Raw genomic sequence first — 144,179 nt, 5'->3', positions numbered from 1 at the left:
TATGTGCAGCGAAACCTTGAAGGCTGTGTTCAGAGACCTGTAAGAAATCCCCTGAGGGATTTCAGCGTCCTCAAACAGCAAGTTCGCAGATGGGCAAAGCACCGAGAACTATCGGGTTTGTGGGAACAAATCAGTTTGAGTCAGACCCAGTGGGAGCCATGCCGTGTGGGCAACCTCGTAATGAATATAGACTTGCACCATCCTGTGTGTTATTATCCCAGCTGTGCCTATTACTGTTTCAATAATTGAAGGCAATTTGTTGCAGGGGTACCTTGACTGATGGCAATCAATAAGCCAGAAGTCTAGAATCCAATCCAAACTGGATGAGGGCCCCGGCGGGTCTTCGAGGAACACGATGCCTCTCTCTTAACCCGTCCTGCTCCTGGAACATCTCGAGAGTGGTCTTACCGAATGCCTGTCTCTTCATTCAGCGCTGGGATGCCTTGGGCAGATTCCCTTCATTGGGCTGCTTGGTGTGGTCCACGGATTGGCTGACTCCATTTTGGCATCAGTATCACCTGGCCCTCGTTAGGCCAGATGTCAATCCTCCGCCCGGCCTCAGACCTACTAAAGCAGAGACTTCCCGGGTGGGGCCCCAGAAGCTGGGTTGTCCCAAACCCTCCAGACAATTCTGATGCCCGCTCACGTTTGAGAACCACTGGATGAGGGGAAAACCAAGTGTTAAGATAACAACAGAAAGCGTGAGTAGAATTCAGTCTTTAACTGCACGTCTGCTTTCTCGGTGCAAGGCGCGCGTCTCCTCCTCCCACCGCCAGCAGGTCCCCACGCCCCGCTCCCCGCGTGGCCTTCCAGCACCGTCTGCACTGGGGCAGCCTGCCTCCCTCTGGCCTTGCCCCACAGCCCCGCCAAGCATGGCCGTCCCTTTCACACCCCACGGCGAGAGTGCTGGCTTTGCACATATTGCAACTGACAGAAGTGACACTTATTACAAAACATGGATTTCATTTTATCCCATCTCCCAACCAACCAACCATGACATTCCTTCCGGCCCCCAGATGGGTCTAGGAACCGCATGAGTTCGGAAAGTAGGTTTTGAGAGCAACGTTTCTTGATTGGCTTCCGCTCTCCCGTGACAGAGGAGTGGCTCTTACCTCAGTAATTGAGTGAATTGTCGGCGTTTCATCTATCATCACTTAGAATTAATCACGATCTGTACTCCCCCCCCACCCCCCAACAAGAACAAGGGCATCAACGTACTTAAAAAATACAGGACTGCTTTAATGAGATGTAATTCACATACCATACTGTTTCCCCCTTGAATATTCAATTTAATGAATTCAACAAATTTTTTAAATGTTTATTTTTGAGGGACAGTGCGAGTTGGGGAGGAGCAGAGAGAGAGAGAGAGAGAGAGAGAATCAGAAGCAGGCTCCAGGCTCTGAGCCATCAGCACAGAGCCCGACGCGGTGCTCAAATCCCCAAGCCATGAGATCATGACCTGAGCCGAAGTTGGACGCTCAACCGACTGAGCTACCCAGGCACCCCTCAGTGAGTTTCAGTATATTCCCAAAGTTGTGCAACCGTCAGCACCATTAATTCTCCAATTAATCATCTAGAATTTTTTCATCCCCTTCAGAACACACCCTGGACCCTTTCATCATGCCCCCCCTCTCTACCCCTGCACTCCCGCTCCCCCATGTCTTCGAATCCGCCTTCTGTCTCCATGGATTTATCCATCGGAGGCATTTTGTTTATGTCATGTAAATGGGCTTATGTGATGTCTGGTTTTCCAGAGCTGGCTTGTTCTGTTCACTCAGGAGGTAGCGGGCATCAGCACTATTCCTTCTCATGGCTGAATCTCAGCCAGTTTTACCCTGCGGCTCCTTCGTCATCGTCGCCTTGTCACTTGCTAAGTTGGATTTTAGCCCCAGACCGTGTGTGTGCATATATTTAGTTTATTTTTCAAATAATCAATGGTTATTTATCATCAGTTTCAACAGCCACATCATCTCCTCTTCTTCTGCCCCCGTCCCCCACGGTGGGGACCAGACTCTTACACTGAGTGATCACCCAGCGGTTTGGATGTTATGCCAGGCTCTGAGCTTAAGGAATCAGGACTTACTACATAATTTTCTTACACCCTTCCCCCTTGTAGACTTCCTGGTGGCCTTGCCTGCACCACAGCTCGAAGCGCACGAACTGCAGACGTGTGCGTCCCACCCGCTTCCTTGACCTCGCTACGCTGGTGTCTCAAACATGAAACGTCCAACAGAAGATGCCGATTGTCCCCTCCCCCAAAATGACTCCTCCCTGCACTCATCCTGTCCATCTTATAAATGGCACCACGTCCCCCTGCTGCTCAAGTGAGGAGGCATCCTTGACGCTGTTTAAAAAAATTATTATTGAAGTATAGTGGCCATACAACATTACGTTCGTTTCAGGTGCACAACCGAGCGATTGGACGATTCTTCACATGGCTCCCGACGCTCTGTCTTCTCTCCCCTCCCACACCGCCTTCACTGGTGTTCCCCAAAGGTACATCTGAAATCCGTTCCTGAGCTGCCCATCTCCAGAGCCACCCCCAGACTAACTTCCTTAGTTGCTGGATCTACAATAACTTTAACTGATCTCCTTGCTTCTATTGTTGTCCTCCAAGAATCCATTCTTTCCCTAACTGCCCGATGGCCCATTCAAAGCATGTACCAGAGTGTCACTTTCTACCTTAAGAGCCCTTGATGACCGCTGCTGTTCCTAGAATGAAATCCAGACTCCTTTCCCCCACCTCCCCATTTTTTTTCAAACATATTCTTAAAAGTTTATTTATTTATTTTGAGAGAGAGTGAGAGATGGGGAGAGGCAGAGAGAGAGAGGGAGAGAGAGTCCCTGACATTGCAGAGCCTGATGCGGGGCTTGAACTCGTAAAGTGTGAGATCATGACCTGAGCCAGCAAGCAAGAGTCGGGGTGCTTCACCAACTGAGCCACCCTGGCGCCTTGACTCCTCGCCCCTTGAAGACACTTGCCAGTCTTGTCTACGCCCGCCATCTCTCAGTAGAGTAAGTCGTCTTTGAGCAGGGACTCTTCTGTCCCGTGCACACTCAGCCTGCAGGGCCTGGCATGCAATGGAGCTTTAGTAGCTGTTGATCGACTGATTCACTGTTTCTGCTCCTGTCTCAGCCTCCCTGCTACTCAGTCTGACCACCTGACTCCAAATTTGCTGTGGGCCTGGGGGTTCCAGCTTTGAGCAAAGGCTGATGGTGGGGTGGGGTGGTGACTCTTGTGAGAATATCACTCATTTGAGAATATCACTTCCAAGTGTTGCATGATGCCTCTGGTAAGATATCACTTGGTGTTTTGGAATTCGTTGAGTAGAGTGGATTCTTTCCCCTCATCTCTTACTTCTTTTTCATCTGGAAGCTAAGTTGTCTTCTGAGCTGGAGTCTCTGGGATTTGGGGGCCACATCCTGGTGATTTTTCCAGAGGTCAGGCTGGGGATCTTGAACAGTCCATCCTGTAGATTACGCTCATGGGAGGTGACCCTCTGGGAATGAAGACAGGTCTTCAGGGTAAGGACTCACTCACATTTCTGCATTTGAGGAGAACAGCAAGCAGAAACCATGAAATGTTTCTGGCTAATGGAATAGAAAGAAAAAGACCCGTGAAAGCAACATTCCCTATGCTCATAAATACCAAGCAGTGCTCCTAGGTAACCAGAGAGAATGCATGGGGACAAGAGGAGTTTTCTGGGAGCATACTGGGCTTGGTAGGGCCAGGGAAGGGGCTTGCACATATCCTTTTCCCCTAAAGGGCAGGCTCCCCTACTGCAAGCTTTTTGGAACACCTTCCTTTAGTCCAGCAATCTGAGCTGCCCCACAGATTCTTGTCCACAGGGCTCCGTGCACCAAGACTGGCTGCATTCTGAGGTCAGTTGGGGGGCCATCTTAAGGCCAAGGGCCACATTATTGATAAGGCAGAAACTCTCCTTGTGATCCTTAGTTGGATGGGATTTCTTGAATGTTGCTTAGATGCTGGGGATCCGGCCAGGGGTAAAACCTGGAGCTCGTGTTCCTAATGAGCAAGAAATGAAGGACCACAGGGCACCCGGCAAATGTAATGCTAGAGGAAGGTTTGAGTTATGGGGGACACAGAAGACGGAGTGATCAACACTGAGGGTGGGGAAAGGTGCCAAGGAAGGTGGCCCAGAGGAGGGCTTTCTGGAGGAGCGTACAGCCTGAACGAGGGTCTGCAGGCTTGAAACACCTTGGGGGAACTGTAGGTGGATCTATCTGGCCGGAGCCCTGGGTTTGGAAGCAGAGTTCATATAGAAGGTCAGCACTGGACAGGTCAGGGTTGGGTTTACATTTTCTTTTCTTTTCTTTTTATTTTTTGTTGAGGTTTCTTTTTATTTTAATTTTTTTAGCTTTTTAATTTTAACTTTTAATTTTTAAAATATAATTCATTGTCAAGCTAGCTAACATACAGTGTGTACTGTGTGCTCTTGACTTTGGGAGTAGATTCCCCCGATTCATCGCTTCCATACAACAGCCAGCGCTCATCCCAACAAGTGCCCTCCTTGCTGCCCATCACCCATTTTCCCCTCTCCCTCATGCCCTCATCAACACTCAGTTTGTTCTCTGTATTTAAGAGACTCTTATGGTTTGCCTCCCTCTGTTTGTAACTGTTTTTTCCCCTTCCCTTCCCCCATAGTCTTCTGTTAAGTTTCTCGAGATCCACATATGAGTGAAAACGTAAGGTATCTGTCTTTCTCTGACTTACTTCACTTGGCATAATACCCTCCAGCTCCATCCACGTTGCTGCAAATGGCGGGATTTCATTCTTCCTCATTGCCAAGTAGTATTCCATTGTATATATAAACCACATCTTCTTTATCCATTCGTCAGTTGATGGACACTTAGGCTCTTTCTGTAATTTGGCTATTGTTGAAAGTGCTGCTATCAACATTGGGGTGCAAGTGCCCCTATGCATCAGCACTCCCTTATCCTTTGGATAAATTCCTAGTAGTGCTGTTGCTGGGTTGTAGGGTAGTTCTATTTTTAATTTTTTGAGGAACCTCTACACCATGGGTTTGCATTTTGGAGATCATGCTGGCTGTAGGGTGAAAAGTGGATGGGAGGGGAAGCGGGGAATCAGTTGGAAGGCTGTGCTCTAGCTGCGGGGAGGAGAAAAGTGAGCGGCAAAGAGATAACGAGCATTTAGCACTAACAGGCTCGGCGTTGACAGTTGGTCGTGAAAGAGTTGACAATGATTTTCATGAATCTGCCTTGAGCTCATGCATGGTTCAGTATGACTGAAACAGGAGACGTGCATTAGGTTCTGGGGGAAGATACTGAGTTCTGTTTTGGACGTACTGAGTTTGAGGCATCTGAAGGTTATCTGAAAATGTCCTGAAGGTAGACAGCTGCAGTTTGGGGCTCAAAGACATTGTCACCTCAGACCTGGGCACAGAGCTTCAGAGCAGGAATGGATTCCATGGTGGATGGGATTGCGCAGGGAGGTGACAGATAAATGGACACCGAGCCTCACTGGTCAACAGTATTCGCATTTAAAATTTCTCACACCCTCTGCCCTGATCACATGGAGAGAGGCATCCCTTGTCCCCGGGAGAGAAACTGTCTCACGATAAGGGCCAGCCCCTCGAACTGCATGGAAATCTTGCCGGTGCGGTAGGACGCCTGTGTAAGCAGGGCCACGGTTTCTGGGTAGAGGGAAGCGGCTCTGAATTCAGTGTATTCAGTATCAGAGTGGCTGTTTGTGGGGTGAATGAATACCTAAGCTGGGAGATGGGCGGTGGCCAAATCTTGGGCCCTTGGGATGCAGATCGTTTGAAACAAAGAAAATCTGTCTCAAGTACTTAGTCAGTTCTGGTTTCTTTCCCAGGGTGGGGGCTGCCCTCCTTCTGTCCCAACACGGCAGGGGGCAAAATGCTCAGCACTCAGGAGGAGGCCCTGATGAGCTATTGGTTTCGTGAACCTAGCAGCATGACAACAACCAATAGTTTTCCTCACCAGTTAAATGTCCCCCATCAGCTCTGCCTCATGTGTTTCTACCCGGGAATGACAGGTGCACCCACCGGACAGAGCTGTGCCGCAGGCACTGAAAAGAAACATGTTGAAAGAATGTTGCTATTTGCTTTTGAGTGATTGTTTCTTTTTCCTTTCAGCCCTCAAAATCAAAAAAGACTGAGTTAACCGCTTGGAGAGGTGGCATTGTTGATTGTAAGAGGAACGGGACTGGAAGGCCTCAGCTACCTTGTAGGCAACGGCCCCTGGAGGATGAAAAGGCAGAGGATGTCCCCGATCGGCAGTGGCCCGGTAGGCAAGGTGCTGGGGACACAGAACTCCATCTGCCTGGGCGAGGATGGGCCCTCGTCCCCCTTGTGCTCTAAGGGGCATATGACCTCTAAGCGAGGTCAGGGAGAGTTCAACTGCTTGAAGGATTGTATTCAATTCCAGCTCAAATTGGTTTCAGGAAAGGCAAGTAATATGATTGGCTTCTCTTCCTGAGAAGCCCAGGGGTAGGCCAGCATCAGGCATGACGGGATACAGATGCTCAGATGTACCAAGATACCTCTCTCTACATCTCTTTCCTCTTTCTTTTGTGTGACTTCACTGCTCGACATGCTCTTCTCACGCAGAGGCCACCAGCAGCTGTGGTTTCTTTCGTGCGGCCTTAGCAGTATCTGTTGGAAGAAAGTTCTGGTTGAAGTCCCAGAACGGAGTCTCATTTGTGCTGGTGGTTACAGGGGCGGATGCTCTGATTGATCCAGCTTGGGTCGGAGGTCTCCATGTTGAGATGGGGTGAGATGGAATCAGCCCCACCCAAATCATAGGGAATGGGGGGGGGTTCCCCCAAGGAACAAGTCGCATCAGGAAAACAAAACGAGGAGTCTTGCGGTGAGATGGGAAGGGCTTGGCAGCAGAAGTTTCGAGTTCCATTGTAATTCCGGGCCACCTCTCCATCACCGTAGGGCCCTGGTGTAATGAGGACGGGAGCCTGCTGAGGGCAGGTGGGGCCCAGCTAAGTTTTCCCGGGGTTCAGTCAGGACACTGGGTTTAGAGGGGCCTGGGGTAGGTTAGCTGGAAGGATGCCTGAATATCCAGTGGGTGGAAGGAGGTCAAGGCCCAAGTCCAGACCCAGGACGACGGCAGTAGATTTTAGACTTGATGGCACAGCGTGGCCTGGTGATGTCTCAGGGTTCGGGTGGCTGCTGAATATGGGAGGGGGGGTGCGGAAATCTGGCAACTCAATCGAGCTTCGACCAAAGTCACACCTTGTGTGACTTTGCATAATAGGCTCCCATTGAAAGAAAGGATTTCATTGTGCAGAAAGTCTCAAAAAGTCCACCGGACGAGGGTGGTGGGAAATCTGCATCTCAGATGCCTGCTACCGCACGGAGGGGGTGTCGTATTGCTGTCACCATGACAGGCTCAGGCCCTGGGGTAGCTCCCGAAGGAGTGCCCGGCTGAGAAGGAGGGCACGTTGTTAGTAAAGTCACCCAAGCGTCCTGGATGGCGTGTGATCAACAGGGTGTTACAATTGTGGATTCTACAGAGACTTCAGCTACGGTGGAGGCTCTGTAGGCAAAGGGAGGTGCTCGGTTGTATCACTGACTTTCCAAGTAGGCATTCGGGAATGGTTTCAGACTCCTGACCCCCTCCGTGACTGCCCTGAGGAGCTAGAAAGGTGCAGAGTCCTTAAGGGGAGGGTTTGTGAGGGGGGTCTCCTTGGAGAAGGCTGTGGCGGGGGCAGGTCAAGAAGGGGTGTGGGTGGATGGAGGTCTCCCGGTCTCAAGCCTTGCTGGAAAGGGCAGGCCTTACAGGGACCTTTGGAGGGTCCATCACCACCTGGATTTGGGGACACCGAGGACTGAAGTCTGAGTCCTGTCCCGGGAGTCGTGAGGTGCAGGAGTGATGTCAGCTGGACAACAACACCCAGAAAACAGGTCTAGACCCTTCTCCCTTACGAGGCTTTGCCCAGCAGGGTCAGTAACCAGATACGACTTGGAGAAGGAGAGAAACTGTGGACGAGGAGGAGAGAAGGGAAGAGTCATGCTTCCCTTTTTCCCTCCACAAGCAGGCAGTCCAGCACAGACAGGGGAGAAGGGTTGGTATTGAAGCAAATTTGGAGCCACTGTCATTAACTTGCCCTCCTACTAGCTCTAGTGTGTGTGTGTTACATATACATTAATAGTTGTTTACCTACAAGATACAACATCAAGCTCTTACAATTTGGTTTTTAAATTTTTAATAGTAAAAGAGTAAATTGTAATTAATTTTTTACAGACTTTGAGATGTTTAAAAGTATATTTTCTTAATATTTATTTATTTTTGAGAGAGAGAGAGAGAGAGAGAGAGCAGGGGAGGGGCAGAGAGAGGGAGACACGGAATCTGAAGCAGGCTCCAGGCTCTGAGCTGTCAGCACAGAGCCTGATGCGGTGCTCGAACCCACGAACCATGAGATCAGGACCTGAGCCGGAGTCGGATGCTTCACTGACTGAGCCACCTCGGCGCCCCCATGGTGTAATTTGTGAACACATCCCTCGTGAGTGTGCTCCTAGTTTCCCAGTTTCCTCTGTCCTAGCGCCACTGCTCTGGCCAGTCCCACATTAACTCACTGCAATCAGCCTACTGGGGCCCACAGTCTCCTGGGAGCTGTGTGGACTGTCCATTCTGTTCCGGTCCTCATGCCTCTTGTCCTTTTGGGAGCATGTGACGCGGGTACCTCCCTCCTTTGGATTTCTGTGCTCCTCTCTCCATCTGTTCTGCTCAATACCTTACGGCAGCTGATTTCCTTCCTGCTTATACTTTCCCTGGATGGTCCCCTCCGTTTCCTAGTCACCTGCCCTCTTGCCCTGATGCCTTCTGGATCGGCACCCAGCCCAGACCTCTGCCCAGCCTCTGCCTCCAGACGTGGAGTCACCGCGGGCCCTCATCGGCACTCACCCCAGAGCTGACCGCCCCCTCCATGCTCCCTAGCTCAGGAATCAACGCTGCCATCCGCCAGGCCCCTGCAGTTGGCCCCTCGCATCTCTCTGCTCCTCCAGTATCCACAGCACCTTGCGTTGCCCACCCCACACCTACAGTGCGGCAAAGACATCACGTGGTGTCTGGGGCCGTGCATGCACTCGCGAGGCCAGGCAGGTCAGGCCTTGCTCTTGCCCTTCGATGCCTCTTCCCGACCTGTATTTGAAAGGGAATATAGTCAGAGGGACTGCCTCACCCCAGGCTCTTCCTTAAAATGCCCATTATGACTACACACCCACTGAGTTAGAATTACTCCGCTGCGGTGGCCGGGGTGGGGGCACCTGGGTGGCTCAGTCGGTTAAGCGTCTGACTCTTGATTTTAGCTCAGGTCATGATTTCACAGTTGGTGGGATCGAGCCCCTTGTCGGGCTCTGTGCTGACAGCAGGGAGCCTGCTTGAGATTCTCTCTCTCTCTCTCTCTCTCTCTCTCTCTCTGCCCATCCCCCCTTCCTGTCTCAAAATAAATAGATAAACTTAAAAAAAAAAAGGAATTCCTCTGCAGGGGCCCGGGAATCTGCATTTTGAATGCATTCCCAAGGTGATTCACGGGTCTGCTAATTTTGGATCGATCCAGTGCTAAGAACAAAGTCAAGGCTCTCTCTGGAGCTGCATTCAGTATCTCTACCTCCAAATTAGAACTCAATTCTTGCTTGGAAATCTTGGGATTATGGAATGAGCCCATGAAACGCAGGGCACAGTGTGACACGTGGAAGGCGCCACAGGATGTGAGCACCTCCATCCTGGTTAAGGCACGTGCGTTTTTGCTGGCTTCTGGAAACAGCAGCTCACCGGGTCGTGGAGGAGACCCGCAGGCAGGTGCCGTGTGCGCCCTGGGCTCGCGGGGTCAACCGCGTCTGCGTGTGGCTTCTCGGTGCTTGTGATCCACGGTAGCCTTTCGTTCTGTCACAGCCCCTCGTGGACTCTCCCAGGGTACTACTCCCTGGCTCGCGTGGCCGAAGCGTTTCACTGCGACACGGCTCCAACCGCCAAAACCATGCGGAGTTCTGAGGGCAGAACGGAGTCCTCTGAGCTCCGCACTCAGTATCCAGGATGAACCGATGATTTGCCGTGTATTAGTTATTCTTCCTTTGCCCCCCGCCCGAGCCCCCGTTTGTGCTCTGCCCTCCTCTGCTCTGGGGTCCAGGAGGCTGACCCCTAAGTACCGTGTGGCCTTGTTTTGCCTGCTGGATTCCAGCTGGGGAGTCGTGTGCGCTCGCGTGGGCTGCTGTGAACAGATAACCCAGACTGGGAGGCCGAGGCCGGAGTTGTTTTCTCTCGCGGTCCCGGAGGCTGGGGATCCGAGACCCAGGTGTCGGCAGGTCGGCGTCTGTCTGCTCAGGTCTCTCTCCTTGGCCTGCAGATGCTGCTGCCTCCTTCTCTTTGTGCCTTCCCATGGCCCCGTTCGCCCCTGCCCTGGGGATCTGTGTCCAACTGAGGGTTGATGGGGGGTGGGAGGGAGGGGAGGGTGGGTGACGGGTATTGAGGAGGGCACCTTTTGGGATGGGCACTGGGTGTTGTATGGAAACCAATTTGACAATAAATTTCATATATTAAGAAAAAACAAAACAAAACAAAACATCTCCTCTTCATAGAAGGACTCCAGTCCTGTTGTACTAGGTCGGCCCTAATGACCACATTTACCGTAATTCCCTCTTTTGGCCCCCATCTCCAGATACAGTCACATTCTGAGATTGGGGGGAGGTGTTAAGACTCAACTTATGGGTTTGGGTCGGGGAGCACGGCTCAGCCTGGCAGGGGCTGGAGATCAGAGGGAGGAGGAGGGGCTGGCACACCCACGACCCCTCCTGCTCCTGCACCTCCAGTGGGCGATGGCAGCGTCTCTTCCTGCCCCCTGTGCCCTTCCTGTACATCCCTCCCCTCCCCTCCCCTCCCCTGGGAGTGGTCACCGCTCCCCACAACCCCGCATTCGGTATTCGCCTCTGGGCACCTCAGCACGTCTGTTCTCTCGACCCTGCCCGCACCTCTGAAACTCGCCCTCAGTAGAGTCTCTGTATCTGATCTACCGAGCCGGATTCTGTTTTCTGCTGGAGCACTGATGGGTACAGTTCGTTCGCTCACGATTTTCTTCAGGAACGCTTGTCCGCGTGTCCTCGGCACCCAGGCACGTCGCTCCCAGTGAGCACAGCGGGATGGGAGCCACTGGTCACGGAACACCTCCCTTAGGAGGGACAGATTGCTTCCTTCTCTAATGTGAAGGAAGGCTTCCTGGAGGAGGAAGCACTGAGGCTCTACGGGTTGGGGGCCGAGTTTGGCGATTAAAGAAGGCAGGTTACATGGCACAGAAGTTACAGCAAAAGCCAGAGCCGAGAGCTGTCAAAGCAAGGGTGGCTTTGTCCTGGCTGGGTCCACGGTGTCACCATCCATGCGGTCACAGGGCTAGAAACATTGGCATGGCCGTCAACCCTTCCCCTTCCCTCCCCTTCCCTGCCTGGTCTGTCTCCTTCTGACATGCTGCTCCCCTGGCCATTCGCCTTTTCCCTATCTCTTCTGCCAGTCCTGCACTGTAGCTGGGGGGGGTGTGGGGGGTGTGGGGGGTGGTCGGGGGAGGGGGGGGGTGGGTGGTCGGGGAGGGGGGATGTAGTCCAGCTATTGAATGGCCCAAACCAGTGCAAAGAGATGAACCTTTTTGGGGGGGTACCTGCTTGATGCCTCGCATATGCTAGCTGGGTTAAGTGTATGATCTTCAACTTTTCATAACCTTCCTGAGAGGTAAGGCTGGGGATTAAGGGTTAACTAACCACATGGCTCCCTCTGCTTTGAAGGTGCCTTTGAACATTGGCAAGAGGGGGAGAAGACGATTGGCCAGTGTCTGTGCTCCCCCCTCGCCTGAGTCTCTGGGACCAGACTAGCAAGTTCCTGGGGCTGAGGCATTGATCAGCTGCTTAGAGACAGAGTTGTGGGAGGAATGTCCAGAGCCAGCTGGAGACAAAACCTTGCGGAAGGTCCACGAAGGGAGGTTTTATTTCCCGGGGCAACTCTAGGTGCATTTTCACCCAGTGGGCCCCAGAGGGGAGACTAGAGCAGATTTTTTTTTTTTTTTTGGTCCCGATTGCTTGTGAAATTGAGAATATTTTTAGCGGATTTGAAAGCTTTGGAGACAGATCCCATTCCTCAGGGCCCTGCTCATAGCAGGCACTCAATGGACCTTTGTTGAACGTTGCTGAATGTTACTCATTGGCACAAATGATCCTTTGGTGAAATGTACACATTAGGGCATTTGATGAAGGTGTCAGCCAGCCTGACCGTAAAAAGTAATCTTTACGATGCCATAAAAAGGAACATGGACAATAGCTCGAATGTCATTCGTGAACACAATTAAGTATTTCCCTGAAGTTCCTCTGCCCATCAGGAAACCACATCACATGCACTTTCAAAACCAGTGGCCCCTTTCAGCTCTATGTAAAATGCCAGCTTTTTTATGGGAGCTGATTGGGTTTGCAATTAACCGAAGTGCACAATAATCGTGTCCCCCTAGATTGATTTATGGGACATAGAGTGTGCTTTAGAGAGTTACGAAAGGGATGGTGGGCGATCAGGATTTTAAGCACTGCCAAACGCAGTCACTTCGGCTCCAGAATACTGCTCGCTGAATGGATTGCAGAAAAGGGCACATCTACGGTGGGTGGTGTGGAAGCTTTACTCACCGGTCAGCCGGGCTTGCTGATTGCCCGCCTGTCTCTGGCCTGGTGCTAGGGACGCAGACTTGAGAAGACAGAGGTCCTACCCTCAGGGACCCACAGCCCAGCGGCAGGCCGGGGGTGACAGCAAAGCATCATCAAGGCTGGGAGAGGGGCATGCCCAAGTCACTAGGAGAAGACAGGGAACAACAAAATGTGTCTTGAACGGGCAAGGAGCCGTTCAGGAAAATTGGAGGGACGACTGGGGGTTGCTGCAGAGAGCAGGTGGGGGTGTGTCTGGCCAGGCACAGACATGCTGGAAGCCTGGCACCATGGGGCTGGACGAAGGGAGGCTGGGGTTGTTGAGACTGGACAGGTAGCCAGGCGCTAGGGCAGGGTGTCCGTGACTGTCAAAGAGCCTGCATGTCACCCTCACCGTTGTCATGGAGACTCTGGTGGCCTGATCCCTCCTAACCCTGGCCATGACCCTTCCGTTGCTTTAGGGAAGTCTGTATTGCTGACAGCGCATAGCCTCAGTGACAGCCGGTGCGCTCAAGTGTCCCGGCAGAGTCAGGCTCTGTGGCTGCTATCCAAAGCCACCCCTTTACAGCACACGTGAAGTCCAACTTCCTCCCAGCTCCTTCGGCTTCCTGAATGATGTCACTGTTTTATTGTCAAGAACAGAGGGAAAGTTGTGTTACTCTCCCTCTCGTCCTTTGCATCAAGCATCCTCTGGGCAAACGTGACCTCGGCTGAAGGACCTGCCTGGGGAAGCCTGGTGTGCTTGGGATGAGGAGGCGTTCAGTGCCGCCCTGTCCTTCCCTTTGTGCTGGAAGGTGGCCAGGGTGTGGCTGAGAGCTTTGAGGCAGGGCCTAGGGCTCTTGTTTTCTCAGTGCCGATAAAGGAAGGGTCCCTGGGCCTCTGCAGGCCAAGCTTCCCATCTGGCCAAGGGGCTACTCAGCAGGGCGTGATGACCTTAGTTTCACTTCAGAGAGGAGTGTTCCCGGCAGCACTGGGCTTGGGCTCATCTCCAGGCATGGATGCCCTGGCTGGCCACGCTGCCCATCTCTGGGGACAGGGGCAAGTTTGCTTTCCAGACTTTTCTAAAGCCTAGGTTCTTCCGCCTTCCTCCCTCCCCGACCATGCTCCCTCTACTCCCACCACCCCAAGTGAGCTGTTTAGGACAGCATATCCTAGAAGCATATCACAGTGGCTGTTGTAAATACACGACCTCAGGTAGGGCGCCTGGGTGGCTCAGTCGGTTGAGCGTCCGACTTCAGCTCAGGTCATGATCTCGTGGTTTGTGAGTTTGAGCCCTGCGTCGGGCTCTGTGCTGACAGCTCGGAGCTGGAACCTGCTTTGGATTCTGTGTCTCCTACTCTCTCTGCCCCTCCCCCTGCTTGTGCTCTGTCTCTCTCTGTCTCTCGAAAATAAATAAATAAATAAATGTAAAAAACAAAAATTTAAATACACGGCCTCAGGTATGTGAGTTCGAGCCGATCTCTGGCCCACACTGTTTACGGATGGTACCAGTTAGCCCTTCTCGGCTGGATCTAGCATTAAACAGCCAGTTCTGGGCAGGCCCCGGGAGGCAGGGACCCTGGAGTGCTGGCGTTGGACGGGCCACCAAGGCCACTCTTTAGAAGATGGTAATACGGCTTCGGGCAGAACATGGACCGACAGCTGGTCCATGCGGTTAGAAAGCGTCCTCAGGTGGAACTGAACTCCACCTCCCTGAGGCTGGAGATCAGCGACCCTCGTTCTGGCATCTTCAAGATCCCAGAAGAAGCCCCTCCTTTCTTCAAGTACTACTACTATTATTTATAGCTTACCTTTGTATGGAGTTGATGGTTGCAAAAGATACCTCTTTTTTTCTTATGTGTTCGTGTAGTTATTTAATTAATTAATTAATTAATTAATTAAAATGTACATCCGAGTTATTTAACATATAGTCCAATGATGATCTCAGGAGTAGAATTTAGTGATTCACCACTTACATATGACACCCAGTGCTCATCCCAACAAGTGTCCTCCTCAATGCCCATCACCCATGTAGCCCATCCCCCCACCCAACACCCCCTCCAGTAACCCTCTGTTTGTTCTCCATTTTTAAGAGTCTCTTATGTTTTGTCCCCCTCCCCATTTTTATATTCTTTTTGCTTCCCTTCCCTTATGTTCATCTGTTTTGTATCTTAAATTCCTCGTATGAGTGAAATCATATGATATTTGTCTTTCTCTGACCGCCTTATTTTGCTTAGCATAATACACTCTAGTTCCATCCACGCTGTTGCAGATGGCAGCAACAAGTAGTATTCCGTGTATATACATATATATATATGTATATGTGTGTATATATATACATATATACATATACATATATATACATATATATACACACATACATATATATATACACATATATACATATATATGTATACACACACATATATATACATATATATATATATACATATATATATATGTATATATACCACATCTGCTTTATCCATTCATCCACTGATGGACATTTGGGCTCTTTAAATATGTGATAAGTGCCTCCTAAGTCTTCCCTTGGGTCTAGTATCACAGCCTCCTCCTCACATTCCTTCAATGGCAAATTTTCCTTTCCGTACAAAACCACAGTATCCATTTTAATGTTAAAATTTATTTTCTAGGGGCACCTGGGTGGCTCAGTTGGTTAAGCGTCCGACTTTTGCTCAGGTGATGATCTCGCGGTTCATGAGTTCAAGCCCTGTGTCGGGCTCTGTGCGGACAGCTTAGAGCCCGAAGCCTGCTTTGCATTCTGTGTCTCCCTCTCTCTCTGTTCCTCCCCCACTCGCTCTCTGTCTCCGTCTCTCTTTCTCTCTCTCAAAAATAAACATTAAAAAAACCATTAAGATTTATTTTCTGTTTATAAAAGTAATATATGCTGCTTGTAGAAAATTAGGAAAATAGAGACAATTAAAAAAAAGAAAGAAAAAAATATGCCCAGTTTGTTGGGCACCTCTTTCCGCCAAGCTCTGGGATGGTCTGGCCCTGTAGTGGCCTCTGTTGCCGTGAGTTTCCAATATTTGGGCCGGTTTAATAGTTCCACTCCATTTTGAGGCAGCTCCTTCAATGCTTTGGGACAGGGACATCTTCCTTCTGTCACTCAGTGCCTGGTGTCTCCTTTTCTACCTATCGGTACTCCCTCTCTGGCAGGCATGAGAATCCTGGTGACCTTGTGGGCAAACAGAGGAGTTATCTGGGGGAAACCGGGGAGCCCCTGCCTTCCAGGTGGGGCACCAGCCCTCCAGGTGGCCCAGAGCACATGCAGGCATCCTTGCTGTGGCAAATGGCAGGACCGTGTACTCCCTCCTGACTCCCCAGAAGCTGTCATGGTCTTTTGTGGTGCTGTTGAATTCATTGTGCTAATATTGAATTAGGATTTAATTACAGTCTTTGTATCTTTATTTCTTTTTATTTTAAGGTTTATTTATTTATTTTGAGAGAGAGAGAGAGAGAGAGAGAGAGAATCCCAAGCAGGCTCCACTCTGTGGCACAGAGCCCTATTCAGGGATTGAACTCCAGAACTGTGAGATCATGACCTGAGTGGAAACCAAGAGTCAAACGCTCAACTGAGCCACCTAGGCGCCAGGTGCCCCTTTATCTTTGTTTCTTATTGGAATTAATTGATTCACTTTTCTGCTATATCCTTTTTTTTTTTTTAAGGTTTTGTTCTTAATGCTGTGCTAGGTTTATAAAATACATCAGATCATTTTCTATCTTTTTCTGTACTTTGCAACAATTTACATAATGCAATAATTATCTGTTCCATGAACATTTGAAAGAACACGCTGTGACAATAGTCTGACCCCAAAGCCTTTCTGGGGGAGGCAGTTCTTTGAAATTAGTTTGCTTTCCTCTGTGCTTGTTGGTCAGGGCAGATTTTTTAAACCTCTTTTTGGGACAAATTTAGTAATTTGCGTTTTCTCAGAAAATGATTCATTTCATTGAGAGTTTCAAGTATATTAGTATGAAGTCGTACCATTGTATTTTCTTATAGCAAAAAAAAAATCTCTTCATATCTGTTCTTACATCTCATTTTCCATTCCTTTTTTTGTGTGATCTCTTTCACTCTTTTCTTTCTTTTTTAATCTTAGGTTTTTCAGATGTTTCTCTGTTGAAATGCATGTTTGTAGAAGCTGGTCTTGGAATTTTTTTTTTTTTTTTAAGTTTTTATTTATTTTTGGGACAGAGAGAGACAGAGCATGAACGGGGGAGGGGCAGAGAGAGAGGGAGACACAGAACCGGAAACAGGCTCCAGGCTCCGAGCCATCAGCCCAGAGCCTGACGCGGGGCTCGAACTCACGGACCGCAAGATCGTGACCTGGCTGAAGTCGGACGCTTAACCGACTGCGCCACCCAGGCGCCCCTGGTCTTGGAATTTTTGATCATTTTTACTAGCTGTTAATTTCCTTCCTTCCCTCCTTCCTTCCTTCCTTCCTTCCTTCCTTCCTTCCTCCCTCCCTCCCTCCCTCCCTCCTCCCCCATCTTTCTTTCTTTCTTTCTTTCTTTCTTTCTTTCTTTCTCCTTGATTCCTGCTTTATCTTTATCATACCCTCTCATCTATTCTCTTTGGGCTTAAAAATTCTCAATTTGGATAGTTTCTGTATTATTTTTAATTAATGGGAACATTGAAATATATGGCTTTATTCCCAGACTACAACCTTGTCCCTTTCTGTTGGCCCCCAGCTCTCACAGTCTTGCAGACCTTCAGCAGACTCGGCAAAGCTCATCCCCCTCTTCCCAGACTACCAGCAGCCCCGCCCTCACGAATCCCCCTTACTTTAATGCCGCGTGCTTTGGGGTGGCTACTGTTGCACTTGGTAGGTGGCCTTGGGCGCACTTGAGCTGCATCTGCTGCCTTTACTTCTCCAGCTGGCCCCTCCTGCAAGGAGCACGCGCACGCTTTCGCTGTCCTCGCCTCTGCAGTCATGCTCGGTGGAACTAGATTCTCAGAAGGTAGCACGCATTCTAGAACATTTCACCGTGAGATGGAAATGGCACCTCCAATTAATGGCCAAATCTGGCTTGCGTGGAACTTGGTTAATGACCTAACTGTACGGCCGGCCCCTCAGACATCCAGAATTGGACCAGTAAGATCATGCCCGCCCAGGTGGCTGTCTATGGAAATAAATGCAAGGGCCTGATCACCAGTTCGATCCTTATCTTGCTCATGTACATGTCATACGTGTTACACATGTCACAACATACCCAGAACAAAGCAAGCAGTCAGCACGGGAGACTGTCACCTCTACTCCAGCCCTCTGGATCCGTGCTGGAATCCGCTGCCGGACCCTCAGAGCCCTCATGCCGGACAGGGATGCTGAAGGAGAAAGCCTGTGGCTATACGGCAACTGTGACAGCATCTCCGGTGACAACTTCCACGGAGCCCGCTGTCCTGACTGGCTCTGGCAACTGTATACTTTTCCTTTCTTCCACACAGGACACGTTTAAAGAGGAACCTCATACTTCTTTTTTTTTTTTTGGTATCTGCTTTGACCTCAGCGGATCGATGGTAATTTATGAGTTATGTCATCTGAGGGTTCACATTGCTCAGGTTGAGGCCATCTGAATAGACATGCACTTGGAATGACTTTGCCTTGGGTGGTTCTGCAGGCCCCTCCCCTGTGTCCAAGATCCCTGATGATGACAAATGGTAGCACCTGGGTCCTTACAGACTTTCTCACTGGGGAGAAAGGAGAGACTGTCTGGCTCATCCCCCAAGCTCGGGGAGAGAGACCTCGATTAGAAAGATGAGCATATCTGTCCTGGGGGAGTGTGTGAAGGGCCAGTGCTGGGGGGGGTGGTATATGAATAATCGTTCTTCCAGGCCTGGGTATGCCCTGCCCGAAATGGCTTTCCATGCGTGCCCTAGGCAGGGCCTCGATGCCATCTGCTCCTGAGGGGGGATGTGTCCGCCATCGATCTGACATAACGAAGAGGAAACTTCTTGAAGCCTTGCTCCCAGACAAAGCTAAGGAAACCACTAATCCCGGTGTCAGCCAGAGCCTGTGGAAGAACACGGAGTGAATAAATCTCCGGGAGCCCCAGGAGCGGACTGAGGAGGCTCATTTCCTCCTCTCTTTCGGCGGCATCTCGGCGAGCCGCTTAGCAGCAGGCCTGAGCTAGGTCAATGGCAGAATCGTTGGAGCGAGCCTCGGAATTTCGGGCGCTGCCTGCTTTCTCTGAGCAGGAACTTCCTCTTGCCACACGGTTACCAAAGTACAGTAAAAACCTTGGATTGCGAGGAACTTCTGCATGTGTTCCACAAGACGAGCAAACACTTCTCATCAATGTTAACTTGATAAACGAGTGATCGCTTGCAATACGAGTATTACAGGATGCCGAATGTCACGTGATCGCAACTGAGCCAATGGTTCTCTCTCTCTCTCACTCTCTGTGGGATGGTGGGTGATCGTCTCCCATGCTCAGTCTCAGAATGAGGTGTTTGGCAGAAATCAGTGATTTTTCAGAACATTAAGGTGGCAGGAGTGTATTTTTTGTCACTTCAAAACACCTACGGACACTCCTTTGCATTTCCATACAAGAGTAAGCTTAGGAACGGTTTGCTACATTCTAGGTCATTGGGTAGGTGCCTTGTTTAAGTTACAAGAAAAGAAAAAGATTCCATAGATAGATACAGTTGAGCCAATGGATAGTGATTCCATTAGTGATAGTGAAACGACCCTCCTCTCTCTTGTGTCCCTCACACCAGCCACAAAGGTTTTCAAAGGTAAGTGCAGGGCAATTTCTTTATTTTTCTTTATATTTTGTATTTTCTTTATTATTTTGTATTACATTACAGTATTGTAACCATTTTTATATGAATATTTTTGGGTTTTGGAGCCAATCATCTGAGTTTCCATTATTCTTTTTTTTTAATGTCTATTTTTGAGAGAGACAGAGACAGAATGCGAGTGGGTTAGGGGCAGAGAGAGAGGGAGACACAGAAGCCGAAGCAGGCTCCAGGCTCTGAGCTGTCAGCACAGAGCCTGACGCGGGGCTCAAACTCATGAACTGTGAGATCATGACCTGGGTTGAAACTGGATGCTTAACCCCCCTGAGCCACCCAGGCGCTCCAGTTTCCAGTATTTCTTATGGGGAAATTCGCATTGATGTACAAGTGCTTTGGATTACAAGTCTGCTTCCAGAACTAATTACGCTCGCAAACCAAGGTTTTACTGTACCTATCTCTAGCTGCCCATGGCCCTATAAATATATGGACCATAACGGGGAGGGGTTTCTCTCTTCCTGGAGCTTTGGTCTTGGGGCATGCAGTCTGCCCTTGCCTGACCTAGGCTGGGGAGACAGTTTGTGGGATCCCTTGTGCTGCTTCCCCACGTCCCCTGCTCCCAAATATCCCCCAAAGAACCCTATTTGATATCTGTACCACGTGGTGCTAGTGCGTGTTGTGTGATAATGCTGACGTTGCGGCTGCCACCCTCCCATACCCATACTGCCGTGGTCTCTGTCCTGTGGCTGCAGGGGTTTGTCTCGAATCGGTGTATGATCTCTCACAGTAATAGCTAAGACTTTTCTCTGCTTCTTAGAGCTTTATATGTATTAACTCACTTAAGCAGATGGGTACAATGGTCTTTTCTACGCATTTTCTTTCTTTCTTTCTTTCTTTCTTTCTTTCTTTCTTTCTTCCTCTTTCTTTCTTTCTTTCTTTCTTCCTCTTTCTTTCTTTCTTTCTTTCTTTCTTTCTTTTTTCTTTCTTTCTCTCTCCCCCTCCTTCCCTCCTTTCCTCCCCCTCTCTCGTTCTCTCTCTTTCTTGCTTTCTTAAGGAAACAAGCACAGAAAGGTTAATAATTTGTCCAAGGTCACACAGCTGTAAGGGGTAAGGTCAGAATTTAAACTCAGGCAGTCTCCCTCTGGAGCCCGTGCTATCAAACTTTGTGCTGCTGATTTGCAGGTGGGCTGGAGGGAGGCTTTGGGGGTAAAAAGATAGTCTTTTGGTTATCTTTAAAAACGGTACCCCAGAGTCCAAGATTGTTAGGCTATTTTCTGATCCCCCAAGAAAGATCTCCTTACTTTCTCTTAACTCACAGACTTGCTTCTTGTGCACGACAAAGCCCTCTGCCTGCCACCAATTATGCCCCCAGCACACCCCCGATACGCCCTGATTTCACTTCTTCCAAGATTTTGGTAGGCAGGTCTGCTAGGAGTCTCAGACTCTCAGTGGCACTATAGTTTCTGGGGTTTTTGTTTGTTTGTTTTATTTTGTTGTTGTTGCTTTGTGTTTTGTTTTTGTGTGTGGTTTTTTTTTTGTTTTATTGCTTTTTTGTTTTTTTGCTTTGTTTTTGGTTTTTGGTTTTGATTTGTTTTTGCTTGCTTGCTTTTCTGTGTATTCCCAGAGACCTAAGTGGGGAGTGGGGGCGGGGGGGGTCCGCCCTGCGGACAGAACTGCTACACCCCGCCTGGGAGGCTGCTGAGCTACAGGCTTCCCATCCATGTGGACTCCTTGCAGCTCGGGCTTCCCCTACACGGATGCACCCCCGAGACATGGAAGGAGAGGGTGACAGCATGTTGCGGGGGGCTATGCTTGCACTGCTTCTTCCTGATTCTGGAGGCGCTAGATTTCCCTGTGGGTCCGGCAAGGGTGGAGGGCCCGGGCAGGGTACGAGGTGGCCCCAGTGCCAGCAGCCGAGACGGTGGCCCTCCTCACGACCTGGCTTCTCAGTCATGACTGAGGCAGAGGCTGCTTGTCTGGAGTGGTTTCTGGAAGCTCAGCTCTGGGCCTGCTCCTCCAGCCCCGCCACCGGTTTTCTCAGGACCTGACTCCCTTTCCGTGTTGACGAGGTAGAATGCTTCATGTTTTCTGCAACTTGATGCGGACATATCATGATGGATTAAGCACAGTTGGTTCAAATTGGGCCCATGAGGAGCTAAAGACTTCGGGTTTCTTTTCCCATGACTACTCTGAGGATAGGCATCTTCTGTTCAGGGAGTGTTGAGACCCGTTGAACTCCCCTCCACTGGGCCCGCCAACCAGCAGGTGAGGTCCTTTCGAGTCCCTGTCTTCACGGGAAGCCTGCCACCAAGAACCACACTGTTCCCCCCGCCCAAACCTTGTCCCATGCCTCCATGATGCTGTCTCCAACTGGGTTTCTGTCAGGGATTTTCTTGGCTTGCTCTCTGCTCCTGGGAAGGAACAGCCTGGTCCCTCTAATGCTGTGCTCACCAGGGGAGCCCATCAGTGCGTGTACCTTTGTCTCTCAGGTGACCGCAGGGTTACTGACTTTGGTAGCTCTCTTCCCTTCCCCTGGGGGTTCACGTGCATCCACATTGCTCCAGAGGCTATCCTGCAGAGACTTGCCTATGCTACATGAGCAGGACTATTAAGTATACTCTAGTTGCAGGGTACCTGAGTGGCTCAGTCCGTTAACCGCCTGACCCTTGATTTTGGGTCAGGTCATGATCTCATGGTTCTTCAGTTCAAGCCCCACATCAGGCTCCATACTGATGGCACAGGACCTGCTTGGGATTCTCTGTCCCTCTCTCTGCCTCTCCCCACCCCTCTCACAAATAAATAAATGCACTTTAAGAAAAAGTAGAGTCTGGTTGCCTTTTCCCTCAAAATTCCTTTTGGAAAGGTGTCTTTTCTAACACGGAGACCTCTCAGGGCGGTCTCAGTGTTTCCACATTGCATTTTATGACACTTCAAGAGGATATAAAGTAGATTTAGAGAATTGAACCAACACTGAATATAGAGTTCATTATAAATAGGAAGAGTATTGTCTTGAGTATCTTTTGTTTTAGTTGTAGGTATGTGCATATGTATAGCTTTCAGTGTTCCACCGGCGAAACAGAACAGGGAGGAAATATATATATATGGATATATGTAAAATATACATATGAAATATATATATATACATCGATCTGTATATATCTATATATACATACATTAATACAGATCTGTATATGTGAGAGGGAGAGAGAGAGAGAGAGAAAGATTGATTTATTGTGAGGAATTCACTTCTGTGATTGTGGGGGCTGCCTGGGCAAAACCATAGCACAGGCCTGGAGCGAAAGCTGGCCAGACCTCTCAGGCACAGGCTGAAGCTTCTGTCCATAGGCAGGATTTCTTCTACTTCAGGAAAGCTTCAACTCTGCTTGTGGGGCCTTTCACCTGATCAAACCAGGCCCATGCAGATCATCGAGGATAATCGTTTTTATTTAAATATTATAGTCTTCGGTCGCATCTCCAGAATACCTTCACGGCGACCCTTAGCTTCGTGTTTCGATCACTGGGGGCTGTCACCTGGACAAATTGTCCCATAAAACTGACCATCAGAATAAGTGTGAGTGTATGCTGGGTGGTGATTAAACATGAATTCCTTCCTGTAAAATATAATTTGAAAGTGCAGGGGGACAATCATGACCTCCTCCTGCCCTCTGTTTTGGGGTGGGCACATTGAGATCTGTCCCCTTTCCTCTGACACACACACCGGGACTTTCAGGCCTTGGGCGAGAAGCAAGGGTGCTGTTGTTTATTTCAGTGACGCCGAACCTTTCAACTTCCTCCAAGGACAGGAGGTCAGCCACACAGAGCAACACCCGACACACAGGAGCAGACTCACCGGACTGTGGGCAAACTGGAACTCGGTGAACACTCACATCCAAGCTCTAGGAGGGAGCCGAAGTGTGGTCGGGGCACAAAAGGAAGAAGCTGCTTCCTGTGCGTTCAGGGTGGATCCTAAAATCCCAAGACCCACAAGAGGAAATTGGTGAGCAGCCCCTGAGTGGAGAAGCTTGCAATCACACAAAACTTGCAGAGCCTGATATGTCAGAAAAGGAAGCATCACGAAGGAAGCAATTTGGGGACGATAGGAAAAGGATTGCTTCCCTTCTGTGGTTTCTCATCTCCTCGGAGTTACTTCATAAAGGAACAGCTTACTCACAATTCCCAAGCTGAAGATACTTCCAAGGAAGGGATATGTGACATCACGGATAAGCCAAGAAGTCCCAAATTGTTAATGTATATAATAGGAAAGGATCACGAGCAGGGGCTCTTTAAATGGTATGTCTTCCTTAGGGAGCAATTCATCATCCCAGAGTGCTGGTGGGCCAGGCAGCATGTGAGGCGCTGGGGCCGTGAGGCTGCCCAGGACCGGCCTACCAACTGCCCGCGAGGAGGCAGACGGAGGCAGAACGGAAGCTCAGTACAGCCATGGCAAGCACATGCTTAGGACAGTGGTGGGCCAGGCCAGGCGGTGAACGTGTGACCTCGTGAGCCCCTGCTCTGCTCCAGGCACCGTACTAGGTGCCGGGAATTGAGTGGCATGTAGGAAAGAGATGGAGCTCAGGACCCAGGGAGGGAGACATTGTTGGTCACCCAGCAGATGGAAAATACCCCTGGCACAGGCACGCCGGGCCACGAGGCCGTGCTTCGTGTCCGGCGTGTGCCATCGTGCCAAGGTTCAGGTGTCTCATGGGACTCCCATTCTGGAGGGGCCCTACCAGCGCCCTCCAGACACCAGCCTGTGTAGGGTTTTATCCAAGGAAGTAACATCCCCCGAGTGACGTCACTGGGTTAGAGAAATTCCGCAGGTTCTCCTTGACAGTTGGGTCCCTGTGACCAACGGGTTTAATCATGAGTTTTGTGCGAACGAACCATTCCATTTGGTTTTAGAAACACACCCCTGATCCCTCTCTTCTCTGTGTCTCCAAAGAGCTTTCTTGGCTTATTGCATCTGAATACTTATTAGATTTAGCTTCTCCACCCCCCCCCCTTTCTATTTATAACTTTAAGCTGTTGGCAGGTCTGGAGCGCTGGGCCTCTGGGGAGACATACGTAGACCCAGATGCCTGTGAGTTGTCTGGGAACACGGGCTGGGGTGATGTAGACACCCAGGCCAGGCTTCTCTCTCAGAATTTACAGCGAAAAGTTGGATTTGAGAGCCAGGGGTCTGTGATGGACAACGGTCCCGTGTCTATAATGCAGGGAGGTGGGGAAGGCACATTCCGCGTCAGCTGGAACGGGCTGAAACCAGCTTTTCTGACTCCCAAATTAGTCAATAACTTTCTAGCAAAAGTTAGAAATAGTGGTTTCAGTTACAAGTTGCCTTGGCGAAAGCGACTTTGGTCTTTAAAACACAAAGTGGGCTATTTGAGATGACATGTAAACAAGGGTTTTGGGCAGAGAGGGTTTTCTGGACAGACGATGGAACCGAAATTGGCTCCTTTTGTGGTGTAAATGGGTTGGTGAGAAGTGTGCTGGAGGGGAGGCGGGCTTTAGTGGAGGTGGAGACTGATGGATGCTTCGGGCTGGATTCAGGTTGAAATCATCCGCATTTGGCCCGCCTCGATTAGCGCAAATACGGTAGTCTCCCCTGACCCGCGATCGCTTTCCACATTCAGTCACTGGAGGCGTGGTCTGGAGGCAGATGACCCTCCTTCTGATGTCAGAAGGTCAGTTACACTACATCACAGTGCCTACGTCATCCACCATCCTTCATCTTGCCCCCGGGGGCATTTTATCGTCTCCCATCAGCCCAAGAAGAAGGAGGGGGATTACAGGGCAATAAGAGATTTTAAAAGAGAGGGAAAGACCACAGTCACATAACTTTAAAAAACATTTTTTTAATGTTTATTTATTTTTGAGAGAGAGACAGAGAGAGAGCAAGCAAGAGAGGGGGAGGAAAGGAGGGAGGAAGGGGGAGAAAGAAAGAAAGAAAGAAAGAGAGGGAGGGAGGGGCAGAGAGAGAGGGAGACACAGAATCTGAAGCAGGCTCCGGGCTCTGAGCTGTCAGCACAGAGCCTGATGTGGGGCTCGAACTCACGAACCGTGAGATCATGACCTTAGCCGAAGTCGGATGCTTAACCAACTGAACCACCCAGGTGCCCCTTGCGTAACTGTTATCACAGTATATTGTTATATGTTCTATTTTATTATGTTATTGTTGTTCCATCTCTTACCATGCCTAATTTATAAATCAAACTTTATCAGAGGTGTGTATGTGGAGGACAGACAGTGCATACAGGGTTCGTACGACCCAGGGTTTCAGGCATGCTCTGGGGGCCTCAGAATGTGGTCCTTGCAGAGAAGGGCTCCTATCATTCCAACTCGACTACTTGACTGCCGATTCATTCCCAGGTGTTGGGAAAGCTACCCGCTCGTTGTCAAGGCCCAAGACAAACACCATTTGGGAACTTGTCCCCAAAAGTCTGACTTTCTTCATCTGGAAAGTTGCTGGTGAAGTTCTTCCTTTCAACTATGTGATTCACAGTTTTAGCTGACAGTTCCGTTTGGATGCTGACTCTTGTTTGGACAATGAATGAAGAGATCCTATTGTAGCATTGTTATCCTGACTTCTGGGATTTTTTTTTTTTTTTTTTTAATATCTGTTCTTGGGATTTATACTGATGTATTTTTTTTTTCCATTCCATAGAGTCTCAGATTGAAAAATGTGTTTCTGATGTTCAGTATCTTGGCCTGTGAGGAGCCTACAGGGAGGCCTTCCTCCCCCAGATTTGTCTCAGGCTTTAGCATGTTGAAGCTCGTTACAGTCAAAGTGAGCAGAGCCCCAGACCTGAAAGCCCTGTCAAAGTGGATCTGTGTTTACTGGAAGGAGAGAAGTGGTAAATTTTTGTCTCCAATTGTGCAGAGTCCCTGATGTGAACAAGGCAAACATTTATTACTCCTGCTTCAGTGCTCTTTGTTCATACAGCTGGGTGAGTTTTCAACGCAGAGAGTCACAACTATTTGTGCACATACTTTTCCCTCTTCTGGCTGATACCGGCCCCGAGAGGGCAGGGGGTATCTTTTAGGCCAATCCTCTGTCTCCGGGCTGGCGCGTAAGGAATAGTTGGCATCGATAGATGGTTGTTGAATGACGAAGTGAGTGTATGATGGTTAATTTTATGTGCCAACCTGACTGGGCTGAGAGTTGCCCGGATACCTGGTAAAACATTTCTGGGTATGTGTGTGAGGGCGTTTCCAGAAATGATTAGTAGTGTTAACAGACTGAGTGAAGAAGATCACAGTCACCAACGTAGGTGGATGCCAATCCACTGAGGACCTGAACTGAATAAAAAGGTGCTCTCTCTACTTGGGCTGGGTCATCCAGGTTCTCCGGCCCTTGGGTTCCCCAAACTTCAGACTTGGGCTGGGACTTAGACTATCGTGCCCCTCCGCCTCTGAGTCTTGGGCCTTTGAACTTGAACTTAACACCAATGGCTCTTCTCATTCTCAGGCCTTTGGACTCCCACTGAATTATACCACTGGCTTTCCTGGTTCTCCAGTCTGCAGATGGTAGGTCGTGGAACTTCTCAGCCCCCATAATGGTGTGAGCCAATTCTTATAATAAATATCCATTTATCTATCCTCTTCGTTGTGCTGAGAACTGTAATGGAGAGTGGATGATCCATCCCTGCCCTGGAGGCCAAGGTCATTGTTATGCTCTTTACTTCATTTCGTACTTATCCCAAACCAGGGAGGTTCTGAGTAGGCCATCAGGGACAGGGGCAGGGCCAGGCTGCAGGGGGCAAAGGGCACAGAGATGGGTGTTTCCAGGTATGCATTGGGTGACACCTGCCCCTTCATCTTGACCTTTCAGAGCCTCTGTTCCCTCATTCGTAAAAGGAGCTAATATAAGGTGGTTTCACCAAATCCTGGTACAGTGAGTCCCCTAAGGAACTCATTGGGTATCTAATTACTTTTTATAATATTTCTGTAAAGCAGAGGGAGAGAGGGAAACTGGCCATTTGTGCCCTGCAGTGGTGGATATGAGATAGTGGTGGTCGGTAAACCAGGCAGGTGACAGGTGACCCTGTCAGGCCTGCCTCCCATTTCCATGGCAATTGTGTTGCCATGCCTTGTCTACTCTCCTGAAATGAAATTCAGAGTGTGTAGGGCCTATTTACGCAGATAATTTTAATTTTTTAAAAATGTTTATTTATTTTAGAGAGAGAGAGAGACACACACAGCACGAGGGGGGGGAGGGGCAGAGAGAGAGGGAGACACAGAATCTGAAGCAGCTCCAGGCTCCGAGCTGTCAGCACAGAGCCCGATGTGGGGCTCGAACCCCTGAACCTCGAGATCATGACCTGAGCCCAAGTCGGACGCTTAACCGACTGAGCCACCCAGGCGCCCCAATGCATGTGTCTGTTAAGCGGTTAAATTTGTGGAATTTGTTCCACAGCAGTAGGAAGTGAACACAGCCGTTTTCATGCTGAGGCTGACCCTCAGGTGTTTGAAAGAGAGCTGCCAGGAGTAACAGGTACCAAATGCACATCCAGAAGGAGAAAGAGGGACCACTTCACCCCAAAGTCCCCAGAACACATCCTCTCACGTCTTGGTGACTGACAGAGTTGGGTCAACGTGCTGGCTCTTGAGTCAGTTGCCGATGACGGGACTGGTATTTACCATGGTTTCTTATACAGGGTCCAGTTTCAAAAGGAGATGATGAAAAATATACTTGCAATTAAAAAAAAAATTCTGGCAGTCAGGTGATAAGATGCAAATCTGTCAGATATTTAAGCCTCCTTGTGCATTCCATATTCCCATTGGTGGCCCGCTTTCCAGGCATATACAATGTTCCCAAATCCCATGAAATAGGGATCTTTGCATTTCATGGATTTTTAAGATGTGTAGGAGGATCTGATAAAAGTGTCTTCTTTTGGGGAGAGTCCAGGTTCTGGGCCAGTTTTGTGTATGTGGAGTTCTGGAGGCATTTATGAGACACTGAGGCAAAAGTGTTCAGTGTGCAGTTGGAAATTATGAGTCGTGAACTCAGCAGTGAACGGCAGCGATAGACTTGGGGGTCCCTGGGGGGCTCCCTTTTAAGAGATACTCTTTTTTCCTGTTCAGATCCCCCGGCAGCATTTCTGGATTGGAGTATTGACGGCTCTTGGGTAAAAGTACGTTCTTTGTTTGTAAGGTCACTTGATGGCAGACTTAAAACATCTTTTAGAAGTTACGTATTTATTTACCCAGGGTAAAGCTATCCAGTAATTCTACAACAGCGAACATTTTCATCTATCTCATACCTGCCCTTAGGTCTATGAACTAGTATTTTGTCTCTCACCGAGAGTAAGGGTTTGTTTGTTTCTTTCTTTCTTTGTTTTTAATTTTTTCATGTTTATTTATTTTTGAGAGAGAGAGAGAGAGAGAGAGAGAGAGCAAGCGGGAGAGGGGCAGAGAGAGAAGGAGACACAGAAACTGAAGCAGGCTCTGGGCTCCGAGCTGTCAGCACAGAGCCTGACGTGGGGCTTGAACTCACAAACTGTGAGATCATGACCTGAGCCAAAGTCAGGTGCTTAACCAACTGAGCCACCCAGGTGCCCCTGTTTCTTTCTTTAAGTTTACTTATTTTGAGAGAGATGGCATGTGAGTAGGAGAGAGTCAGAGAGAGAGAGAGGCAGAGAGAGAGAGAGAGAGAGAGAGAGAGAGAGAATCCCAAGCAGGCTCCATGTGGTCAGTGTGTAGAGCCCGACGTGGGGCTCAAACTCACGAAACCATGAGATCATGACCTGAGCTAAAATGAAGAGTCAGATGTTTAACTGGTGAGCCACTCAGGTGCATCTGAGGTTTTGTTTCCAATAGAACAGGACAAAGTACGTGTGGCTTGCAGAAGATTCATGAGATCCGTGTGAATCGTGTCTCAGAGCCCTGGCAGGGTACAGGTGACACATACAAAACGTGTGGCTGGCAAGCTTTAGGGGAAGGACAATTTAAACGCGAGCAGTGCTAAAGGGAGCTGACTGGGAGCAGTGAAGCACTCTGGGGCCAGCAGCAGCAGGGAGCTGTTAGCACCCGGCCGACGCGGGTCCTGGGACTGCAGTTCTAGCTTCAGGAAATACACGGCCACTGCCCAGCCTCAGCCTGGACTGCGGGGCGCTGGACAGCAAATGCCCTGACTTCTCCGTTCTTTGACCTCCAGTCTTCAGAGGATGTGAAGCAGTCTGTAGAGACCAGTCCCCTGGGTACAGCACGGCAGGTGGACAGTGGATTTGGAAAGGGCGGTGAAGACTGACCAGCATAGGTTATGCAAAACACATCTGTACATACTCTTCTTTGTGATTTTGGTTGGACATAGAAAGACATTATTGGTCTATTATCTATCTGTCTACCGTCATCTATATCCATCCATCCATCCGTATATCCATTATTTATATATCATCTATATACAGCCATCATCTATGTATGTATGTGTGTAGGTATTGATATCTATATCCATCCATCCATCCATCATCTATATCCATGTATCCTCTCTCTCTTTTTAAAAATAGTAGCTTTGGGGCGCCTAGGTGGCTCAGTCGGTTAAGCGGCTGACTTCGGCTCAGGTCATGATCTCTCGGTCCGTGAGTTCGAGCCCTGCATCGGGCTCTGTGCTGACAGCTCAGAGCCTGGAGCCTGTTTCGGATTCTGTGTCTCCCTCTCTCTGACCCTCTCCCATTCATGCTCTGTCTCTCTCTGTCTCAAAAATAAAAATAAATGTTAAAAAAAAATAGTAGCTTTATTGAGATACAAGTCACACGAAATTACCATAAAACTTTCCGTTTTAAAAAGTGTATACTTAGGTGACTGGTTAGTATATACATAGTGTTCTTGACTTTTTAAAAGAGGAACAGATGGGTTCCGTTGGATTCTGGAAACAGAACTGTTCAGGTTAAGAAAGATTTTTTTTTTATTGTGGAAAAAATATATACGATATGCCATTTTAACTGTTTTTCAAGGTACATAGGGAAGATTGTAAGAGCCCTGTGGTGTGCCCCAAAGTGTGCAGGCAGGGTAGGGAAACTAATGAAGCAGTGGTTCTTAAACCGAGCCCAGAGGCCAGTGTTCACATTTCCAAATGTTGGGAGACTGATATGTGGTCCTAGCACACGTGACTGGTCGCAGCCGGGGCCACGTGCACATCCTCTGCACTTGAGTTCAATGATGCCCAAATGGATTTGCACCCTGTTCGACCGGCCGGGGCCATTGATCTCATGCTGGCCGCCGTGGCAATTTCACGTGGCTACCCACGTCCCTAAATGCTCACTCTCAGTTTATGGACCAGTGAGAACAGGTCTCCCGCCAGCACTGATCCATGAATCACACTTCCAGTAACACTGCACTGGAGACTCCTAGAGAATTCGTATCCTTACGGTTTTCATCCTGGTTCTTTTACTTACATACAGATTCTCTTCTCCTAGAGGATTCCCAAGTGCCTTAGTCAGTCGCTTCCTGGGCTCAGCTGTGGCCTCCCGACTGCCCAGCAAAGCCACAGAAAGTCCCCTTCCAGAGGTGAGTCCTGACCCCCAATGACAAGCAGGGCGGACACTGAGCTGACATGCCTCCGGGAGCCAGTTCCTTGTCTGCAGGGTCCGGTCCTCCTGTGCAAACACGCATGGTCTCTGCATTTTTCTGATCTCTGGGTTCGCTCATTCATTCTCAGATGCTCAGCAGTTTGGGGACCAGGGGAAGAAGCAGAGCAGGGAGCTTCTAGGCCCTCAGGCAACGGTTAAAGAGAGGGCAGTGGCTAGGTGAGGACAGTTGCCCAGGCACAAAATTGTACTAACAACAGAGGACTGGGAAACCTTTATTGAGATGTAGCAGTCAAACCACAGTTGTTAAACCACCATAACGAGGTCTTAAATAATCAGTTCAGCTGGTCTCTATTTAATATAATAGCTGCCTATTAAACCTAAATTAAGTACAGAGTGAAATGTCTCTCGGATGCAGAAACCCCAAAGTGCCTGCCAAACCCAGAATGAAATTTCTGGCTGGAGTAGCCACGAACACGTCTGCCTGGTCTGGGCATGCTCTGGTTTAGATACAGCAGAAGCCCCATCCCAGTGCCCAGCTGTCTGTGCTTGAAGAATAATCCTTCCCCGGGTCGGGGTAGGGTGGAGCACAGGCTGGGCAATGCGCTTCAGTCCTGATTATGTCCTATAAAGTTGTGAGTTTCATAGATGTTCCCGACGATGCCAGAAATATAGAAATGCCTCCAAAGAGCACTGCAAGGCCTCTAGGGCCTCGAGTATGCCAGAATGATGGCAAGTTCTGTGCCTCCTCTCCACTCCATTCCCCTGCCACGGACGGGTCCCTATCCTCTGCTCACACCGCAGCAAGGGACTTCCAGCCCCCTAACCTCCTTCCCAACCACTCTGTTCCCTTCCACTACTGCTTCCTCCCTTCTGGAAACACTTTGCACCCCCTATGCACGAACACTTGGGAAGCAATACAGTAGCAGCGAAAACAGACCCGGGAGCTTCCATTTTAGTAGGAGAGGTAGCCGTTGATCAAAATGCTCCAAGAGGCCATCTGACCACTGACCCTTTGGATTTTTCTCCCCAATCTCTTAGCCTCCAGGAATACAGGGCCCTGTTCCCTTCTCTACTCTCATTTCCTGCATCTTCTTCCTCACATCCCGGAGGACAGCCATGCACACCCAGCTAAGCGGTGTTTCTCAGGGCTCCTTCCGGGACCACCTGCCTAGAAATTATCTGGGATGATGGCTAAAAATGCATATTCCCAGGTTCCTCCCCAGGTCAACAGAGCTAGCTTCTGTCATTGTTGTCAGGCTCGGGAATCAGGCTTTAATTTGTATTCAGGCTCCCAGGCGACTTTGCTGTGTGCTAAGACCAGAGATCCGCCATGTTTACTGTATTCTTCAGGCCTTTGCTGCAAGCCTCCCTCTGCCTGGAAGTGCCCTCCGTCCTCTCGGTCTGCTTGGGGACTTGCGTCTGTCAAGGCTCACCTCAGCGCCACACACCTCTGTCTCTTTTCTTGACCCTCCCCTCCAGGGTCCTGCCCTCCTCCCACCGATGCACATACCTGTAGAGATGGCTGGTAAAGCGCCGTCGGGCCTCGAATCAGTGCAGAGCTCTGTTGATGCGGCTGTGTTCACTAGAGCGGGAGCCCCGCGGACCGGCTCCTCCCCACAGAGCCCAGCCCTCAGGTGGGAACGGGCATACCGCCAGCTCCCTTGGTTCACAGCTGAGTGAGGCAAGTACGGCAGGGATTAAGAGAAGTGGTTCAAATCCTGGCTCCTCTGCTCTGTGGCACTGGGCACGTAGGCTCTCTGAACCTGCTTCCCCAAGTGTAAATGGGGATAATCCACCTGACTTATAGGATGTCCTGAAGAATCAGGAATAAATGCATATGATGCCTTCTCCAAATGAATGCCTTCAGACTTGAAAGTGCCCGTGAACCACCTACGTGTCTTGTTAAAATGTAGGCTCTGATTCAGCAAATCCGAGGTTCTGCATCTGTGGCTAGTTCCCAGGTGACACCCGAGGTTCTGCATCTCTGGCTTGTTCCCAGGTGACACCAATGCTGTTGCTGCCGGGATCCCACTTTGAGTAGCCGTGGCTCCGAAGGTTGGTTACCAGTAGTGTTCTTGATAAGAAAGGCAGTGGGCATATGAGAGAAGACAGTGAGATTTTCATTAAAGTACAAACGGAAAGGGAAACCCCCACAGGTCTGCTACCAGTCAGCTGGGCTCAGCACAGGGGCCAGAAAGTGGCCCCCATTTCCTGCCAGTAAGACACCGCCTGACACGCTGCTGTTGTGTCCTCCCTGCTCCCCTGGGGGAGGTGGGCTGAGAGAGTGGGATAGGGACCGCTCTCTGCCGGGGACAGACCATGAGATCATGACCTGAGTCAAAGGCAAGAGTCTGACGCTTAACTGACTGAGCCCCCCAGGCACCCCTGTTATTTTGGTTTTGAGTATCCCCTGATTTCTCCTCTACTGAAGGAGACTGGTAAAGTCAAATGTCCTCAAAGTTGAGGACAAGCTATGGATTTCACCTTCTTGCTGTAAGGATAATTTGTTTCATTCAATATGGTAGGACGCCATTCTTGTGGGATGGCTTAAACCAATTAGTCCATACTTGGTTGTCTTTTATGGAATGTGACTGGGGTTCTTTTCTTACGACCAGTCCTGAGTGTAGGCATTGCTGTTTCATGTGGGTAACCAGACTGCTAAGGAGAGGAACAAGAAATCATCAGTGTCAGTGACGCAATCAATTTTGCTTTTCACATTTTAGTAGCAAATTCATTAGCTCTCTGTATTGGATTGGACTCATGTTTTCTTTGTTCATCCATTTCCTCATTTGGGAAGATCTATTTGGGGGAGTAATTCTTGGTTCGTTGAGGAGACAGTATAATCCACAGCGACAAACTTTCCATCTTCATGCTTGTGCTGAGGGCTGCACGAGGGTAAGAATTCTGAACGGAGAATGGAGAACGACACAGTGTGCTCTCATCCTTGGCTCTGAAGGGCTTGCCTGGAACAGGCGTCACAGCCCTCAACTCACCTGTGTGGGCTGAAACCCTGGGTTTGACTTAGCCTTTTGTGTTAAATGCTGGGTCCAAGGCACAATTCTTAGCCTGTAGTTTAATTGAGCTGGTGGGCAATTTTGGTTTCAAATTCTAGTTATGCCTCTTACTAGCTGTGCATTCTTTGGTAAGTTACTTGCCTTTTCTTTGCTGTGGTTTCCTCAAGTATAAATTGGGCCCCTGATATTACTTCCTGTTAATGTTGTGAGGATTAGACAAGCTGGTGTACATCGTAAAACTTCACGAGACCTTGAAGACTTTGAAAACTTCATGAGACCTTGGTGGCCATTCTTCTTTTTGACAACATCCTCCTCCATTTTTTTCTCCTGCTTCTTCCTTCTCATTGTTCTTTTTTGGGCATTCTGCCTCTTTCTGCACCCCCTTCCCACCATGGACTTTTCTGAAGGTTCTTTTATCCTTCATCTATATCCCCCCTTCCATTCCCCATTTATAAGTTTGGTGGTGATTTAATTTAATCTTGTATCAAATCTCTTATCCTTCATTATGACCCCCCAGTCTGGGCCTCCGGGCCACCCCCTTCATCACAAAGCTCAGACCACTTTGCCAAAGGTCTGCTGGGCATTTCCACGTGGACGTCCACGGGCACCTCCAAGTCTGAACTCCTCTTTCCAGCCCACCCCCTGTCTTCAACACCACCAACTCTGTTTTCTCTCCTCCCTTGGTGTCTTGTTTCTACTTCCTCAATACCTGGTCATTGCCTTGGAAAATCCATCAGTCCCTTAATGTTTCCCTTAATAATAATCATAATAATACCTGACATCTAATATTTTTTAAAAAGTAAATCGGATGATAAAACTCTTTTTTCTTAAAACATAGCAATACCTTCTGAAGGAAAAACGATTTCCTTCTGTTCACTGAATACTTCCGACACCAAATGGGTGGGTTTTCCACACCGACCAACTCTCAATTCTGTTCTGACACTATCTACCTGGGGTTAGTGCAGACCCTGCAGGTTAAGGGCTCAGTCCCACAAGACACACTCCCCCCCCATCCCCCGCTGCTGCCCAATTCAGATGCCAATCCGAAGCAGTGGGTCTCCGGGTTACTTACGACTTCTGTCCAACTTGGCTACCAGTTGGAGGTCCCTATAACCTCCTCCATGGGTTTGGTATTTGTTAGAATGGCTCACGGAACTCAGGAAAACAGTTGACTTGCTAGACTATTAGTTTATTATAAAAGTATACCATTCAGGAAGAGCTAGATGGGAGAGATGCATAGGGCAAGGTATGGGGGATGGGGTGTAGAGCTTCCATGCCCTCTCTGGGGTGGGGGGGGGACCACCCTCCCAGTAGCCCTAAGCATTTGGCAACTGGGAAGCTCTTTAAACCTTTCAGTTAGGATTTTTCTTAATGGAAGCTTCATCACATAGCATGATTGATTAAGTCATTGCTCATTAGTGATTAACTCAACCTCTAGTCCCTCCTCTAGGAGGCCAGGGCGTGAGGCTGGAAGTTCTAACTCTCTAATCACGTTGTTGGTTTCCCTGGCAGCCAGCCCCCTTCCTTTAAGAGTCACTCATTAGCACAATCCCTATCAAAATAACACCAGCATTCTTCACAGAGCTAGAACAATCCTAAAATTTGTATGGAACCATAAAAGACCCCAAATAGCCAAAGCAATCTTGAAAAAGAAAACCAAAGCGGGAGGCATCACAGTCCCTGACTTCAAGATATATTACAAAGCTGTAATCATCAAGACAGTATGGTACTGGCACAAGAACAGACACTCAGATCAATGGAACAGAATAGAAAACCCAGAAATGGACCCACAAACATATGGCCAACTAATCTTTGACAAAGCAGGAAGGAATATCCAATCGAATAAAGACAGTCTCTTCAGCAAGTGGTGCTGGGAAAACTGGACAGCGACATGCAGAAGAATGAACCTAGACCACTTTCTTACACCATACACAAAAATAAACTCAAAATGGATGAAAGACCTCAATGTAAGACAGGAAGCCATCAAAATCCTCGAGAAGAAAGCAGGCAAAAACCTCTTTGATCTCGACCGCAGCAACTTCTTACTCAACATGTCTCTGGAGGCAAGGGAAACAAAAGCAAAAATGAACTATTGGGACCTCATCAAAATAAAAAGCTTCTGCACAGTGAAGGAAACAATTAGTGAAACTAAGAGGCAAGCAATGGGAGAAGATATTTGCAAAAGACATATCAGATAAAGGGTTAGTACCCAAAATCTATAAAGAACTTATCAAACTCAACACCCAAGAAACAAATAATCCAGTGAAGAAATGGGCAAAAGACATGAATAGACACTTCTCCAAAGAAGACATCCAGATGGCCAATCCACACGTGAAAAAATGCTCAACATCACTCATCATCAGGGAAATACAAATTAAAACCACAATGAGATACCATCTCACACCTGTCAGAATGGCTAACATTAACAACTCAGGCAACAACAGATGTTGGTGAGGATATAGGGAAAGAGGATCTCTTTTGCACTCTTGGTGGGAATGCAAAATGGAAAACAGTATGGAGGTTCCTCAAAAAATTAAAAATAGAACTACCCTATGACCCAGCAATTGCACTACTAGGTATCTATCCATGGGATACAGGTGTGCTGTTTTGAAGAGACACATGCACCCCAATGTTTATAGCAGCACTATCAATAATAACCAACGTATGGAAAGAGCCCAAATGTCATCGACAGATGAATGGATAAAGAAGATGTGGTATACCTATACAATGGAGTATTACTCAGCAACAAAAAGAACGAAATCTTGCCATTTGCAGCTATGTGGATGGAACTGGATGGTATTATGCTAAGCATAATTAAGTATTAAGTCAGTCAGAGAAAGACAAATATCATATGACTTCACTCATATGAGGACTTTAAGAGACAAAACAGATGAACATAAGGGAAGGGAAGAAAAAATAATATAAAGATAGGAAGGGGGACAAAACATAAGAGACTCTTAAATGTGGAGAACAAACAGAGGGTTGCTAGAGGGGTTGTGGGAGGGGGGATGGGCTAAGTGGGTGAGGGACATTAAGGAATCTACTCCTGAAATCATTGTTGCACTATACGCTAACTTGGATGTAAATTAAAAAAGAAAAAAAAAAGTCACTCATTAGCATAAATTCAGGTATGGTTGAAAGGGGCTTATGAATAACAAAAGACATTCTCCTTAACCCTATCATTCAGAAATTCCAAGGGTTTTAGGAGCTCTGTCCAGGAACTGGGGATGAAAGGAAAATATATATCTCTTAATATACCAGAATATCACACTTTTTTTTTTTTGCATGTCAATGATGTAAAAACTCTTCACTGTGACCTCCTAGAGGGTTTTATTCTATTGTCCTCCACTGGTTGAGCATTGATAGAGTCTACTGTTGAGCCGTCCCACGTGAAACAAGCAAGTGGAGAAATGATTCTTTTCTTTAAAGACCAATGCTTTTCTGCCAAAAAGCAGAGCTTCCGAAGGATTCACAACTTAGGACACAGACAAGAAATCTCAGGCAATCAGAAATCAAAGTTACTTTTGAAAATAGACAAAGGGGTGATAAATAGAAGCATGGATAGTGTCAACTCATCTCCTAGCTTGCTGTTTAAACATCCAGAGAGCCAAGGGGATTCACAAAATTTCAGCTAATGCTCTAAGCCCTAACATGAGAATTAGAAGAGTGTGAATTTCATCTTGGCTTTTCCTCGAACAAGCCACTTTTTAATCTCTGAACCTCTGTTTATACCTTTATAATTAAGGGGGTTGGGCTACACACTGGTGCTCCTAGGGAACCTTTTGGAAATTGTGGGGACATTTCTGATTGTCACAGCGATGGGAATGGTTCTACTGTAGGCATTTAGTGGGTAGAGGCCAGGGAGTCCTGTAGTGCACAAGGCATCCTGAGCCACATCCCAGCACCTTTTCTCAAGGAGGTAAAAAACTTGTATGGAATCACCTGGGTCTCGAAGGCAACTCTGTTTTGCATATAAACTCACACCATTGTTTCATGGTTTTAATATACACTGAATGTTCTGGAAAGGCAAGTAACATGTAAATGGAGAAGGCATGTACTTTGTCTTGTTTGTTGCTTTGCCAAGACTTGTTCACCATGTTGAAAAACTCAAGTCACCGATGGCCATGCCATTCTCAGTGTTTAAGGGGCCAATATAGTACTTTAACTCTGCACCTGTAGGCACCGAATTGTTGGTGATTCTATACCTCTTGTTAATGCCCGTGTTTACTTCTTAGTTCAAAATGTCAACTAGAAAGAATAAATGTGGATAATACATCAAAACTAGATAAAAGCATCTGATTTATTCATTGTGTCTTACATTTTTTCACAAGCATTGGCATAGTGAAATTCATCTTATTTCATCAGAAATTACTTTATTTCCCACTTATATTATTTATATTATGGGCCATTATATTGATGTTTAAAATTATGTGCGTAGGGAGGTTGTACATCTACAATTCCACTTAAGAATAACAAGGGCGGGGCCCCTGGGTGGCTCAGTCGGTTGAGCGTCTGACTCTTGATTTCGGCTCAGGTCATAATGTCAGGGTCGTGAGATCAAGCCCTGTGCATGGGACTCTGCTGAGTATGGAGCCTGCTTGATTCTCTCTCTCTCTCTTTCTTTCTCCTTTTGCCCCTTCCCTGCTCACACACACTCTCTCTCTCAAAAAATAAAATTAAAAAAAAAAAATAGCAAGGGGGATATTGCAAAATATTGGCTATACAAATAGGATGCTGGGTCTAATAGAATTAGAAACTTTCCTAATATTTTAGGAAAATGAGTTACCATCAAATAAAACAAAAAGGTCAGCCAGAACTCGTAACAAAAGGGATGAACAGCACACTAACCAGAGGTTGTATCTGCCCTTCATGGGGGTAAGCCCGCCTGCCCCCCTGCTCCCCTGCCCTCCTGCCCCCCTGCCCGATTCAAACAAATACCAATTATACAGCCCTCTGTATCTTCATCCCCACTGGGACTTGAGCCCTCATAATCTTGCCTGACAACGGTTGCTAGGAAGATGCAGCCTCTCCAGCTGACCTTCCAAAGACTTGAGATCATAGCCGGTTGTTTCCCAGCTGCCGATGAGATCAAATCTGCTCAGAGAGAGCCATGGAGAAATACACAAACAGCACAAATAGCAACAACATGCAGCGCGTGCCAGGGACGATATATAAGACGTGGCGATCGGGAGATGCTTGGCTATTGCCTTCCATCTCTGGACGCTCAGGAGGAAAAACAGCTAGATTAAAAATCTGTCCATTTCAGGGGCGCCTGGGTGGCTCAGTCGGTTGAGCGTCCGACTTCAGCTCAGGTCACGATCTCACAGCTCGTGAGATCGAGCCCCGTGTGGGGATCTGTGCTGACACCTCGGAGCCTGGAGTCTGCTTCCGATTCTGTGTCTCCCTCTCTGTGCCCCTCCCCTGCTCACGTTCTGTCTCTCCTGTCTGTCAAAAAATTTAAAAATATCTATCCATTGTACTCTCCTGTTAATACAGTGAGAGACATTACCAGGCAATCTGCTAATTCAGCCCCTTACGTTAAGGCTGTCGGGAGTCCGTGCCTGCAGGCAAAGTCCACGTTCCACTGCTTCGACTTTGGCTACTCCCTTCTTCTGATAGAGCTGACTAGCGATAATGATTATGTGATGGTGTAATGACAGCTACCATTCATTGATACTTGTTTGTTCCTAGCGTGGTCCTAAGTGATTTTCACGAATTCCCTCCTTTAATCCTCATGGCAGCCCCTGGAGGGACACGTCACCAACTTACCTACTTTGTGCTCTGTGCTTTATGTACTGATTTTGATCATTTGGTCTGCCACGTACAAATAACTGTGCATGCAGAAAGATTCATTCATTCATTCATTCATTCATCTACCATCATATGTGACCCAAGCCTTTGATTGCTGCCGAGCCAACTGGGAACTTGGTGAATGAGACCCACACCCTTCCCCAGGGAGCTGAGGGTCCAGCTCTGTGCAGAATTGAGCTTTGACTGCATGCTTGCTCGTGGAAGCACATGGCCTCTTTGAGGTGTGTGAGGGGCGGGGCAGGGCGGAGTACTGGATGCACTCTGCAGACTGGTTGGATGTTTGGCTGTACAAGTGGTCATGTAATGTGGATTTATTGTTTATCTTCCACCTTCAACCCGCCCCAGGATGCAGACCTTAGGATCAAGGGGTTCTGAACCAAAGTCACACTGACAAAAAGTCAGAAGCCAACATTTGCCTGGTGCTGCTTGGGTCTATGCCTGATGTGAGGCTTGAACCCACGAACCGTGAGATCGTGACCTGAGATGAAATCAAGAGTCGGACACTTAGCCGACTGAGCCACCCAGACGCCCCGACATACATTTTTAATACATAAATATCTATGAGCAGGACTGTTGGGTTATATGGAAACTGCCAAACCTTTCCGAAGTGGCTGTACCATTGCACACTCCCACCAACAACGTATGAGAATGCTGGTTACCCCTTTTCCTCCCCAGCGCTTGGTATTGTCAGTTAAGGCAATTATTCAAGGGGCACCTGGCTGGCTCAGTCGGTAGAGCATGCGACTCTTGATCTCAGGGTTGTAAGTTCAAGCCCCACGTTGGGTGTAGAGATTCCTTAAAGATAAAATCTTGAAAAAAAATATTTAAGCCATTCTGACAGGTATGGAATGGTATCTTATTGTGTTTTTTTCTAAGTTTTTAAATGTTTGTTTATTTTTGAGAGAGAGAGAGAGACAGAGTACAAGCGGGGGAGGGTCAGAGAGAGGGAGACACAGAATCAGAAGCAGGCTCCAGGCTCTGAGCTGTCAGCACAGAGCCCGACATGGGGCTCAAATTCACGAACTGTGAGATCATGACCTGAACCGAAGTCGGATGCTTAACCGACCGAGACACCCAGGCGCCCCTGTGTGGTTTTTATTTTTTTTTTAAGGTTTATTTATTTATTTTATGAGACAGAGAGAGAGAGAGCAAGAGGGGGAGGGGCAGAGAGAGGGAGAGAGAGAGTCCCATTTGGGGCTCGAACTCATGAATTGTGAGATCATGACCTGCGCCAAAATCAAGAGTCAGAAACCTAACTGACTGAGCCACCCAGGCACTCCAACTGTGGTTTCAATTTCCATTTCTGTAATGACTAATGACGTTGAGTATCTCTTCATGTAATTATTTGCAATTCACATGTCTTCTTTGGTGAAGGCTCTTTAACACTTTTACTTATTAAAAACATAGGGTAGTTTGTTTCTTATTATTGAATATTGAGAGTGTTAAAAAATATATTCTGGATTGGAGTCAGATATGGGATTTGCAAATATTCACCACCATCCTCCCCTACTGTGACCCCCAGTTTGGCCTTGAAGTGACATATGTTGTTTCCCCTTGAGATCTGTTGGCCAGGAGTGGTCATGTGGTCAGATGCGATCACAAGGAAGCGATTCTAGCTGGTGCCTGGAAAGGCAGAGGCCTGGAGATGTTTGGTGAACAGCATGTGACCACCCCACATATTCCTCATGCTACCTTAGAGTCTGCTTGACAGTAGTTCAGGAAGGTTCTTCCACGTTCACCAGACACAGGCCAAAAATGGCCTGCTATCTTTTTTCCCTTAGCCAGTGAGCTAAGAATGCTTTTTACACAGGAACGTTTGAAATCGATTTGGCAATAAGAAAACCTGACTTCGAATCCCAATTAAGCAACATGTTATTAGTGCAAAAAGAATTAGATTCTTCTCACTAGTAGGCCAATATCAGAAAATAATCATACTCAGTCATTCTTGCATGTTGAATTTGTCAATGAATGTTTGTGGGAGTTTGTTTTCTTTCGTTTTCAGAAGTACCGCATGATTTTGCCTCTTGACCCACGAAGCCTAAAATATTTACTCTGACACTTGATAGGAAGTGTTTGCTGAAGGCTGTTGTATAGAATGGCTTCTCAGAGCAGCGTAATATTCTAGATTTGTACATATTGTAACATTCTTGTGCTCATAATTTTCAACTGCGTTGTTTCTAGATTTTTCCTATTTCGACAACACAGGCAGACAGATGCTTGTACATATGTCACAAAGATAAGCACTGATTATTTCCTTAGAATATTTTCCTAGAAGCAGAGCCACTGAGTCACAGGACGGTACATTTTACGGGGTTTGATTCAGCACTTCTAAGAAATCTGCCAGAAAGGTGCCATTTCACCTCCCTGCCTCCAGGGGATAAAGGTATTTGTTTACATGTCTCTTTTCCACAACTGTTGGTATAATTCTAGAATATCAGTCGAGATTTGATTGGTGAGAAAATGGTTACGTATCGTCATGTTGATTTGCCTTTTTAGAAATTATTGCTGAAGTAACGCATCATTTTATATGTTTTAAAGCCCTTTCGCCTCTTCCTTTGTTTTGTTCTTCTTTGTTTTTAAGTTTATTTATTTATTTATTTTTGAGAGAGACAGAGAGGGTGAGGTGGGGGGGAGGGTGGCGGGCGGAGAGAGAGGGAGAATTCCCAGCAGGCTCCATGTGGTCAGTGCAGAGCCGGACGAGGGGCTCAAACCCAGGAACCAAACTGCGAGATCAGGACCTGAGCCGAAATAAATCAAGAGCTGAATGCTTAGCCAACCAACTGAACCACCCGGGTGCCCTCACCTCTTCTTTCGTAATTGGCTTCCTTAGGTGCTTTGTTTATTTTTCTCCGGGATACTTCTAAATTCTTTATTCATCATGCCCTGGACAAGTGGCTGAAAAGTTACTTGCAAAACTGAATTAAATCTAGCCCCGATATTTTTCGGGGGAGCCACCCAGCTACATTCTCTGATTAAAGGCAAACTGAGTTGCTTTCCTCTGTTAGGCTCACCTGCGCTGTGCGTTTAAAAGAGGCTGTCCCCTTCAGGCAGCGGATGGACGTCAGCTACTTAGCAAGAAGGCTCCATTTGCCTCATCGGGCAAGCTCCGAGCAGTAAGAACATTGCAAATACGGTGCAAAAAAGTCTTCTGGTTTGGGATTCATGAGAACTTCTTGGCTCCCAGGGACAGCGGTGGGCAGTGGTGGCCGGTGGCCGGTGGCCGGGAAGATGTGGGGAACACCGCCTGGCCGTGAGAAGCTTAGGATCGTTCCCTCTGATTAGAAACACAGTCGAATCCGTGTGTTTCAAAAGTGGCGAGATGTACATGGGGAATAGAAGTGAACGTCCCCATTTTATAGTTGAGGATCCTGCGGCTCGTTCCGGGGTCAGCGGTCGTTTGGGAGTTGAAGGAGGAAGCCAAGTGTCTCTGAGCCAGCCTGGCTTGGTACTAACCAGACCACCCTGAACTGGGGAGGCCAGAGTCACTGCAGAGAAGAATCTCTCGTGTATGTTCCGATCCTTAGGTGACCCAATTCATTTCCTTTTATGCTCGGTGTGTTTAAGGCTGTGCGTGGGAAGAAGACCTTTTCCGACGCTTATCCTGGTCACCACTGATGTCTGGAACTGAATTAAAAAAATTTCCAGACAAAACGTCCACCTTCGTTTTGGGTTAGCTCTCCATCAATTCGGTTGTTCCCTGCAGCGTTAGGATTCTGAGTTCCAACTGAGTCCTCGACACCGGTTAGCAGGTTCATTCCAATTTCTTTGGGTTTGGAGGTGTGGAGGGACACGGAAGGGAAGCCCAGTCTTTGCTTTCAAGGTGCTCGTAGTCGGAGGCAGGGAACACAGTGAAGCCATGATTCCAGTACTGGGTGAACGGAGTCTAGAGATTTATGTCCAAGTTGTTCCGGCATCCCTTAGAGGAAGTGGGAGAGGGGGCAGGTGCTAGGAGAAGGGCTTTCCAGAAAAGGGAAATGTGCATTGAGTTAAAAAAACAAAGCAGACCCCCCCCCCGCCCAAAACCCAGGTAAGGCAGGGGACAGGTGGAAAGATGGGCAGAGAGGAGAGTGGGTCCAGGCTTTCACTGACTCAGCTATCAGCTAACCGAAATATTTCTAAAATTTTTATGACACCAGGCACTGCCCTCTGTGCTGTGTTATAACAATGTTCTCTAAATGAGCCTCGGTTGAAATTTTTGGTGTCACTCAGCTTCCTTGTTGCGTCCTACCCCGTACAAATTTCCTGGCTGGTGGGAATGGAATTTGTCAGAAAAGAGCATAGTAGACTTAAAAAAAAAAACAAAAAAACAAAAAAACTCTGCATTCCCTATTTTCCTGGAACGTTCCCCAGGAATAGATTGCCAGGCCCAGGACAATATATGTTAAAACCTTGATTTGTGAGCGCAATTCGTTCCGGAAACATGCCTGTAATCCAAAGCACTTGTATATCAAAGTGAATTTCCCCATAAGAAAAAATAGAAACTCAGCTGATATGTTCCATGACCCAAAAATATTCATATAAAAATGATAATAACACTGTATAATACAAAATAATAAAGAAAGTACAAAATATAAAGAAAAAGAAACAAATGAACCTGCACTTGCCTTTGAAAACCTTCACGGCTGGTGCGAGGGCAACAAGAGAGAGGAGGGTTGTTTTGTAGGACGACTTTCATTGTCACTAATGGATGTTGACTACAGGACAGTATTAATAAAGTCTTACCATGTACTGTATTTAATGTAACTGGCAATAAGGCACCAGAGGAAAGGATCTATGTTTGGAGGCAGCCTGACTTAGAATGAATCATTCTTATGCTCACTCTTGGATGGAAAAGCAAAGGACTGCCCACAGGTGCTTTGAAGTGACAAAAAATACACTAGAGCCAGTTGTGGGCACCTTCCAACGTTCTGACAAAGCACTGATTTCTGCCAAACACCATGGCCTGGGACCGAGCATCCAAACATGGGAAATGATCACCAATACTCCCGCAGAGAGAGAGAGAGAGAGAGAGAGAGAGAGAGAACCATTGGCTCAGTCGTGATCATGTGACATTTGGTGTCACTGACTACTCGCATTGCAAGACATCGCTCATTTATCAAGTTAAAATTGATTAGAAATGTTTGCTCGTCTTGCGGGACGCTCGCAGAACAAGTTACTCGCGATCCAAGGTTTTGCTGTATATGTGAGCCCCCCCTCCAAAATGTTTGCCGGCCCACTAATCTCAATGTACCAGAGCCTTTTGTTAATAACACTCTGTCACAGACCAGAATCTATGGCAGCGTGCGGGCCTGCCCCGACCCTCTTTCAAGGGAGTTTGTCACTGACTTACTACAAATTCAATTTTCAGGAAGGGGCTTGAAAACAGAATGAGATAGGTTCACAGACATTGCACCAGGGCAGCTGGGAGCCACGGCTCTGCCCTGAAGGATGAAAGTTCGGCTGTTCTAGAAAGATGCTCAAATGCTTCAGAAGAATAAAAAAAAAAAAAAGTCTCATCTGTGCAGAGCCCTTTAGTGTTTACAAACTGAGCCCTTCACTCACTTGGAGGCCAGGCTCACATTTGTCTCGAATATGCAGGTGTAGAAATTGGGGCTTGGGGGGGGGACGTCATGATCTGCTATTAAGGAGCCAGGACCCGAACCTTGGCCACTGGTTCTGGACCTGCTGTATCCTCTCCTTGCATACATACTCACTGAAATCTCCAGAGACACCTTGTTTTCTGTAAAACTTGATGGGACAGCGTCTCTCTGTCTTGAAAGAACCTTCAGCTACTTAAGGGTGAAATGAACTCTGGGTCAATATTGTCTTTCGAAGTCTGGCACTCAATTCTCGATGCTTCTGTTCTAAACGCGACGTGGCTTTGCAGTTAGGAGGCTCGCCTTGGTGTTTAGAGTTTGTTCTCTGAATGTTGAGGGATCGCCTCAGGGTAACTTTGGGGCCAGGCAGGAGGAAGTTCTTGGTGTGCATTGAGAAGATTGGTAATTTTGCTGCTCATCTTGGTTTCCCTGGAGCCAGGTCTCCAGTCCAGCAGGAGCCAAGAAATCAGGTCTTCTGAGCAGAAAGGGGGATGGGAGAACCGCAAGGGCAGCTGGGAAGGAAGGCACGCGGAGCTTGCAGGCAGGACACGGACAGGCCAGGGACAGAGCCAGGCCGGAGAAGGAGAGAACGCAAGTGTCTTTATTCGGCTGGTCCTCCCTGGGCCTAGGGAGCCTGGCTCAGTGTTTCCAGGGTGAGGTGCCTCATCCGTAGTTACTCAGGGACTGAGGCTGGGGAGACAGGAATCCTGAATGGCGATTCTGGAATTCTCTTAGGGAGAAGGGCAAGCGAAAGGCAGAAGCACTGGCTCACACGTCTGGACTTTCTAATGTTCAAGCGCGGGTGTAGAGAGCAGAGGAGCCAACAGGCCGCTCCCAGGATCCTTCCGCCAGCATCCTCTTACTTCCTCTCCCTCCACCCGCAGCAGCCGCGTCCCCACCACATCCAACTCTGCTGTCCTTACCGCTACGACCACCACCAGCACCTGTCACTATTGTCACCACCGCCACCAGCTCGTCAAACACAGGTGCCACCCTTTAGGGCCCTTGTGACATGCCCAACACCATGCTGCTGGCTTCCCGTGGATTTGAGCCTCATGACATCCACCGTGAGAATTCGTAGTCCCGTTTTACAGTGGAGGGGACTGAGGCTCAGAGAAGTTAGGTAATTAGTTTAAGGTCACACAGCAGAGAGCTGTAGAGCCAGGATTTCGGCCCAGGCCTGCATGTCCTTCTGATGGGCAAGGCACAGGGCCTCAGAAGGACGCACTGTTGGGCATGAGGCACCTTCCGGGGGCTTCTCTTATGTACTACCGAGCCGCAATATTTGGGTCCGAGAGGCTCCTGGTGGGCTGTGACCAGGCCTGACAATCTGTTTCTCCTTCCTTTTTCTGACTCTCTCGCACACGTTCTGGATCGTATGGCTTTTTTCGGGTCAGAACAAATAAAAATGTTTTATGTCCCCTCTTTTTCCGAGCTTTGGATGTTACTGTTTGCACACAGTTCTGGAAGCAGATGGAGTCTGATGGAGATCCCAGATGATAACTCCATCGTGCATGCTCTGTGGAAACACCCACATAGCATAAATACCTCTGAGAATATGAGAGAGAGAGAGAGAGAGAGACCAACTGAGAGGGACAGAGACAAAGGCAGAGTGAGAGAAAGAGAGAAAGACACACACAGGGAGAGAGACAGAGACGCACATCCAGAGACACAGAGATAGAGACATGGAGAAAGAGATAAAGAGACAGAGAGACAGTGAGAGTGAGCACATCCGCTGTTAATGCTCTTGGGTCTAGTTCTGTGAGTTCCACCGCTGAGCACCTGAGCCAATCGATCCCCAGTAGTTTCTGTCCGTTGCTGCTGAAAGAACACGACATAAAGCCCTTAGCTGAGTGTCTGGCACCCAGGAGGGGTCAAAGGGTAACTACTGATGGCAGAACAAAGCCATTGCTCCCCCCGTTGGTGCCGACACCTGCTGACCCCCCTCTGAGTGCCTGGCCTTCTCTCAGGGTGAACGGGACACATGTCCTTGGCAGAGTCCCTGGCGATGTCAGAGTCAGGAGCGTCCACACGGGGACGAAGTGCGTTGCCTGGTGCACAACATGAACTTGGGGGACACCTGGGAGTGGGGTGGGGGAGGCACGCCCTGAAACTGTTATTTCAAGTTACTACCTGCAGCGTGTCAAAGGCGGCTGGGAGCGCTGTGCTGAAATCACCCACAGTTCTGTTGAAACTGGAGCTTGGTTAGGGTTCTGACCCATAATAAATCACCTGGGGGAGGGCTGTGCGGCTGCCTATTTGATCCTGTGGGGAGGGGCCCGGCTGCCTTATTTTTCTGGAAGCCTGTGGCTCAGAACCTGGCGTGATTGTTGGCGTGGAGCCCTCGCTGTGGATAACCTCGCCGGAGAAGGAATTGTGGGCAGAGATGCGTTTTTCTGCTGTCCTCACCCTGGATTTTCCCTCAGGGCTTCTCTGTCACCTGTTCCATCCGTTTCACTTTCTTTATTTCTCCTCCGGCCTGAGCTCTTCGGGGTGGCCCAGGGCCGTCAGAGAAGGTGGTAGGTGGAGTCTAGAGTGGAAAGCCTGAGTCGACCTTCACCCCGCCTCCCTTTACGAGACTCTATTGGAGCCTCATTTGTAAAAATGGGCACAGTGGGAGCCTTTCTGCTTATCTCACAGGACAGTTTGAAGGACAGGAAGAAATAAGTCTTGAGGTGCTTCACAAAGCACCTGAAAGCCCTGTTCAAAAGTCCAGGGGTAATACCTGTGTTGTTTTTATTTGTGGCTGTTTGGGAGCGGGAGGAACCATCAGCAGTTGGTAGAAATAATGCAAGTGACTCTTCTGTATGACCTTGACCTCTATGACTTTGGCCAAGGTATCTAGAGCCTAGATACCTTCATCAATAAAACTGAGAAATAGTACTATCATTTTCTGTGCTGATGACCCTCTGATGTCAGGCTCCAAAGCCGGGATGCAAAGCAGGGGTGTGACAGGCTGTCATCAACTAGTGAATGAAAGTCACATTTGGAAGAGGGAAGAAAGAATTCACCCCGAGGGGCTGCTCTCAGGGTGGGGACGATCATGAGGTTTAAAAAATTTGTTTTACTTGGTCCTTTCTAGATTTTCCTTAATGGCCACCTAAAATTCCCGTAAGGCATTAATTACCTTTAAAGTTCGGAGGTTTAATGGAACATCAAATTTATGTCTGTAGCTAATTTCCCAGTCTCCTGCTGCCCACCTGCCTCCTTTCCAGGCACCCTTCCCCAGCCAGGCTCCCTGCTGAGCTCCTGCCCTGCACCGGCATCCCCGGAGCAGCATCTCGTTTAATCTTGTCATCGGCCCAGAGAGGAGCCGATTGATTGCCACCAGCCCCATTGATTTGCCACTTCGGCCCAGGTCATGATCACGGTCCATGAGCCTGAGCCCCGCGTCGGGCTCTGTGCTGACAGTCAAATCCTGTTTGAGATTCTCCTTCTCTCTCTCCCTCTGCCCTACTTGGGCTCTCTCTCTCTCTCTCTCTCTCTCAAAATAATTAAATAACCAAACTTTAAAAAGTTAAAAAAAAAAAAAAAGAAAAGAAAAGAAAAGAGAGAATGTGTAGGATTTGAAGCCATGGCTCTCTGGGTTCAAAATCGCTCGGTGGTTCCGTACTACCTTGTTTCCCTAGGCCCAGACAGGAGAAGTAGTCCTTCTAAAGTAAAAATAGTCCAAGGCGAGGAGAAAGCCACCAGCCGTAGCTCGCAGCCATGAAGGAGCACAGTTTTCCTTTGACCTCACTCCTGGGATGCGTTCCTCCCTTCCCGCGGGGACAGGGCACCCCAGGCATCTGCCTTTGATCGGGACGGGGCCGCGGCCCTGCAGAGACAGGACACATACCTGTGGTCTGGGGCCTCTCTCACACCCCGAGAAATGCCATTTGCAGATGGGGAAGACGGAGAAAATGTGAGAAGACAGGAAGGAGAAAAATCAACAGACACATGGCAGGCGTCCTGGGAGGTAGGGTCACGGCCCGGGGAGAGAAAATGGGCCTCAACCACGGGTCAGGGCGTAAACACAGAGGCACCAAGTCCTGATTTGTTGGAAGAAACCGCGCCGGGCTGGGTTGGGGAGAAGAGGTTTGCCACGTGTGCCGAAAGAAGCTTCAGAGGGATCCCAGCTGCTGAGAAGCAGGGCTCCTGAGCCAAAAGCAAAGAGGAGCAAACCTTTCGGAGGGGCTGGGCCCCCCGCGTCTCCCCGTCACTGTGCTCCTGGCTCCGGCCTCCCGCAGGGCCAAACACAGGCCTCAGTGTGTTTGGGGAGCAGAGGCCTGCCTGTAACACTGTCAGGGAAGAACATTCTGGCCAGGAGGGACCCAAGGAAGAGATCCATGGGGTCGTGGCAACTGCGGGGCAGTGAGTGCCTCAGACCGTCTCTTTCTTCTCTGCCTTTTCTAGTCAAAAACAACGCTGTTGACCTGCTGATACTCTGAGCTGTCTGGGTGTGGAGATAGACGGCTTCCAATCGCTTCTTCCTTCGTCCTGGGACTGGCTGACTGCTCAGTTCAAGGGCAGTGTTGGGTGCCGTGGGGGGAAGACAAGAGTACCTCCTGGGAGCACTTTGTGGGGTCGGCTCACTCGGCCCCCGGTAACCCTCTCCTCAGGTACGAAGACACTGTGGAGAGATGTTTCCTGATGTGGCTGGGAATGGCCGCACGGCCTGTATCGGGTCCCAGAACAACACTGGGACTGTGGAAAATGCCAGGAGAGAGCCTCCCCAGAGAGAACACTCAGGGGGCCTGCTGTTACCCACTTGTAGATTAAACGGAGGCAGCCACAGCATGTTCTCTCGCCTTTCCGTGCCAAGAGCAGAGGACGTGGAGTTGGGAGGCCTGGGCCGTAGCCCTCACACTCCTGATTGCTCTCAGGGTAAAGCTGCAGCCTTCACATCAGGAAGTGGGGGTTGAGGTGGGGAAGGTGATAGTAATAGTAATTGCCATCGTCATAATCATGGTACCTGCTCTCCTCACGGCCCTGGCTGACTCTACAGCCCGATGAGGTAACAAACGTGATTCTTCCCTGTGGGCCGTCAACCATGATTCACTTGTGTCACGGGCTGAATCATGCCCCCTCAAATTCACGTGTTGAACTCCTAATCCGCACCGCCTCAGAATGTGACTGTATTTGGAGGTGAGGTCTTTAAAATTTTCCTTGAGGGGGGCGCCTGGGTGGCACAGTCGGTTGAGCGTCCGACTTCAGCCAGGTCACGATCTCATGGTCCATGAGTTCGAGCCCCGCATCGGGCTCTGGGCTGATGGCTCGGAGCCTGGAGCCTGCTTCCGATTCTGTGTCTCCCTCTCTCTCTGACCCTTCCCCGTTCATGCTCTGTCTCTCTGTCTCAAAAATAAACTTAAAAAAAAAAAATTAAAAAAAAAATAAAATTTTCCTTGAGGAAATTCAAGTAAAATGAGGTTCGAATCCAATGTGACTGGAGTCCTGGTAAAAAGGGGAGATTAGGACAGACACACACAGAGGGAAGACCATGTGAAGACACAGGGAGGAGACGGCCATCTGCAAACAGAGGAGAGAGACCTCAGGGGACACCACTCATGCCGACCCCTTGACCTCAGACTTCCAGTCCCCAGAACTGTGAGGAAGTACCTTCCTGTTGTTTAACCCCCCCCCCCCCCCCAACCAGGCTGTGGTAATTTTGTGACAGCCCGGGGTTGCTGAGACAACACATCAGGACTCCAGACATACCCAGACACAGGTGAAGGGGGACAGCCAGCGCTTGGGTGGCTATGACAGGCTCCAGAGAAGGGTGGGAAGTGACAGGAAGGCACAAAACCGTCATCCAAGGGCAGTCAGGGAAGGCTTCCCGGAGGAGGCCAACTTAACTGTGGTTTTCTAGAGTATAAAATGGGCATGATGACAGTTCCCCTCTCAGAGCAGTTGGGAAGACACAATGAGGGAATCCATGGAAAATGGGCCTAGAGGGTACATGTGGCGAATTTCACTATAATGTTGGCTCTTACTGTTATTGAAGCGTGCCACGAGCTGGGGGTAGAGAATGGAGAAGTATGGGGAAAGACGGAACATCGAAGAGGGGACAGAGAGAAACCCTGCTGGCCTAGGAAGGGCAGACTCATATGGTGAGTGGAGGAACTGGAAGGGATTGTTACAGACATCAGGAGGGTGGTGATTATGAACATAATCATGTGAACGGAACTTCTCCCGAGACCGTTTTTTTTTTTTAATGTTTTTATTTATTTTTGAGAGAGAGGGACAGAGTGCAAGCAGGGGAGGGGCAGAGAGAGAGGGAGACACAGAATCTGAAACAGGCTCCAAGCTGTCACCACAGAGCCCGATGTGGGGCTCGAACCCACGAACCACGAGATCGTGACCTGAGCCGAAGTCAGACACTTAACCGACCTAGCCGCCCAGATGCCCCACAAGACCAGTTTTGAATGTTCCTGTCTGGTCCAATTCCCCAGTGCCATAGTCACCCGTAAAAACGGTAAGATCTCAAAAAGCAGTGAAAGAGGAAACCACGGTTGTATATGGGCAGACCCTCAACATCTCCGTGGATCCTGTGTTACGGGTGAAAATCCTCATTTGGGATTCATCAGCCATTTTATGTGAGGATCTGGGGGCCAGGCTTTTCGCAACCCTCTCATCACCAGATTGGCCCAATATCAATTCATTCATTCATGTCAGACATTTGTTAGTCCTTGTATGCGCTGGGCCCTTCAGCTGTATGCTGGACATCGGGCAGACAGGTGCATGGACCATACACAGCTCCTTGTTTCATGTGGTGTTTATCTTACTTCAGTCTGTGGAGGACTGTCTGCCTCCTGTCTAGGTCCCCTGGCTGGAGGGGTTCCTGTAGAGGGGCAAGGGGAACAGGAAATCTCTTCCACTGCCCGTGCGACCCAGGCCCCGGTGCTGAGTTTCTGAACGTGCGCTCAGTAAGAGAGTGAGGTCCTCTGTGGGCACTCGGGGAGGAACTGTAAGAGGAAGGCATGAAGAATGTAAAGGCAGGTCTGGGATGGTTGCCATCAATAACACTCTGGCTTTTAATCCTGCTTTAATCTTTTTTTTTTTTTTTTTAATTTTTTTTTTCAACGTTTTTTATTTATTTTTGGGACAGAGAGAGACAGAGCATGAACGGGGGAGGGGCAGAGAGAGAGGGAGACACAGAATCAGAAACAGGCTCCAGGCTCCGAGCCATCAGCCCAGAGCCTGACGCGGGGCTCGAACTCACGGACCGCGAGATCGTGACCTGGCTGAAGTCGGACGCTTAACCGACTGCGCCACCCAGGCGCCCCAATCCTGCTTTAATCTTAATGACTGCTGTGACAACAGTTGTATGATGGAGGCTAATAATAGTCAGTGTCTAATGGAAGGAAAGAGTATAGTTTATTATGGTAAGACCTCTTACCAGAAGCTGCAGACCAATATCCTGTAGTCTGGAACGGCTATGAAGCTCACCTTGGCCCTTGGTCAGGGTCAGCAAATACATGTTAAACGTACCATTATTACTCCCATTCCTGCACCCGTGGCAGGCAGCACTAATCAACCTGCTGATCTCATGATCTCTCTCAGAAAAGCCACCACCTGCTGAAACTAGCACAGGGATCAAGCTGATGGATTGTCTCCCCTGGGTGCTAGGGGCTTGTCTTAGTTTATACCACAGACTGGATAGCTTACAAACAGCGGAAATTTATTTCCCACAGTTATGGAAGCTGGGAAGTCCAAGATCAAAGTGCTGGCATGGTTGTATTCCGGTGAGAGCGCTCTTCCTGGTTCATAGCTGGTGTCTTCTCACCGAGTCCTCACATGGCGGTAGGAGCTGGGTGGGGGGGCTCTGTGGGGTCTCTTTTATAACAACACTAATCCCTTTCGTGGGGTCTCCACCTTCATGACCTAAGCACCTCCCAAAGGCCTCATCTCCTAACACAACTGCATTGGGGGTTGGGATTTCAAAGTAGGAATTTTGGGGCACACAAACATTCAGGTCATAGCAGGGATTTTATGCTGACCTAACCCCAAGATCCCAGGACCTCATTTCTCAACAAGTCCATCAGAACCATTAGGGTCCTGGGAACTTGTTAAAATGCAGATTCCTGGGATGGACCCCAGAGCTATGGAATCAGAATCTTTGGAGTGGGGACCTCAGAATTTTTATTTCACAGAAGCTGCTCAGGTAGGGGACTCTTCTACAGATATCGCTAACCACCACCCTAGGGACCAGGAGTCATACTAACTAGGTGCTTTCTTTGTGGCTGCGCGCTGGAGGGGGTGTGTACTGGGAGCTGTGCGGAAGTCTTGAGGCTCGCTGTGCAGGGTTAGTTCTGGGGACGATTGTTTTCAGGTACAAGGTCTCATTCATGCTGCTCTTATAAATCGTTGGCTCTTTATGGGTGGAAGGGGCAAGACCAGGTAAGAGTTAAGAGCACAGTTTCTGGCTGCCTTCTGTCCAGGTTCAAATTTCAACCATGCCACTCACTAGTGGTGAGACCCTGGGCAGTGTCCTTAGTCTTTTCGCCTCAGTGTCCCCATCTGTAAAATGAGAATGCTCGCAGTACTCACCACAGGTGGTGCGGGGGATTAGACGGGTCCAAACATGTGAAGCACTTGGAATAATAGTAGGGAGCCTCCCCCGGTAAGTGTTCGCTCTTTTTAAAGTATCTTTGAGGGGCGCCTGGGTGGCTCAGTAGGTTGAGCGTCCGACCTTAGCTCAGATCGTGATCTCACAGTTGTAAGTTGGAGGCCCATGTTGGGCTCACTGCTGTCAGCGCCCAGCCCGCTTTGGATCCTCTGTCCCCCTGTCTCTCTGCCTCTCCCCCGCTCACACACTCTTTCTCTCTCTAAAATAAATAAAACACTAAAAAAGTTTTTCTTAAACTATCTTTGAGAAGGAAGGAACTTCCCAGTTGTCTTGTCCCTTCTGTAGCTTCCAGGAAACCCACCACGTAAAGTGAGACGTACCAAAGTTAATAGCCTACATGGTCAGTACGTTCTTACCTATTTCTGGCCAAAATACTGCTTAAAAAACACAGCCTGGGGCGCCTGGGTGGCTCAGTCGGTTGAGCATCCGACTTTGGCTCAGGTCATGATCTCACAGTCCGTGAGTTCGAGCCCCGCATCGGGCTCTGTGCTGATGGCTCAGAGCCTGGAGCCTGCTTCCGATTCTGTGTCCCCCTCTCTCTCTGCCCCTTCCCTGCTCATGCTCTGTCTCTCTCTGTCTCAAAAATAAATAAAAACATTAAGAAAAAAATTAAAAAAAAAAAACCACATCCTTAGGGGAAATGGAGAACAGGTATGAGCTCCCTGTGCCTCAGTGGTTCTTAACCATAGTTGATTTTGTCCCCTGCAGACATTTGGCTGGGTCTAGAGACAGTTTTGGTTGTCACAGCTTGCAGGGTTGGAGATACTACTGGCTTCTAGTGGGTTGAGGCCAGGGATGCTGCTAAACATCTTACAGTGCACAGGACAGCCCTCCCAATAGAGAATTATCTGGTCCCAAATAACAATAGTGCTGTTGAGAAATCATGCCGCCTCAACAGGAGGCAGTCTTTAAAGTGGAAAAGGTATGGGCCTTAGAGCCCGCGAGGCTGGGGTTTGCCTTCTGACCCTTCATGTGTCCACTGTGCTCCTGGAACAAGTTCCCAAACCCCCACAGATATCTGCTGTGTTACCCATAGGAAAGTATGGAGATGGCTACAGCCTGCTTTGAAGGGTTACTGTAAGTTATGTGAGGCAATGTATAGAAAACGCTAAACATGGTGCCCAGCACATGAAATTCACTCAAGAAATTCCTCACTCCTTTCTTCAGTGGAAAATGATTTCTTGTTCTCCCTTCAGCCTCCTACATCAGGAGGAAGATTCCTGGTGTGCGTTAACCTGCCATCGTTGATCTCATTTTGTAATTCTTTAGTCATCTTTGTGGTGTTCTGCTGAATTCTGTCCAATTTTCTCCAGTCCTTCTGTTATGGAACTCGATTCAGATCCTCAGGGCTAAGGAATGGGTGAATCATTGCAAAATTCCCATCTATACACTTGTGAACACCGTCCGAATGGCACCCTTGCCCTGCTGACACATCATAATCTGGGCCCTCTGGGCTTTCCACCTGCCTCTCTCTCTATGCATTCCTTTTAGTTATACAGCTTCTTGGTCTCCCAAATTTTGTAAAGAAGAATGATGAATGATCATTGATAAGGAGATAGAAATAAAAACAGGTCAAGAGACAAATGAAAACAGATAGGCACAAGAAAGCTATAGTTAAACGAAAGAAGGCTCAGGGAGGCTTCTGGTAGGAAAGAGAAGAGAACTGAATGAAGAGAGAGTTATATAGCAAGTTGAAGGGCAACTTTGGGGGTCACTAACCAGCCTTCGCTGGGCATTGGAGAAGAGATGTGATGGTGACACAAGGGAGTCGTGTGGCCGGGGAGGAATGCCAGTCCATCCCTGTGGACTCATGGCCAGTCTGCCCTTTGGGATTCCCTTGGGAGCCCTGAGGCCTCAGTCCCTGGCATGACGCCGTAGGACAGGGCAGTCATCAGAGCTTGGGCTCTGTAATCAGATAGACCTTAACTGGATCTAGCCTTCACCACTAACCACCCTGAATGACCAAGGGCAAAGTAGCTCCCTTATCAAGACTCCAAGTTTGCAATGGTGAAATTGCAAAATTGGCAGTAGTAATGAGATCTTTTCCTAGGAGTGAGTTGTAAAGTAACACATATAAAACATTGACCACAGGGCTGGACACATTGTAAATGCGCCATAAATATTATTGATGATGAAGAAGATGATGGCGACATGATTGCCTACTCATGAGTATCTGCCCTGGCTGTCCTGTCTGGTTATTTATACACACGTACAGGACTACATGTGCTTGAAAAGCTGAAATATGAACATATATGTGTGTGTATATGCATACATGTATATACACACACACGTGTCCATATGTACACGTAGGTACGTACATGAGCCTTTCAAGCACGTGCAGTTTTGTTCTAGATCTGGCTTATAGGCATCCCTTCTCAGCTCTGGGGTCAGTGACATCAGGTTGGTAGCTTGGCCACGGCGGGACTATTTTATAGTGTGGAAACTGTCAAACCCATACATCAAGGGTTCCCCCCCACCTCCCCCCACCCCCCTCCACCTCCAGAGAGCCGGCATACCACTGTGCGCGCGTCCCTTGCATCTCCAATTAGATTCTGAATTCCTTTAGGGCTCTGAATGTGGTGCATTCGCCCTCTGATCCCCACAGGGCTTTGCGTGCGTCCTTTGTACAGTAGGCTTCAAAGGATGGAATGAGTCAATAGGACGAAGGGTGAGTGGATGAAAGCAAAGGAGAGGATGTAGCAGAAGGGGGCTTAATAAAAGGAAGAGAAAGTTCAGAAAAAGTGGTAGATGAGCCCCCAAGAAGGGGGTGAAGATCCAGAAGGGGAGCGTTTGGATGCGGAAAATGGTTTCGTGACCGAAACGAAGGGATCTGGAAATTTTAGAAAGTCCGGAGAGAAGAATGAAATTTAGGTCAAGAGTGGATTCCACCTGGCCTCAGATCACTGTTGGCCATGTGATTTTTTGAGTTCTATTCTTTTAGATGAGTGGCACTGTTTCAAAATATTGAGACAATTAAGGAATTATTTATGGGTGAAAACTTGGAGTCACTCTAATGCCCAAGAGTAGGAGACTGGTCAACTAAATGCAGTACATTCATTTTATAAAATACTTTGAGGTCATAAAAAAAATGACAAACTCCAGTGAAGCCAGAGCAATGATAAAAAGCGTGGAAAACTAGAACGATGTTATTCCTCATGGTAAAGCAGGTTAAAAACAGTGTGTACAACCACGCTTTTGTGTAAATATGTGTGGATGGAGAAATGTCTGGAGGAGAACATTAGGACATTCAAGGTAGTTATTTCTGGCAGGGTGATTTTTTTCTTCCTTTTTTTGTTTATTGGAATTTTCTATTTTTTCCCTTATTTACAATATGTCTTTAATTAAAAAATAAAAACATTTCAAATGTGTTTTTCAGTTCCCCCCCACATTTATATATATTTGTGTGTGTAAATGCACACACACATATGCACACTTGTCTTCCTTGACTTTCCTTTTTTTAAAATATATTCCTTTAATTAAAAAAAAATTTTTTTTTTCAACGTTTATTTATTTTTGGGACAGAGAGAGACAGAGCATGAACGGGGGAGGGGCAGAGAGAGAGGGAGACACAGAATCGGAAACAGGCTCCAGGCTCTGAGCCATCAGCCCAGAGCCCGACGCGGGGCTCGAACTCACGGACCGCGAGATCGTGACCTGGCTGAAGTCGGACGCTTAACCGACTGCGCCACCCAGGCGCCCCTCCTTTAATTTTTATTAAGAGAAGTTTCCAACATGCATCCAAGGAGAGCCATTAGCATAATAAACCAACGTGTATCCATCATCCATCTTCAAAAATTAAAAACTGGGCCAATCATTAAAAAATGTTTTTAATGTTTATTTATTTTCGAGAGAGAGCACGAGTGGGTGGGGGAGGGGTAGAAAGAGAGAGAGAGAGAGAGAGAGGCTCGGAAGCAGGGTCTTTGCTGACAGCAGAGAGCCCCACGGGGGGGCTCAAGCTCATGAACTGTGAGATCATGACCCGAGCTGAAGTCTGACGCTCAACCGGCTGAGCCACCCAGGTGCCCCCTGGCCAATTATTTTTAAACTCTAGGTATCCCTTATAGCCTTTCCATTTCTTCTTTTTCCTTATTGACTTTCGAGGTCATGGTTTCCTTAAGATTATTAGCAGGGTGACTAAGGATTTTCTCTGACTTGAGAATTGATCTGTATAAAATGATTCTATTGATCCCACAAAGCACCGTGGTAACTCTGGAACCCTTAGCAAATTGCTTTGATTGGGAAAAAGTCATCTTCACGAAACTGGGACCGTCCCAAAGAATTACCGAGTCTGCATCAGACTACTGAGGGAGGAGGCACTGTCGGACAAGGACTCCCCAGAGCAGCCGGAAAAGCTGGAAGCTTCCAGCAGAATGACAAGATAATTCCAAACACACCAGCCTCCCAGAAATGAAGCGCTGGTGGGCTGAAGACCTCCAGGTCCCGGGACAGCACCCCTGGGTTCAGTGTGGAGTGGATGGCAGGTGTGAGAATGCAGGCAGAGGTCTCCGGGGCCGATCCTGGGTCATAGACGGAAAATGTAGTTCTGCCCTCCAGGAACAAGTTGAGTGGGAGGCAGACCAGCAAGCTGTGATTTCCAGTAATGTGTGGTTAGAGCCGTGAACGAGCAGGCACAGGGGAGAGCGCCTAGCGGGTTTCTCAGTCTATCTTCTGGTCGAACAATGGAAGAATTGGGAATTGTCTTCATGTTCCATTTTTCTGAGAGGCAGAATGGCGTGGTGGCGAGGAGACTGGTGTCTGGAACGGGAGCGAAGGGGTTTAAGTTCTGGCTCTGTGTGCATCTTGGGTGGATGATGTAAATACTCTATACCTCAATTTAACGATCTGTGACACGGATATAGTAAGAGTCTCGGCCTCATAGGGCTTTGTGAGGGTCAAGGGAGGCAACGTTCATGAGGAACTTAGAGCAGTGCCTGGTGCCCTGGAAATGTTTGCTGTATTATTATTACTCCTTGGTTTCTTCTTTCTTTTTCCCTCCCTCCATCATTCTTTTCTCCTTTTCCTTCCCCTCTTTCTACGCCTCTCTGCGTCTCTTATCCTTCCCACCGCGTCAGTTCCATCATCAATGGATTAACCCTTGCCTTCCAAAAGAAAATGCAATCTTTCTCTGAGGTTCTTTTCTTCTAGGGTAAGACCTCACCTTTTGATATTGGTGCTGACAGGGCCAGGGTGCCTCTTCACACGATTTAACCAAGTGATTTTACTAGCAAATACTTATTTGCTAAGTGAATGCTTCCTTACGTTCCCCAGCACCTTGCATATGCTGGGCATGAGACTGTTTGCCCAACATTATTTCTACATTATCATCCTAGCCTCAGGAAGGTTAGGTGACACATTCAAGGTCTAACAGGTGTTAGTTCCTGCCATTGCGCCAATGCCAGACAAGAGCTGGCGACACCCAGCTCTCTATGGGGCAGATGACCTCCGTGCCTGGCCACGTGGATCAAGCCCAAGGTCTTTCTCCCAGACTCTCTCAGTGATGGCACAGTGGTGAGCATCCTATCCTCCAGGGCTAGCCAGTGTTGGTTTGCTACAGCTCTTATGAATTCACCAGCACATGAACTAAGGAAAGAATGTTCTGCATCAGAAGAGGGATCTTTGCATTTTTTTTTAACCAATCTATATATCATAGGAATAATCTAGCTAATGGAAACTCCATGCGGTCTAGAACACTATCAACTAAGTGAGGGAGAATATTGTGCATGCTGGGTAGGTGGTGGGTGGTGGGCACGTCATGGGGGCAGTGAACGTGTGTGGAGGGGGTGGGCGCACACCCTGGGAATACGTGAGGCTGGCATTGGACACAGGACTGAAACGTGATGGCTCCTCAGTTTCAGATACATTTAGTAATGTTGCTGCTGATTTTTGGGGGGGGCGTGGTGAGGCAGTGAAGAATCCTGGGGAGGATATACCATAATGTATACAGCCTTGTTTCCCCCTTCCTTCCTCCCCTTCTTCCCTGTTACATTTCCTCCCGTAAGCGGAAGAGGCCTGTCCACATTCAGGCTCTAGAGACTCAGATCCTACCCTGCAAAAGGTTTTAGCGAAGTCTTTTCACTTTTTCTCAAAGTAGCTGCGTCTCTCTGCAAGGAGAGATTCTTCTCCTGCTGCCTTGACAGGGAGACGATCACGGCAACAGCAAAAGGCACGTTTCGCTCTATTTTTATGAAGCTTAGGAATTTTTAATTTTTTTTTTTAACGTTTATTTATTTTTGAGACAGAGAGAGACAGAGCATGAACGGGGGAGGGTCAGAGAGGGAGAGACACAGAATCTGAAACAGGCTCCAGGCTCTGAGCCGTCAGCACAGAGCCCGACGCGGGGCTCGAACTCACGAACTGTGAGATCATGACCTGAGCCGAAGTCGGACGCTTAACCGACTGAGCCACCCAGGCGCCCCGAAGCTTAGGAATTTTTAAAGCATTTTTATGTTTATCATTTCAGTCAACTATCAGCGTTTTTTTTTTTTTTTTTAAGGTGTTCAGAGACGTGTCTTGTTCAAGGTCATGTTGTCATTGGGTAAAAGGGCACATGCGATTTAAATGTTGATGCGCTCAATCAAAACGCCTTCCGCAAAGGCTGCACCAATTTTCACTCCCGTATCCAGCGTGCAAGTGTCCTCGTGTTCTCACATGCTGGCAACAAAGTCTTTACGTGCTGCTAATCTGATGGGTTAAAACTGCCTCACTACGTCAAATAACACTGCTGCAGGTACTGCTGAGGCTGATTATCTTTTCATCCATTTATCACCTGTTTGTATTTCGTTTTGGAAGATTATTTGTTCCTACTCTTCAGTCGTTTTCCCACTGATGTGCCAAACTGACATCCTTTCATGAGCCATTGTAATTCCCTTGTTGCTTCTTTCACCGTATATCTTGGGACTGTTTTCTTAGTGGTTGCCCTGGGCTCACCATTAACATCTTAATTTATGACGATGTGGTTAATATCAATATAAATTAATGTCAATTTAATTACAACAGGATACGAAAACTGTACTCTGTGATAGCTTTGTTTCGTCTCCCTCTTTATGCTGTTAATACCACAAATTACATACATTATGTGACCATCAACGTAGCACATTTACAGTCACTATTTATTTATTTATGTACTTATCTGTTTACTTATTTAATTTTATTTCTGGGGGAGGCTTCATGCCCAGAGCAGAGCCCAACACAGGGCTTGAATTCACCACCCTGAGAGCCAGATCTGAGCTGAGATCAAGAGTCAGATGCTTAACCAACTGAGCCACACAGGTGCACCTATAATCACTTAAAAAAATTTTTTTTTTTCCAACGTTTATTTATTTTTGGGACAGAGAGAGACAGAGCATGAACGGGGGAGGGGCAGAGAGAGAGGGAGACACAGAATCGGAAACGGGCTCCAGGCTCCGAGCCATCAGCCCAGAGCCCGACGCGGGGCCCGAACTCCCGGACCGCGAGATCGGGACCCGGCTGAAGTCGGACGCTTAACCGACTGCGCCACCCAGGCGCCCCTATAATCACTTTTAAATAAACTTTTTTATACTATGTTAATTTTCTATACGCTTTTATAAACTTTTAATGTACCTTTACAACTTCTAGAACCACGTATACTTTATTTTACTCAGTTGTCTCTTAAATCAGGTAAGGGGAGAAAAAGGGCTTACTGACAAAAAATCAGTTTATACTGTCATTTGTATTTGCCTATACAGTTGCCTGTATCAGTACTCTGTATTTCTTCATGTGGATTTGAATTGCTGTTTAGTGTTCTTTCATTTGTGCCTAAAGGAGGACTCTATTATTTCTTTTAGGGCAAGTCTGCTCGTGAAGAATTCTCTCAGTTTTTGTTTATCTGGGAATGTCTTAGTTTCCCTTTCATTTGTTTTTCCGGATAATCCTCTGTGGCTTCATATAATGAAGTCCCTATGGCTTAATACAACAAAAGTTTACTAATGTTAGCATAAGAAAAGTTAAAATTCCAATATGAACGTATCAAGGAGGCCGCTGTCCTGCTCCCTAGCTCTCCTTGCGGTTCAGAGCCCAACATTCTTCTGATCGTGGGGTTCTGCGTCTTCCTAGGCTGTTTTGCCTTTTTGCTTCAGGCCATGATATTGGAAAGAACACAAGATTCCCACATGGGTTGGATCTGTGTTACTTCTGTTCATCTTCAGTGAGCCCGTGTTCAGGCACATGGTCCCAGCTAACTGCACAGAAGACTGGGCACTGTTGTCTAATTGTGTGCCCAGAAGCAAGGGGAGAGGGTCTGGTGACCAGCTGGCCATCCCCTGCCTCTTCTAGCAGTAAATGGAGGCATTGTCTTTTATTCTCTTGTGTTGATAATGACAGATTTACAGGGAAGGGACCTCTGATGGTATCTTTGTCTCTTTTATTTTTGAAGGATAATCTTGCCAGGTAAAGAATTCTTGGTTGACAGCTTTCTTTCTCCTTGCAGCTCTTTGAATATCATTCCATTGTATTCTGGCCTCTCTGGTTTCTGATAAGAAATCACAGTTAATCTTATTGAGGGTCCCTTATTGACGAGTCACTTTGGTCTTGTGGGTTCAAGACTCTCTTCTGTCTTTTGACTACTTTATGATGATGTCTGGGTGTGGATCTCTTTGGATTTATCCCATGTGGAGTTCACTGTGTTTCTTCGATACATGTGTTTCATCAAATTTGGGAAGCTTCCGGTAATTATTTCTTCAAACAGTCTTTCTACTCCTTTCTCATCTTTTGGGACTCTCATTATTTCCATGTTGGTACACTTGATGGTGTCCCATACCTCTCCGAGGCTCTGTTCATTTTCCTTCAATTTTTTTTCTGTTCCTTAGGTGGGATGAGTGGAACTGACCTATCTTCATGTTTGTTAATTCTTTCTTCTATCTGCTCAAATCTGTTACCGAGCCCTTCGAGTGGATTTCCATTTTAGATATTGTACTTTCAAATCCAGAATTCCTATTTGGCTCCTTTTTATGCTTTCTGTGTCTTCACTGATGTTCTCTACTTGAGTAGACAGTATCCTCATACTTTCCTTTAGGTTTTTAAAGTTTATTTATTTAAAGTTTCTCTCTTTGAGGGGCGCCTGGGTGGCTCAGTCGGTTAAGCGGCCGACTTCGGCTCAGGTCATGATCTCGCGGTCCGTGAGTTCGAGCGCCGCGTCGGGCTCTGTGCTGACCGCTCAGAGCCTGGAGCCTGTTTCGGATTCTGTGTCTCCCTCTCTCTGACCCTCCCCCGTTCATGCTCTGTCTCTCTCTGTCTCAAAAATAAATAAACGTTAAAAAAATTTTTAAAAATAAAGTTTCTCTCTTTGAGAGAGAGAGAGAGAGAATATGAATCCCAAGTTGGCTCTGAGCTGTCAGTGGAGAGTGTAATGTGGGGCTCGAACTCATGACCTGTGAGATCATGACCTGAGTCAAAACCAAGAGGCAGGTGTTTAACTGACTGAACCACCCAGGAGCCCCTCCTTTAGTTTTTTTGGACATGCTTTCCTTCAGCTCTTTGCACATGTTTATTTATTTATTAAAAAATTTATTTATTTATTTATTTTTGAGATTGAGAGAGAGAGGGAGAGAGAGAAAGAGAGAGAGAGAGACAGGGTGTGATTGGGGGAGGGGCAGAGAGAGGGGGAGACACAGAATCTCAAGCAGGCTCCAGGCTCTGAGCTGGCAGCACAGAGCCCGACGCGGGGCTCGAACTCACACACCGCGAGATCATGACCTGAGCTGAAGCCGGACGCTCAACCGACTGAGCCACCCAGGTGCCTCACTTTGAACATATTTAAAATAGCATATTTAAAATGTTTGTCTAATTAGTCCAACGTGTGGACTTCCTCAGGACCTGTTTCTGTTTATTTCTTTTTTTCCTCTTGTGAATGGGCCATAGTTCTTTTTTTTCATTTGTTTACATGTTTTATAATTTTTTTTTTATTAAAAACTGGACGTTTAAAATCATATGGTGTGGCAATTTTGGAAGTCAGATTCTCTCCTCTCCCCATGGTTTGTTATCTTTTTGCTATTTATTGTACTAGTGGTTGTCTGTTTATAAACTCTTTTGATAGAATTCTGTAAGGTCTGTTCTCTTTGTTACGTGTGGCCACTGAGTCTTGTACTCAGCTTAGTGGGCAGCTAATGGTTTGAAGAGAGATTCTCTTAAATGCTTGGAACTAATAAACCTTCCAGTATTTGCCAAAGCTCTCTCTGTACGCATTGAGAGCATGCTTTAGTACTCAGGCAGGAGGTGCCCAACCCTGCCTTCACCTTCTCTCTGTGCACAGTGTCAGGGCCAGCCAGAGGTGAGCGCTTACAGCATTCTCTTTACCAGACTCATACGTGACCATAGGTATGTGCACAGCCCTACGTGTGCATGTGGCCTTTCAGATGCCCAGGAATATATTGGACTGTTTCAAAGGCCCTATGGACATCTTACTCCTCAGCTTTTCCTTTTAATTGTTTAGAAAAGGTTTTGGCCAAGTGGTTGTTTGCCCCAACTGTTATTACTGCCTCGGGCAACTATAATGTTAAAAAATTGCTGCTGACGTTTTTGATAAAGGCTTAGGGAAATCCTATTTGTTACGGGGCAAGCTCCGAGTCAGGTCAAGTAAAGACAGACTCTATGAGTGGGATTTCCCAGGGAGGTATCAGATAGGATAAATTATGACAGATCTCTGGGAATGAGGCTTTGTAGGAGCTCCAACCTCATTCTGTCTCCTCTAGTGGCTGCTGGGCTGCTAGCTTTTACTGTGATTGCAAGGCTGTTGGTTTTCCAGGCTACAGCAGGGCTGGGGAGGGAAGCCTGGGTAGAGGGCAAGGGGAAATGCTATAAGGATCACCATTCAGACTGAGATTTAGTCATTTCTTCTTCTGTTTTTCTTTTTAGAGAGAGAGTGAGTGAGAGAGGGGCAGAGAGAGAGAGAGAGCGAGAGAGAGAGAGAGCAAGAGAGAGAATCTTAAGCAGGCTCCACGCTCAGTGCAGAGCCTGACACGGGCTTGACCCTGTGACCCTGGGATCTTGACCTGAGCTGAAATCAAGAGTCAGATGTTCAACTGACTGAGCCACCCAGGTCACCTGCCATCTCTTCTTGAATAAAATCTCCACGGACTGCTGCAAGCCTTTGGTAAAACGTCAAAGTTCTGAAAAAGTGGACTTTGACATTTTTTGCTAGGTTTTCATTTCTTTAATAGAGGAGAGGAACCACAGAGGTCCTTATTCCACGATTTCTTCTGATGTTACTTCTTATTAATGAAAAACATTTGTTATATTTATTTATTTTTGAGAGAGAGTTGGGGGGGGGGAGGGGCAGAGAGAGGGAGACACAGAATCCGAAGCAGGCTCCAGGCTCTGAGCTGTCAGCACAGAGCCCAACGAAGGGCTTGAACCCATGAACTGCAAGATCATGACCTGAGCTGAAGTTGACACTTAACTGACGGAGCCACCCAGGTGCCCCTTACTAATTTTTAATTGCATGTGTAGATATAAATAAGTGTGATGCAAATAAACACATGCACACACATACACAGAGTTATACATTTTCTCCTAAGAACTGCCTTGGGTATGCCTCATGAGTTTTGATATTCTGTGCCTTCATTGTCATTTATTAATAAACATTTTCTCATTTTCTTAGTTGTTTTAAATTTATCATTCTCCTCATCTGCTTTTATCTTCTCACATATAATAATGATCAAGGGGACTTATCATTTCTTCTTCTTGTGTATTTATTTAGACTAAGTAAATTATTTAGTTTGATTTAGACTCAGTATTTATTGAGACTAAGTTCTAAGGTCTATCCACTTATTTGTTAACCATCCATCATTTGTTAACCCCACATCTTTCTGTTTCTTAATTACTTTTCCACTGTTTTCAGTATTCTTGAATAACTCTTCAGTCAGAGCCTGGATGTAAACATTCTGAGTTAATGACTAAAAAAGGTCTTCATTTTATGGTATAAGCAGGTTTTTGCTAGATGTAGAATTGTAGGTTCAGAATAATTTTCTCTGACTTAGGTGCTCTTCTCTTTCAGAATCCAGTGTTGTGGAAGAAGTCTCATGGTCTGTTTCTTGTTTCTTTAAAGGTGAGTTGCTTTTCTTTCTAGACACTTTTTAGAAATGTCTTCATATCTTAGGTGTACTAACATTTCATCAAGCATAATACCCCATTTATTACTCATCATAAGGACTTGGGCTGGTGTTTTTAGTATCTCTGTAACAATCGCCTCAATGGTAGCATGGGGGAAATGATGATTCCAAACTCAGGTTTGCTGTGAGAATTAAAATACATACTGCCTGTAAACCAGTTAGCCCAGTGCCTCGCTCTGAAAGAGATCAGTATTTTTCTTTTTGTTATAATTTATGCTGTTGTTCTCATCGCGCTATTTTAAGCCAAAGACTCAGGCTTTTTTTCCACTGAGCATTTTTTTCCCTGTTCCTGATTTCTCTCTTTGCCCATCTCTCTTTTCTCCTCCCTGTGAACAGAAGTTGGACTTCTCAGATAAATTCTTTTTTTTTTTTAAGTTTATTTAATTTGAGAGAGACAGGGAGAGGGCACAAGCAGGGGAGGGGCAGAGAGAGAAGGGGACAGAGGATCAAAGCAGGCTCTGTGCTGATAGCAGAGAGCCTGATGTGGGGCTCAAACTCATGAACCATGGGATCATGACCTGAGCCAAAGTCAGGTGCTTAACCAGCTGAGCCACCCAGGTGCCCCTCAGCTTACCGTATTTCTCACTGTGTTTAGTCTATGGATGGTACCTTTCTATTTGTCAGAGCTTTTACGAATTTATTCCCAAACCAATAACCACAGCAAAAACATCAAAGCCGTTCTTTATCATTTAAAGAGATGAGGGAGGGGAGCACCTGGGTGGCGCGACTTCAGCTCTGGTCATGATCTCCCAGTTCGTGAGTTCGAGCCCTGCATGGGGCTCTGTGCTAGCAGCTCAGAGTCTGGAGTCTGCTTTGGATTCTGTGTCTCCCTCTCTCTCTGCCTCTCCCCCGCTCATGCTCTGTCTTTCTCTCTCTCTCTCAAAAATTTAAAAAAAAAAAATTAAAGAGATCAGGGTGAGAGCATAAGTAGTTAATATCTTAAGTCGCCATTTTGATTTCCTCTCTTGCTTCTCCCTCCCTCCCAAAGACAGTTTTGAGATGACTTTGGCTTTTCTCAGTAGATTCCAGAGGTCCTGTTCTCTGTAGAAATTTTGTAAGATTAAAAGAAACACAAGTGAGAAATAAACATTGTTATTAATCCCACCACCTTTCTAAAGATAATATTAACATTTTCTTGTTTATCCTTCCAGTATTGTTACGCATCTGAGAAATAGAATTCTACTGTGCTTTTGTTCTTATAACATGTTGTGTTTATGTTACATATATTGTGGGCTCACTTACATATGAAACTTCTAAACATTATTTCTTAGTAAATGTATAATACGTGCGTATATCAACATTTATTGACTCAATCCCCTCATTGTTGAACATTTCTGTTTCATTAGTGCGACAATGTGCATCCTCACAGATAAATATTTGCACAAGCCTATGGCCATTTTCTTAAAATACGTGAGTGAAACCTCTTGCTCAGACTTTACCCTTATTATTCCAAAAGCATGTCGGGAGAAAGTCCTGTGAAATTATGATCCCATCGGCAATGAGAGCTGTGATTTAACGTAAGAATTCCTTAACTTTGGTGGGAGATATGAAGAAGGAACACAACTTCATCCGACACCGGGCTTTCCAAAGCTGGTCAGTCATCCAGTCATCTGGGGTGCTTATTTAAACCGCAGATTCTTGGACCCACCTTTGGAAATTCTGATTCACGAGGTCTAGTGCTGGCCCCAGGAATCTATAGTTTTAACAAGCTCCCAGGTGATTCTAATAATTAAATGAGTTTAGGAAACAGGATTTAGCAACTGGAGCAGGGGAAGGGCACAGGTGGGGCGGACGTTAAGGGGGTGTCCCGGCTGTTTCTCAGTGGGGGAGAGAGTGATGGTAAGAACAAGAAAAGGGCATTTGGAAGGTTGGATTGACCCCTTTGGAGACTGTTCGGATGTGAAGAGTAAAGGGGCAAGCTCTCAATGAAGTCTTGAAGTTTGGAGCACGTGAGATTCTGGTGACCATGGTGTTGCCAGGTGTTTGGGGGAATGAGGAGAGCCCCGGAAGTGAGACCTGGATTCCCCATCAGCTCTGCTAATGTGTGCCACGTGAGGCTGGGAAGTCCGTTTCCATCTCTGGTCTGTAAGTGCAAGGGGTTGGATCACATCAGGGGCTTTTCAAAGCATGGGAGCCCAACGTCACAGTGGTGGAGGGGGTAGCCAAGCAGGGGACCGTCCAGGCTTTGCCCCACCTCACCCTCCCCTAGAGTCAGCAGCTCTATCTGCCTTCCATTGGGGTCATATTTAAGATTTTGTTTCAGACAGTGAAAAAAAGTCTGCCCAAAAGTCTGAAAATCTCCAGGCTCGATGACCTTTGAGTTCTAGAAAGCCATATAGTGTTGTGAACGAAGGTCAGAGGGAGGAGGAACAGTCCAGGACATGGGATTTATTGAATCAGAAGGGCAAGCAAGAATGAACACTTGAGACCTCATTTTCCTTCGAGGGCCGACCCTTTGGGTTGTGGCAGTAGCTCCCCCTTTCCATCTCAGAATCATTATATTGCCTGAGTCAACACAGATGACCTCCAAGGGGGAACGGTGGCTGCCTTCCCATCAGATTCTTACGTTAAACTTGCTGGGGGAAGTCCCTTACTTCATAGGACCCCGAAGCCCAGACAATCATGGAGGCTCCTCTGCTAATACTTTGGTCACGTCTTGCCGTCTTCACATTTTTCACCAGCACAGTCTGTCTGACCTTCTTTCAGCCTCCTTTCAAGCTGGGAATTCAAGGTGTTCCGCTGAATTCTGAGCAAACAAAGCTTCGGCTAGCTTTGCGGCTTTGATCTCTGAGTATTCATAGGAGCAAGAAGGGAAGAGAAGAGCCAGGGGCCCTGGAGGAATTAACTGTAAAAACCTGGCCAGGCTTTGTTGGACGGGGAAGCTGGGGTGGGGTGTTGGGTGTCTGGGGAACAGATGTGAGTCGGACTTGATCTCCTGCAGCTGCAGGCAGAGGTTTGCCAGAGGTGAACGCGAGTTCCCGCAGCGGCCAAACTTCCTCTCAGCGTCGCCCACCAGTGGTCTGTCCTCCCACCGGGCCTAGAGTTAGTGCAGGATTTTTGCAATTTGATTCCAGCGGCTAACAGGTTGGATGGAGAAAGGGTTTCTTTTGAGAAGCCAGGGATTTGATGGGTTTTATCTCTGTGTTATTGCATTCATTTCTAAACATTCCAGAGAGGTGATGGAGGGACGAAACCAGCCTTCCTCAGTAACCTTTTATTGCTTTCTGATCTCTGTTAAAATGATGGGCCGGGCAAGGTGGGACTGGGTTAGAAAATGAGCTCTTTCCTCCAGAGCAGTGTGTCCCTGAGTTTGTTCCTCTGGACACTAGTCCCGAAAGGTGCTCCAAAAGGTTCACCGTCAAATAGGTTCAGGAAATTTTGCACGTTGCGTTTTTCTCCTCTGGAGATTCACAAAAATTGTGAGTACCTAAGGCTCTGAAATGTGCCATCCTCCAAAGTAGTCTTTGACTTTAGTGAACCAAAAATGACTTGAACTTAATTGACCAGGGAATCACAATCTCTTCTTGGCGGGGAAGGGGCCCCGACTGATAGAAAGTGGATCACACTTTCAGGAAGCCTGGTCTACAGACAGATCAGGGGAAGAGGCAGAGGGTTCTACCCGGTATCCCCAGGGTGGGAGGTCCTGAAGCTTCTCCCTTTTTCCATAGTGCATCAATAATTTGGGAGTTCTTTCTTAGGAACCCGCCCCTCTGCATTATTCTAGATAGAGTAGGTCTGCTTTCAATTTCATTTGAAGAAAAAAAATCTATAAGTTGAAACGAGATAGAGTCAAATTCTCACATAGAGGAAAAAAAAATCAGGACTTAGACTGAGGCAGGTCCTTTTTTATTAAAAGATTTTTTTTTTAAGCTTATTTGTTTATTTTGAGAGACAGAGAGTGTGAGTCAGGGAAGAGAGAGGAGAAAGAACACCAAGCGGGCTCTGTGCTGTCAGCGCAGGGCCCCGCGTGGGGCTCGATCTCACGGACCGTCAGATCATGGCCTGTGCAGGGATCCTGAGTCAGACGCTTAACCAACTGAGCCACCCAGGTGCCCCCAGAACGAGGCAGCTTCTAATCCCCAGCTCCATATATTCTTCTTCCCGAAGGAGCCAGAAGTGGCCAGAATGTGGCAACCTCTTGGTCACAAGAAATGTTTCCGGAATGGGCAGTTGACCCGTAAACCAATCAGACCCAAATAGAACTTATCTTAGGACTTTTGGTTGAACAACCTATAAATGAGTACTGTCTTTTCCACTGCACTTTGAGCTGTGACGATGTGAACCGAGTGACGCCCATCTCGCCACAAGGGAGAGCCTAATAAAGGAACCAGCCAAGGGATGGAGAGTGGTTGCTTTCTCGTGTGCCTAGATCCAGCCGCACCTGAAGTCTATGCTATTTGGCTGTGCCGGTTTGAGTTGAGTTTTCTATCCTTTGAAACTCGAAGAGTATTTATGATACACTCTTCATGACAGACCTTCTCTTGGAATCAAAAATCTGAGAGGACAAGAATTCACTTCCACACATCTCTCTGTTTTCCTCCACCCCTAAAACCAGAGCAAGCGATATTAAAGCATTTTAAGTTATGATAGTAATCATGGATTGATAAGAATTAACTCCCTTTTTTTTCCCCCTTGAAGGTACTTGAACGTTTATCTTGTCCAAAGCCTCATTTGATCCTTCAGTTACTTCAATAGAATATCTGCCAAGAAGTTTTCTGGCTTCTACTTAAATACTCTTAGGGTCAGACAGCTCAGTAAGTCTGAAATTTGTTTTTTATGTTCACGTATTTCTTTTGAGAGAGAGAGAGTGCAAACAGGGGAGGGGCAGAGAGAGAGGGAGAGAAAGAATTCCAAGCAGGCTCCGTGCTCAGCGTGGAGCCTGACACGGGGCTTGATCTCATGAACCATGAGATCATGACCTGAGCCAAAATCAGGAGTCAGATGCTCAACCTGACTGAGCCGCCCAGGGGTCCGGCTGGGTACTTCTTGAGGAAACATGTACCATTCTCGGGCAGCTCTACTCAGGCTAATTTGAATTTGCCTGTCTATCATTTCACATTTTGGTCCTGGGCTGGATGCAGACCGACTCAAATCCCTCCTCTGCAGGAGAGGCTTCCAAATGTCTGCAACTATTTAAGCCGTCTCTCTTCCACCCCAAACACATCCCCGGCCTTACCTTGGAGAGCCAACTTCAGTCTTCCTCACTGCCCCTCTGTGAGCACACTCTACATGGCTTGTGACTTTGTTGGTTACAATCTGGATCGCTTTCAGGGGCGCCTGGGTGGCTCTTTCGGTTGAGCGTCCATTTGGAACTGCCTTCCAAAAAATGTTTTTTTTTAATGTTTATTTATTTTTGAGAGAGAGACAGAGTGTGAGTGGAGGAGAGGCAGAGAGAGAGGGAGATACAGAATCCAAAGGCGGCTCCAGGTTCTGAGCTGTCAGCACAGAGCCCGACGTGGGGCTCGAACTCATGAGCCGTGAGATCACGACGTGAGCCCAAGTCAGATGCTTAACCAACTAAGCCACCCAGGCGCCCCTGCCCTCCAAAATGTTTTATAACCATTTATGCCATTTCCAATGATGTGTAGAAAGATTTGTGTCCCACTGTCTCCACCATCTAATATTATAGTAAAATAATACTGTGTGTGTAGTGTGGTAGGATGTCTGAGTTCCTTTTTAAATGTGCTGCCTAGTAGTGAATATGTACTCCAGAACAGAGAGGAGCAGGATCATCACTTTCCTGGGCTTCATACCTTTATTGATATAGCCCAAGACGACAGTCACTGTGGTGGGCTGAATAATGGTCCCCGGAGCGGTCCTGATACCTGAAATCCGTCAATACGTTACCTTGCATGGTGAAAGGGACTTTGCAGATGTGGTTACGTTACAGATCTTGAAATGGAAGCAATTATACTGCATTCTCCACGAGGGTTCAGTGTAATCGCAAGGGTCCTTATGAGAGAGAAAAAGATGGTGTGACAGTGGAAACAGAGAGCGGTTGGAAGATGCTATGCCACTGGCTCTGAAGCTGGAGGGGGCGGGGTCACAGCCAAAGAAGGCAGGTGGCCTCTACATGCTGGAAAGTGCAAGGGCACAAACTCTTCCCATAAGCCTCTGAAGGATACACAACCTGGCTGACACCTTGATTTTCAGCTTGGGCTTCCAGAACAGTAAAAGAATAAATTTGTGTTGGTTCCATCCACTGAATTTGTGGTAATTTGTTGCAGCAGCAAGAGCACACGAATACAGGGGCACCTCGGTGGCTCAGTCGGTTGGGCGGCCGACTTCGGCTCAGGTCACGATCTCACGGTCCATGGCTTCAAGCCCCGCGTCGGGCTCTGTGCTGATGGCTCAGAGCCTGGAGCCTGTTTCCGATTCTGTGTCTCTCTCTCTCTCTGCCCCTCCCCCGTTCATGCTCTGTCTCTCCCTGTCTCAAAAATAAATAAAAACTTAAAAAAAAAAAAAGAGCACACGAATACAGTCACTTTCTTGTTTCTTGTTGGACTCACGTTAAGAAGAACGTTTGTTTTTGTTTTTGGACACGTTCTATTGCAAAGCCGTATCAACCCTCTCTTCTATTGCGCCCTTGGTTCTAGGACCTTGGTGTGGAAGTACCTTCGTTTCTGTGTTTGGAGTCAGGGGCCTCAGAGCCATCCCATATGCGTGATGTTGATGCAGATGGCCGCAGGGAGCCAGGTACGATGTGTTTAGGAAAATGGCTTCCAGCTCTCTCTGCTGCCGGCAGGGGCCCCGTTTTGTAAGCCCTCTCAATTTTATTCCCAAACCATCTTTTCAAATCTATAATCCGAGTTTCTTTCCCACACTTTCATTCCTCTTTTCCATAATTTATTACTCTTTCTATTTGATCATCAGAATGTAACAAAATAATATAAGCCCTAAGATTTATAGAGGGGTTTTCTATTACCGAGTGCTTTCCCATAAATGATCTCATTGAATGTTCCCAGCACAGTGCTTGGCAAGTAGTAGGTGTTCAATTAATGACAATGTCCCTTTCCCACCGGGAGACATTTTTTTCACGCTCAGGATATTCCTGTATGTGACCCTAAGGCCCTGGGGATCAGTAGCCCAGGAATAGAGGCACACACCTGTGAGCCTTCTCCCTTGGACCTACACACTGCGTGTTACTTCTCTGGGTTCAGCTAATATTTTAGAAGAGATACCTTGTACAAAGAGAACTATCACTGTTTTGTAAGTCCTAGTAGTGAAAGAGACCCAGAAGTCCCTGATCTGTTGGTGACCTGAAGAGGTAAATCACAAACTCTGTCACCAGGACATGCACAGATCATACATTCCCAGTGAGGGCTCAGGCTTAGCTTGGGTGAGTCCGGCCTATGACTGGAGGGGGCAGGAGCAGTCCAGAACCTACTCCCTCTGCCGGCTGACCCCCCAGCCTGATACTGAGCATTTCCGAGCCTCCTCCCTGCTCTTGGGGCTTCTGGCTTGAGCTCATGACAACCTAAAGCATAAGAGGACCCTCTGGGACCTGAATTCCCATTGTTTGTACCTAACGCAGTGCCTAAAAGCTGCATCTTACTTAGCTTGTCTTGAGAATCTCTTGAGATTTCCATACCTTTGAAGTTGGAAAACCGGACATCCAATAATGATGGTTCCAGAGGGCTTAATCCAGACCTAGGCTCCCCAGGGGCGCCGAGGAAGGACCTGCTGATTGATGTCTTATGACACCTCGTCACATCCAATTTTCTGTTTTGAAACAGCTTTGCTAAGGATGTCCAGAACCCTGCTCTCCAGCTTTATTTTTATTGGAGTCCAGAAATCAGATAATGGTGCTGTTTGGGCCCCAGCAGCCTAGAAAGGCAGCAGCCTAAGCATTTCTCATGGGCTACACTTTGTGTGAGCCCTAGGCAGACAGTGGGGAGGCCCACCCGCCACGTTCTACACGTTTCCCCAGGGCCCGGTCACCACGCGCACTCTTGGCCAAGTTGTGAGCCTTCAGAGGTTAAGAGGAGAGCTGTTTGCCGAGTTTTCTGATATTTGTAACTGCTAAACTGGCCAGACGTGTGGTCTGTTCAGAGAAGAGGCTTATAGTTAAGTAAGAGCCAAGTACAACGAATTTCTAACTAATAGGACTTATTTCGGAGAGGCTGTATGGTGAAGCGGAAAGAACTCAAAAATTGGGTTTGGGAGACCCTGGGTCCGAGCACTGTGGTCTCACCTTGCTAGCCGTGTGATCCTGGACGGGTTACTTTGTGCCTCAGTGTCCTCACTTGTGTCACAGGTGTCCTCACCTGTGAAATGGGTATAATAATAATCATAACTCATAGGGTGGTTTGGAGCCTCAAAGAAGAAATCTGAAAGCACGTGGTGTCTGACTTTCGGGTTCTACTAAGGTTTGATTTTTGCTAGTGGACATATCCTACTTTGACCAATTCCTGTATAGAGCATCTACTCGGTGAGATTCTACTGACTCAAGAAAGTTCGCGATTAATGCACAACTGAAGTTAGGAGCTGATTCTTTGGGCATGAGTATTTTCCTTAAAGCTTCCCAGATGATTCTAAGTACAACCCCAGCTGGGTGCTCTGGACGATGACTGGGGATAACTCATTGCAATACGATGTTCTTTATTGGCTGAGCAATCCATGGAAACATGGGCAGGAATAAATGGGACTAGAAGACTCCTGGTACTTTTTTTTTTTTTTTTTCTTTAACTCCTCTCTCAGAACTACGAACTTTTGAAATTTAGATTTTTATTAGTATTCTTACCAGGTGTGAGAACCATATCAGTAAGTGTTCCCTTGCTTTATTGCTTTAGAAATAAAAAAAAATATGTAATGTTTTGGCCAGGATTAAGTTGTTATGTTCTTGTGGCTCTCCCAAGAACATGCTGTTGTCATTTCATCTTAAAACATTGAGAGAAGCTTCCAGCGCTGTGTTAATGTTTTTATGTATACTTATTTGTCAACTGGGGGAGCCGAGTGGGATCTTACATATGCCAAAATTATAGCCCAGCTGTTTCTTACCAACCCTATTGACATAACGGCGATCACTCTATCATGATTCACCACAGCTGATCGGCCTAATTGGTTTTAGCAACACATCTGACATAACTCCAGTTACATCATTGAGGCTGGGCTTGCTTGGGTGAGTTTCCCGAAGATCTTTTCGGTTTCACGTCTGAATTTGCCAACTGGTTGTTTGTGTAAATCTGTCCTAGTTTTCATAGTGGGGCATTTGTCCTACTTTATCAGTTTACTCTTCTTATTTCCAGAAACCTAATGATAGTTGCTCATTTCGCTTATTCAATCAACAAAACTTTGTGGTGCATCTGCCCAGCCCCAGGCACCACGCTAAGTCTGATTGGGAATTAGACTTCATGGTGCACGCCGACCCCAACTGTTGATTGCATTGTGTTGAAAAGCATTCCGAATATCTGCCCAGGCTCAGTGGGGAAGAACATTGCCATCACGTAGTCACGTCTGCCGTCACGTAGTCACGTCTGCCATAGACACGGGAGGAGAGGATGGGGTCCCCGGTGCCAGAAACTGGGAATATAAAGATAACTAACATTTATTCCAGCAGAGAAGACAGCCCCCAAAACTTAGGAAATCATGTGATAAAGTTGTATGAAACTGGTTTTAGAGAAAGCTCTATAGAAACGCAGTGGAGGAAGCATTTGATAGAGCCTGACACGATGGTGGTAGAGGGTCAGGGGAATATGAAGATGTTGTCACAAAAGTTATATTTCAAGGGGATCAGGAAGGAGTTGTAGGAATTCAGAAAATGAAGAAGAACATCCTTTGTGTGTGTGCTTTTTCATCCTTTGACATACTGGTATCAGAGTAAATGGAGTTGATTAATGCTATCCGTAAAGTTAGATACCTTGAAAAGACTTGCACCTGATACACACAGTCGAATCTGGTATCTGTTTATGAGAAATTCAAAGCACTTTGCAAATTCTGGCTCAGTTTCATTTTCCTTTTTGTTTCATTTTATTAGATTGTTCGTCTTTTGCTCAAGCACTGAGGTTTATGTATATGAACTGAGAACACTGCGTGGTACATAGTAGGCAACACATACGTGCTGAATCAATGAATGAACACATTCATATTCATTCATATTCACATGTTTAGGGTGAGTAACTGAGTTTCTCCTTCACACATGCTTTTACATGTAAATTCATATCGTACGTATTTTCTACATCATAAATATTCTCGAACATAGTTTTTACCTACCGTAACGCTGTAACTTGTTTGCTCCATGACGCCCTGTTCCTACGTGTGTTCAATCCTTTGCCGTTTGAGTCTGTCATGAGCCTTCTGTTCCTAAGTTCTTCCCCTTCTCCCCTTCTCCCTGCCCCCCCGCCCCTGCCCACCGTCTTTCCGGAAGTGGTCTTGCTGTACCAAAAGGCATGACCAGTTGAGTTCTGGATCCACACAGCAAACCGTGGAGCCTCATTTTGAGGTGGGATTGCTTTCTTCTTGTCATCTTGCCTGGTGAGGGGCATGTTCTTACTTTTGGGGAGGCACAGACCACATGGGGTCGGGTCAGCTAAAGGATGGATGGCCAGCCGCTGGGTGTACTTTGGGGGCCTGTGGTTAGGATGTGGGCCGTGGTGCCGTGACATGATTTACAGGCAAGTAGAGGGGTGGGATAGAATGTGGTGATGGGCTGGGATGACCTAATGGTGACCCACTGTGACCAATGGGAAGCAGCTTTGAGATTGGGATGGGTCCCAGGGCATCTTAGAGTACTGCAAACAGCATGCACGGGGATCGGGTCACAATGCCGGGGTTCCCATCCTGCCCTTTCATCGAGCAACTCTGTGACCCTGAGCAGGGGACAATCTGTGAGCCCCAGTGGCCTGTCCATAAGGTGGGGGTGATAATGTCCCTGAGACCAGGTGTGGAAGATGATTCCTTCATGAAATCATCAGGCTCTGCCTGTCTGAATAAAAGCCCTAGTTATGCTTCCTGTCTTAGTACATTCTGGCTGCTCTAACAAAATGCCATTGACTGGATGGTTTATGAACACAGTTCTACGGTCCGGAAGTCCAAGATCATGGTCCCAGCATGGTCGGGTTCTGGTGAAGGCCTTCTTCCTGGTTGCAGACTGCTGACTTTTTGCTGTGTCTTCATGGGGTGGAAAGGGCTAGGGAGCTCTCTGGGGTCTATTTATAAGGGCACTAATCCCATTCATGGGGTCTCCACCCTCATGACATAATCACTTCCCAAAGGCCCCACCTCCTAATACCATCACATTGATCACATTGGGCATTAGGATTTTATCATACCCTAATTTTGGGGGCACACAAACATTCAGACCACAGTGCTCCCTAAGGAAGAGCCGCTTCCCAATTCTGTAGTTTAAAATATATATATATATATATATTTAATGTTTTATTTATTTTTGAGAGTGAGAGTGAGAGAGAGAGAGAGAGCAGGGGAGTGGCAGAGAGAGAAGGAGACACAGAATCCAAAGCAGGCTCCAGGCTCTGAGCTGTCAGCACAGAGCCCGATGTGGGGCTCGAACCCACAGACCACGAGATCATGATCCTGAGTGGAGGTCGGATGATTAACCGACTGAGCCACCCAGGCGCCCCCAATTCTGAAGTTTTAAAGATGAGTTTTAAGCTTGAATTCTGTATGTACTACAATGTCTATGTGTTAGTTGCAAATTCAAGCATCTCAGAAGAAATGCTGATGATTCTGGGTCAAGACCGCCTCCCTCTCTCCCTCTCTGTCTCCTGAGAGAGGACACGTTTCTATACCTCCCTTTAGTGTCCTGACAGGCCCGTGAGGAGTGGGGTGTGTGGGGAGAGCTGTAGGCCTGGCCAGTGTTTGTGTGGGCAGCTCAGGGTCTGCAGGTGAACGTGGCCGGTTCATTTCCCATGAGTACCCGCATGTTAGGAGGCCTTAGAGACTTGTTGATGACACTGGAAAACTGCTATTCTTAGTGGCAAACTGTCATCCAGCCCTTTTGAAAAAGGAGAGAAACCACTCAGCCAGGATCTAAAAATACTTAGGGATGGACAACCAGCTCCAGCCAGAGTTGGGCCTGGAGCCTGGTTTGGGGAGAACTGAGTAGGCAAAGGTACCTACTTTGCCTGTTAAAGCATATCAGTGGGACTCTGCAAGACCACAGAAGCCACAGCTTAAACAAACAAACAAAAACCCAAACGCTTTTCTGTCTCTATTGCCTTTTAGTTATTATTTATTATAATTAACAATAAAGTTTGTCAATACCTCACGGTGAGAATAGTAATGAGAAAAACTGCTTACGGGGTATTTCCAATATGGTGGACGTTGTCCTAAGCCGTTACGGACATTATTTGACTGAGCCCCCCGGTACCTCTGTGGGGGTGGACAGTATTATTATTGCCATTTACCAATGAGGAAACTGGGTCTCTCTGATTAGCCTGGAGACAGAATCTAATATATGGAATGGCCTGGAATTGGCCTTTAATTTCCACCTCTCCTTTTTGGCAGTTGTGAGGTGTTTGCTATTGTTTTCCTAGTTGTTGCATAAGCTGCTCCCTTTCGACATCCCCGGGGAAAACCTTGGTTGCTGGACCTCTTGGGAAGAATGCTTGGCAGTGACTTGACTTTGGGTGTCTTTGCGGAATTATGCCTCATAGTCAGTTGAGCACAATGGTCTGGCTTAACGAAGCCTGTTCCAATTTGCATATAGTGACGATGCTCCCCTTCCGCCGGCCAGAAAGAAAGAGGCAACCGTCAGCCCTGTTGCCTGTGGGTTGGCTTAGTGTCGGAAGTCACCATTTCCTGCGGGTATGTTTATAGGCTTTATCTTTACTTGAGCCAATTAGTTTTCCCCTCCTGCATGCTGTAGCATGGTGGAAGCCTCCAAGGCTTTAGGGCGAAGTTGACATGGGTTCAATTCTAGCTCATCAGAGTCCCCATGTGACAGCCGTTGTGTAGGCATGCTCATTTCTTTCCTTCTGCATTTCTATTTCAGAGGGTGTCTGGGAGGGACAGAGATGAGGACGGGGTGGGTCTCAGGCTGCCATCTTTGACTGGGAGCCTGTGCCTTCCCAATCTGTTTACGTCTGCTTGGTTCTGGTATTTTTTATTCATAATTTCTGCTTTATGGTTTCCTCGCAGCCACATGAAATTCTCCGTGGAAGGGGTTGGGCACCGATTAAGAAATACATTCCCCAAACACACACAAAAATGGCAACCATGGTTCCTGAGTTTGAAAAAGCTGCCTGCCACATCAGTGCTTCTTTTCTAGCAGGCAAGGGGAGGTGGGGGGGCGGGGAACAAGGGAGAAATCCTTTGCAGATGCTGATGATATTACTAAGTCAAAGTCTCCAAGGAAGATCCCTTCTCAGTGCCTCAGTGTGAAAAGGAGCCAAGGAGAGAAGACATCAAAAAACAAGATGAAGGCACTGGCGTGGCAGATGGCATCCTGTTTGGACCACTTCTCCCTGCTGCCTTTCTGCCTTGTTCTGGGGTGTGGTCTGTTGACAGTGACTTCAGTTGATGCACCCTGTGTTCTTTTGGATTACATTTCGTCTAGAGGAAACTGACTTAAAGTAATCAATGGCCATTCTCTGCAAATCAGCACAGATGAATTCTTCATTAGCCCCTTCCCTCACTGGGGACCCATCAGCAGACCCTAACAACTGGGATCAGCCCATCAGGGAGGGGTTGGAGCTGCGAGGAGAGGGCATATTTTCCTAGGGTGCAATTACGATGCACACTTCAGGGCTGCCCTCTGTGGAATGCACACTTCTCCCTGAATTTCACCATCCATAAATGCCTCTTTGGACAGGATCTCACCTGCTTTGACTTCTCGCTTCTCAGAACTGTTAATAAACTAACTGCTTCAAAGGTGGGTCCTAGGTGATGGCTGGGCAGAAGAGGGCGGAGGCTAGGCAAGCCTGTTCTTCTGGAAGAAAGGGGCACAGGGCAGACAAAGCAAGCTTTCTGAAGTGTTGGCTAAAAGGGAAAGAAAGAACACAGACATCTTTCATAACCCCCAGATGTGTCGGCCACCATAGAAAATGATCGTTTCTGGGTGGCTTTCAGAGTTTCTTTCCCAAGAAGTAGGAGAGAGAAAGTCTCCAAAATAAAAAAGAAGCTAATCTTAAATGGTTTATGTATCTACGGACCTCTTTCTTACAGCAACCCATAGGGCCACAACATAGAAAGCGCTGATTAATTCAGGACGTTTAGGCAACTTCCGGATGTTAGAATAGTTGGAAATATGCACACGGTGATCATTCAACATATCTATTCTCTTAGCATCTTCAGGTGTCTTCCGTGGAAGGACATAAGACAAGGCCAATGGGGAAGAAATGTGAGAGCCAGTGATGACTCTGGGACTTTTTCTTGCATCCTGCGTCACTGTATTCCTCCTCCCCCTGTCCCCCCTCCCCCTTCCCTTCTCCCCCTTCCCTGCCCCCTCCTCCCCTCTCCCTTCCCCCTCACCCCTTCCTCTCCTCCCTTCCCCCTTCTTTTTGTCTTTTTATTTTATTCGAATGCTCAAACCATGTTCCTTCTTTCATTACACTTTCTGCCCCCTCTCCATCTCTTGTTTTCTTTGCTCTTACTTCCATCTGAGAAGACATTTAAAATCAGATTCAAACATCTTGGAGGAAGTTTGTTTACACTTGGCACGTTGTTGCTTCCTATGTCTTAGACAAAAGAAAAGAAGGCTTTAAAATGTCATAAAATGTCTGGGAAGGTTTTCTGGATGTCAAGTAGCTGTTTCCTCACACCATGTGAATGAGTTCAGTGTAGAAGAATCAGAAATAGATTAAATTTCACTGAAAATCCACATGTGTCGGTAAAATATGCCCGGAGCCAAACCTGATCTGGGATCAAAAGAGAATTCTTACATGTTGGGGGAAGGTGGAAAAGTCCAGAGGCAACTGGGTGTATCTGCTCAGTCTTGACCAGGACTCTTGGGGTCACATGTCCCTCCTGGGATGACCCAGGCCAGCCCCTGTTCAAAAAGGGATAAACCAGAAGCATAGGCCAGGAGGACTTAGGGACACCAGTGCCGGCCCTCTTCTCCTACACAGTGTGCAAAGGAGAAGGAGCCTGTTTCTGGGAACATTCTGGTCCCATTGGCAGGAGCAGCCCTAGGGGAGGTGCATTCTTCCAAGTGTCCAGCCTAGTGCCATTAAATGGTTGAGGAATAGAGCCAGTCCTCGTTGTTGTTATTCTAGGATCTCAGAGAATTCTCCTGGTGGTCCCACCATCTGTGCGGAGCCCAAGCCAGGAAGAGCCTGGCAGTTGACTTCCATGCCTTTCTCTCTGCCTTCTTTCCCATTTCTTTGGTCGACTGTACTTACCAGAGGTCCCGGGGATCATCCTAGCTCCCATCCTCTCCACCGCCGCTCCTCTAGCCCAGGCCACCATCATCTCTCCCCAGATTTCAGGTCCCCCCCTCCCCCCATCAGCCTCACTGGCCTCTAGTACATTTGCCGCAAGGCTCGTGAGACGAGGTTTTTAGAGCTCACACCAGCTCCTACCACCTCCAGCTCGAACCCCTTCAGGGGCTGCTTTGCTGCCTGCAGATTCTTTATATGATGTGCGTGGACCTTCATGATTTGGGCCCCTGCCTGCTTTTCGATCTCTGGACAACCTGTGCCTACCTCCTTGTTCCCACCGCCTCCCTGGGTGGAGAACATTGTGCTGTAATCATTTTGAACCGCGTTCGGCCGCTCGCTAGCTGTGGGACCTTGGGAAAGTCAGTTGACCTCCCCGTGCCTCAGTTTCTTTCTTTGTAAAGTGGGGATAATAGGAGCACCCGCCCCAAGTTGTTGAGGATAAGCTAATTAACACAGGCGCCGTGCTTTGATCAGGGCCAGGCATGGACCATGCCGCCTTCTCTTGTGTCTTTGTACGTACAGGCTGCGTGTCTTGAACTTCCTCTTACGTTCTCTCGCTCGCTTCTGTTCGCTCCTGTGGTCTCAGCGGATCGTCACCCAGAAACCCACGTCCTCAGCTGGGCCAGGATATCACCACTTCGGTAAAAAGGGTCGCAGTCCGTGTTACGTCTCGACCATCTGCGTCCTAGCTGTCCCCAGACCAGACCGAAAGCTCTTTGAGGGCAGGGACCATTTCTCAGGCACCTGGTGGCCCCTCGATAAATATTTGCTGACATAGAGAGCAGAAGTGGCTTAGAGGGAGAGACTGAGACAGCCTCCAGGTGGATGCCCGTCGGCTCTGGGAGGGTCATATTGCTTTTCACAAATGCATAAACGATTACCCTCTCTTCACGAGCCAAAGGAAAGACAAATTTGCCAAAGAGGCATTTAGCAAAAGCCATTTTGATATCTAAAGATGTTCCCGGTTCTGGAACTCAGAATGACCTCACACTTGAAAATGTCATCGTAAGGTTGCCGGACTGATTATGTTTGCTTTTTGGCTCTTGCCTCTTACCACCAGCCCCCCCCACCCCGCCCCCAGCCCATTTCCTGCCTCAGCTGGTGTTCCCCCAGCGCACTTGAACTTCAGCTAGAATGCCATGCTCGCTGTACTCCAACGTAGCCCGAGTTTCTCCCAGAAGCAGCTGGGAAAAGGCACTTGACATTTGGGTCTCATGCAGATGTGACTGAACACAGGGTGGTGTCCCTGGGAGGAGGCTGCTTCTGTCACCCGGGGCCAGCCCAGCCGTGGCAGCATTCGACATGGCTGAAGGATTCCGTCACTCCAGCTGGCGCGGCTCATTAAAATGCGTGGGCTTGCTGGGGACTGATATTTCCATATCGCTTCTGCTCCCAGGGCCGTGGAAAGATTCCGGTGGGTCTTTTCCAATGTGTCTGATTTGTTCGTGGTCACAGGAGTTGGAGAGCAGAGGAGAGCGTGTCACACACAGGGGTGCTGTTCAAAAATTTGCCTCTGGAACCTCCTTCTGGGGACGTGTAATCTCTTACCTGTCCTCAACCTGCAGGATTTAAAAGAAAAACCTGTTTGGTCATTTGCGCACGTTACGCGTCACAGACATTGAATTTAAGAATGTTTAGACTTTGTTTTCACGTCTGATCAGTGACACGGGCTTTTTCATTTACTTTAAATTAATTATGCAAAAAAAAAAAAAAAACAACCCACCATGATTTGTCAACAAATACACTCACAGATTACATAGTTTATCATACCTGGTTGGGAAACACAGGGTTCAAATGCACATGGAAACTTAATTATGTTTTAGCACTAGCACTAAAGATAGGCAGGACCTGTGTTTGTGACCTCTGTTTGGACTTCCTGCATCTTGACTTAAGAAAAAGTCAACTGGATAATTAGTGGGAGTTTGAGTCTTATATCTAAGGGTTGATAGAAAAGAGGAGACGAGGGCAAATGAGATTAGGCTCAGAGAGATGTAGGAGGGAATTGGCAGAATTATCATTTTTAGGCTCCCTGTGTGGAAGGCAGAGCTTCTGAGAAGGTTCATTCCCTTGGAGTGTGGGCTGGACCTTGTGACTTACTTCTAATGCAGAGATGGGATCTCACTTCCAAGGTTAGGTTGTAAAGGACTGTCACTTCTCTTTGCCCCCCCTCTTTTTCTTCTCACCCTTGCTCATGCCAATGAAACTACCCACCATACTGTAAGGAAGCCTTCACCCCCCCCTCCCCCCGCCAACCTCCAAGGTGGCCCACAGCCCATGGCTGGTGGAGAACTGAGGCCTTCAGTCCAATGTCCTGTGAGGAGCCGGATCCTACCCACAGTCACAGAGTGAACTGGGACATGGATTGCTTCCCCGTTGAGACTTTCAATGACCAGTGAGCACCTTAACTGCAGCTGAATTGGCCAGATACTCGAGTCTCGCAAATAATGTGAGATAATCAGGGTTTTGTTTTAATCCATTTGGGTTTGGGGCTACTTGTTATGCTGCAGTAGACAATTCATACACCATGCCGCTTCCTTGGTGAATTTCAACATCACTCTTCCTTAGGCTTCCTTCTCTTTAACCAGTGGGTAAACGTTGAGGGGGTACCTGGCAGCTAGCCCGGGCAGCTGAGCAGCAAATCACATAAGGGTCTGAACCAAGAGTATGCTCGTGTGCTTTCTCAAACAATCACACTAAAAATGCACAAAGAGGCGCTCACATAGCTTCGCTTGGTTTAAAGAGAAAACATGTTGGGGTGCCTGGGTGGCTCAGTCGGTTGAGCGTCCGACTTCGGCTCAGGTCATGATCTCACGGTCCGTGAGTTCGAGCCCCGCATCGGGCTCTGTGCTGACAGCTCAGAGCCTGGAGCCTGCTTCCGATTCTGTGTCTCCCTCTCTCTGCCCCTCCCCTGCTCATGCTCTGTCTCTCTCTGTCTCAAAAATAAATAAACATTAAAAAAATAAAATAAAATAAAATAAAGAGAAAACATGTTTATCTCCTTGCTTAATTTGTTAAAAAGTTTTTGCTGTTTGTTTATTATTTTGAAAGAGAGAGAGACAGAGTGTGAGCAGGGGGAGGGGCAGAGAGAGAGAGGAAGACACAGAATCGGAAGCAGGCTCCAGGCTCCGAGCTGTCAGCACAGAGCCCGGGGTGGGGCTTGAATGCACGGGCTGTGAGATCATGACCTGAGCTGAAGTTGGTCGCTTAACCGACTGAGCCACCCAGGCATCCCTTTCCTTGCTTAATTGCAAAAAGGATGCCTTTGTCACCTTTCATGATGCGAACCTGGATGATGGCCGAGGGGGAAAGAAAAGAAGCATCCAGCCGGCAGCCAGGAAAAGAGATCGCGCGTGATCCCGTGGATCCCATGGGAGGTTTTGATAGGCCAGGACTGGCATGGCAAAAATCCCCTCTGGTCGCCTTTGGTGAGCAGAATTCAGTCACGTGGCTACAGAACACTGCGAAGGAGGCTGGAAAATACTGGCCAGGGCTGTGCCCAGCCAGGAGGAGACAGGTGTTTGGTAACACATCGCATTGTCTGCCAAAGCGATTAACTCTGGGCTCTACTGGGTGAAGTTTAATTGAGCACCTAGGATGTGCAGACGCCAGACTCAGCATTACAGATACAAACAAGGGAGAAGAGTGTAGATCTCATTCTCAAAGACGGCACAGTCTCGCTGGAGGAGTCTGCTGAGGAGACGTGGTCTGGAAACAAAGTCTTACGCCAGCTTCCACCATCCCCACGTGAAACACAGTGACAGCTACGGGGTGTTCTGTTCATGGGCTGAACCATCCAAGTTCATCCTGGGGAAGTGTTTTCCCCAAAGCGGGGCGGGGGCGGGGGGCGGCACAAAACCACTCATCTCAAGACACTCTCTGTTGGGAATTGTGTACGCGACAAAACCCTTGCTTGCCCTGGTGGAATGTTTGCGACCATGACCTTCCAGGTGGCATATGTGGGAGGCGATTTGGCCAGTGTTCCAAAACTCCAGCAACCTCTACTTGCCGGAATAACATTCTCGAAGATGGGATTCAGTGTTTCTGCCAAGAAGTGGGAAGTCAGAGTGTAAACGAACAAGCTGTTTGAGCAGAATTTGGGACTGTAGACTAAAGCCAAAAATATGCACAACGTGTGGCAAAGCAGTGTGCTCCTGGCTCATGCCCTGGGGGGTCTTTGATCCTGTACGTCGTTTGCAGGGCCATCGCGAATAGTGCAAAAATGGCAACAGGACCGATGTCCCTCAATGGCGGAGCAAATTATGGTACAGCCACGCAGGGGAATATTATATGGTGGTGAATGTGGTAAATTATAGCCTCGTGCATCAACATGAGTAAATCTCAAAGACATAATGCTGGGTGTAGGGGCGCCTGGGTGGCTCAGTCAGTTAAGCATTCGACTTCGGCTCGGGTCATGGTCTCAGGGTTCATGGGTTCAAGCCCCACATCGGGCTCCGTGCTGACAGCTCAGAGCCTGGAGCTGCTTCAGATTCTGCGTCTCCCTCTCTCTCTGCCCCTCCCCCACTTGTGCTCTGTCTCTCTGTCTCTCTCTCAAAAATAAACAAACATTAAAAAATTATAATGCTGGGTGTAAAACGCGAGTCATAGAGGAATATATTAGGATGATTTCATTTACGTGAAGTTCAAAAACAAACCAAAGGAAACAATTTATTGGTATTTATTGGTATAGGTATGTGTAGGTAGTGATTCGTGCTAGCACTCTCCTATGTTCTGGGGGGCACGGGAGAGGCGTGGAGAGATCAGTCTGTTTGCCTGTTTCTGAACTTTTACCTTCAGAAAAATAAACTTCCGTGGCCCTCCTGCCCCTCCTGTCAAGCCCTGCATTATAGTATGGTCCCAGTCAAAGAAAGTCCCAGAGGGACAGTGGAAGGGAGACAGATTAAAGAGACAGAGACAGATAGGAAGAGATGTGTGTGTGTGTGTGTGTGTGTGTGTGTGTGTGTGTGCATGTGCATGTGTGTGTGTAGGATAGTATGGTTTGAGAATGGAAGAGAGATCCAGGTTTTCTGGCCCTACCTACATGTTAAAAAAATGCATATGTGGGGGCGCCTGGGTGGCTCAGTCAGTTGAGCATCCGATTCTTGGTTTCAGCTCAGGTCAGGTTCCCATTTTGCAAACTAGGAATGTAAAGCTCAGGAAGCTTCAGGAACTTACCGCAGGTCATTGTTGTGGGGATGGGAATTGGGTGTTCAGCCTCAAAATGTATGGGTGCGGAAGTCCAGAGAACGTGCTTGCAAAAATCTAGCCAAGAATACCTTCATCTCAACCGTTGCCCCTTTGAGTACCGTCATCTTGCCCTGCAAACCCCCTTCCCCACTTTAAGTATTTTTGGGGGCGCCTGGGTGGCTCAGTCATTAAGCTTCTGACTTCGGGTCAGGTCATGGTCTCATTGTTCGTGACTTTGAGTCCCACATCAGGTGAGCTCGAGCCCCACTTCAGGCAAAAACACGAGCCCTGCTTCGGGCGAGCCCCACTTCTCTTTCTCTCTCTCTGCCCCTCGCTCACTTGTGCCCTCTCTCTCTCTCTCAAAAAAACAAAAGAGAAAAGAAAAGAAAAATATTTTTTGCTACAGGGTGCAGCGGTTAGAGTGCAAATAAAGCATTAGCAGCGTTCTCCTTGCATTGGTTCTGGAGGCCCGTGCGTGCCTCTGAGCAGGTGGCTTGGTGCTCACAGATGTGGCTGAACTTGCACATCTGGCAAGCATTAGTTGGTGGGCAGAACATGTTATTACACAGCCCTAATGAAATTTGGGTCCTGCTGCATTTTAATAAACCATCCAAAGAAGCAAGACTCCTGGCATTTTGTTGGCAGCAAGGGTCTGGAAGAAATAGAAAAATTTCTACCATCGTGATGGATTAGGTTGTTTTCATCTTGTACAAAGTTGCGCACAGTTGAAAGGTTGGACAAGATAGCTCTTGATTTAATGAAACTCGTGTCTGACTGGTACGTAAATTATGCAGGAGAGCAGCAGAAAAATCTGAGTGTGCTTTTATTAGCTCGGTCCCTATCGTGGTTTAACTTGGATTGAGAAACTTTTTTTTTTTTTTTTTAATCTGCATATGTCAATGGCTGCACAGTTGAAACATTTCCTTGAAGGGATATTCTAGTAGGAGACTGAGTTTTGGTAATGGGCATTTCTGCTTTAGCTCTTGCCACGTTCGTCCTGGCAATTGTACTGCTTTGTTTTGTGCTTCGTAATCCATGAGTCCTGTCCCTTTTGTGCTCACACCCAAGGGTCCTATTCCTTTCTTTTTTTTTTTTTTAACTTTATTTATTTATTTAATTTTTTTTTAATGTTTATTTTTGAGAGAGACAGAGACAGAATGCGAGTGGGTTAGGGGCAGAGAGAGAGAGAGAGAGAGGGAGACACGGGATCGGAAGCAGGCTCCAGGCTCCGACCTGTCAGCACAGAGCCCGAGGCGGGGCTCGAACTCACGGGCCGCGAAATCATGACCTGAGCCGAAGTCGGACGCTCAACCGACTGAGCCACCCAGGCGCCCCTTATTTATTTATTTTGAGGGAGAACATGCACATGTGCAGGAGAGGGGCAGAGAGAGAAAGAGAGGGAGAGAGAGAATCCCACACAGGCTCCACACTGTCAGCACAGAGCCTGATGTGGCGCTTGATCCCATGAACTGTGAGATCATGACTTGAGCCAAAATCAGGAGTCAGATGCTTAACTGACTGAGCCACCCAGGTGCCCCGCAAGGCTCCTATTTCTATATCATGCGGGGCTTTTTGTTTGACTTGTGAGCCTGTGGGATGCCTTCCTCATCCTTATCCATCCATCCCATATAGGAAGTAGAATTTCCTCTTTCCCCACCAACCAATAAGCTAGCTAATTCAAATGGGGGAGGACAACTCAGTCAGGTGAAGCCAGCTGCATTCTATCTCCTGGGAATATGAATTTCGAAGATAATAGTAGTAAATAATGTAGTTCAACAAACATTCCTGGTTCTCCTTCTGAACATGTGGTAGGGCTGCGTTTCTTAGCTTCGTTGTGCTTGGATAGAGCCTTTGAAGAGTTATAACCAAAGAGCTGTGAGCAGAAGCAACGCAGGTTACTTCAAGGACATAAAAGACCCTCAGAAACCTTTTTCCCTTTGGCGTGGCGATCCTCTGGGGCTCCACAGGAGCTGTGATGAGTAGAGCCCATGCCAATACACCACAGACTATAAAATAAGTGAGAAATGAAACTTTGTTTTCCTACAGCTACTCAATGGGCTTGTTTGTTACTGCAGCATCATCTAGCTTTTACTGACGGATACACAGAGAAGGGAGAATGAAATATGGGTGACCAAGAAAAAGAAGAGTAATCAAAGAGAGCTCCTTTTATGTCTCTCTGTGGGAATGCACTTGGGAGTTGTGCACTTGGGAGTTGTATAGGCACTTGGGAGTTGTGGTTGTCTATTCACACACTATATAGCCTTATGAGTCTGGTTTCTTTCACTGAGCATAAAGCATTTGTGATTGTATATATAATTTGAGAGAGAGAGAGAGAGACAGAGACAGAGACAGAGAGTGTGTGAGCAAAGGAGAGGGGCAGAGGGAGAGAGAGTGAATCCCAAGCAGACTCCGTGCTCAGCACAGAGCCCAACGCGGGGCTTGATCCCACGACCCCTGGGATCGTGACCTGAGCCGAAATCAAGAGTTGGATGCTCATCCTGACTGAGCCATCCAGGCACCCCTTTGTGTGATTTATATATATGTTGTTGCATATAAAAGTAGTTTGTTTCTTTTTATTGCTAATTTGGAATAAGTAGCAGAGGAAGCTACCCCACAGGAGCCTCACAGTCTTTGCCCTGTCACATTTTCTACCCTAACCGTTTGCAACCCCAAGATAGCACTGATGCTTTATCTTGCCATTGGTAAAATTTATATATATATATATATATATATATATATATATATATATATATATTTAACTAGGAATCCAGAGGCTTCCGGATCATCCATGGAGCACTGGACAGGATCCATCATTTCCAGGATGATCATGAGGTTTAGTTAACATTATGAGTGTATGTCTCAGACTGCAGTACATGTACTCAGGTCAAGGGTTATTTGAAGCTCCCAGTGTATGTTCCTGGAGCACTTGACTTAAATATTTAGAATAAACGCTTAATATCTTTTTTATTAAAAATTTTTAATTTGAAAGTATAACATAGGGGTGCCTGGGTGGCTCTGGTTAAGTGTCCAACTTCGGTTCAGGTCACGGTCTCATGGATCCCAAATTAGAACCCCTCATTGGGCTCTATGCTTCAGTGTGGAACCTGTTTGGGATTCTCTCTCTCTTCCTCGCTCTCTGCCCCTCCCCCACTTGCACCTTCTCTCTTAAAATAAATACACTTAAAACAAAAGAAGTACACATGCAGAAAAGTACACAAATCAGAAGGGTTTTCACCGAGTTTTCAAAAACTGAACACACCCTTATAGCATAAAACTCAAATCAAGAAACAGTTACTACTCCCTCAAGAGTCACCACTCTTGAGAGTCCTTCTGACATTGAGGATTTTTTAAAAAAATTTTTTTAACGTTTATTTATTATTGAGAGAAAGAGAGAGATACACACAGAGCATGAGCAGGGGAGGGGCAGACACAGAATCTGAAGAAGACTCCAGGCTCCGAGCTGTCAGCACAGAGCCTGATGCGGGGCTCGAGCTCACAAACTGTGAGATCATGACATGAACCGAAGTTGGTCGCTCAACCGACTGAGCCACCCAGGCGCCCCGAGGATTTGTTTTGACTGTGCGTGTACTTTATATGAATGAAATCGGGCAGTAAGTATCCTTTAGTGTCCACTTACGCTCAGCATTGATGGTGCGATCTGTCCATGTTTCGAGTGTAGCTCAGTTTGTCCTCATTGTCTTATAGTATCGCACTCTGTGACTTGTCCCACATTTTACTGGGCCACTCTACACTTGGTGCACCTGTGGGTAGCTTTCTGGGTTTTGGCCACAACACAGTGCTGCTCTGAGCATTACAAAGCCTACATTTTGGTGAATGTATGTAAGCATTTCTCTGGGCATCTAGATCTAGGAGTGAAAATGCTGACTTGTAAGGTAACTATGACCAAACAGGTTTCCCAAGGGGCGTTTTTTTATTCTTAAAACAATTTACATACAGTACATTTATATGGATGTACAACAGTTGACTTATTCATTTATATCACAAAGGACACTGTGGATAACTTTTGGTGATTATGAGTAATGCTGTCACAAACATTTGTGTTTTTTTAATGTTTATTTATTTTGAGGGGGGTTGAGGAGCAGAGAGAGAGGGAGAGAGAGAATCTGCTCTGTCAGTATAGAACTGTCAGTTCAGAGCGGGGCTCGAACTCACGAACCAGGAGATCATAACCTGAGTTGAAATCAAGAGTCAGACACTTAACTGACTGAGCCACCCAGGTGCCCCAGTTGTCGTTTCTTTAGGATAAACGCCTAGGGTGTAGGATCGCGGAGTAATACAGGAAGCATGTATTTCACTTTGTAAGATAGTGTTTTCCAGAGTGGCCATACACACTGCCTTTCCACCAGCAATCTATGATTTCAGCTACACCAAATCCTCATGAGCAATTGGTAGTGTTAATTTTCAACTTAAAAAAAAAATTCAGCCATTATTTTAATGTGATAGTGGTATCTCTTGTAATAATTTGCATTTCCTTAATGACTAATGATCTTGAGCATCTTTTTTAAAAACTTTTTAAATTCTTATTTATTTTTTGAGAGAGAGAGAGAGAGAGAGAGAGAGCATGAGCGAGGGAGGGGCAGAGAGAGAGAGAGGGAGACACAGAATCTGAAGCAGGCTCCAGGCTCCGAGCTGTCAGCACAGAGCCCAACGTGGGGCTTGAACTCAGAAACCGCAAGATCATGACCTGAGCTGAAGTCAGACGCTCAACCGACTGAGCCACTCAGGTGTCCCTTGAGCATCTTTTCATGTGCTTATTTTTTATTTGTATATCTCCTTTGGTGGAGAATATTCAAGTCTTTTGCCCATTTTTATATTTGACTGTTTCCTTCTTGCATTTTCAGAGGTTGTAAATACAGTCCGGACACGAGTCCTTTTTCAGGTATATGTAACATGTTTTCTTCCCATATATAACTTGTATTTTCATTCTCTTAAGACTGTCTTGGATGAAGTCCAATTTGTTGATTTCTTTCTTTTATTCATCATGATCTTGGTGTCAAACCTAAAAAGTCTTGTTTTATGCAAGGTCACAAAAATGTTCTCCCAAGTTTTCCTCCAAAGTTTTGTAATTTTATGTCTCACGTGAACTCTATTATCCATTTTGAGTGAATTTTTATATATAGAAGTCATAGGTCAAAGTTCTCATTCTTTCTTTCTTGGCATATAGATGTCTATTTCTTTCAGGACCATTGGTTGAAAAGAATGTCCTTTCTCCATTTTTAACCTTTGTAAAACAATCCACTGACTATATTTGTGTAGTCTTATATCTGTACTTTTCAGTCTGTTCCATTCTTTAATATTTTATTAATTTTGCTAATACACATCCTGATTATTATAGATACACAGTAACTTTGCATTTTTTTCTCACAGTGAATTTTTAAGTTGACTAGTGTGAATCCTCTAGGCTTTTTGTTTTTCAAAATTGTTTTCGCTATTCTAGCTCATTTTTCCTTTCCATATAAATTTTATTTTATTTTATGTATTTTTAAAAGTTTATGTTGAGAGAGAGAGAGAGAGAGAGAGAGGGAGAGAGTGGGCGTGCACATGCATAAGCTGGGAGAGGCAGAAAGAGGGAGAGAGAGAATCCCAAGCAGGCTCTGTGCTGTTAACAAGGAGCCTGATGCGGGGCTTGAACTCACAAACTATGAGATCATGACCCGAGCCGAAATCAGGAGTTGGACGGTTAGCCAACTGAGCCACTCAGGGAACCCCATATAAATTTTAGGATCAGCTTGTCTAAATACATAAGAAAATCCATCTGGGATTTTTATCGTGGTTATATTTAAATCTATAAGGTCAATTTCGGGAATATTGATAATTTCACTGCTGAGTCTTCTAAGACTTTGTATCATGCAACCTTGATAAACTCAGTAGTTATGGCAACTCTTCTGTATTCCCTGACATTTTCTTAAAAATTTTTTTTTTCAACGTTTATTTATTTTTGGGACAGAGAGAGACAGAGCATGAACGGGGGAGGGGCAGAGAGAGAGGGAGACACAGAATCGGAAACAGGCTCCAGGCTCTGAGCCATCAGCCCAGAGCCCGACGCGGGGCTCGAACTCACGGACCGCGAGATCGTGACCTGGCTGAAGTCGGTCGCTTAACCGACTGCGCCACCCAGGCGCCCCTCCCTGACATTTTCTTTATCAGTCTGGCTGGAAGTATCAGTTTTACTGAGCTTGTCAAAGAAACACTAGTTTCATTGGTTTTCTGTATTGATTTTCTGTTTTCAATATTATTGATTTTGTTCTTCTCTTTGTTATTTCCTTCATTTGCTTATTTTGGGTTTATCTTGCTCTTCTTTGTCTAAGTTTATGAGATGGAAACTTAATAAGGTACGACCTTTCTTCCATATATATATATATATATGTGTGTGTGTGTGTGTGTGTATATAATCAATGCTATAATTTTTCCTGTATACACTGCTTTAACTGCATCCCAGAATTTTTTTTAATGTTTACCTATTCTTGAGAGGGAGAGGGAGAGAGAGAGCCAGAGTGTGAGCAGGGGAGGGGTTAGAGAGACGGGGGGACACAGGATCTGAAGCAGGCTCCAGGCTTGGAGCTGTCAGCACAGAGCCTGATGCTGGGCTCGAACTCACGGACTGCGAGATCAGGACCTGAGCTGAAGTCACACGCTTAATCGACTTAGCAACCCAGGCAACCCTGCATCCCTGAATTTTGATCTGTTGTAATTTCATTAAAAAATGTCTTTTAATGTTTATTCATTTTGGGGGGGGGGAGGAGCAGAGGGGGGTGGGTGGGGAGAGAGAGGGAGCCACAGAATCTGAAGCAGGCTCCAGGCTCTGAGCTGTGAGCACAGAGCTCAATGCGGCCTCGAACTCACAAGCTGTGAGTTCATGACCTGAGCTGAAGTTGGACACTTAACTGACTGAGACATCCAGGTGCGCCCCAATTGTTATAATTTCATTTTTAATTCAGTTCAAACTATTTTCTAAGTCTCCTTGAGATTTCCTCCTTTGTCTCAAGGATAACTCTGAAGTGTGCTGTTGAATTTCCAAGTATTTGGGGGACTTTCCACGTACCTTTATGATATCGTTTCTACTTTATTTCCTTTATGGTCAGTAGAACGTATTTTGTATGATGTGAATTAGCGAAAATTACAGAGAGTTCCTAAATACACCTTGCCCTCACGTACAGCCTTCCCCACCACCAACATCGAGCACCAGAGTGGTACATTTGTTACGGCCAACAAACCTATGTCGACACGTCATTATCACTAAAAGTCCATGGTTTACATTAGGGCTCCCTCTTGGTGTACGTATGGGTTTTGACAAATAGATGAAATGTACCCACCATGCTAGTGCCGGAATAGATCCTGTGTGTATTAGTTCGTTTGCCAAATGTGAGTCGCACTATTTTGACCTTCTGCGTTTACATTCTTTCCAGGGGCAAGTTGGGGACCTGAGTGACCGTCTGGACCTTCGTTCATTTCTCAGAGCCTTTGGTACGTTGCTTGAGGTCCGTCCCACGCGTACACGGTTAGAGACGGCATAGAGGTGCGTCCACCCCTTTCTGTGATCTATTTCTGAAAGCTCCATCCACTCCATGACTCCCCCGAGACCCCCAGGTCTCTGGATTCCCTTTCTTGCTCCTGGAGCTAGGAAGGTGAGGTTTTAGCTTCTCAGCATGGTTGTGCATTTCCTGTGACCGGGTCTGGCTCTGAAGTGTAGCATCAAGAGGGAAGGGAGAAAACGACACCATCAGGATTCCCTCTTGCCTTTTCATCCTCCTGGTCACAAAGCAGGATGTTCTGTCAGAGTCATAGGCACATTTACGGCTGCTGCCAATGCCATCACAAGCATACAGCTTTGGGACATTTGCCCGGGCAGGACACACAGAGAAAGAAAAGAAAAACAACAACAACCAGGGGGGGCTCCTCACTCTGTTCTCTGGCCATAAAGAGGAGGCTTCTCTTGGGCCTTTTCCCCTTGGCGACCGCTGAGCGATTCTGGGACTTGACCTTTCTCCCAAGTGTAAGCCGGGGCATACGGGAGCGAAGAAACAACTGGGGGAACTCATGGCCCCGTCCATGACTCTGAGGGTCGACCCTCCCTCCATCCGCCTGCTATGGTTTCCTTTTTAGACTGCTGACTGTGTTATGCATCCCATCCGGGGTTCTTAGTTGTAATCACTGGGAGAGAGAGAGTGGTGTGCGTGTTCCCTCTTAACCAGGGCCACAAGTCTGCTTGATGTCCAACTGGAAGGGGCCTTTTAGACTTATTTCCATGTGAAAACATGCCGAGTAAGACTGCAAGATTGGCGCGAACATTCCGGATACGGCTCACGTCTTTGAGAGCGTTTAGGCTTGTAGGGGGCTGCGTCCCCTCTGCTCCGAGAGAAGACAAGACGAAAAGAGGATGCTCTCGCCAGTACAGACCCCACGGCTCCCTGTGGGATCCACCAGCCTTTCAGAAGGCTGCGGGCCCCCTTTGCTCATAAAGACTTTTCTTCAGAGATTCTCTGCCTCTCTCCTTTTCCCTGATGCCTGGTCCCGTCGGAAGTTCCACCCAGACTTAACCAGTCCTGGAAAACAGCAGAAAGTACCCCTGCCCGCACGGAACATGGCATCTGGTGGGACCTTTCCTCTCTCCCGGCATAACCGTCTGAGAGACAGATGTCAGCGGGAACTTCATCTCCCTGACATCTTTGCCCCGGGCTTGAAGAGCATCTCTTGCCGTAACAATGTATTCAAGTTATGTTTTCAGATGCGATTTCTTGGGGGGAAATGTCGTTTTGTTGTACAGATGCTTCTTGTTGGAGAACAGGGACGAGGTAGGGGCTGCTAAGGGCTGACAGGAGCACCCTCGGGGCGGAGGCGGGAGTGATGGCCCCCTGATGACTTGGTGCTGAGACCCAGTAAGGGCAGAGGGAAAGGAAGGGAGAGAGCAAAGGAGACAGGGAAGATAAGGCGGCAGAGGACTCCCGGAGGCTGACTCTGTAGGGACCGAATGAAACCCAAAATAGAGAACACTTTGCCTTGTATTGGTTGACCAGCCGCCAGGGAGCACGTAGTACCCGATGACCTTCACGAGCAGCCCATGTACCTGGAAGCGGAGTAGGTTTTTCAGGAGTGAAGAATTTCCTCGTTTTCGTTCTCATCTTGTTGAATGTTGTTGATGGGCGAGGTAGAGAGACACCCGTACCTCTTCTCCAGCTACTCTCGGCTTCTGAATATTACAGGCAAGTCTTTGCCTGTTGTTTTCTTTTTTATGCCCGGTGGTCTAGGGCTCGGAAAGACCCTGCCAACTCCACGGCCTGCTGCTGCTCCTGGAACCTTGCCCTGGAAGGTGACCACGGCAACAGGCACCTCGATTAGTGCGGTCATTTCCGTGAGACGGCTACTTCTGAGCACTGGGGCTGTCATTTGAAATCGGATAATCTTAGGTGTTGGACCTTTGGTTGCCTTTAATATCTGGTGCCATTTTGTGGACTCTCCTAATGATAGAATGCAAGGTTTGTCTCAAGTTTCTATCTGTTGCTTGCCCCACATCGGCTCATTGTGACTGTTTAAAAGCTGCCATTTCTGTTCTTATCTTTAGATGTCAAAGGATGCCTTGCCCTCAGCTCTCCATTTGCTGTGTCCTCTCTTTCTCTGCCTTCAGACCGTTAGCATCACTTGCACTTGGGTCATGTAGAAAGCCACATGCGTGGGAGGAGCTGGTGTTGTGAAGACAAGAGAAAGAAAAGCCCACCCTTCTTTTGTTCAGTGGTTCTTGTTGTGGAAACACTTGTCCTGAAAGCTGCCAAGAAACAAAAATGGCGGGGGGAGAAGACAGGAGACGGAGAGGAGGCTGATCCCCTGAACAATACAGGAAAATGGTCAGCCACAGGAGAAGGAAAGGAATAAAAAAATTCCTGGGGTGTGGAATTTGTGGGGGGAGGGGACCGACCCAGATGTGGTTGGCTGGGGTAAGCCTCAGGGAAGCAGGAAGGGATGGAGGGAATTTTCCACAGTCAACAACGGCCCTTCTTGTGAGGGGTGAAGTAGGGATTACCTGGTTTATTGCCCAGGTCTCTGGGCTTAGTGGTGGTCGGCAAGAAGGAAAGATCAGTGATAGACCTTAAATGGGGGTTTCTTAGTCTTGGCTGAACACTTGACTAACTTGGAGAACTGAAAACAATTCCTGGGCTCTACTCCCAGACCAGTGCTTCTTGAACTCTATTGTGCATTAGAATGATCTGAAACTCTTGTTGAAATACAGATTCTGGTGAGTTAGGTCACAGGTAGGGCTGAAATCCTGTACGTCGAACAAGCTCCCGGTGATGCTGTTGCTGCTGGCTCAAGCATCGTACTTTGAGCAGCAAGGATCCAGAACAATTAAATCATAATCTCTTGGGGGTGGGTCCCAGCCATGGATGTTTTTAAAATTCCCCAGATTTTCAGGGTTGAGACCCATTGCTCTGGAGCCTAATAAAAGAAAAGAATGCAAGGACTTGGAGGGGCGGCCATGATGAAAGTTGGCCTTTCTGTGAGGTTGTGGCAGATAAAGAGTGAGTTAGAAGGATCTGGCAGCTGGCTTGGAGGAGTCACAGATAATTCATCACAGCAGGTGGCAGTGGCTTCAGGGTACTTGTGCGTTCAGGGTACTCTCAGCTAAGTCCGCGTCAAGGACTTCTGACACGAGTGTGTCTCTTGGTGGTGGGAGAGTGAGTCACGAAGCTTCCTGAGTTCTGGTCCTATTACTCTGGTTCTTTTTTAGAGACAACCCCAAGGGCTTTTTTTTTTTTTTTTTTAAACTTCAAAGACTTCACCTCAATCCTCAAAATGGCCCTGTCAGGTCTCAGTCGTATGTTTGGAGTGGTTTTTACCTGATGGAAGAAGAAACCATATCCAGAGCTGTCAACTTAGAACTTAGACTCGAAGCAGAATTGAAATGAAAACACTTTGGAGGGAGAAGGAAGTAAAGACAAAACTGAAAACTGAACAGATATGGCTATTTGGGGGGTCATTTTGTAGCCCATCAAATGTCCACCTAACTTCTTGGTCTGTCATCTATTTCTGGGCTGCTATTGGCCTTGCACACCTATTGCTTTCTTCAAGCAATTGAAACAACTGGCTTGGATATTATTTGACTTGCTGCGTGGGCCCTACGGTCCCTCCTCTGGAAGCCAGAATTTACCCGCCTTCCAGCATATCCTCGGGCCCTATAACTCATTCTGATTTTGATTGCCCTGTCGTTCTGTGACTTTGGATAATAGGCCATTATTCTAGGAATTGCCATTATATTCTATTAATAAGAGCCGGGAGAATTTATAACAGCGAAACGTGGCAAGATTTGCAAGTGGAGCCCTCGTATGTCTTGTAAAATATGACTCCGTCGGCCATCCCACGTGATAGATGAAGACAGCGCACGCTTCCTTCCTGCTACCCTCCCTGAGCGGCCAGACCTTGGTCGTGGGGACCTTTGACCGAGCCTGGCTCGGGGCCTCCCTGAAGGGGACGTGTGTGGGATGGGCGTGTGACACACAGGACTTGGAGTGGCGTGGCCACTCACACCTGCTGCTGGGATCATGGTCAAAACTCCAAGCACGGGTCTCTGAAGGAGAAGGCTGTACACATGTCTGCAATATTTTTCATGGCGTTGCCCCTGATGATTCAGAAAATAGCTGCTTCTCATCACAGACGTCTTTGGGACGTCGTGAAAAGGGAAGAGTTAAAGACATGTGCTATTTAGAGGCAATCCCCAAGCTCACATGTTGGCACATTTCCTCTCGGTTTATATTCTCGTGAAGCTTTTTCTCTTTATATAGTTACGTTCATTCTATCTACACGATTCTGTAGGCTCTTCTGTTTCCTATGGCATTGCACGAACCCAAATCATTAACCCTTCCTAAATAGCATTTTAGGCAGCTGCGTTAGTGTGCTAGCATCTAGTTAAGTAATGCTTTACTTACCCCTGTGCATAGTCGCCATCTGTCAGGAGGGACCTGTTCCCCGAAAGCACTGTGCTCGGGGAAACTCCCATCAGTCACCTGGGTCAGACTTCGGCTCTAGATTTGTGGCCAAATCCCCCATGTAGTTGTGGGTAACATGGGACTCATATAATTAGTGATGCCGAGTGGCTGTATTTTTGAAAGAAGATCATTGCCATAAGGCATCGGCACACAGTAAGTGCTTTTTAAATCCGAACAAATCCATGGCACCAGAATTGTGTCTTCGCGTTTGCTGTTCCCTCGATGTGGAACGCTTCCCCCCCGGGGAATCTGCTTAGAAATGTACTTCGGTTTTCTGTATTAGAAAAGCTTCTCAGGACACTCAATACACAGAGATAATGACCCCCTCATTCCTACTTCTGCTTTGTTTTTTGTCGTAAACCTTACCACCACCTGGTATGTTATCTGCAGATTTATCCAGCTATGGCCTGTCTCTCCACTCCAGAGTGGGAGTGCCATGACAGCAGCGGACTTGAGGACTTTGCTTGCTGCTGTATCCCCAGCATCTAGGGTGCTGCCGGCCTGTAGTAAGTGCTCAATAAACAGATGTGTAATGAATGAATACGTTGCTTGGGCACTGAGGGTGAAAATGCAAACTCTGGGCCTCACACAAGCCTTGTCTCCGGGAACGTGACTCCCAAATCTGTTTTTAAGATCCACCCCCAGCCTCAGTCGGTTAAGCGTCCGACTTCGGCTCAGGTCATGATCTCGTGGTTCGTGGGTTCGAGCCCCGCCTCGGGCTCTGTGCTGGCAGCTCGGAGCCTGGAGCCTACTTCGGATTCTGTGTCTCCCTCTTTCTCTGACCCTACCCTGCTCTCTGTCTCTCTCTCTCTCTCTCCTTTCTCTCTCTCTCAAAAAAATTGAATGTCCACCCCCAGAGGTGTTTCTGCCCTCTGAAATCTGAGCCCCCCCTTTCTTGAACTATAGTTCTGTCCCCAGCTTCTCTCAGTGAAACAATGTTCACGCAATCTGGCTTCATTTTCCTGTTCTTTCAAAGCCTATTTGACTCCAAATAGGTAACAATAATTTAAATGACCTCAATGATATTCCTCGCTGCAACATGTTGAGTACCTTGTCATATTTCCTACTCAGAGGCATTTGCTTCAAAGATCACAGTGACAAGGCGTGCCTGGGTGGCTCAGTCAGTTAAACATCAGGCTCTTGATTTTGGCTCAGGTCGTGATCTCACAGTTGGTGGGTTTGAGACCCGCATCGGGCTCTGTGCTGACCGCTCGGAGCCTGGAACCTGCTTCGGATTCTGTGTCTCCCTCTCCCTCTCTCTGTCCATTTCCCACACGCTCTCTATCTCTCTCTCTCAAAATAAAGAAATAGAATATTCTTTTGTGTGTTTTATGCAAAGCTCTTATCTCTCCTCCACTTGGCCCTCATTCCCTGGCTGGCCCCTTCCTCCTTCCTCACCCTTGGTAACAGCACTGCATCCAATGTGTTTTACTTTTTTTTTTTTTTTAAGTTTTTATTTCTTTATTTTGAGACAGAGAGAGAGAGAGCAAGAGAGAGAGGCAGAGAGAGAGGCAGTGAGAGAATCCCAAGCAGGCTCTGCATTGTCAGAGCGGAACTTGATTCGGGGCTCAAACTCGTGAGCCCTGAGACCGTGACCTGAGCTGAAGTCCGATGCTTAACCGACTGAGCCACCCAGGTGCCCCTCGACGTGTTTTGCTTTCTCACACTGTCAGAACGGCTAAGACTCCAGGCCCCAAGCTGTGTGGACCCAGGCTGGGTGGTCCACACTGCATTCACACGGGAGGTGTGGAGCCCAGGGGTGGAGGGACCGCCATGTTGCTGAGCAGAGCTGGGCTCCCTTTTTCCTCCCTCCCTTCACAGCCTGTTGCCTCTCCCTGCATTTGTAAACTGGGGGCAACTAGGAGGATGTTCCTCATAGGTTGTCCTGAAGCCTGAATGAGACAAAACAACTAAAAAGCCTAACTCAGTGTCTGCTCAGCAGAAAACGTGCAATGAAAGAGAACGAGTCCTGTTTTCAAAACGTGGTGATGCGAATTCCTTTTCTTTCATCTTCTGGAACGATCCAGCATGGAGGTCGTTTGGTTTCTGTGACTACTAACATGCACTGAGGTCTTCTTTGGGAGAAGCATTGCACTAGGTGCCGGGGGTACAAAGATAATACCTCAGTCCCTGTTATGGGACATCGTAGAATTTTAATACAATGTATAATAAGGTTCTCTATTTCTCTGGTAATAGGTTTTGCATGAAGAGTTAAATCTTTCCATTTTGGGTGAAACCCGGGAAGGGCCGATCTGAACGACAGCGTATTTCAGAATAGTCTCATTACTTGACGCATTATAGGAAACTCGGTACCTGCAGATTTGAATTAAATTGAACTTAATCTTCCTCAAATACACACTGTAGTTGGAACTAGGTTAACAAGTGGTATCTAATAAAGAGATCCTTGGTGAGAACTGGTCACAATGACTATAATTAGTGATTGTTTATCATTGTCAGTTTAAGTCCTAAAGGACTTAGAAGGACTTAAAAACTGTTTGCCCTCTTAAGAGGCTTTTAAACCCTTCTCCCTACAATCTTGTTCACACAGTTAATTAACAGAACAATAGATACAACCCGCTTTCCTTCTCAAGTTGTGCTGGGGGAAACCTCAGTCGCAGCAAAATAACTTCCAACATTCCAGTGTGTGAAATGAAGTTGAGCGGGTGTGGTACGTGCATGGTCTTAGTTCGGGTTCCTAATGAGCTGCAAAAAAAAAAAAAAAAAAAAAAAAAAAAAAATGACTCCAGGCATCCCCCTGCACCCACCCTCCAACCCAGTTCTGCCCAGTGATTTTCTTCTTCCAAATGTTTCAGAGTTCTCAATTTTTTCCACGCAACTGCTTTTACTTGTAATACCTCTTGACATGGTGATCTCCATTCTCAAATGAACCATTAACTAGGGGAGCTATGATTTTTTTTTTTTTTTTGGTGGCCACTGTTCCTGACAAGGAAGGCAGTCATGAGCGTCAGATCTGTGGATCGGGAGTTCAAAATATAAACAAACCTCACAGGCTGAAAATATTAATTATCTGGGTGGAACCAGCTGTAAATGATGCAAAATCTGTACGTTTTGTTTCTACACACCCGAAGGTGAGTTACAGATAACGTGCGGCTTTGTTCACAGCGGTTTTTGTTGATAGAAGCTGAAGGGAGACGAAAGGATGGGGGGCAGGGGGTTTTTAATGGAAGGTGGGGTGTCTGAAAGTGTGGCCCTGGAATCTTCTGGAAATCTCCAGGTCTGTGGGGAGGCCTGTTTCTCTCCAGGGCTTCTCTCTCTTCTGGACCTGAGTCACATGTGCTGGGATTGAAGCCGGCCTGCCAGACCCCTTTGCCACTTGGCTGTCAATATATTTGGAGGCTTTGCCAGCCCCCTGGGGAGACACTGGGCTTTGCCACAGCTGGGCTGTCTCCGTCAGCAGGGCAGTGGGAGGAAGGAGGCCCTTCTTACAGCTTGGGACAAACACTGGGTTCTAACTATATAAATATAGCCCTTGTATAAAAACTTAAGAAAGAAAAATAGAAAAGATCGTTGGCAGATGAAAAGTGGGTTTGAATTGACTTTGACTTTCCCCTGCCCCGCATGCATCCGATGGCCAGGAGGTACTAGAAGGGAAACGCCTGGGCAGTGGTCCTCAGGTGCGGTCCCGGACTTACAGCATCAGCATCGTCTAGATCTTGACAGTAATGCACATCCTTGGGCCCCTCCCCAGAACCTATGGCATTAGATGCTCCTCGGTGATGCAGATGTAGTAGATGTTTGTGAACCCCTGGTGTAAATTTGTTTAATCTTTTTATTTATTTTTGAAAGAGGGAGAGCATGAGTGGGGGAGGGTGAGAGAGAGGAAGACAGGGATCCGAAGCGGGCTCTGTGCTGACAGCACCAAACCGGATGCAGGGCTTGAACTCACGAACTGTGAGATCGTGATCTGAGCCGAAGTCGGATGCTCACCCATCTGAGCCACCCAGGCGCCCCTGCGAATCCCTGTTTTAGAAGAGTATTAACATCTGGGTTTGAATATTCTTCTGTTGCACTCGAGCAGTGGCGTGTTTGTTTTAAGAGTCTCAGTGTTCTCGCTACAAGGTGGAGGTGAAACCCACCATCCCTTTATTCAACAAACATGTGTTGCACACCTACTGAGCACAGGCAGTGTGCTCAACCTGGGGACAAAATCAAGTGAAGCCAGAAAGGACCAGAGTTCAGAGAGCTTAGAGCCTGGTAGGAGAAACAGGTGTTGAACGAATCAGCACAAAATAAAAGTTTAAGGGCCGATTTGCCGGAGGACTGAGTCATGGGCTCTGAGTTTGGACTGGGGGCACCTGACCTAGCATGGGGGTTTGGAAAGGTTTCCCTAAGACAGTGACATTTGAAGTGTCAGTTGGAGGATAAGAAGGATGGGAAGGTGTTGGCCGAGGAGGGGAGTTTGTTGGGTGAGCGGAGTGGTCCAAGCAGGTGGGTCCCTAGGTGGGTGGGGGGAGCACCAACAATTAAGGAGGCAGTAGTTTCCAGGGCACCTGGGTGGCTCAGTCGGTTGAGCACCCAACTTCGACTCAGATCATGATCTCACGGCTCCTGAGTTTGAGCTCCACATCGAACTCGCTGCTGTCAGCGCAGAGCCCGCTTCAGATGCTCTGTCCCGCTCTCTCTCTGCTCCTCCCCGGCCACACGCTCTCTCTCCCCAAAATAAATACAGCATTTAAAAAAGGAAGCGGTCGTTCCCAAACTTGTCTGCACCCTGGAATCACCTGGGGAGCCTCAAAAAATATCAATGCCTGGGCCACGCCCCTAGAGATTGTGACTTAGTTAAATTTCAAATATTGGGGTCATCCTAACGTGGGATAATTTGGGGAACTACCGAACTGGAAGAAGGTGAGAGCGCATGGAGCTCAGAAGGGGGGAAGAGGGGTGGAGAGGGGTGTGGGGTTGCCAGGCTGTGCATCAGGTGAAGCATCTAGTTTCTGTCCTAAGGGCGGGGGACGCAGGGCTCTAAGCAGTAGGAGGACCCAGGAAGGTCTGTACATGGAAAAGATCACACACCCTGGCAGCTGGACAGAAAAGGAGCAGGTGGGGAGTCGTGGTCCATTGGAGGAGGGGGTGAAGATAAAGACAGATCTGAGGCAATCGACCCGTCTCAGCATAGAGCTCGAGGGAGATGGGGGAACTCACGATGGCCCTTGATCTCTGACTTGCAGATGTGCGAAGACGGGGGTAGAGGACCAGGCTCGGGGGAAGTCGTGCATTTGGTTCTGGATGTGTTGAGTTCCATGCAAGTGGCCAAAAAACGCAATAAACATGGCTTAAACAAGTAAGGGGTTCATTAGGGATAGCAAGAAGGATGAGGTCGCGGTTCGAGGGCTTGAATGATGGCTCCAGGATGCCTTTAAACATTTAAACTCTTGGCACTTTTCTGCTCTGCCACCTTTGGGCTTATGTTTGTGGCTTTGGGTCATAGGTGGTCACTCTACCTCTAGCTTCTTATCCCCACAGCAGTCAGGAAGAAGCAGGAAGGGGAGAGTGGGGGTCTGGGGGGGGAATAAGAGCCTGTATCAAGGAAGTGTGGGCTTTCCCCAAAACCCTCTGCCTGTGTCTGCGTGGCTATCACTGTGCTCACGGCCGAACCTACTGGAAAGCCAATGTGGGGAACGCACCGCACCCCAGACAAAAATCAAGATTCCGTTCATTAGGGATAAAGGGGGATAGATAGTGAGTAACTAGCACAGCAATATATACCTAAGATGCTTTTTCCAGCCAAGATGAGATGTCCGATAGGTAGTCGAATATAGGAATCGCTTTCGGGTCCATCAGTGAAAAAAGGAAGTTTTATTAGTGTTACCTTAGTGAAGAGTGTTCAAGACAAACGAGTCCGTAATCTTGCCATAGTAGGTAATCTCAAGGATCATATGATCCTGGGGCTTATAAATGTCTGGCTGCCTGATGTAACTTGAATCTTACAGTAGAGGCAGTCATCAAAATAAATGTCCGGATGTCTACTAGGCTAAGCACTACATTAAACTCCTGAGCACTGTGTGTGTGTGTGTGTGTGTCTGTACAGACTCAGTTCTGGGTATATGTGGTGGACTATAAAAATGGCCCCCACTTTCCCCTGTGCTGGCCACCTGTATGTGATAGGATTTTGCTGATCTTCCCTTCAAGAAGAGGAGTCTCTTCTCCACCTCTTTTTATTTTTTGAGAGAGAGAGAGAGAGAAAGAGAATCTTAAGAAGACTCCTCTCCCAATGCAGAGCTTGATCTCAGGACTGCGAGATCATGACCTGAGCTGAAATCAAGAGTCACATGCTTAACGGGCTGAGCTACCCAGGCGCCCCTCTTTCTCCGCCTCTTGAAGCTGACCTAGGTCACGTGACATTAGCAGATGTGGTGTAAATAAAGGCTTATCAAACTTCTGTGTATTGAGGCTTACCCTCCCATTGGGGAATCCTGGCTCGGCCATGGGAATGAGTACAGGCTAGCCTGTGTTGAGTTTGCTCCTGTCACCCTAGTTAATATCAATCCAACACCACACCCATAAATTGAGGTCATTCTAGACCACTCAGCCCGGCCCAGAAAAACAACCCACTTTACACCATAGAACCATGAGGAACGATAAACATTGTTTTAGCTGCTAAGTCGGGCTTTGGGGATGGCTTGTTACACAGCAAAAGCCAGGTGATACATGAATATCTCATGAGTATTTTCTTTTACTGCATTGTTACTACTGGAAGGCAGTGTTTGGTATAAGCTGTGCACATGGGTTTAACCTTGTGGGCTTAACCTTCTGGGTTTAAAATCGGGCTTCCACATTTCGTAACTGTGTGACTTATTGGCTCTGTGCTCATTTTCCTCATCAGTTGGACAGGAAAATAAGAGTCGTGACCTCTTAGGTTGCAGGGAAGATTAAGGGAGTCAGTGGATGGACAATATCCTCTGCTGGATCTGACGTATTTCAGATGTTCAACAATGTTCTTCATCGTTGTGCTAGTTGTTAGTCGTGGCCTTGGGGTTTACTGCTCAGTAGATACTCATGGTTGTATGACTTTTGTGAGACAGGGTTGGTTCTAAGGCAGACTGTTCTGTTCCTTTCACCCATTTGCATCTTATCGCGGGGACATAGTGTTCAGTCATGGACATGAACACCGAAGGCAGCCGAGGAGGAGAAAAATGTCGGAAAAGAGAAAGGGAGGCCTGAGCAGTAGGACCCATAGAATTTTCCCTCCCTCCAGCTACCCAGGACTCAATGAAAGACGGAGTAATCTTAGGCTCCTTCATCAAATGGATGCGGAGACAAGGCCAAGCAAGCAAAGCTTGGGCGGGTGCTGGGATCTCCAGGGTTGGTTCCCAGGTGCCCCTTCTTCCAGCCCGGCACACGCTGTCACCTAACCCCTCTGCCCCTTGCTGGGCCATCCTGCCTCTACCAGGCCTCAGAGACAGTGAATTCCAACTTGCTCCCCTTAAATTGCGAAACCCCGCAAACCTCTGTAGACCCTAAGGCAAGCAAGGCTGGGCTGTGGGCTGGGGCTAAACAGTCACGTGCTGTCATTCTCCACGTTTCCCTTCCAATGTGGCTCTTGGAGGTGGCTTCCTTCAGGCCCGGCCATTTTTGCCCGTTCATTCCACCTCATCCAGCTGGGTGTGGGGCTTTCTCTGTGCCCCCGGGCTTTGTTTCCCTCCTCCATTTTTAACACTGTGTTCACCCCTGTGAGGATGTGGCCTTCCAGCTAGAGACCCGCAAAGCCCCGTAGTTCTGACTCTCTGGCCTGCCTCCCCTCTCCCTGAAATCTGCTTGTCCACTTGGTGAGGAGTACAGTTCCCTAGCAACACCTCTTTGCTGTTTCTTCGCCGGGGTCCTGGTTGGTTCCCCCACTGCCCACACTATCTACAGGGCAACTCAGTTTTACTATTCATGCTTCCCCATCTGGTGGCTGATGCGTGGTGTGGGAGAGGACACTGCAGGTGGGAAATCTGACCCTGGGTATGTGGCCTGCCTGGGAGGCCACCTACTGGTCGCCCCTTTTGGGCAGACCCTGGAGTCCCCTTGGGTCTGCCACGCCTCCCGATGGGCTGTTCATCACTGGCTCCTACCCATCATTGGGAGGACACTGAATCAGGTTGGCTGATTGCCAAGGATATGCTGACCTTTGCAGACCCAAGAGGAGAGGCCTGCTCTGTCTTCAAGTTGTCAGTCTTGTCTTGCTCTTGGAGCACGGAACCAACGCTACAACCAACACGTTGAGCTGACAGATGGTGCCAGAAGAGGAAAGTGGGTGGGGGCAGGCTCATTTTGTCTACTGGGGGCTTTTGGTATTTTCGCTCTGAACAAATAGAGACTTTGCTTTCGAAGCATGAAACTCTAAACGGTCCTCGAAAATTCTAGAGGAATTTTTCTGGCCATGCTTAGTCTCTGCTGTCCCCAGAGCAGCCAGTTTAAGGCCCTGAAGAATTTGAAGCCGATGTGTCCGATGGATACATCTTAGGCTGGAACCAAAGCAGAGCATGCCGGCAGCTCACTAGGACCCTGTCCTCACGAGCAGGTGGGTGTTGCCACGAACAGGTGGGTGCCCCGACCTGTTCCGGACCCTGAGGCCAGCACCTGGGCAGTGGTCTGGCCCTGCCCCACGCGATGGTCAGCCCGTCTGAAGGGTAGGCCTGCTTGATCCACTGCAAGGCAAGAGCACTGACAAGTAGTCTGAATCGGATTTGTCCCTTATTTGAGAGCTGGGACCTGTTGCCTTTCCACCCATCTGATGGGCCTCTTCTTCAAGTCCGCCGGGCTTCCCAGTTGGGACTACTGCCAACCAACCCCGGGGGCCAAAGATGGACCCACAGCACAGCCCTCACCACAGGGTTCTCAGTCCTGACCGCACGGGAGAGGCGGGTGGGGGATATTGAAAAAGATACAGGGGCCTGATCTCTCCCAGACCCTTTGGGGAGGGGAGTCTGGCTTCTGTATTTTCTTTTCAAAGGTCCTCTGTTGGTATAAGACGCTTCCGTGTTGGAGAACCACCGCCTTCCATCCACGGTCAACGGTGTATTTACTTGAGGGCCAGTCAGATGAAGTAAAAATATTTAGGGGAAGGCTTTTTAAAAAGTGTGAAAAGAAACATCAGGACAGTCTTGATTCCCGTGGGGTCATTTCGTCGGCAACCACTGCTCCCTATGCAGCAGCCAAGCTCTGAAGACACGGAGGTCAACAGAACACCTATAGCTCCGGTGGCTCTGAGTCTGGCGGTGGAGACCTGGGTAGGAAAAATTACCCAAACACGTAATTAACAGCTGGGATAAGAGGCAGAGATGGAAGACGTAAGGTGTTACGGGAACAGTTCCGCTCCAGAGGGCTGGGCGGTCACGGACTGGGGCCAGGCTCTCTTCTGCATGGGGTGCTTATGTGAATTCGGTTACTCTTCCTGTATCCCCCTGTTACAGACCCAGAGACTCGGGCTCACAGAAGCAGGATTTGGACCCAGGCAGTCCGGCTCTGACAAGATGTCCTTAACTTCCGACGCGAGGCTGCTTCTGCGTCAGGACAGCTGGTGTTCCAGAGCCCAGTCTGTCGTGGAGGGGACTTGGGGGGTGCCCAGGGCAGCACGAGAGATCTGTCTCCCTGGGAAGGCTGATGGACAGGAAAAACCACGAGACGCTTACTCACTTTTCCGACGACCTCACCCCAAATGGAAGTGCCTCGTGCTCGGTTCGGAAGGATCATTTCTGTCAGACGCGGACGAGTTGGCTGACAGAGGAATCCACGTTCCCTACCCGATTCTCCCTGTGGTAGGCTTGGCCCTGTAATCCTGCCCTGCCCAGTAATTTAGAGGAATAGCAGTAATGATGAAAACCAAAGCCAGTTGGATCTGCCGGGAGAGTCCTAGGAGGCAAACTATAATTATCCAAATTAGACTCTGAGGGGGACTTGACTTTTACAACCTGATGTTCCCTGCCACAGAAAGTACTGTTGCTAATGTCTCTTTTTGCTCAGGGTGTGGCTGGCAGCAAAGTGCCTCGTGGCCACCTTCCAGGTGATTCCTAAAACGGCATTGTTTGCCAGAGCCTACTCAGGGAGGTCATTGTGTCTCGGTGACGTTTGAGAGAGCAGCTTCTAGAAACTTCTGAGAGTTCCCATGTTTGGGAGGGACCCATTTAGGCCTTCTCCTCAGTTATATTCCCATTTGGGAGCAAATGGTTCTTGCATATTCTGACACCTTAAGTTAATCATTCCTTCAACGTTCCCACAAGGTGGCTTTTATTTATTTATTTATTTAGTCACTGGACTTTCTACAAAGTGATTTCTTTTGTAATGGTTTTTATGCCCCTTCTCAGGAGTTGCCACTCCCTCAGGACCAGGAGAGACCCATGACACCGAGGACAGCTCGGTTGCCTCACCAGCTAGCTGTCCCCCTCTTGCTCACCAGCCCCACGGGGCTTACCCCAAATCAGCACCTCGGCGAAATTACAGGAACCAACCGAAAACCTGAATCGAACCTGGGCTTTGTAGTGTGGCACGCTGGTGTTTAAATCTAGGCTCTGCCTTGTTGATAGTACAGCCACGTGTGAGGTACTAACCTCTGGAAGGTACGAGCTGTGGACTCCCACACAGCACAGAGCACTTGCCCGAACACCGTGCTGAGAAGCTTCGGCCTGGCTTCCGGCCTTGCTAGACCGTGTCCCTAAAAGTGATGCCAGCCCCGTGATCAGTTTTTGTTCTAGAAAGTACCATACCATCACCTCACAAAATGTGCGTTGTCCCCACGCACTTTGCCAAGCATCTCCCATAATTCTCCTCTCTCTCCATTGCTGTAGTTTTCCATTTTTGCCTGGTCCTTCTTTTGTTTCTCCTTTTTTTTTTTTTCAACGTATGAAATTTATTGTCAAATTGGTTTCCATACAACACCCAGTGCTCATCCCAAAAGGTACCCTCCTCAATACCCATCACCCACCCTCCCCTCCCTCCCACCCCCCATCAACCCTCAGTTTGTTCTCAGTGTTTAAGAGTCTCTTATGCTTTGTCTCTCTTCCACTCTAACTTCTTTTTTTTTTTTCCTTCCCCTCCCCCACGGGTTTCTGTTAAGTTTCTCAGGATCCACATAAGAATGAAAACATGGTATCTGTCTTTCTCTGTATGGCTTATTTCACGTAGTATAACACTCTCCAGTTCCATCCACGTTGCTACAAAGGGCCATATTTCGTTCTTTCTCATTGCCACGTGGTACTCCATTGTGTATATAAACCACAGTTTCTTTATCCATTCATCAGTTGATGGACATTTAGGCTCTTTCCATAATTTGGCTATTGTTGAGAGTGCTGCTATAAACATTGGGGTACAAGTGCCCCTATGCATCAGTACTCCTGTATCCCTTGGGTAACTGTTTCTCCTTTTCATGTCCCCAAAGTCCTTGTTTCATTCCGTGTCTGTCACTCCTTTACAAATTCAGGTAACTTTCTTTGTCTTAACTGGAGCTGAGCTCAGTTTATATGGGAGTCTCTCTCTTCTGTGGCAGTAGTGTGAATAAAATCTGTCTTGCTGCCTTTAACATGTGTCGAGCACTGGTTTTCTCTGACCAAGGCTCAGCTCCCCCACCTGCAAAATGGAGATATTAGAGTTGCTTCCTTTTCTACGTACTGCTCTTTGATTACGATTATACTGACAGCAGTATGTCACAGGCCATTAGGATTGTCTCCCAAAGTGGAAACCGTGTTGTAATTGTGCAAATATCAGTGGTGTACCGAGTAGGGGGAAAACAAATCCCAACAACTCAGAGGCAAAAGGCGTAGTTAAAAGAATCTTCACATTTGCCTCCTAAGAAGGAAGAGGAGGGTATCTTCAAAGTGTGAACAACGTATGCCAGGCAGACTTGTGGATGGACGTGAGGGCTTATGTAGCGGAACAGAGGCAGAAAGGTTGGGATTAGGTTATAAAGGAAGGGCCTTGTGCACCAGAGTGACGTGCTTTGATTTCGTCCTTGGCCGGGAGGAGGACTGAAGCCACGGGGGAAGCTTTGCTTGCCGGGACAGGATAGTTGCAGTGGCACGGTGGGAAGAGTCTAGTGGAAGGTGGAAACCACAAGGCAGAAAAGAGATGGATTTGATTCCATCGAAATGAATGCTGTCTGGTCAAGTCACCCTGGACAAAGTTAACAGACGACAGAATTGGAGAAGATGTATCTAGGCAGTGCAAGAAAAGCCTCCCATCAACAGGAAAAAGATAGCAGCTCGTAACGAAACAGGAAAAGACGATGACAGTTTTTAGAAGAGGAAGTCCCCCATGTCGGCTAATAAACACACAAAGAAGCACTTAGCATCATTAGTAACCAGTTAGATGAAAAACCAAGCAACCGTGAGAGACGTCCCTTTATAGCTCTATCAGAATGCTGGATAGGGGCGCCTGGGTGGCTCAGTCGGTTAAGCGTCCGACTCTTGGTCTCCGCTCAGGTCACGATCTCACGGTTCGTGAGTTCAAGCCCCGCGTCGGGCCCTGTGCTGACAGCTCAGAGCCTGGAGCCTGTTTCAGATTCTGTCTCTCCTTCTCTCTGCCCCCTCACCCCCCAGCTCTCTCTCTCTCAAAAATAAATGAACTTAAAAAGAACATGCATGCAAATATATACTCCTTTTAAGGAATACCTACAAAAGGCTATATATCGAACGGAATAAAATAGTTGCCTGTAAGCAGGGAGGAGGTGAATGTGAGTAGGGAGTGGAGCTGAAAGGAAATAAATCAGTAATGGGAGTGGAGGCTCGTGTGGGCCATGCTGATCCTGAGTGTAAGGATCTCCGCGCACCTGAGATTCACACAAACAAGAAAGGCGGTGTTTCGGAGGCAAAGGATTACCTTTTGTTCATTCCGTGCTTTCCCGGAGCCTGGCAAGATGCCCACACATGCTACATAATAAAGACTTTTATTAATCATGCCCTATGATGTTCACAGGGGGTTCAGAGCCCTTGCACATAGGATCCGCCCCGCGGAGCGTTGGGACAACTACATAAAGTTGTTGGAGGGTGCAGCTATTTTTAGACAACGAGGAGCCACAGGCTCCGAGGGGTAAAGGGGGTTGCCTGGAGTCACACAGCAGGAAGGTGGCAACATCTGAGGGGTCTCAGGTCCCCAGGGAGTATCACTGCACCAAACAGAAGATCTTTGTCTCTTTGAGGAAATAAGAATGTAAAATGTCACTTGGCTGGGATGATTATTATTATTTTTTTCATAGGTACTTTTCTGTTTCCACTGATTTCTTTTTATTTAGATTTTGTTGTTGTTCTTGAGGGAGACATTTTTGTATTCCCTAGACATTCCTAAATCAATAGTTGTTAGCTCACCAACAGAGTGTAGTGAGCTTAATAGAACCAGCAGGCTATTTTAGGGGCGCCTGGGTGGCTCAGTCAGTTGAGAGTCCGACTTCGGTTCAGGTCATGATCTCATGGCTCTTGGTTTCGAGCCCGGCAACGGGCTCTGTGCTGACAGCTCGGAGCCTGGAGCCTGGTTCAGATTCTGTGTCTCCCCCTCTCTGCCCCTAACCCACTCGCATTCTGTCTCCGTCTCTCTCAAAAATAAGTAAACATTAAAAAAATTTAATAGAACCAGTAGGCTATTTTAAATTTAGAAGTATCTTTTTTTTTTAATTTTGAAAATAATTTCTGCTCTAGGGAAATCTTCCTTCGTTCTACCATCCAGCAATTATCACTGTTAAATGACTGAAATTCTCCTAGATCTTTCCTCCCTCCACCACCCACAGCCCCCCCCCCCCCCCCGCCACCCACCCCCCGGAAATTGAAAGTTGAATTTTCTTCCTTCTTCAGGGAGGAAAAGAAGTGAAATCTGTAACTGGATTACAGTCTTGGGGTGGTAATTCTGACAAAATGGGGTCTGATTTAGCCAAGTAGGAGGAGAGGCCTCCCGAGACTGGAGAGTCAGAAATTGTTGACTTTGTCTTCACAAAGCGACTTGACATTTTTAGACACAGCTGGGCCCTAGGACCGGAAGTTCAGTTCCCCGGAGGGCAGGATCTCTTGGTATCTTAGACGTGTGTGAAGTCGGAAGAGTTGGGGAGGCTGTGAGCTTGCCTGAAGAGAATCGCAGCCTTCAGAGTCGATACAAATTTAGCTCAGCTTCTAAGCAGCATTCCCATCAAAGAGATTTCCTGGTGGCTTCAGGATTGGGCTCGCTGGGGGATTTCTCCTGTGCAGTTAACGAGGTGCCGTCGTTTCTCAGCAGTGGGACCACAGATTTGCTTAAGATCTCTGTTTTGACGATTTGAGGGCTGGTGACTTATGTGGTATTAGGGACATCTGTTGGTTTTGGATTTTGCCTGCGAGCATCCGCACCGTGTTTTTTGTTTTTTTTCTGGTGTCCGTACCCCATTTTAATTCCAGGTTACCACCTGTACTGGGTTGATGAGTGTCTCTCCCCGCCCTGCCCTGCCCCCTCCCCCATTGTGTGTACTTGGAAACTCAGAATGTGACTTTATGTGGAAGAAAGGTCTTTGCAGATATAATTAATTGAGGTGAGGTCATACTGGATTAAGGCAGGCCCTCCATCCAGCGACTCCTGTTAGTATGTGACGGTCACGTGAAGACACGGAGAAACTCTGTCTGGAGGCAGAGATTGGAGTGACACAGTGAAGGAACCCCTAGAACGGCTGGAAACACAGATCTGGGAGAAAGGCATGCAACAGATTCTTCCTCAGAGCTTCCAGAAGCTCTGACACCTTGATTTTGGCTGGACTCCGGAAGTGTGAAAGAATAAGTTTCGGTTGTCCAAGCCACCCAGTCTGTGGTCCCCTGTTATGACAGTTCCCCGGGAAGCCAACATACCACTCTGACCTCTGCGGAGGGGACCTGGTGGCTGAGCTGAATCCCTGGGTTCGGGATGGCCCATCACGCAGGAATGAGCAGGTCACAGCAATTCAGTCGGGACAGGCACATCACTCCCTCTGGGTCATTAAGAATCAGCCCTGGGATTTTCCTAGATTGTTCAGGAAACAGGATCCCTTTTTCTGCCAGGTCTGTCAACCTGGAACTGCCAGGTCTGCCCAAGAGTGAAGCCAAGGGGAGCCCGGGTGGCTTAGTTAAGGGTCTGACTCTTGATTTCAGCTCAGGTCATGATCTCGCAGTTTGTGAAATCGAGCCCCATGTCCAGCTCTGTGCTGACAGCATGGAGCCTGCTTGGGATTCTCTCTCTCTCTCTGCCTCTCTCTCTCTCTCTCTGTCCCTCCCCTGCTCACACACACATACATTCTTTCTCTCTCTAAAAAGAAATAAACATTAATAAAACAAAATTAAGCCAATGAAAAGCAGAATGAACATAGAAACAAATTCCAGACAGTTATCACTTGAGTACCTAGATCCAGCTATGCCTGAATGCCACCGGACTGTTTCGTTAAGGAAGTTTTAATACCTTAGAAGGCCACTTTGAACTGGGGTTCTTGTCACTTATAACCAAAGGATCCTGGCTAATAAGTGTGACTTAGAGACAAGCCTTCATGATCACTATCTTTAAATGATTTTCCACAGAAGCCCCTGGACGACTCTGTTGGTTTGTTGTTGCAGTTTCTTTGGGAAGATAGGAAAAAAAGAAAAATAACCCAGGAAAAAGAAAACATTTATTGAGTGCCTCCTGCCTGCTAAGACCTGTGCTAAGAACATTAAAGATTTTTTTTTCTTTTTTTAACCCCCTAACAATAAAACCTTCTTCCCCATCTTGCAGACGAAGAAACAGAGGCTCAGAGTACAACACCTGTCTCAGTGCTATCAGGAATGGTCAAGGGAAGTACAGGAAAAGCTCGGATGGCGAGGAACGTGTCCTGCGAGTGTTCCTCGAGACAGCACACATTTCCAATCAGTTTTAACTTGATTAACGGGCGATGTCTTGCCATGCGAGGAGTATGTGATGTCCAATGTCACGTAATCACAACTGAACCAATGGTTCTTGACATTCGCTTTGACATACGAGTGCTTTGGATCAAGAGCGTGTTTTCCGACTGGATTATGCTCTCAAACCAGGGTTTTACTGTATTTAAAACTAGGCGTGCCGTGTCCTCGCTATTCGAAGGTAGTCTGTGGGCCAGCAGCCTGAAGGTGCCTGGTAGGCAGAGTCCTGTCTCTCCTCCCCTCCCTTGTAGCCATTAAGATTTGGAGAACCAACAGCTCCAGGGGAGCCCTGTGGTGTGGACACTCACAGGCTGTGTGCCCAGAAGGGCCAGGCTGGCCTCTATTACGGAGGAGAAAAAAGTCTCATCCCAGAGCCTGAGGTTAGAGGGGCCAGCAGAGAAATGGTGAGCCCTCAGCCCCTCTCTGTGTGGCCGGGAGAGTGGAGGCGTCTGCGGTGAGCGAGCCGTGCTGAAGGTCCACAGAACACCCCTCTCTCTGCTGCTGCGGGTTCATCCCAGCCCACCTCGGCCTGTGTCCTCGCCACCTGGGCCCAGCTGGAGGGCCAGCTGCTTTGTTCACCAGGGATTATGGCCGGATAGCTTCCTGCAGCAGCTTTGGGGATTCCTTGCTAAGCTGCTCTGGGAACAAAGGGCCTGCAGAAGATCCCCAGGATGGAGGGAGGGATAAAAGTGAGAGCCACATCTGTCACAAGGAATGTGGGAATAGCTCTTTGCCAGGGGAGATGGGGGGAATGCTCTGCCCCGGACTGGCTTTGGTACTCCGGGGTTGAAATGCTTTTCTTGACCGTGGGGTCAGTAGCTGCTATTTACTGAAGTCTGCTGTGCATGGGGCTCTGTCCTCCGGGTCGGCCCACGGGCAGCATGGCCTGAAGAGGCACAGGTTATCGTCTACCCCGGGGCAGGTGGGGGAACCCAGGTTAGAGCAGTGAAGTGACTGTCACACAGGCTGGAGGTTCACACCCTGGAAATCTGGCCCCAGACTCCTGCTTCTGTTCAGAGACATTCTCTGATGCTATGGGGCAGCTAAGCACAAAGGGAAGTTCCCTGGATATTGACATTTTTGTGCATGAAGGCGGGGGGGGGGGGTGTCACATCAATTTGTTAAAGAAATCTGTGATCTATTTCTTTTTTTAATGATAGTTACTTATTTTGGGGAGACAGAGTGCAAGCGGGGGTGGGGAGGGGCACAGAGAGAGCGGAGACACAGAATCCGAAGTGGGCTCCAGGCTCTGAGCTGTCAGCACAGAGCCCGACGCGGGGCTCGAACTCATGAACTGCGAGATCATGACCTGAACCGAAGTCGGACGCTTAGCTGACTGAGCCGGGATTCCTCCTCCCGAAGACATGCTGATGTAACTGTTCAAGGTGGTCTGAGCGTGGAGGTCGTTGAGGCTCCTCGGGGATTTCTATGCGCGGTTGAGAAACAGTATCCTGAAGGCAGTTCTGGGGGAAGGCATGGCAAAAATCCCCCATCGTTTTGGAGGGTCAGTTCTCCTGGAGGCCTGTGCTGCTTGGAAGCTACTTGTAATTAGTTGTCCAGAGAAGTGTAGACATTGAGCATCCAGGCGCTTCTATGGCGCCTCCATACGGTCACACTGTAAATTCTTAGGATTTGGCCCCAGCCTTGTGGGACCAGAATCATTTAAGTAAGATTTCCAGGTGATTCATATGCACATCGATGTTTGAAAAGTGCTGGTCTAAGTCATCTTCCTCAGGAATTAATTTAAATATCGTGTCCACCATATTGTAGGACTCTACAAGCGTTCTGTAGGTTAAGACTGGCAAGTTCCTATAGATCCTTCAAAACCTTGCACAATATCTTCCCCCTCTTGGTCATGCCTCTCCTGATCCTCCCAGGCAATTCACCTTCTCCTCTTTGCTACTTCATCACATACAAACTTCTCATTTTGCATTTATCACATTTCCATACAGACATCTGCTTACGGGAGAGTCTCCTTAACGGCAAAGTTGCGTTGTCGCCATCTTGGGCCGCCAGCACCCGATTCTCTGCCTGGCACAATTAGGTTCTCGGGAAAGTTTGCTGAAGTGAATGGAGAGGTAGAAAAAAACAAGCTTCCTGGGGCGCCTGGGTGGCGCAGTCGGTTAAGCGTCCGACTTCAGCCAGGTCACGATCTCGCGGTCCGTGAGTTCGAGCCCCGCGTCGGGCTCTGGGCTGATGGCTCAGAGCCTGGAGCCTGTTTCCGATTCTGTGTCTCCCTCTCTCTCTGCCCCTCCCCCGTTCATGCTCTGTCTCTCTCTGTCCCAAAAATAAATGAACGTTGAAAAAAAAAATTTTTTTAAAAAAAAATAAAAAAAAAGAAAAAAACAAGCTTCCTCTTTGCTTTTCTCATGGCCACATTGCAGAGGCATAGGGAACGTGTAGGCGTGCTTTATTTTTTTCGGAAGCTCGTAATCTTGGTCCCAGCTTAGCTGAATATTTGTTCATTTGCTGAGAGGGACATTCCTTTTTACCAGCGCTGGCTTCAAAGTATGCCCAAGGGACCGCAGCCAGTTCTCCCCACCTGCTTCCAGCGATCTGGGGACGTCTCTCGCAGTCGTCACGTGGAATGGATGCGTGTTCTCCTTCCCCCTGTTCCCTGCAAGGAACGGGTGGGTGCTCTGGGCTGCTCACCCCATCTTGGGTGAAAGCCATCTTGGGGTGTACCCAATTCTAATGCAGGTGAAAAACGGCTTCAAGTTGTCATGGAAAATCTGAGGCGAGAATGAACAATGTTTGGTGTTTCTTTTAATCCTCAAAAATGTGTTTCTTCTTTTTTCCTCTCTGGCTGTTCTTTTCTTTCCTCTGTGGGGGTTGTGCCGGATAGCACGTCTAGCATTGACTAGAATCCCTGCCACATCTATAGGTGTTCAGAGGCTACATCTTCCCCTCGGGCCTTTGGACCAAAGAAGACCCACTAAGAGTCGAGGTCGAAGAGGAGACTGCGCTCTGGAGTAGAGAATATTGTTGTTTTTATGGAAAGAATTCATCTTTCTTTCTTTCTTTCTCTTGGTCAGAAGTTTTTGTGCATTAACTATTATGGATTTCTTTGAATATTTATTAAACAACCGCTATGTGCCTGTTTGAGGGGTCAGTTAGAAGGGACTCCACACTGGGAGGGATGCCTCACTGGAGGCTTCAGACATGACGACAGGTTCACCAGTGGAAGACTGGAAGGAAAGAGTTTCTGGCAGGGAGAACAGTTTTGCGTGGGCTCAGAGGCATGAAAGCATATGGCTGTTGTATCAGACATAGATTTAGCTGTCCAAAAGAGAAAACCAAGTAAGTGGCTTCAATTAAACGAAGGCTTACTTGTCTCTCATAAGGAAGCCCAAAGCAGGCAATTTAGGGGTAGTATGGAGGCAGCTTCTCAATCTCTGCCTTGGCCATCTTTGGCATGTGACTTCTATCCTCCAGGTCACAGGATAGCTGCTGGAGCTCCAGCCAGGATGTCTGTGCTCCAAGACGAAGGAAGGGAGAAGGGCAAGGGGCAAAAAGTTATTCCTTCCATCTGAATCAGCCCCTTAGAGAGAGACTTCTCAGTCTCTGCCTAGATTCAAGGGAGGCAGTAAAATATAGTCTTTTAGCTGAGCACATTGCAGCCTTGAATAAATCCCAAGGTCTGTTACTCAGGAAGAAGAGGAGAATGGATACTGGGGAGGCTGCCATGGTATGCGTGGAGGAACGTCAAGTGCTCGGTTCTTGGTATTGCCAGAGCCTAAGGTGCCGAGGGCGTGTGGCAGGAGGAACGCGGCGCTGGCTTGTAGGGCAGCAATAGTGTGGGGTGTGGGAAGGCACTGGGAGATCCCTGTGCACGAAGTGTGAAGAGAAAGTTCAGGGACGTGGCGGTGGTTGGTCTGAGCCTTAAACGTGAACTTGCCTGGCAGAGTCCATGGCCCTGGAGTGTCCCAGTGTCCTCCCTCCCTCCAAGTGCAAGGGAGCACTTTGTGGTCTCTTCTTCCTTCTCCGTTCCCCTCTCTCCTGGCAGGGTCTGCAGGATTTGGGTAAGTCAGAAGGAGAAGAGAGGAAGGCTTTGTGGCAAGAGATGGGGAGGAGCCCGAGGGCATGCCGGCAATGCTAGGGAAGAAGTTTCCATGGATGCAAAAGCCTGGCATCCAGGCTAGAGATACTCACTTAGGAGTCGTAGGGAACAGAGAGACATCACAGAATTCTGGGCAGTGGATAAACGCAGAGTTAAGGGAAGTAAGTCTGTTGGGAATGGCAGCTTCTCTAAATTGCAGTTTAATTCTATTCTCTTGGCTCAGAGAGAAGAACCCACCATATAAAAGCTGCTATTGCATCTTTAGGGAGTGATACCACCAACGACTTTGTGCCTGGTATCTCCCAGTGCCTCTGCGTGAAATCCCAGAAGGGTCACTTGTTGATGTGGAACTGGGAAAGAACAGCTCTCCTTGAGAAGTTCATGGCTTTCTTCTCCATTAATGAAAATTACCCAGCACATCTGACTCCCTTTGTCTCACAGCTTCCAGAAAAGAAGGAGGCGAATGGCTGGATTGCTTGTGTTTCTCTTTTCTTCAGCTCTCCTTTTCTGTTTTCACTAGTATTTCAAATGCTTCGTTGGATAATCTTCCGACATGTGGAACATGGCAGGAAACCCAGTTATGTTAAACAGGAGAGAAGAGAAACAGGCATAGCGTAGCTGCCCTGATGTGCGCCGGGGTGGGGACCCAGCGATTGACGTGGTCTCCAGGTGGGAGGTGGTGTGGTCACGCTGGGAGGAAAGTTTGGGTGGATCCAAGAGACCGCATGGCATGACTCCGGGCTGTGTCAGTTTCACAAGGATGATGGCGGCAGGTGCCTAGGCACGTCCAGAGGTGAAGCTGTTGACTCAGGACCAGAATGGAAGCTTCGGGCACCCAAGCTAGGCTGTTTTTTGAAGTCTTTTGATTTTTGCCACTGGTCTTTTCTCTCGATAGCTATACTCTTCAAGAAGAGACTTCCTTACATTTATACTAAACCAATCCAAAAATGCTTTGCTGGGCAGTTATTGGTCACTTCATCACCTTTTAGGGAACATATTAACTAGGGTGCTTGATGGGGGCAATGCTTTGACCTAAAAGAATGACATAAATAATAGGGATTTGGATACCATTTAAGTGCTTCCATCATGGTGATGGATACATGTAAAAAGAGCATTTTGGTCGAGTGTAAGTTTCATGAGCCCAGGACTAAATGGCCCCACGCCTACCCACAATGTGTCTGAAGGACTGCTCATGGCCAACCCCAGTCCCCCTCCGACTCCATCCCCCACCGACCCATTCACTACCTAACCATCCAACCAGGTAAGCAGTCACTTCAACATACCTCCATTCAGGTCCAGCGTTCAATGCTAAGAAATACAGAAAAATCTAATTTTCGGTATTCCAGGGGACAGATATTTGGTTTCTTCTAGTTCTGGGCCATGTTTCCCTTCTTCTTCTGGCCAGTTATCCATTCTTTAACTCCTTCGTACAATCATTCATTTCTGATACATTTATTCAACATGCCAGTACATCACGGAGCATCTGTTATGTGCCAGACTCTGTGCTGATGTCAGAAGAAAAGAGACATAGTTTCTGTCCTCATGAAGGTCACATTCTAGTCTAGCATTTTTCTATTACCCTTTTGGAGTAAAAATTATTTACTGGGATGGTGCCTGCATCACAGGACATTTAGCATCACGGATGTTACCCTACAAATTCCAACAGCATGACCTCTTCCCATTGCAGCAACAAAAAAAAGGCACCCGTACATTTCTTTAATGTTTATTTATTTTTGAGAGAGAGAGAGAGGGAGAGAGAGAGAGAGAGACAGAACATGAGAGGGGGAGGGGCAGAGAGAGAAGGAGGCACAGAATCCAAAGCAGAGGCTCCAGGCTCTGAGCTGTCAGCAAAGAGCCCGACGCGGGGCTCAAACTCATGAACCGAGAGTTCGTGACCTGAGCGGAAGTCAGACGCTTAACTGACTGAGCCACCCAGGTGCTCCTTAATTATTACTCTAAAAGCTCTATCTTCAAATGCTGTCATGTTGGGGGTTAAGGCTTCAGCCTATGAATTTTGGGGGAATGCAGGTTAGTCGCTAACACAGAGGGAAGTCTGTGACCTAGCTTTGCCTGGCAGATGCATCTGCCGGAGATCTGGATACTGGAGTGAGTGAGGTGTGGGGGTGAGCTTCTGTAGATATTCTGCAGGGTGTGGTGGTGGAGGTCTCTGTTCTAGGGCCACTGTGAGTTTTTAGCATCCTGGCTAGTATTGCAGGTGTTGAGTGGGGGATGGTAGCAACACGAGTTTCTTTAGAACAAACCCAGGGTGCGGGTGGGTGTTTCTCCTGGTTCTATCATCCCTGTTCTGCTACATCCAGTGTCACCTCAGTCATCCTTCTGTCCTCCTTCCTTCTGAAGATTCCATGCACCATTATTGAAATCGTCTTTTGGGGGCGACTGGATGGCTCGGTGGGTTAAGCGTCTGACTTCGGCCCTGGTCATGATCTCGCAGTTTGGGAGTTCGAGCCCCATGTCGGGCTCTGTGCTGACGGCTCGGAGCCTGGAGCCTGCTTCGGATTCTGTATCTCCCTCTCTCTCTGTCCCTCCCTTGTTTGCACGTTATCTCTCTTTCTCAAAAATAAATAAGCATAAAAAAAAAAAAAGAAATTGTCTTTTTGCTTTAAACTAGCTAGAGTGGATTCTATTGTCTGCAACTAAGAGCTCTAATACAAGGAGAAGATCCCCCAAATAGACCAAATAATAATGTAGTGAGCTCTGGGTAGAGTTCTGTCCAGGATTTTATGGACACTTAGAAAAAAAATACCTGTTATCCTTAGCATTCATCTAGTTTTAGCCCTGCCTTCCAACCCCTTGGGTGTTGCTGCCTCTTCCATTAAGAAGTTTCTTGCTAGAGGGGCATCTGGAGGCTCAGCTGGGTAAGCATCTGACTCTTGGTTTGGCTCAGATCATGACCTCACAGTTCATGAGTTCGAGCCCTGTGTTCGAGTCTTGAGTTGGGCTCTGTGCTGACAGCATGGAGCCTGCTTGGGATTCTCTCTCTCTCTCTCTCTCTCTCTCTCTCTCTCTCTCTCTCAAAATAAATAAATAAACTTAAAAAATAAAAGAAAAGAAGATAGATTTATCTGGTCACCCATTCATCCAAGAATGATTCTCCAATTTAGTAACCTAGTAACTAGTGACTTCAGCAACTTATCCACCAATCACCTTGTAAGGCCATTTATTTATACACGAGAAGCTGTTCCCGTAATCGTGGAGTGAGACTTAGGATAACAGATGTTGAGCCTGAGCTCTACATCTTTCTAGTTGTCCCACCTTCAGCTGGTCACTTTTACTCCATGGGTCACACTTTCCTCAATGGTAACGTAAGAATCAAACAATCCCAGAGGCCCTTCTCAGCATCGCCATGCTGCACGAGATAGCAGTTCTCTAGTGGGGGCCAAAGCGCATGTATGTGCCTGTAGGAATGAGTGGCAACTTGCTGCAGAATGGGCCGTGTGGTAGGGACGGACATCAGTCCGCCATCTTAGAAACACAAGTGTCTGGGGGCTGCTCCAGTTTCGTGGTGAAGGAAAGTGGTGAAAAGAGAAGCCACAGCTAAAAAGCCTTTTCCAGAGTGTGTTCTTCAGTGCACCAACCCTAGTGACCCCACTAACCCTCCTTCAAAAAGAGTTCTGCAGTGAGCCAACTTTGGGAAATGCTACATACATACGCTATTGCCATCCTGGATGTTCATAGTGAGCACCGGTAGGTTGAGGCCCAAAGGAGGCTTGCCGTGAGGAACCCCATGTATCAATCCTTTTCCAGATATATGGCACCGACGGGACCCTTCATTTCTCATGTAGCATCGACCAGCATCCCAGGCGATACCACGTTCGGGGCAACAGTGAACTAAGGTGATCTTGACGTCTTCTAGAATAAGCGTAGATCTTGAGAGGGTCTCTTTGGGATGGCGAGTCAGCCTGTGGCTTCCCTGGCTTCTGACTAAACCATGGGCCTCTCTGTGTTCTCAGCAGCAGGAGGCAATGTTAGAGTCCCACACGTGCGGGGGGCCACATGAACATGGTGCTGATATCAGTGGTGAGTCATGAGAGCCCACATTTGAGGCATGACCGTTAGACGTGAGTCATGGCCATATGGAAACCTCATTCACATCTACCTTCCTTTGGTCCCTAATCCTTTGTAATGCCCTGGTTTCATGATGTAACTTGGGGGGGAATTAAGCTTGGACAGCAAAATGATGTAATTAATTTAACTCAGCCTCAATTAAAGTCTTCCGCTAGCATGACATCTGACCGTGTCAGTTTCACAGGGTGATGGTGGCAGGTGGCCGGACATGTCCAGACGTGTGTGTGTGTGCCAACGGGGGAGGAAGTCTGCCACATGGGTTTCATTCTGGGTTTGGCTCCCGTTCCTGGTGTTGACCATCTAGGGTTTCCCTGAGGATACGCTTTTCCAACAATTCTTGGCTTAGCTACTAACTCAGGACTGATTTGGAGATTTTAGGCACTGGTTAGGGGTTCGGCTGTTTTCTGATGCCTTTTGAATCTCACAACTGGTCTTTCCTGCCCATGGCTACTCTCTTCAGAAAGAAATTGCCTTCTATATATTCAAAAGCAATAATAATTAAAAATTACTAAAGTTTTAAAAAATATTTTTTGTAAATTTTAATTTACAATTAAAGAAGCTTCTGGAATAGGTGAACATCTCCTTAGCCTGGGACGTACCTGAGCCAGCCGTCCCTGCTCTCTGTCCAGCTGGTCCCCCTGGACACCTCCTTCTGGTCCTTCAGTCACCGTGCCTGCTGTGGCCCCTGACGCTGTCTCTCGTTGGGGAGGTTGACAGCTCTGGCCTGGCTGGAGCCGTGCAGGGCTGGAGCCAACGCTGCTGAGGCTTGAGCTGGGGGAGTGTGCGGTAGGCCCTGCTCGGCCCCTGCTGCCTCTGGGGAGTCCAAATGGCTAAGCAAGGATGAAAGAAAGCAAGACGAGCACTGGCTTGGGGAGCCCACGGACGCAGCTCAGGGCCCCGAGGGTGAGTGGTCTTAGCCAGACTCTGACATAAGGATGACTCTTAGAGGAAGAGACATGCCCCACAGGCCTGGGGGATGAGCAGGAGTGAGGAAGGCAAAGGAGGACAGAGGGAATCACACGTACAAAGAAAAAAAAGGCGGAGAACGAGGTAGCACATTCAGGAAAGCAATGTGCCTCGCGCAGAGCAAATGTCGGCTAATCTTTGTGCACCTAATGAAAAGATGCCCGGCCAGGCCTCTGACCCACATCTAGTTCCAGTGGGGCAGGGTCCTTTCAGGGCATCAAGTAGGGGAAGGCACAGTCCGATCTGGTGTTTGGAAAGGTCACTCTGGCAGGATGGAGAACGGGTGGGCGTGAACAGGAAGGTGGCACAGCCCAGTTAAATCTTCCCTTGCTGGGCAGAAAGACTGTGCTTTTCAAGAGTCCTGTTCACTAGAGTTCTAAAGTTGGAAGTAATTCAGGGATCTGTTATGAAAAAGGCAGGGAGAAACTTTGAGGACACCAAAAGTGATATCCCAGTTTTGGAATGAAAATATCATGGTGAAGATGTTGAGAAAAGGAAACCATGTGCACTGTTGGCTGGAATGTAAATTGGTGCAGTCACTATGGAAAACAGTAAGGAGGCTCCTCCAAAAATTAAAAATGGAAGTATCATATGATCCAACCAACCTACTTCTGGGTATTAATCAGAAGAAAGTGAAAACATTAACTCAAAAACATATCTGGACCCCCATGTTCATTGCAGCATTATTTACAATACTCAAGATATGAAAACAGCCTGAGCACCCACCAATGGATGAATGGAGGAAGAAAATGTGATATCTATATCATCTATATCTATACATCTATCTATATCTATATCTGTATCTGTATCTATATCTATATCTACAGTAACATCATCTTGGATTGTGAGTAACTTGTTCTGTGCATGTTCTGAGTGTTCTGCAAGGCAAGCAAACATTTCTGATAAATTTTAACTTGATAAACGAGCGATGTCTCGCAAGACAAGGAGTACGTGTCACCAAATGTTACATGATCACAACGAATCAGTGGTTCTTGACGTTTGCTTTGACGCACGAGTGCTTTGGATTACAAGCATGTTTCTGGAATGAATTATGCTCCCAAACCAAGGTCTTACTGTATATATAATGGGATATTATTTAGCCATAAAAAGAAGGAAATCTTGCCATTTGTGACAACACAGACAGACTTCGAGGTATTATGCTGAGTGAGACAAGTCAGACATAAAAAGACAAGTGCCATATGATCTTACCTATATATGGAATCTAAAACAAAGCACAACACAGCCCATATATACAGAAAACAGATTGGTGGTTGCCAGAGATGGGGTGGGGGAGCGAGTGAAATGGGTAAAGGGGTTCAAAAGGTACAGCCCTCCAGTTACAAGCCATGGGATGTAATGTACAGCATGGCAACTATGATTAATAAGGCTGTATTTTATATTTGAAGGTTGCTAAGAGAATAGATCTTCAAAGTTCTTATCACAAGAAGACAATGTTATGACTATGTGTGGTGACTAATGTTAACTAGGTTCGTTGTGGTGATCATTTCACAATATATACAGATATTGAATCATTATATTGTACACCTGAAAGCAATTAATGTTGTATGTCAATTACATCTCAAAAACGTGTCAATAGAAGAAACAGAAATGCTGCCCATGTTCATCCTTCAGTAAAGAGGGGTGATTGATTTTGAGGTGTCCATTGGGCTGATAAAAAAATTCCTGAGAGACAATCTCTGCATGATTGGAACTTCCAAACAGCAGGTTTCTGGTATCTCATCGTTAATCGTGTGGGTTTGGATTTGAGAGTTTACCAAACTGGAAAATTTTGCAGATTGTAGCCAAAGTGGAATTTTCAGGAATATTTCAGGAATATTCAGGAGGAAAAGAGCCTAGGAGTCACTGAGAGTCTTCAGGTGGCAGGTGACAGGCATTGACTTTTACACTGCGTGTTCCAACCTCGATTGGCTTTGGAGTCAGACCCACCAGAGTCTCTACACTCCTGCTTGCTAATCACCTGGCATGGGCAGAGCCCCCAGCAGCTCTGCGTTCATTTCTTATCTATTAAGTGGAGATAAAATCAGTACCTATTTCATAGGTAGTCATGTGAGAAAGATGTTAAATAATGCTCGTTGGGTTTATGGTCCATTATATTAGTCAGGATTCTCCAGAGAAGCAGAAATAATAGGAGATAGATAGATAGTTAGATAGTTAGATAGATAGATAGATAGAGATTTATGGTGGGGGGATTATGCTCGCTCAGTTATGGAGACTGAGAAGTCCCATGATCTGCTGTCTGAAAGCTGGAGAATGAACACAACCAGTGATGTAATTCAGTCCACAGTCTAAAGACCACTGGGGAAAGTTCTGGAATAGGAAAGGCCTGAGTGCTGATATCCCAGGGCAGGAGAAAATGGATATCTGAGCTCAGAAGACAGAAAATTTCCCTCTTCCTCTGACTTTATCCTATTTGCTCTCAGGATTGGATGGGTAAGGGTAGATCTTCTCACAGTCTACAAATTTAAATGCTAATCTCTTCTGGATACAGCCTCATGGACACATCCAGAAATCATGTTTTACAAGCTATCTGGGCATCCTATGGCCCAGACAAGTTGACACTGTAAGATATCATCAGGAGTTCACCCCTTGTCAACTTGACAGCTATACCCATCACCTTAAACTGTACTTAGCCTTCAAATAAAGACAATAAAAAGGTCAGAATTCCACTTAACATGATACAACTGTCCTGTGTACAGCTGCAAGTGCACTAATTCCTTGCTGAAAAGAGGAGGTAAAGTTTTTGAATAATATTTACTCTTCCCTGATAACCGGCAACCTGAGTAGTATGATGTAGAACTAACAACAAATACTGATTTGAAGTCAATACATCTTATGTTACATAATAAGGGCAAAAGAGAGGAAAAAACCAAAGGCAATACAATAACCAAAAACATCTCATGTCTTCATTTCTATAATGCTGGAACAGACACTTCCCTTTCTGCTATTTTCTGTATTTGGTGCATTTTTAAAATACTTTTAATTTCAGATACTTTTGTTAAGTGTCTTTTCTGCTCAACCCACCTGAGCCTCTGGTCTGGTCCACGGAACTCTCTTTACCGAAGGGGCACGTCCACATGCACAGGAAGATGACCTTCCCGCATGCGCCAGAGGAGTATTGGGCTCAGAGAAAGGGCTCGGCAGTCAGTCTCGGAATTGAACCCCATCACTAACTGGCTGGGTTAGGGCGAGCTACTTAACCACCATGAGGATCAGTTTCCCAAACTCCGAAAGTGTGTAATAATAATAATCTCTACTGAGTGGAGTGGTTGGGAAGATTACTCAAGTTCATGGTTGTCAAGGGCATTGAACCCCGTCTGGATACACTGTAAGTGCTGTGCAAGAGCTCTCTTCAATAATGAGACCTCTTCCCAGTAAGTTCTCCCAATTCCTCGCTCCCTAGGTCACTAGTTTCCATGGAAAGTAGCCCTTCGTGGAAGACATTACTCAGTGACCTATTTTCCATTCTAGGGTGATAGCACCAGCTCTCTTCCTCATGAATGGTGGTTTGCAATTTGTATTAGAAGGAGAAGCAGGTTCTCTAGAACACTACACTTGGAGCAAACTCCCCCCACCTTTAAACATACCAGTGGCTATCAGGTGCCTAGCTTCTACCTTGGCCAGACTCTGTGTGCCCCTCAGTACTCCTCACAACTGCCGTAGGAAGTGGCCACGATCATCACCATTCTATACACACAGAAACCGAAGCTCAAGTTCACACAATTAGTAAGTAACAGTGTTGGCATTAAAACTTCAATCTGGCTGCCAAGCAGAGTTCTTTCCAATAAACCATGTGACTCTGTGCCCAAGGGTGGATGGGTTCTATTGAATTTAACTAATTGCTCCCCAAATCATCAATTAACAAGTGTGAATATGGAACGGTCTTTTCTTTGTAGACAGAAAAGCTGAGGCCCCATTAGCTTTAATTGGGACAGCATCAGGTCTTTTTTTGGAAAGAGACGGGAGAGGTGGTTCTCCAGAAAACAGCTGGCTCTTCCGGCTGCATTGTCTTAAATCTGGCACTTTGGAAGATCATGGTGACTAGTAATTGGGAGAGGCTTCTGTTGCCTGATGACACCCGGGTTTGCACGGAGACTTCTGAGTAAGGCGGAGAGATGAGGTTTTTACCTGTTGTGTGTGCACAACTTTACGTCCTTCGTGTCACGTGACTAATTGGAAATGAGACCAGACGGACTGAGGGCTGTTTAGAGAGCCGGCTCTTCATGTGCATGTCATGTGCAGTGGCACATCTGGACTTGCAGGTTTCAGACCCTGAAGATGATCCTTCCCTTTGACCCGGTGTTTCCTCCCGGGAAAAGTAGGGGAAACACACAAAACACGTTTTCTCACATAGTATTTTTTTCCCCTCTTTTAAAATGGGATTCAATTACTTTGTTACCTTGTAATAAGGTTGTTAGAAGTGAGGAAATTGGAGAGATAGGGGCATTCACAGTCAACCAAGGCAAAATGGCTTCTCTTTCGGAGTGTTTCAGGTTCCTTTTGTGAAGGTAAAATTATTCCCTCCCCCCAAGTCCACTTTAGATGGATACTCAAAATAAAAGCCGTTGGCAGTGGGGCTGACCTGAGTGTTATGAAATCAGAGGCCGGAGCCCTGCTCACGGCCTTCCTTCAGGGGCCCTTACAATCCCCCCTTGAGCCCTCCCAGTTTTTTGGAACAGGGTTTGAGAACCCTTGATACACTCTATTGCCTATTTCTTAAAAATACAGATGCTAAACTAGTCATTTCGGTCTGTGTTTAAAGAATGGTCTATTCCAGGGGCGTGTGGGTGGCTCAGTCGGTTGAGCATCTGACTCTTGATTTCGGCCCAGTTAGTGACCTCATGGTGGTGAGCTCAAGCCCCGGTGAGCTCAAGCCCCAGGTGAGCTCAAGCTCCGCTCTGGACGTGGGGCCTGCTTAAAAGTCTCTCCCTCTCTCTGCCCCAAGTCAGCTCATGCATGCACTCTCTCTCTATCACACACACACACACACACACACACACACACACGGGTCTATTCCAAATCTTCCTTGCAGAAGAATTCCAAGTAATGTATGCAAATACTACATTCTTTTTAAAAAAATTTTTTTTAATGTTTATTCATTTTTGAAAGACAGAGAGAGACAGAGCACAAGCAGGGGTGGGGCAGAGAGAGACAGAGGGGGACACAGAATCTGAAGCAGGCTCCAGGCTCTGAGCTGTCAGCACAGAGCCCGACACGAAGCTCGAACTTAGGAACCGCGTGATCATGACCTGAGCCAAGTTGGACGCTTAACCGACTGAGCCACCCAGTTGCCCCATGTAGATACTATGTTCTTAATGAGGTTGGCCACATCCTCCCACTCCTGAAGTGTTAGGTTGTACGTGGTGATTTCTTTCCAAGGAGCAGAGGACAAAAGAGTACCTTGGTAGTAGGGAGACCTGAGCAATGCTGCTTCAGCCAGGTGATCAAGGTCAACACCAACAGTGATAGTCATGTTGGTAGGCTCTACCCTTGGTGCTGTGTGATATAGCTGTGAGAATAGCACTTTACCTCTGTGGTTCTCCCCTCAAAAACACAGAATCCTAATCAAATCATAAAAGAAAAAAATCGAGGGACATTCCACAGAATACCAGATCAGTATCTCTCAAATCCATCAGGGCCATCACAAAGAAGGAAGATCTGGGAAACTGGAAACAGCCAGTGGTGCTCTGGGGGTGGGGATCCTGGAACAGAAGAAGGACGTTAGGAAGAAAGTAAGGAAATCTGAATAAGATCATGGACTTCAGCTGATGATAATGCACTGATGTTAGTTCATTAATGGTAACAAACGCTCCACAGTAACGCAGAATGTTGATGATGTTGATAACGGGTCAACTGAGAAGGTACATGAGAACTCTGTACTGTGGTTGGCAATTAAAAAAAAAATCCAAAACCATTCTAAAATTCAAAGTTTATTTAAAAAAAAAGTCTTATTCCATTACGCAATATTTCCTACTGTAGGAAAAGGGTATTTTGGTTCAGTCTAGTCCTTTCTGGTCATACATGGAGGCTAAAGGGATTTAAAATACTGTGACAAGGGTCTAGACATTAGCTTGTTTAATTCATGTCTCACTTCACCAGCTTGGGGTACAGAATAAGGTCACATCTTTCTAAGCATGTCTTAATGGGCTCCCATCCCCCTCCGGGTAGCTGGAGAATCTTGTTCTCCCAGGTTCCCCAGGCCTGGCGCTGTCCTCCCTGGTGGGGTGGGGGTGGGGTGGGGGTTGCTCCACGGGTCTGGGAGAGGCCAGGAGAACCACCCTGCCCATGGCATCTGTGTGGCTTTGCTTCAGGCCTGGGTCCCTAATGGCCCGGGCTCTTTCGGTTACCCAGCTTTCCAGGCCATGAAAACACAGGCATGTCTCTCCACCCGGGGTCCTCAGCACCCTCTCTGGCCTCAGTTGCCAGAAAGCCTTGACGACTTCAGAATGAAAATATTATCCTTTCCCCTCAATTTCAAGCCTGCCCATTTCCCGCTCCAGCGTGAGTGAGATCCCTGCCCTCCTTCCCCCAGGGGAGCGCTTCCCTAGATTTCCCTGCTATTTTTGTTCTGTCGTGGGTGGAGAAAGCCATTGCTGCCTGGCCTCTGTGGGACTTGGAGAGATGTGGCTCACTCTTTCTTAGACCTGGGAGGAGGCAGGGAGATGGGGTGCTTCTTGCCCTGGAAGAGAAAGGACTTGGGTTTGGGGCTGGGTTCACCTAGCTCTGTGAGTTTATCACATTTAATCTTCCTGGACCTCAGTTTTCTCATCTGCAAATTGGGGAGAGGAGAGGAAGCATTGGAAGAGTCACACCTTGTCGTTAAATGTGTTCTCTGTTCCATCCAGTGGTGTTCCCCGGAGGCCAAAGCTGGAGCCCAGGCTCTGGGGCTCAGGGCAGTATTCCCTGGCTGGGAGGCTGCCGGCTCAGCCTCAGGGATGGGTGGGGAGAGGCGAGCCTCGCTCTGACCCCACCTTAACCCTCACCCCCTTCCGAGGCTTGTTGGCTATTGTTCTCTGAAGTTAGCTTCAAGAGAATACTGTTCCTTAGAAGCTCTAAGATCCTTTCCAAGGAATAAGTGATTCCCTCCCCCACCAGAGAGCACATTCACTAGATGGGGTTAGAATTTACTTTTTTGTTTGCAAAACCCATGTCTTTTCACTTTTCTCCTCCAAAGGGATGAAAAGGAAGCCGGTGCCGGGCAAGTCCCAAGGAAGATGAAAGCAGCTTTCCTGAGGTTCAATTCTTCCAGAAACAATCTTCCTCTTCCCTCCTCCCCGCCATCCCCAACTTTCAATGTGCCCAAGTGTATATATTGTTTTTAAATGTCAAAGAGAAAAAGCCAAAGAAAAAGGGAGAGGGAGAGAAAACCCTCTCCCTCCTGCGTGTCACATTCTGGGGAGGAGAAAAGGGAGAAGAACGGGGGACAGAATTAAAGAGATGCAGATTTTTTTTTTTTTTTTTGTCTCCTCTGCCCTATTCAGGTCTCTCCTGTCCCTCCCAACTCCCCTCCCCGGGGTCGCATTGAAATGTCAAATGCAGCAGTTTGCAGCTGAAAGGGGGGGAGGTCCCTGGTGGGAACAGACTGCCCTTCTAACCTGCAGATCCACACCGCTCCCTCTGCCCTTGTATTTGCTTTTTCCTTCTTCCCCTTTCTTCCCGGAGGCTTTCTCCAGCAGATGTTGTTTGGGACGGAGGAGGCCCCGCGGGGAGCGCAGTGACCGCCACCTGGGAGTGTGAAGGAGGCCAGCCAGGACACCCTGGGCCCCCGCTCCCCCCCACCCCACTTCCTCCAACCTCCAGCTGGCACACAAAGACATCCTTCCCTGGGGGGGTCTCTTCATTTTCCATCCCTGAACGGAAAGGCCTGGGAGGGATGCTCCTGTGTGCCCCCAGTGCCCAGCTCGCTGTCGGGTCACTTCTGTCCAGGCACGTCTGGGGTCAAGACGCAGCCGAACAGTGACGTGCTTTATTGAAAATGGGTGAGACGGTTTACAAAGCCCGGAGTTGGTGAGGGTGTGGGAAACGGGGGTTTCCCTAAACTACTAAGGGAGCCTATTGGGGCCGGGCTTTCTGGAGATGATCGGGATCAACAACCTTGGGGAGAGTGCACACGCTAGACTGGGTAATTCCGCCTCTGGGGATTTCTCCCAAGAAAATAATGAAACACGTGAGGAAAGAGCACAAGGATGTTCGTCTCAAGAATGCTCTTAATGCAGCATGATTGGAAACATCCTGACTTTCTCTCTGTAGGATTCAAAACAAAACGTTGGCACAGCATTTACGGGCATAGTACAGAGCTGTTAAAAACGATTGTGTAGATTTATGTTTGCTGATGCGAAAGACTAAGCCACAACAACAACAACAACAACAAAACAGCAAAGGAAATAGGCTATAAAACAGTGTGGGTAGTTCTTTCTTATTTCTTTACATCAACTGATACAGGTGGGTGGAAAAAAGCGTCTGTAAGGATGGGCACCCAGATTTTTATGTCTGGGTGGTAGGATTATGGACGATATTTATCATCTCCTTTATCATTTCTAGTGTTTTCTGACTTTTAGACACTCCTGTTACAAGTATTCCTGTTATAATCAGAAAAAAAAAAAATCAACAAAGTTGTTGTTTTAAAAGTCTAAACTCACTTTTGCCCCTTAGGTACTGTAATCCCATTTTTTCCCCTTATGTCGTACCAATAAAAATTTTCTAGGAATCAAAATCCCTCCATTATAACACGCAAGCCGAGATTCATTGTTTTTGGCACTCCAGAAGCAAAGCAACTAATGACTAATAGATTGTAAAACACAGTAAAGTCTTATAATTTTTTCTCTGGTCACCAATTTATTTTTTAAGTTTTCTTATTTATTTTGAGAGAGGGGGAGGGGCAGGTGGAGGGAAGGAGACAGAATCCCAAGCAGGCTCTGCACTGTCCGCATAGAGCCCGCTGTGGGGCTCAAAGTCTTGAACGGTGAGATCATGACCTAAGTCGAAATCAGGAGTCAAGGCTCAACCCACTAAGCCACCCAGCCACCCACAGGCCACCCAGTGACCACTGGTGATCAGTTTACACCCAGGTCACCAATGTAAACTTGATGGCTTTTTTAGTAAAGAATGATTGTTACTTCTCCTGGGCTCCAAGCTAGACTGTACCCGCTTACCCAATTTCTCCTAGCCTGAAGTCAGCCTTTCTGCTCATTATCTTTGCACAACCACCTCCAACCCCTATATCAGGATATTTCCATCAATCTGTTTAAAAGGAGACTGCTGTGGACATCACAGCAAGACATACCCTTTGAATATTGAGAGATTTCTATAAGCCTCCCAGCTTCTCCTGCCCAATACTGCTTTCCAAATGCGCTAAAAGTTATTATTTGAATTTATGTGATTTTCCCCTAAGAGTTAAAACTGGGTCCCTTTCGTAACATGCCCCATGGTAAGGTAAGGTCTTGGCTTTGGATATAATATATCATGAAGGTCAAAGTCCTGACTCTTCTCTTCTAAATATAAATTGGTATTTCTGGGAAACATGCTGCAGGATTGACATGCGTTTCCAATTTGTGCTCAAGTGGGAGTGGCTGGAAACAGGAGAAGAGATGCACTTGGGATCTCAGCCGCCATATTGGAAAGTTGGAGCCATGGCTTGAATGAGTGGGGCTCACATTCCTGCCAACCTGGAGCTGGGCAGTAGTTGGAGTGGTAAACCAAACAAACAAACAAACAAACAGATTATATTCAGGAACTATTGCAATAGGGGAAAAGAGACTTCAGTGGAGAATTGGGTTCAGTTCTGAATATAGTAGGGACAAGTGGGGATTTACAGTCAATGAGCAGAGTAGGGGTCAGGGGATGGGAAATTACTAAGAAAAAACATCAGGGATAAAGAGGGATTCTTGCTGAAGGTGGGCCAGGGTGATCAGGTATCACCTGGGAAATCGTGGGGGATGTGGAATTTGATCAGATATTTACAGTGGATCAGTTATTGAGGATGGGGCATTGTGACTAAACTGACTTCACAGGATTCTTGTTGACGCTGAGCAACGCCCAGGCAGACACAGAGGCCAAAAGTGGAGGTCTGGATGAGAAGACAGTTGAGAGGAGCCTGACTGGTTTATCCAAGAAGAGCCTCTCCATCAAGCTTTCTGGTGTGGCATCTGAAGACTAACCTCTTGCGCGATGGTAAGGGGTTGGGGGAGCGAGAGAGCAGAAAAAGGAAAAGCAGCCTTTATTTGTGCTGACTCTTCTGCTGGGACACATGTCAGGGAGGGCTGTGGAGCAGTTCAGACGACTTTGGCTGCTATTTGGTGTTTCTCTCTGCCCCGGTGCTGGCCATCACCTGCACAGAAGAGGGTGTGTGCGTGTAGCTAGCTCTTGGCCATCCCCTCAGGGGAGACCTTCCCTGAGGGCCATGGAATGGAAAGATTAACCCAGGAAAAGCTCTTCGTGTCTCTCGCCAGGATGCCCGTGGCCGTGACCTATTCAGAGCTTAGGATGACCCAAGGTCAACCAGCCTCCAAAGTGTCTCCCTTGTACCAGTCCCCATGTGTGCCTGGTGATGAAGACACAGTCCAGTATGGGGAAGACAAGAACTGCCAGGGGCTGCTGCCTTCCTGGCAAAGAACAGCTTTGGGGAAATGGAAACAGCAGGGCGCTTCTGTGGACGCTTTCATTTGTTAACACAGGCCATGCTAAGCAACAACTAGAAGGAGCCTTGGGCATCCGCGTCTGGCCAGAGAACAATTCTTTGTTTTTCTCCAGAAATAAGGGACCTTTTTCTAGGACTGAGATGTAGTCTTGAAATTTGTCTTCAGTTAGGGCTTTCAGTTGTCTTTTCTGATTCTCTGTGGTTCTTAGGTCTTTACAATACTGCGGACTGAAGAAAAGCATAGCTTGAAAAAAAAAAATTTCTAGTGATTACCAAATACCTAGTCTCAGCTCTTCAAGCTTTGCTGGTCTTCTTTTTAGTTATTAAAAAAAATTTTTTTAAGTGTTTATTTATTTTTGAGACAGAGAGAGACAGAGCATGAACAGGGGAGGGTCAGAGAGAGAGAGATACAGAATCCGAAGCAGGCTCCAGGCTCAGAGCTGTTAGCACAGAGCCTGACACGGGGCTCGAACTCACGGATCGTGAGATCATGACCTGAGCCGAAGTCGGACGCTTAACCAACTGAGCCACCCAGGCGCCCCAAGCTTTGCTGGTCTTAAATTTTCTTCACATTTCACACGAGGACTGTAGTACCTTCCTTAGGGGGTCATGGAGCTCCCATGGCTGATTACAAATGATGTGGTTCTGAGTAGCATTCTCTCCCCATGTCATTTGCCCCAGCATTTCAGGACACACTGATGTCCCTGCTCTTTCCTACATCAACAGGCTCGTTCACACCTTTTTACCTCTATACCTGCTCCTTCCTCTGCCTGTTCACTCCCTGACTTGCTTACCTCTCAAACATCTCATCCTCTAATGGTTATAACAGACAGTGGTCTTCTCTGATATGTGTCTGCTTCTCTTCACCCCTGCTGGAGCTTGTCATACTCTTTTTTTTTTTGCCGGAAACCTTTCCTAAAAATCCTCCCTTTCCCCAACTAGTCTCTGAGCTTCTCAGGGACGTGGAATATTTATTGCTGAATGGATCAACAGATTATTTAGGTGCTGTACGAAAAGTAGCTGCTTTTCTCCAGTCCCTGTCCTAAGGAGTCTTTAATCCCAGATGAACAAAAATGATGTCATCACATTCTCGTAAAATAATTCTATCAGGAGTAGGTGTTCTGACTCCCTGTCTCCAGCTTCTAATGAAGCCCCTAGATCAGTAGTCTTCAAAGTTGATTCAGATGTGGAACATTTGGAAGTTACTGTATTCTTCGGGGGGGGGGGGGCACTAGGAAATGTTAATATACTTGCCTTCATCTTTTAAACTAGAAATAATTCATTACTGGAATACACGGGGAGTGTAAGCTATGTAAGATTGCACCTAAGGGCACATATGTGTGTCCATAAAAAACAAACAAACAAAAACCAAACTTCAAAATCCAAGTCCTTAAATTAATCGTAAGTGTATTCCTTCAAAATTTTTATTAATAGTTATTTGGTTCTTATTTATTCATTCATTTGCTCTGTGAGTGCTCATTCGTAAAGAAGCAGAAATGGGTGATAAGTGTTTAAGGAAAGAAAATTTTGGAGAACAACTTAAAATGGAAAACATTCTATCCATTAATCATTACTCCATTTTGACGGCTTAATAGTCTTGCTTAGTAATGCTAATTGGGTCCTTATGATGTGCGAGACATGGTGCTAAGGGCTTTGCCTGGTCTATCCCATTCCTCCTCCCCCTTCCCCCTTGAAGTGGGCATTTTCTTATTTTCATCATACCGATGAAGTGGAGGCTTGGTCTTAAAGGATGCATGTCTGCAAAAAGCAAAATCATGACCTGTATCCACATATAAAATGAATACAGGCCGAAGGTTTTATTTAACTCATTAATTAATGAGAGAACCAGTGAGATGTTACAAGAGGTTCCAAGGAGAATCCAAAGACCAGAGCGCACACCAGCCACCGAGAATGCTGAAACACCTCTGAACTCAATATCCACGGAACGACAATCAATCGATGGCCTTTCTGTAGGACGTATCGGCAGGGTAGTGCAACGCACAGGCTTGTAAAGTCGCTTTAAGCCAACGCAAGCTGTCCGAACGTAACTCAGAGGATACACAAGGCAGAACTCCCACTTATCTTTTTCTGTCCGTTTCAAAGCCTTTCCCAGGTTTTCAGGGTCAGAAAAAGTGAGGGATTACTTTCCGATCACACAGTCAGGAGACAAATCCCAGCAATCCACAGCCAGTGTCCCTAACAACTGCCTGTTGCGAGAAAAGTTTCAAAACAGCCAGATCAACTCTTTTTGGGGGTTGCTATTCTGCTATCGTTTGATCTCTCTAGAGACATATTCTGTGCGAAAGCACTGGACTGTACATGTTGAAGTTTTAGGAAATAGAAGGAACTCACATTTATTGAGTCGTTACCAGGTGTCACATATTGTGGCAAACGCCTGAAGTCCAAGATCTCCCTTTAGCTTAACAATGGCCACATAAGGGAGGTATCAGTGACCCTCATTTTACAGATGAGCAAGCAGGTTTAGAGAGATTCTCCAAGTTGCAAGGCCAGTGTCATGGAGCTGTGTTTCAAACCCATGCCCCTCCGAACCAAGGCCATACTCTGCTAGCCAAGTCAGTCACTATTCTAACAAGGAATTCGCATTGTTCCCACTGTTTGGAGGCTGTATCCTTTGCTGTGTTGTGGACCGGGGGATAACTTCAAAGAAGACCGCTTTGAAAATAAACCACTTTTTGGGGGTCTTCTGCTCAGGAGACCCAAATTTGTGTTCAGTGACCTCAAAGTGACACAAGTTCTGGGCCCAGCCCTGATCCATGCCAGTGCTCAGATATTGGGTAGGACATTGATTTTGGAATGGCAGTGGCTTTTTTCAGCTGTGCACAGGCTGGGTTAGCAGGACAAAGTAATTCCCTTAAGGCATCGGGAGTATTCTTAAAACGCTACACGCTGCTGAATTTACCGCACGACATCAGCTCTGAGCTGTCGCCCCTCCCCCAAAGAAATCATGCAGGTTTTTCCAGCACTCTCTCACCCCAGGACTGACATTTTGAACCTGCACAAGGAGACTTCCTTCCGGTTCTCCAAGCATGGCCCCTTCATCACCTTCACCAAAATGACCTGATGTTTGCATAAAATGCTGTTTGTCAATAGCCCTTGAGGTTTCCTGCGTCAGAAACACAAGGAGATGAGGGCTGAAAATGTCTGTTTTCAAGGTCCATCCGGAGGGATTTGGGGGACCCCACAAATAGAAATTCTGGCGCTCTGGATTCAGACAGGCCTGAATGTGATCCTGGCCACACTGTGTGACGTTGGACAAGTTAATTCAGCTCTTGAAGACCTGCTTTTCTCATTTGAAAAATGGGGATAATTATAGTTGTGAAGAGTAAAGGAGATAATCTATGGGAAGCATTTGGCACAGGGCCTGGCACCGGCTATGTTCCCAGTAAGTGTCAGCTATTAATGTATTTTATTGATCCTAAGATGCTCCCCCCTCCCCGCCCATATTAACATCTCTGAAATCGGTCTGCTTCTTAAAATTGATGGCATGTCATGGTCTCAATGGTGGCATTTTTCCCTTCTTAGTGGCCTCTGAAACAACGGTGCATCTTACAATAGATGGTGTCTTAGATGGTGTGATATGGTGTATCTAAGGGCTCGTGGGGCATAATGTGGTGGCCACAGGGTCTCCTGGAGGAGAGGTGTAATTTGGGGAGTCTCTGGTCTGTCCACACCCTGGCCCTGTGCGTCTCTGCCACCGGGCTGGTCCTGAGTTATAAAGTCTCTGCTGCTCCCACAAGTCCGTTCTTCCCATAATCATTTGCATCTCCTGTAATTTTCCGACCTCTCCGACAATTCTTGGTATTTTCATTGTCATCGCCCTCACAATTCCCCATTCTCTCTCACTATTCTTTTTTCGTTCTGATAATTCTCCACTCTCTCACAGTTCTCTTCCGCACACAGCTTCCACTTGCCTCCCGTAATTCCTTCTCTTCTCCCATAATCCCTCCTCGCCTCCCATAATTCCCCCTCTCCCAGAATTCTCTTCTCTCCCAGACTTTCCTCTCGTCTCCCATGATTCCCTCGTCTCCCACAATTCCCTCTCGTCTCTCATAATTCCCTCGTCTCCCATAATTCCCCCTCTCCCAGCATTCTCTTCTCTCCCAGACTTCCCTCTCGTCTCCCATGATTCCCTCATCTCCCACAATTCCCTCCCGTCTCTCATAATTCCCTCGTCTCCCATAATTCCCTCTCTCTTCCCCTTGGCTCCTGAACAGGAGCAAGTGAAATGAAAGCTGAATAAAAATGGCGGCGGGTTCGCCCCTCCCTGGAGGAATGTCCACGGCTTCAAAGACACTTGTTGAGCCTCCCCTTTGTGGGCCCTGCTCATGTTTCCCTTTAGGACCCTTCAAACCAGGACAGCTTGAACTGGGTGGGGCAGGGGAGGTGCGGCCGCCGCTTACCTGGTTGTCTCCCCCCATCTCCAAATCTGCCTTGTTAGATTTCTCTGTGCCTCTTGGCTTCGATGTCCTCCCTTTTCATTTTCCTTTGGGTCCTCTTTTCAGGGAAGGATTTTGAGGCCAAAGCCAGGGTGCACGAGGAGCCAATAAAATCCCCGAACACCGCTCGCCCCAAGACAGCAAATCAGGGAGAAAAAGCCACCCCCCTCCGCCCAGTGACCCCTACTTTGCTCCTGGCTTTCCTCCTCTCAGCTGTGTGACCAAAATGGGATTTGGCGGCGTGATCGCGGTGGGGGAATGTTTTGCTCCCTGTGGCCATTTTTAAGGTGATCTGAGCGACAGAATCGGCTTGATGAGTGGCTTGCTTCCTTAGAAAAAGCACCATCTGGGTTTCGATTTCATATTTACTATTTTAAACCCTTTCAATTAGACCCCTGGGGCTTCCCAGGCCTGCCTGGGGGAGTCTCTCTTCCAGCTTCCCTTCCCTTCTTTCCCAAACCCCGGGACAAATGTTTGTTTTTCTCACATATTCATCATGGCCCAGCCTTCAGAAAGTACTGAGGAGCTCAGCAGTGGCATGGGAACCTGGTGCCTGCCGGCGATGGGGGTAGGGGTGTTGCACTGAGAACAGGGCTTGGCAGGCTCACTTCCTGCCCCACGCAGGCATTCACCATGGAAAGCTGGGGAGGGTGGTCTTGGCACATTAGCCGAGCCCACTGGAAGCCCTCAATTTTGAGAGGGAAAGGGACTTTCTCATGGGTTTTCCGCTCCAAGTGTATCAATCAGCCTCCGAGAAACACAAGGGAGGCAAGAAGTGGTTTCCTAGCAGGAACAGTGATTACAAAGGCCACCGGCTCCCTTTGTATCTTTTGTTCCTGCTGGCGCCTTAGAATTTTGGGGCCGCCCAAGTAGAGCAGGCTTTGCTTGCCTGGGTCCGCTGATCCTGGAAGTCAGGCAGGAGGGACGAAGGAAAAGGTGCCCAGAGTAGCAGAGGGAGAGAGAGAGAGAGAGAGATCCCAGCTCTGGAATCTTTGCTGTGGCTCCTCTCCCTCTCTCTTGCATGATGGATGGCTTTCTGCAAACGTCTGGGCTGCTGATTCTTGACATATCAGCAGGGAACGATCAGACCAATCTCTCCTGGTTGTGAAATTTACGTGGGCGTCGCAATCTGCTGGGCACTTCGTGGGTGCCCCTTAAATATTACTTCCTGCCTGCGCTTTTACCCTCCCTCTGTCCTTGGAGGGTAGGATTCATATCTAATGCCATTTAAGTGATTTTTGAAAGGGTAGTTGAAGCAGGGGACTGAAGGAGGAAAACAAAGAGGAAGTCAGTAATATCATCCCCTCCCCACCCTACCTCCCCCCATTACCTCCCCACCAAAACTTGTTTACATTTTGCATGTGTTATTGGGCCGAAGATACACATCTGTGACTGGTTACTATGTTTCCTTGCCTCAAGTTGCCTCTGCGAGGTCCCGCCCTGCTGGTGGGATTTTTGCCCACTGAGCTGTGGGGTGCGGGGTTAAAGGACCCTTGCCAAAGCGAGGAGTTTTATCTGGCTTCCTGACAGCTGTGAGAAATCCTGATTGACAATAGGGCAGAGTCTAGGCAGGGAGCTGGGAGGAGGGCACAATGTGAAGAAGCCCTGAGGCAGGAGACAGGTCCCCACGTGTCAGTTTTGCGAGGCATTATTGGTTTCAGATAGATTTCATTCCCATACTAGAAAGGAGTGCTTTTTTAATATGGGATCAAAAAAATATCGAAGACTATCATGAAGGGCAGAGAATGGTCTGTACACAAAGGATGACCCAACTACCGGGTGGAATACGTGGGCTTTGTGTTAATAAGAGTATTTGAATGTAGAGCAATAGCTTTGTGCTATGAATGGCTCTTGAAAGCCGCCAGCTTCTGGGGAAGAGACGCAGAAATAATATGCAGATGAAGCCGGGTCTGAAGCCCCCAGGATAAAAAAGTCACATAAGTCTCATTCATCATTTTTATACAGGTGGGCTCCTGGACTGATTTGGAGATTTCCATCAGCGTGCAAATTAATTAAGCCATTAAAAGGTGACACAGAAGCATGCACAGGCATCTTCGGCCCTTCCCTGACAAGCAGCACGTTGCTCTGGGTCTAATTGTCAGAATAGTTATTTTCTCCCCTGCAAACTACTGGCAGAAAATTCAGCATGGTGCATTGGTGTGCTTTTAATTACCCACAGGATCTGAGGATGGGGGCTTCGCGGGATACATGTTTATGAACTATCTAGATTTGTACATGTGCAAAAATACCTATTAATCCTTCCCAGCTGGATTCATTTATTTTAAGCAAATCGTGGTGGCCGGAGATAGCTTTGGGGCTTGGGGGGGCTTGAACGAGGGATGTTTACCTTCATGATATGTGGATTTCATCTTAATTTGTCTGAGTGATTGAAAAAAAAAAAAAAGCTTTTCTCAAACGGCACTCGCTGCCCGCAAGCCAGATTTTTAGTGGGCATTGTCATAATTGGCATTAACAAGACATTTCAAAATACAGGCTAAGGGCCAAAACAGAGCAATGGAAGTAAAATTCATCTGTTCTGTGGAAATGAAAACCGTCTGGGCCAAGCATGCACGTGTCATACTGAGAACAACACAGGTAGCAACATCAGAATGTCTTTCCTGTATCCAGTGCTCCACTTAATAATTTGGGAAATTGTTGTTGGCACCTAGCATGTGCCCATCCCTGAGCTCGGTGCTAGGGATATACAGTGAAGTGTTACCAAGAACACCAGTCATATTGGATGAGGGCCCACCCTCATAATCTTATTTTAAGTTAATTACTTCTTAAAATACCTTATCTCCAAATACGGATGCGCTCTGAGCTACTTGGGATTGAGACTTCAACATAGGAATCTTGAGGGGGACACAAGTGCACCCATAACACTCTATGAGGAAACGGAATACACATTTCTGAGATTCAAAATCGAAGGCTAGAACCGATGTAATTTGTGAGAGGAGTGATAGCGTTTAAAGAAATTTAATCCCACTCCCCCCCCACCCCATGAATTGTTATGAATGGGTTGCAAATTCTAGCTGTAACACAGAAACATTGGAAGGAGGAGGGGCATCTTACTCAGGGAAATGCAAACTTGGGGAATGAGATTCATAAAGTGAAAACCCTCCTGATAAAACCTACAGGGATAGACGTGGTGGTTGTGCAGCATTGCGAATGCACTAAATTGTCACCGGATTGTTCCCTTTAAAATGGTCCATTCATGTGTGAATTAAAAAAAAAAATTTATGTTTATTTTTATTTTTGAGAGCGACAAAGCACGAGAGGGGGAAGGGCAGAGAGGGAGAGAGAGAAGCCCAAGCAGGCTCCGTACTGTCAGCACAGAGCCCGATGTGGGGCTCCAACCACGACCCCATGAGATCATGACCTGAGCCCAAGTCGGAAGCTTAACCGACTGAGCCCCCCCCAGGCGCCCCCATGTTGTGTGAATTTCACCTCAATAAGTAAAACAAAACTAAAAACAAACCAAAGCAAAACAAAGTTAAAGGCAGCCACTGGTAGAATTTTTAAAATGTTGATCATAAAGTTTACAATCCTAGAGTAGGTTAAAACACAGAAAGATAAGGGCGCCTGGGTGGCTCAGTTGGTTAAGCGACCGACTCCGGCTCAGGTCAGGATCTCGAAGTTTGTGAGTTCAAGCCCCGCGTCGGGCTCTGTGCTGACAGCTTAGAGCCTGGAGCCTGCTTTGGATTCTGTGTCTCCCTCTCTCTCTCCCCCTTCTCTGCTCATGCTCTGTGTCTCTCTGTCTCTCAATAGTAAATAAACGTTAAAAAAAAAAAAAAGTCCATACATGCAAACGACAGCAAATAAATACAGCATGACAGCCTCACAGCGAAAATACACCAAATGATTTGACGCGAGACAACTATGAGCTAAGACAATAAGTGATTTACACTCTTTACAAAGGCTTTCAAATTGTCTTGAAAAACTAGTGCGTTATCCTCTGTTAACATGGAACACATCTGAAATAAAATGTGGTGAGATTGAAAATACAATAACGAATGAAGGCTGGCTAGGAGACAGAGAGTCAAAGAAAGCAGGGTTGGCAATGTCCCTTTCACAAAAATGATCTTCAAGGCAAGAAGCATTAAATGGGAAACGGAGTCATTTTGTGTCGATATGTTGTATGTTCTACATGGACGTGCTTTTGGAGTGTGGACGCTGTCCCGATTATTATGCTGGGCATGCGTCATGCATTATTTCTTGAAAGTCCTGTAAGGTGTGTGCTGTATTATCATCCCTATTTCCAGAGGATTAGAGAATCTCACCACTAATCGGGGACAGACTAGGAATCTGATCTCAGAGCCCGAAGCTTGGTCACCACAGCGTACTTCATGCACTCAGCAGCCTAACCGAATACATGCCAACCCGTGTTTAAAATACAAGTCAATGGTAAAGTAGTATAATGTGTTCCACAATCTTTACCAACTTTTGTCAGAAGTGATTAAAAGATATGTGGCCGCAAAGGAAATATCAGCAGATTCCAAACTGATTGTGGAAACTGTACAAGCCACATTCTCTGACTCCAATGCCATAAAAATCAAAACTACTAATAAAAAATTAAACAAAAATATCTATCCAATCACTTAAGAAATAAAACAAGAGAACACCCAGCCCTCTCCAGAACTCAAACCCATTTTCTTACAGTTTACTTGGAAATTATTAGGAAGGGACTACTTCTATCAAAAACAAGAAATGTAGGTCAAGTTTTACTTAGTGGCAACATGATGACAGCAAATGATTTCATTTTTTTTAAAAAGAAAGAATACAAAGAAATAGCTAGCATATTCATCTCAAGAAAAGAGGTAAAATAACAATAAGAATGCCAGTCAAACCGTGGAAAAGAAATGGTAATTTAATCAGAAATTCTGATTTAAAAAGGAGAGAACCCCCCTAGTGTAATTGATATTAATAGTCGACTAAGAGCCGGTTTTCTGGTTGAATTTCTGGAAAACTTAAAAAAAAAGAGAAGACAGAAATTTAGAAAAACAAGCAGCTGTAATCATAGATTTGGAGGGGATTTTAAAATTATTAGAGAATTAATACTATGGAAAAAATGGAAAATTTCAATGAAGTGGATGGTTTTGCTGGCAAAAATAAAAATTGATGTAAGAATGAAAACCAAACAAATCAATGTACATACAAGAAATGTAAAAACAGTTAAAGAACTTAGGCTAAAATTTATCCTAGGACCAGACAAATTTGTGTGTTTTTCAAACTTTTAAGGAAGCACTAATTTCTGTGCTGAAAAAAAAAAAAGAAAAAGCCCTATAATTTTATAAAGCTAGCTTAATCTTTTTTTAATGCTTATCTATTTATTTTTGAGAGAGAAATAGAGGGAGAGAGTGAGTGAGAGAGAGGGAGAGAGAGCGTGAGCAGGGGAGGGGCAGAGAGAGTGGGAGACACAGAATCCCAAGCAGGTTCCTCACTGTCAGTGCAGGGCACGACCCTGGCTCAAACCCACGAACCATGAGATCATGACCTGAGCCAAAGAAGGACG

The sequence above is a fragment of the Lynx rufus genome, unplaced genomic scaffold (assembly GCF_022079265.1).
Source record: "Lynx rufus isolate CCGP_SWC_20201006 ecotype Redwood Valley unplaced genomic scaffold, mLynRuf1.p SCAF_21, whole genome shotgun sequence".
In the NCBI taxonomy this organism is placed as follows: domain Eukaryota; kingdom Metazoa; phylum Chordata; class Mammalia; order Carnivora; family Felidae; genus Lynx; species Lynx rufus.
The sequence above is the reverse complement of the archived record's forward strand: the minus strand, read 5'-3'. Positions refer to the sequence as shown.